General features: G+C 42.1%; 1 protein-coding gene across 1 annotated transcript; it reads left to right on the forward strand.

Annotated features, from left to right (window-relative positions):
* The first annotated feature begins 33,655 nt into the window (after window positions 1–33,655).
* Window positions 33,656–100,265, forward strand: LOC129698256 (melatonin receptor type 1B-like). The gene is given in 2 exon segments (XM_055637279.1): window positions 33,656–34,719; window positions 99,368–100,265. Coding segments are annotated over 2 exon segments (1,059 nt in total). The 5' UTR covers window positions 33,656–34,529; the 3' UTR covers window positions 100,237–100,265.
* The last annotated feature ends 43,914 nt before the right edge of the window (window positions 100,266–144,179 follow it).

Consider the following 144,179-nt stretch of genomic DNA (forward strand, 5'->3'; position numbering starts at 1 on the left):
TCAGATTTTTGGGTAATGATTTATGAATTCCTTAGGGCAGATTTCTTTAACCTGAATGGCCGTATCGCAGGGATTGGCTGAGTTTAATTACAGTTATAATTTCATAGTTTTAATTTGTAAATTCTCCTGTTTTTTTTAAATAGTTCTGCACTTGGAATCAATCTAGAGACTTGAAGACAAAAATCTAGGCTGACATCAATGCATCACTGAGGAAGTGCAATATTGCCAAAGGTGCAATCTTTACATTAAACTAAGTTCTGCTTGCTCTCTCAGGAAGATGTAAAATATCTCATTTCAAGGTTTCAAAAAGGAGCACGGAGGTTACAGCCCTTGGTGCCTGGTTAATATGTATCCCTCAATCAACATGAGAAAACAGATTGTGCCAGATTGTGCAAGCTTGCTGTGAACACATTACCTACTGTGCATCTCGTGTTACGACAGTAATTGCACTCAATAAGTACTTGAGTGGGTGCAAATTACTTTAGGGCATCCTGGAAGCAATATGGAAAGCATCATATAAATGCAAATCTTTCTTTCATTTCAATGGATTGGTGTTATTTTTGCTATTATTCTTTATAATATCTTTGCAATGGAATGTGCCTGTGGATTCACCTGCAGTCCTTTCATAATTGATGAAACATTGGGAGAGATCACAGAGAAACAGCAAGGGATGTTGAACCTTTCCCATGGCGTTTTCCTTGATCTTTGACAATTATGTCAGGAAATTGGGAAAGGTACAACAAAAATTCATGCTGCTGCTGTATCTCCAAATGCAGATTGGATGGCACGTTGGCGCAACGGTAGAGTTGCTGCATTACAACGTTTTCAGCGCCAGAGACCCAGGATCAATCCCAACCATGTGTGCTATCTGTACGGAGTTTGCACGTTCTCCCCGTGACCGCGTGGATTTTTTCTGAGATCTTCGGTTTCCTCCCACAATCCAAAGATGTACAGGTTTGTAGGTTAATTGGCTTGGTATAATTGTAAATTGTCCCAACCTTTTTCATCCCGTTTACCCCTGGCAACTTTAATAGCACTTAACAATGTTATTTCACTTATTTATGTACAACTAATAATGTACAGATACCGGTATACCAGAACCAAACACAGTCAGTCAATGAGAAAGAATATGTACAAATCCAGAATCAACAAATTTACCCCCTGGGTAGGCGAGAGAGTAAATTTACCCCAGGTTCGGAACCCTTTCCCTAGTGTGTGTAGGATAGTGTTAATGTGCGGGGATCGCTGATCGGTGCGGACTTGGTGGGCCGAAAGGCTGTTTCCGCACTATACGTCTAAAACTGAAAACAAACTAAGTTCAGTTCCTCTTTACTTGCAATGGTACTTAGTTTGGTCTCAAGATTAGAAATAATATTGTTTATCCATGGCTAACCAAAGAGGTATTGTGTGTTCAATTCTAGCAACATGTTATGAAAAGTAAGAATTTAGCATGATTTCCCCCATTGAATGGTAGCAATGAAAATGCAACTTTATGGACATTGCATGAGGATGGGTTCCATATTGGATGTAATTATTCCCACAGTAAAAAGTATTTCTGACATAACGTGGTGTGTCAGTATCTTGTGCAAACAAGTCATGTGATCAGAGACAAAGTCGTGCCGTCAAAATATAAAGACTTCTTGCTGTTGGAGTTAGAATACACACTCTTGATTGAAGTTCCTGGATCTGGTGCAGTTATTGTAAAAAAGGGTGGTAGGTGTATGAAACAAGCTGCCAGAGCAGGCAGTTGAGACAGATGGTATCACAACTTGAAAGAAACATATAGATAGGTGCATGGATAGGATAGGTTTCGTGGAATATGGGTTACACCTGCAGTTTAAACTCCAGCAATAACCTAGGCCTCTTCAGGGCAGTTGCTAATGTGGATCTAAGAAAGAATTGAGAACTTTTGGAAAAATGTCTGTGCTGTCTTTAAGACCCGCATTCTTCTGTTGTAAATACAGTGAAAACACATGAAAAGAAAAATTGTAAAAGCGGTGGTAAAGGGACCTTGAATATACAATCTCATGACTGCGGATTCACTGGGTGCATTGTACATGTGTTTTATGATCAGAGCTAAGGGAAACGGGGGGGCACTCTTGACCGTTGCTTTTGACAATGCTAAAATAAGCCTTTTAGCCCATCAGGTGTTGGGCAGCAACTAGAATGGAGAAAAGTTGATTATGTGCAGGTGGATAAGAGATGGTCTTGACATCATGTCCAGCACAGAAATTGTGGGCTAAAGGGCCTGTTCGTGTGCTGTACTATGTTCTATCATTAGAGAACAGAGTTAAGAGGAAAAAACAAGTTTATTGTAAAATACAAAAATTAATGTTTAACTTTTGTTTATTTTTGTTAAAATGTTATCGCAGGGATCAAATAATTTCCTGCTCTGCACACAGGGCATCGCATTCAATTCCACAGTCTGGGAAATAATTCAATCTCCAAATATGGTGCGTCACATACCAACCTGAAGGTGAGTCTCGGCCCGAAACGTCACCCATTCCTTCTCTCCATAAGATGCTGCCTGTCCCGCTGAGTTACTCCAGTATTTTGTGTCTATCTTTGGTTTAAACCAGCATCTGCAGTTACACACACAAAGTCCTTGTGTTCAGCTCCTTCTCTCCATTGTTCATGATGGTGAAGTATACGGTGATAACCCCTAGAAATATGACAATATTCTGTTGATCTTCCAGAATGTACACAAGGATGGGAAATCGTGAAATAATTCAGACTCTTACTAGGGTATGGATGGCAGAACTGGCAAAAGGAAACAGTGCAACAGAAAAGAGGCAATTACTAGATTGTAGATGTGAAAGCTTATTAGCCCTCTCTGACTATGAACCATGTAAAAATCAATAATCTGATTGCACCAGAATGGCTCAACAGTCCATTTATCCTGCTAACTTTTAGTTTAAGGGACTGCAGTGCTAAATTGAAGATCAATTCAAAATAATTACTGCTGCAATTAATTTCAAAAGGGTGGTGGGGAAGGTGGGGCGGGTTGGGTGGAGGTTGAATTTGTCAACATTTCAAACCCTGACCCCAACAATACAAATGTCCAAGGGAATTATAGTTTGGCGTAAGAAGATTCATAATTTTCATATCATAACTTTTCAGTCTTTTGTACTAATACATAGACTCAACACCATTCCAGTGGCTCAGGATTCCAGCAAATCTACCAAAATTGAATTAAATTATTTAATATCAGATTTTGTAAAACGGCCACAAACGCAACAAAACTCCAGATGGAGCTTTTATTACAAGATAGTTAAGCGCTGTTGCGTTTGCCATCTTTCAGATGTAATGTTAAAGTGAACCAACATTGGTCCATTTAGATAGGTGAAAAGACTCCTGAAGATGATCAAGGCTGCTGTGGTAATGTACAAAGGGCAGTTAGCCCTATGTTACAATTCTCAAAACACAGGTTAAAAATGTTACAGTAAATCAGCCTGTTGAACCTGCTTTGGAATTTCTGTATATTTCAATGATTCAATTTTATAGTTATTTTTTTAAATTATTTTATTGATTGTAAATTTTTGAACAGTTTTGCATGCCCAAGACATTCACAGTCGACAAGACACTCAACAACATTTCTAGTTTTTGACAGGGTTGACAGCCAGGCATGTGGAAGGTATGAATTATTGGATGGCAGCCAATAATTTTCTTTGTAAATTGTAGGTGGAGGATGTTTGGCATGACAGTAACTGCGCAGGCAATATATTCTTTTCATGCTTCAGATGTCTTCAGCAAGGAAGTACACATTATGTGGCGTAGAGTTATCGAACATGATAACAGGTCTTTATGCCCATCTTGTCCATGCCCCATCCACACGTCCAACCTGCCTGCGTTTGACACATATCCCACTAAACATATCCTATGCATGCACCTATCTATATGTTTCTTTAAAGTTGCAATAATTCTTGCCTCAACTACCTCCTCTGGCAGCTTGTTCCATACACCTACCACCCTTTGCACAAAAAAGTCGCCCCTCAGATTCCTATTAATTCTTTCCCTTCTCATCTCAAACCCATGCACTCTGCTTTGCAACTTGCCTATCCTGGGTAAAAGACTCAGTGCATTTACTCTATCTATACCTCTCATATTTTTGGACATCTCTATAAGATCACCTCTCATCCACCTGCACTTCAAGGAATAAAGTCCTAGCCTGCTCAACCCTATAGCTCCAACCCTCAAGTCCTGGCCACGTCCTTGCAAATCTTTTCTGCACCTTTTTCAGCTTAACATCTTTCCTATAACAGGGTGACAAAAACTGAACACAATACGCTAAATGTGACCACCAATGTCATACAACTGTGACATGACTTCCCAACTTCTATACTCAATACTCTAACTGATTAAGCCCTTGGTGTGATGTACTCAGGACAAGTCATAATACTATGGTGTTAAACACAGTCACTTGACGCCATGCCATAGCACCAGGACTAGCACCACAGTGCAGAAAGATAACAAGTTTATCCACATATGCACATGTCATGTGGTAGAGAGAACAATTTTGGTACTAATCCTAGATTGCTGGCACCTGCACAGATTAGCATATGGAGGTGGTGAGTTTGCAGAGGTCCTGCAGTGCTTATTTACAAACTCTTCCAGGATTTCAATGGCTTGTTCTGTGGAACAGTGGCAGAAGATGTGCCATGAAACAACATTATAGGAGGCTGTACGTAGGAGGTCTGGCAGAGATGAGACAGAATGGCTGTAACTTAAATTCCAAGCTGCCTTATCTGAGATAGAAATGCCACAGAACAACGGGTGCACACAGACAGCTGTGGGAGAAGCAGGCTGCATAGGTTTAGGGAATTATAGAGACTGAGAGGTATAATCTTAGTTTAATGTACAGGAAGGAACTGCAGATCCTGATTTAAACTGAAGATAGACACAAAAAGCTGGAGTAACTCAGTGGGACAGGCAGCATCCCTGGAGAGTAGGAATGGGTGACTTTTTGGGTTGAGACCTTTCTTCAGACTGAGAGTCCAGGGAGAGGGAGATACAGAGATAAAGAAGTGCAAGGTGTGACAACGAGGGGATGGAGATCAAGGAAAATGTAGAATAGATCATTGTTAGCTAAGACATTTCGGGTCGAGACCTTAGTTTAATTTATTTTAGTTTAGTTCAGAGACACAGCGCGGAAACAGGTCCTTCAGCCCACCGAGTCTGCATCGACCAGCGATTGCCACACACCAACACAAACCTACACACATTAGGGACAATTTACAATTTCAGTAAGCCAATTAACCTACAAACCTGGATGGTTTTGGAGTGTGGAAGGAAACCGGAGAACCCAGGGAAAATAAATGCAGGTCAAGGGGAGAACATAAAAACTCCGTACACTCGTTGTCTGGATCGAACCCAAGTATCCAGCGCTGTAATCTCTACAGCTACACCACCGTGTCACCCCATCCTATGTTAAATGTGGTTCATTCTGACTATTCCTTTCTCTACTTAGCATGTCTGCCTTTATTTAGATCCGTGAACCCGTTTTCATCAAAGGGTTTGCAATGAACAGTCAGCAACTTTAAGCTCCTGGGTGCGCATACCTCTGAAGATCTCTCCTGGGGCTAGTACATTGATGCCATCATAAAGGAAGTCCATGTCCAATTTTATTTTGTTGGAAGATTGAGGAGATTCTATATGCCAACAAATACTTTCGTGAACCTCTACAGGTGTCTGGCTGAGAGCACAATGACTGGTTGCATCACCACCTGGTTTGGCAACTCAAACACCCAGGAACAAAGAAGATTACAAAACATGGGAGACACCACCAAGCCTTTCCATAATCCTGAGTATAGAAGGGGTCAATAGGAGGCACTGCTTGCAATAGGCAGCCAGCAGCACCAGAAACCCACACCACCCTGGCAACGCTTCATCACACCTCTACCATTGGGAAGAAACATAGAAACAAGAAGGTGCAGGAGTTTGACCACCAGGTTCAAATATAGCTTCTTCTCAACACCCATCAGGCTCTTGAACACCACACAACACACAACACTAACCAATGGACTATGGATTGCCTTTGGTTGCCCTAAGGACTTCAACTTTGTTTTTTCCTTTACTGTTGGGGTTGTTAATTTATTGAATTTTTATTTATTATATATTATCTTTGCGTTTTGTGTTGCAGGCCTCTAATGTTACTGCAACTAAGAATGTCATTGCTCTGATGGGAGAGGGGAAAAAAGTGAGTGTCCAGGGTGAATATAGGTAAATATTCCTCCTTATTTTACCTGGCTACAATCCAAGAAGCAACTGTTTGCACAATGAAAGAAATGACCAGGATTTAATAGTACTTGCATGTCCCCTCATCCCCTCCGACCTCCATGTGATCCAATGGACTATGTCATGGATGCATCTTCCTCTATATGCAATCTTAAGGAGTCATTGTGGGCATTTCTATAGCTACCTGCCACAGGATACTGCTCTAGATTGTTCAGTACTTGGGTAACAAAGCCCACTAATAATTAAAGCAGCAGCTTTCAGTTAGTCATTCCAAACTTCCATCTTTTAATATACAGGTCCGAAATGAGCTGTGAATTTAATGCAGTTCTTGATAGAACAGTTGCCTTTGCTTAGGAGACAGATCTGCTTGAAAACATGCTGCACGTAATTTAGGCCAGAACTTGCATTAAAACTAAAGGTGTGTTGACATCATGGACCATTGTTAATGTGCAAATCTAGGTGAATCTAGGGGTGGGGGGGGGGACCGTTTAATCTCTTCCCTGTACGGGGACCCAACATTTTCCCTGTTGGGTCTCCGATGTCGTTGTGCCTAATATCGTGGAGCCGGCAGCGGCCTCCAGCCAGAACCAACCCGAGGGCTCCATCGCGGAGCCTGCAGACTCACCAACGTGGAGGTGGCCGACTTCGGAACAGGAAGAGCTGTGGTGGCGCGCGGCTGCGACTCGACTTCGGTGCTTCAGATGCTCCGGCCGCAGGCCCGGTGGGCAGGAACATCGGGAGCTTGCAGGTCCCTGGTGGGAGACCGCTTTTCGGAGCTCCCACAATGGCAACTTCTCCCGTCGGAATCGCGGGGTTAAATGACTCGGAGTTTGGCCTAACATCACCCGGCGAGGCTTAGCGGCCACGGGACTTACCATCGCCCGCCGGGGGCTTTAACATCAGGAGCCCCAGTCGCCTCGACGCTGCAGTTGGACTGCTGGACCGCGGGAGAAGAACAAAGGGAAGAGATAAGACCTTTGCCTTCCGGAACATAAAGTAGAAAAACTGAAAGAATTGGAGAAAAAACATAAAAACATACAGGATCAGTTGGTACTAAAACAGATTAAGGAAAAAAGGGGGGAGATAGATGATATCCTCACGGGAGATATGGAAAAAAGGGCAAGATTCGTAAAGCAGACCTATTATGAAGCAGGTCCAAAAGCAACTAGACCCTGGCCAGACACCTGCGTAAACAGCAGGCCTCTAATACAATTCATAATATAAGTGATCCTACAATCAATTATCACATGAGCCAGATGAGATAGAAAGACTATTTGAAGAATACTATAAGAAACTCTATTCTAAACCACCATCAGCTGACGAAAGGACAATGAGAAGTTTTCTTAACTCACTTGATCTGCCATCAATTGGTGAGATACAAAATAATACCATTACGTCACAATTTACGGTTAATGAGCTGGAAGCTGCAATCAGTAGACTCAAGGCTAGTAAATCACCAGGCAGCGATGGGTTTCCACCAGAATGGTACAAGGCCTTTAAGAAAGAGCTAACACCTCTGCTCCTGTCTTGCTTTAACTGGACCCTTAAAGAGGGCAGGGCTCCCCCATCATAGAAGGAAGCAATTATTACCATTTTACCCAAGGAAGGCAAAGACAAAGAGCAAGGTAAAAATTTCAGGCCAATCTCAATTTTAAATGTATACTACAAACTATTTACCTCAATCATTTGCAAAAGACTCGAGACTTTTGTACCAGATCTGATTAATGAAGACCATACTGGATTTATTCGGGTGCGTCAAACACAGGATAATATTAGAAGAACCCTCCATATTGTGGATAATGCTCAAAAAAAGGATACAGATATGGTCCTGGTCAGTTTAGATGCAGAAAAAGCCTTTGATAGAGTTAGTTGGGTATTCTTATATGAAGTACTGAGGAGATTTGGTTTCAATGAAGATGCAATTCGGTGTATTAAAACAATATATCAGGAGCCTACAGCTAGGATTAAGGTAAATGGAAACCTATCAAAAAGGATCCAGTTAGAGAGGGGCACAAGGCAAGGATGCTGTCTTTCTCCTACTCTCTTCATTTTGTATATCGAACCCTTAGCACAAGCAATAAGGCAGAGAGAAGACCTGCAGGGGGTGAAAATAGGGGGGAAAGAACATATAATTGGTCTTTTCGCTGATGATATCATTATTTTTCTTGAACGGCCAGATATATGTCTCCCAAATCTAATGAACCTATTTGAAACATAGGGATACTACTCAGGGTATAAATTGAATATAACAAAAACACAAATTCTTTCATTCAATTATTCTCCATCCCAACAAATCAGAGATACATATAATCTGAAATGGAACTCTAAAACAAAGCAGTATCTTGGTGTAACTATAACCAAAACACTTTCCAACTTGTTTGAAACTAATTATAACAATATTGAAGAAAACATCAAAAAGGATGTTGAGAGGTGGTTGACCCTTCCTCTAGACTTCAGTGCCAGAATACAAACGGTAAAAATGAATATCCTACCTAAACTATATTTATTCCAATCTCTCCCAATTAATGTTCCCCGAGATAAATTCATAGCCTGGGACAAAATGATCTCTAGATTCATTTGGAATAGTAAAAAACCAAGAATAAAATTAACAACACTTCAACTGCCGAAAAGCAAGGGTGGAATGGCTTTACCAAATCTGCAGAAATACTTTTATGCAGCTCAACTCAGACCTCTGGCTTGTTGGTATAGACCTGATTATGCATCTCGATGGAAAGAAATGGAAAGGGAGATACAGGGTTACCAGACCCAGATTTTGGTGGGAGACAAAAATCTGAGAGGGGCTTTGAGACATGCTATGGATCCAATAGTAGCATTTACGTTAGAAATATGGAATGTTATAGTGGAAAAATACAAATTAAAAAGAGGGGTTCATGCATTGAAGTGGTTCGCATATGACTCAAAGTTTAAGCCAGGGGTGTATGATTCAAAATTCAAAGAATGGGCACAAAAAGGCATAACGGCAATGTATACGGTTTCAGAAAATGGCGAGTTTATGAGCTTCCAAGATTTAAAGTCAAAGAATGGTCTCGAAAACAAAGATTTTTTAGATACTTGCAATTAAGAGACTACTTTATAAAAGAGATAAGGCCAGAACTAGATGAAACTTCAAATAATGTGATCAACGTGCTTGTGGATGCATACAAACAGAAGGGGTCTCGGTTCATCTCTGCTTTCTACCAAGCTCTGGTGGAAAGCGGGGGAGAATCAACGCTCTACATAAAAACAAAATGGGAAGCAGAATTAAAGATTCATATAACAGAAGAAGAATGGTATCAAATGTGTGAAACACAATGTTCATCCACAAGCTCACTAGTATGGAGAGAATTTTGCTGGAAGAATATCTCGCTTTTTTATAACACCCAAAATAAAAAGCAGACAGCTTGCTGTCCAACAACACTGTTGGAGGCTGTGTGGGAGTACGGAGGCAGACCACTCGCATATTTTCTGGAGCTGTGTAAAGATAAGGCCATACTGGGAAAATGTTAATGCAGTTGTAAATAATATCTTGGGTTATAAAATCCCAAATACTTGCCCTGTGATGTATCTGGGGCGTATTAAAGATAGTGTAAAAATAGAAGATACATATTTGATTAAAGTTTTGCTTGCAGCAAGTAAGAAGGCCAACACCAGGCAGTGGCTTAATGAAAAATGTCCAAAACAGGAACAGTGGTTAGAAATTGTGCGAGACATCTTTAATATGGAGAAATTGACATATTCCTTGAGAGTCAAGGAGAATTCATTTGAGAAGATCTGAAGGAAAAATGGACTGTTTATTTGATCCATGACACCAATTAGATAAATGCCGAGCTAGATATGGGAAGATTGCGTTATATAGAACTAGATGGTATGTTTGTATGAATGTTGAATTATCTCCAGATAACTAATCAATGTAATGGTTTTTTTTTTTTAATTTGGTAAGTGAACCACACGGTCTTATTCCAATTATTTTAATTTATTTACTTATTTTTTTTACCCCCCCCATCTATTTATTTTTTTATTTTGATTGCGGTTTTTCTTACTTTGTTTTATTTATGGTGATGGTGTTGCACTGTTTTGAAAATATCTCTTAAAAATCAATAAAAATTTAAGTGAAAAAAAAAGACTTGTGCCTTCCATCACAGTGAGGAGGTGTTGGAGATTCACTGTGATGGATGTTTGTGTAAATTGTGTTAAGTGTGTGTCTTGGGTTTTTTTGTAATGTTAAGACTGTAGAATTGCAATTTCGTTCAAACCAAGCTGTTTGAATGATAATAAAATGAATTCTGTTCTATTCTATTCTATTCTTTCTATTATAAGATTTTCAATGAGATATTAATCTTGTGGGTTGCTGTGGACTGATTTCCAATTCATCAGTCTGAAGAAGAGTCCTGATCCAAATGGGTCATCGATCCATGTTCTCCAGAGGTGCTGCCTTACCCACTGAGTTACTCCAGCACTCACAATTTAGTTTGCACACCAAATTTGTTTAAATAATTAGTTGGATTTCCAGATTAAATGCCCATTAAACTCACCACGTAAAGCAGTCTGGTGATTAAAGACCTTCAAAATGACATGATCATTGTCAATGCAATACCAATCAGTCTCCTTTGATCTGAAATTTTACTAAAAAAACAAATGCTTAATTATTTGATGGAGGATTACATTTTGAAAACAGTCATTCTTTAAAAAAATATAAAAGCACTTTACTTTGTTACATCCTTTCATTCTTACTTGAAGTGAGAGGAAGGGCCAGACTATGTCTCCCACGGGACTAGTTCTGCCATCTGTTGACAGTGTACATCATGTCCTGACTAAAACACAGATGGAAACAGAGGGAAAGCTTCTGTTTCTATCAGACCCATTAGCACATGTACAACTTAGGATCAGAAACCAGGGCATCCAAATGTATTTCCTAATCAGAAGCTCCTTACCAGACTTTCAAAGTAATTAATTATCCAAGAAACCTCCCATAAAAGCTGAAGAGAATTCTAGACCACTTGCCAAAACAAGAATCTGAATTCCATTGAGAAAATAGCTCCAGTGAGGATTTGTGTAGGAAGTAGCTGCAGATCTCCAGTGTGGATTTATGGTGCATCATTCGCTAATTTAATTACTGTACTTCTGATTGAGTAACAGAATGTCAATGATTTGAAAAGCTAGTTTAATTTCCTACTACAATTTTATCTGATGTTGCAACTGACATGCTGTTTGAGTGAAATCATGTTGAACTAACTTTCTTCATCCTTTTTCACTACACCATGTTCCTCCATCATCCAGTTAGGTTCAGTTCAGTTCAGTTTAGTTTCTTGTCAGGTGTACCGAGGTACAGTGAAAAGCCTTTGCTGCGTGTTATCCAGTCATCAGAAACACAATACGTTGAACTACGCTCATCTGATTCCATTCAGCTATCCTGGGCAGCAAGTGAATCGAGTGCAATCGCCTTTATTGGCATTGCTCCCTATTTTCACACTGCCAGGTTTGAAGGTTCCCCTTGAACCATTGGCACTCTCTAATCTTTGTACATATGTTGCTTCTCAACTATATTATCCAAAGGGAAGTATGCTGACAATGTTTGAGGCTGACTCATTGGCATCTCCATTGGCACCTCCATTCTAATCGCATCTTGGCTTCAACAGAATTTGGACCTACATAAGAAGGAATTTTCATCTATCTTGAGAACTTTCCCAGCCTCATCCCTCTACTGGCTCTATCTCCGATGTTATGATGGGCTTTTTGTAATTATGCCGCCCTGAAATTAATTTCCGACCAGAAAGTAAAAGCTTTCATCCTGGTTTACAAATCCCTCCAGGGGGATTTCAGCACACCTAAAGTCTTCAAAGGTATCATCAATTATACATTCTAGCAATTAATTACTCCATCCTAGGCATCTATTCCTTAATGGAAGTAGGGCCACGGTTTTAGTATTCTCTTCCTATGTTTCTACTTCCCCTTCCTTCACCCTCTCCTTGAACACATTCCTTAATAATTGGCTCCTTGAGTGAATGTATAGCCTGATATCAAATTCTATTTATCAATGCTCTTGTGAAGTTCATCCTTGGGATGTATTGATACATTAAAGGCATAAAATGTTTGTATCTTCATTTGTTAAGGTGAGCAACTATGTCCCTCACATTTAACCACACTATTCAATAGTTGTGACTAAATGGTCCTGTCATTTTCTGACATTTGCTGTGGGTTACACAAGGATTCTAGCCAGGATGGACAAACTGAAAACCGATCTAGCCTATTTCAAGTGTGTAGGAAGGTACTGCAGATGCTGGTTTAGACCGAAGATAGATACAAAAAGCTAGAGTAACTCAGCAGGATAGGCAGCATCTCTGGAGAGAAGGAATGGGTAACGTTTCGGGTTGAGACTCTGAACGTTATTCATTCCTTCTCTCCAGAGATGCTGCCTGTCCCGCTGTTACTCCAGCTTTTTGTGTCTATCTTCTGGCCTATTTCAAGTTGATATTGGAAAAGTTTGAGAATTAAGTGCTTTGTTACTCATATAACCATATAACATATAACCATATAACAATTACAGCACGGAAACAGGCCATCTCGGCCCTACAAGTCCGTGCCGAACAATTATTTTCCCCTAGTCCCATCTACCTACACTCAGACCATAACCCTCCATTCTCATACTCAAGAGTTGCATTGAAACCTGGCTCCCATCTCCTTATCCCAGAAATGCTGCTTGTTCAGAAAATGCAAAGTTTACTGTACCATTTTGTCCATGCATTTGGATGCTATTGTGGTTCTTTTTGCTATCAGTTGGTGAACAGTTCTGAGCGCAATGCTGTTCTATTTTATAAGATCCAGTAAACCAGGAATGGAGATCATTTAATTCTCCTGAGAAGATCGCTTCAAGAGCAAAATATCAATAATGCCTCCTATATTTCTGTAAATGTAGGTATGTTGCAAAACAAACCTGAAGCGTCGCTGAAAATCTGTCCCAGCCCGTGTGCGCAATTTTGGCGCCGTTTAGAGGGGGGCGGGTTTAAAACGCGATTTTCCCTAGGCTGTTCAAATCGAGGTTTTTCAGCCTAGTTAATTATTAATGAAAAATCGCTGGAAGATTCCCTCGCTTGAGCTATTATTAGTTTTAAGGGCTTTATTTAATTGTTATAGTAGGTTAAAAATTATCCTCTAAACCCCCGACCGCCGACAACGGGCCAGATTCCATACAGGGGAAAACGGAAGGTAGGCTGTTTATTTTTACGTTAAAAAGAGCTTCTTAAGATCCTTTTATACAAAGTTTAATGTTGCGAGTAGCTAATTTTGGGCCCCATTATATCCCGCAGTATTTTTCTGGGCATTTGAGGCACAAATCTACCGCAATGTGAACGTTCTAAACCAGCGCGTTCACAGGATCCCACTAGAAAGCCGATTTAAATGGACTTTAATTTACAGCAATTAAACACTAAATTCCTTACATTTGGCCTATAAATTAATGTAAATTAGATTTTAAAATCATGTTTTATTGTGAATTGTTTGTGAATATTATTTGGACACTTAGGCTATTTAAAAATGTTAATCATTTATTAAGAAATGGATAGATGTTTAGATCTAGTAATTGAAGTTTGGAATTAGCTACAATTAGGTAACTAACTAATTATATGCTTTAATTTCAGGTCATCCAAGTAAGATTATTTTATATTTGTTTTAGAATGCTTCAATCTATGATAACTGAAAATTTCATTCAGTTCTCTTAATTTTTAAGAAAGTTATGGGCTTTTGACTGTCTACGATCACAGCATTTTTGTTATGTCCATAGAAAATCAATAGGGAACAAGATGCTAATTTCCGAGTATGAAAATGGCCATAACTTTTTAAATACTTGAGATATGAAAGTGAATTAGGTGTCAAATTAAACTTATTTTTATGCTTTATCTGATGGGATAAATTGCAGACTTGATTTTTAAAATCTCAACATTTTGTAACATTGCTAGTAAATAGTTCTATCTAAAAGTCACACCTACTTTATCAGCAGGGTTTCATTCTGGGACAACAAACAGTAAACACCTCATTTTGCACATCAAAGCTAACTAACTGGAAAATAGAGGATTGACACAAAAAGCTGTAGTAACTCAGTGGGACACGCAGCATCTTTGGAGAGAAGGAATGGGTGATGTTTCAGGTCGAGTCCCTTCAAAGCAGCTCAGTCCATTGTTTTCGGACAATCTCTGCACCACCCATCCAAACAATGTGACGGGGACAGAAGGGAGGACTATTAAAGGAGGACACTGAAGAAGAGGATCAAGGACGCATAAGAGACTGAGTTCCAGAGCCAGCTGATGCTTGCAACAAGAATGTGTAACTAACGGTGAACCAAAAATTAATATTTGTTTTAGACTGCTGATGAACTCAAAAATTGTTTTACCATCCAAGCCACTTTGTTGAGTTAATGGTTCAACTTTGAGATGGTATAATCAAAATACCATGGGTGTTTTTTGAATTGTAAAAGCACTGCGAAAAGTAGAGTGAGAGGCCTCCCTGGTTAGGATTAAAATGTTGATAGGGCACCTTGCAAGGAGACTGAGGCAGAGCAACCAAAGTGGGCCGTCCGTATGACGGGTCCTCCCTGAAGTCCTTTCGATGAGAGAATGTGATATTTTAAGTTAAATAAGTATCTTGCAAGGCAACGGCAAACAGGATTGATCACCTTTTAGGAGAGAGAAAGCCAGCAACTGCATTTACAGGTTAAAGTGTGTTCAGTGCAGCATACAGAAATCCCATTAGAGTGTAATGGTTTGTTATATTTTATAAATTATCTTTGCTAAGCTATCAAAGGCAATATTACTTGTAGTGCTTGCATTTCTATCATTTCATTTTCTTGAGAGAGTTTTGAGTTGTACTGCAGAAATAAACAGTGGTGGAAGAAACTACTACAGTGCCCGTGCAGGAGCAAATAAAATCCAGAACATGCACAAAGCAAACCTGGATGTGGACAGACAAAGGCACTGAAGATTATACAGATAGGAAGAGGTGACATAGGGAGGTATTGGAATCTGGCATAAGAATGTTAAATATGAGACTTCATAAAGCAAAAGGACAACAGTTAAGTGAATGGGAAATGGTGTTAAGGTATGGGGAGTAGAATTATGAAACAGATTCATGTTTATGAGATTGGAGGAGGGGTGTGCGTGGGAATGGATGTCCAGCAGGTAACGCATTGGGAACTCTCGATGAAAAAGAGGCAAGTGTGAGTTTCAGTTTCTAGGAACTGAGGCATGGGTGAAGATGGACAAAGGTACAGAAAAATAAATGAATGGTCTTGGCGATGAAACTGTGAAGTGACTGGGAACTCATTTCAACATCAGATAGTTGCTAATAATCTTGCAGGCAGGAAAGGGTATGATGTAAATTGGTGAAAATGCCTATTTACATGCAACTAGATAATTGGGTAGTTCTAGTTTTTAACGCCATAGCTACAGATTCGAACCATAGTTATGGTAAATGGTATTGTTGTTTTTGAACATTTGAGCAACACTTCCCACTAGACTAATGAGCAGTTCCTCCTGATGCTCTTGCAAATTACAAGAGCTTTTGACCCAACAGAAAGATAGGATTACAGATTTTCCATGCCCCCAGGGCACTCTATTTCCCCAATATTCCAGGACAGCCAGTTAGTTCTCTGGTGTTATAGACTCCCAAATATTTTTCCTAAAATGTGTGTAGGAAGGAACTGCGGATACTGGTTTACTCCGAAGATAGACACAAAATGCTGGAGTAACTCAGCGGGATAAGCAGCATCTCTGGAGAGAAGGAATGGGTGATGTTTTGGGTCGAGACCCTTCTCCAGTATGATGTTCCAGGAGTCTCATGATATTTAGTGACTCTTGACTTCCAATTTCCTTGTGTTCCAGAGACCCAAACTGCAAAACCTGATGCAAAGCCTTCAACCTCCAGCTCTTCCCCTCCCTTCCACCCACAGTCCATCTCTCCGGTTCAGTCCATGATACTGGGTAGTACATGCTCAAAAATGGATCGTGCAATGTCCTTTGCATAACACACATGGCCAATAATACATGGGTGTTACCACACCTTTTAATGAAGTTCCCATAACCAAATTAGTCATTGGCATCAAAGTGCAATATTCCTTCTGTGCACTTTGTAGATAGGTTAGATTAGAGATACAGCATGGAAACAGGCCCTTCGACCCACCGCGTCCCTACGGCCCACAGCTGGACTAATGGACACGCTGACCAGCCATCACCTGTCCATTAGTTCTGTCCTATTCACTGGAGACAATTTACAAAAGCCAAATGACCTGCAAACCCACACATCTTTGGAATGTGGGAGGAAACCGGAGCGGTCACAGGGAGAATGTACAAACTCCATACAGACAGCACTTGTTGTCATGATCTAACCCGGATCTCCGGCGCTCTAAAGCGGCAAATCTACCGCTACACTGCTGTGTGGCCCTAATGTGTAAGTATTTCAAGACTATATATGTTTCCTATGTTTGAGTACTTTTTCTGCTCCTTCTAAAACCGCTACCTCTCATAAACACAATTACGTTTTATGCCTAAAACTCTTTCCAAAACTCTAACCCAAACCTTCTAATTTACATTGTGTTGTCTAAGCCAGGAGGTTTTCAGTTTTGTGTCTAAAACTAATTAGGTCTTTGATGACAGAGGCTTCTCAGCCAATAATCTTAATTAACTCCTGTATATCTTGGTTAGAATTATCTGCAGGCAATAAAGATAGTCCTTGAGTAATGTAAAGATTCCATTCCCGAGAACTGTCAGTAATCTAATTTCTCCAGAAGTCAGAAACAATCATTTTTTAAAGTAACCAACATCATATCTAAATGGATTTATTACAATTCATTCATCTCATTGAATACTCACCCTATTACACTATGTGTAATTAAACTAATGGAATATATACTATATCCAGTCATTTCTGAATACTATAAATTAATAAATTATTATTATTATTATTATTATTATCATCATCTTGAAAATGCTTTACAATTCTATGAGAACATTTGTGTGAAGTTAGATTTCTGTAAAAAAAGCCTAGGGAGCACTATATTTTCAATTGTTAGTAATATTTGTTTTACTAACTTTAATCTTCTTGTGGAGTGTGGTGAATCTCTGGATATCTTCACTCTGGAGGTTTGTGGGTACGAGATTATTAGGTGGTATTAAAAAATAAATAAGATCACTTTCAGAAACATCAGACAACTGAGGGTCGCGAAGAATTGACACAAAAGAGGTGGCAAAACTTTTGACAGATTAGATCTGATCAAATTAAATGGCTGGGAGGTGGTGGGGGCAGGTTTTGGGGGAAGGAACTGTGTGGCCCTCCCTGCTCATCTTTTCTTATGTTCTAGTGTATAAATGGAGAACACAGTCATATTGTGCTGAGGTCTGTAGTGTAACTTGTAAACTTTCAGTCTATGATGTGGTAAATTAGCAGAATGATATCTATCACCTGGATTGCAAAAACGTGCCAAGTCAATGGATATTTTTAAGGTGGAGATTGGATGATTTTTGATTAGTACGGGTGTCAGGGATTTCTGGGAGATGGCAGGAGGATGGGGTTGAGAGGGAAAGATAAATCAACCATGATTGAATGGTGGAGTAGACTAAATGGGCCGAATGGCCTAATTCTCCTCCTATTACATGAATATATGTAAAAATAAAAAATCTAGCCATTGCTGTTTCTATAATTAATGGCAATATGCATACAATTTATCTTGCTCTGCATAAAACATGCATCTTTTATCAAAGAGATATCAAAGATAAATAGAAAGGTGAGAATTTATTAATGAATGACTGCCTTTAAAAGAGCACTCACTTATTTTACATCCCAGAACAATTCCGATTTTGCCACAAATACATTTGCTTGCTCTCTGGTGACACATGTCACTGCAATAATTCACTGCTCCACAGAATGGCAGAGTGCAGCATATCTTTGATCATTTGATCAGGTAGCGCACACTGGAGATCAGCTCAATCTATAATGTTATTGTGAATTTGGTCGGAGGTGTGGTGCTGAGGATTTACACTCTACACCTCGAGTCTGTTTGGCTTCAAACCAGTGGCAGGGATGAGGAGAGAGAATGGATGTCCTGCAGTTTATATACTGACTATTTTAACTTCCATTCCATTTTGTTTCTATTCATGCATAGAGGGAATAAAAAGCCATTTTATTAAAAGATTTTGATAACATTTGTAAAATAATGTTTTTACATGCAACTTTTCATATCCAAAATATATTAAAGTCACATATGTCACTCATCATATTAAGTCTCTGCCTGCTATCATAGCAAACTCACTCACACATTTATATCTCCGTAACCTTTTCTCTTTCCCATGATCATAATGTTAATATCCCTACCATTCACCTCCACGAGGGATAATTTACAGTAGCTAAATGACCAACAATTGAGGAGGTGGGAGGAGACCAGTGCGTTTAGGTGAAGCTGCCATGGGCATAAAAAGGACACTGAAAATTACGATCAAATCCAGGTCATTGAAGTTGTGAGGAAGCATCACTATGTGCTCTGCTGCTGTGCAGCCCAATTTAAGGTTACTGATAAATGGGACTTTTACGTCCCTTGGCAATGATACAAATGCAAAAGTAAATTTTTGCAGAAGCATCTCAACCGAGAGGTTGTAATAAATTAATTGAAAACAGAAATAGACAATAGACAATAGGTGCAGGAGTAGGCCATTCAGCCCTTTGAGCCAGCACTGCCATACAATGTGATCATGGATGATCATCCACAATCAGTACCCCGTTCCTGCCTTCTTCCCATATCCCCTGACTATTGAAAATAGCATATCAGGCAGCATCTGCAAAGACAGAAACAGTGTGAAGAGTTCAGGTTGATGACCTTTTAACATAACAAAATTGGAAATCAATCCTGTTTTTAGTTGCAGAGAAAGGGGATGGGTGGGGAGAGCAAAGGCGATGTCTGGAACGGTAGAGATGAAAAACGTCTGCATGCAGAGCACTACCAGTGCTGGCCATGAGGGGGTAATGAAGGTTTTTAAATCACAGCTGATCTCTCAGACAGCTGTTGAGACTCTCCATTTCCAGCCCATCATTGATGTTTTGTCTATTGTCTTCAGCCTTTCTCCTTCTTTGCTACTTTAAAAAAAAAGTGGCAAAGAAGGATAAAGGAGGGAATTTGTGCTTGGAGGATGTAGGTGAGGCACTAAACGAGTACTTTGTATCTGTTTTCACCAAGAGGACTGAACGACGGATCAGGCATGGAAATCACTATCAAAACATGGGGGTGGGGGGATCCGGGTGGAACCCTACACACACACGGCTTCGGAGGCTTCAGCCGTGGGCCTTGTGGATGGCAATTACGGGAACGATAGCCCAGGGTTATGGCCAGCGCATAGAGACAGTGCTAAATCCAGCTCAACTCTGTCTGTCTCGCCGGATTAACTTACAGCCCTGCCTGGACTGACGGGACACATGTCCAGAGCCATGGAGCTAGCGCTGCTTCTCCGCGCTGGCCGTATGCCTGGGCCGTCGTTCCCGTAAGTCCAGGCAGGGCTGTAGGTTAACCTGGCGGGACAGGCAGAGTTGAGCTGGATTTAGCGCCTCGTCTCTGTGCTGGCTGTGGGCCTGGGGGCACTGCTCCCATCTGACTCCCGACGTCTCTGGCCATCCCCGGGCGTGGGGGGGGGGGGGGGGGGGGGGGGGGGGGGGGGGGGGTGGGGGGGGGGGGGTGAGGATGGGGATGGTCCAGTGGCAGTCGTATGGATTGAGAAATGGCTTATTTATAGCAGACATAGGGTTGTACTGTAAGGACAATATTTAAGCTGGAGGTCTGTGATTAATGGGGTTCCGCAGGGATCTGTGCTGGCGCATCTGTTGTTTGTGATATATACATAAATGACTTGGATGTAAAGATACATGGGTTGGTTGGTAAGTTGGTAAGTTGCAGATGCCACCAAGATAGCTAGGGTTGCATCAGAATATAGAATAGCTACCAGAAATGGGGAGAAAAATGGCAGATGGAGTTTAATCCAAGCAAGTGTAAGGTCCTGCACTTTAAGAGGTTGAATGTAGGGGGGAAATATACATTTAATAACAAGACCTTTAACATTGATGAAGAGAATTCTAGTGATACTCCCTGAAATTGGCAACATAAGCAGATAGACTGGTAAAGAAGGCTTTAGAATGTGTGCACAGGAACTTTACTGAGTGATGGTTGGATTAATATTAGCTACAGAGAAAGGTTGTACGGACTTGAATTATTTTCTCTGAAACACCAGATAGAAGTATATAGGGTAGAATAGGGTAGAAGATTAGATAGTGTAGAAGGCAAAACTTTTTCCCAGAATGGAAACATCAAATACTGGAGGGCATAACTTTAAGGTGAGAGGGGCAATGTTTAAAATAGGTGTATGAGGCAATATATTTACAAATAGTACTGCCAGGAGTGGTGGTGGAGGCAGGTGTATTTCATAATGGTATTTAAGACATGTTTGGCTAGGCACATGGATATGCAGGAAATGGATGGATATGGATTATGTGCAGACAAAGAGATATGGATTTAGTGCAGACAAATAAGAGTTGAGTTTAGCATTAGGTTCAGCACAGGCATGTAGGCCAATGTGCTGGTTCATGAGCTGTATAGTTCAATGTTCTATGTTCTAAAACATATCTGATTTCAATATTTTACAATATATTATGAAAGATTATCAACCTGAAACAGTAATTCTGTTTCTATCTATGTAGTTGTTCTATCTATGCAAATTTGCTTATTTTGCTTATTTTATCTCAGAATGTTGGTGTTTGCAGTATTTTGCTTTTTGGTTTAACGCAGTAGAAGTTTGGACTTGACCACAAGTGAAACATAAGAACTATCCAGTAGGTTCCAGAGGTTGCTTTGGTAAATCATTGTTCCACTGAGAAGCAGATGCAGACTTCCAATCAAACCACAACCTACTGCATAGCCTATCTCATGTCTACTGTTCTCTGCAGCTACATCCTTTAGGAATACCAGTGTCTTCAAATGTCCTTAAAAATTTCCAACTAATTTTGTGGAACTTAAGTTATACAAAGAATAGTTCAGATAAATTTTGGAGTTCAGTCCTCTATGAAAGGTTGACAGTCTTTAAAATTAACAAAAACTTGTCTGCATACGGAACTTTTAGTAAAAATAAGATAATCCAGGAATAGTTTGTCTCAGAGGCCATGTCCTTGGAATTAGTATTTTTTTCAATGTCTTTACAGAATTGTGTCAGCTAGAAAGTCACTACAGATTAACAGTATTACACGAGTGTAGCATTGTATTGTATTGTATTGTATATCTTTATTGTCATTTCCTGAGTATTCGCATACCCAGAGGAAACAAAAAAACGTTACTCAACCAGTGTCCATTCAGTGTGCATGATAAATAAATAGAAATAAAAAAAATAAAAAGTAAATACATGTATCATGAACAAATTTAACACTCTACTAAACATTCAACAGGCGTTCCGACCGGCAGCGGCACAACAGTGGCTCTGCTGCAGTGTGGGGGTTTGTGCGCGATACTTGGCAGGGGGCAAAGTCCATTTAGCAGTCTTATAGCCTGTGGGAAGAAGCTGCGGAGCATCCTGCTGGTTTTGCAGCTAATGCTCCTGTACCTCTTCCCAGATGGCAGGATGGAGAAAATGTCATGCGATGGGTGGTAAGGGTCTTTGATGATGGAGATGGCTCATCTATATGTCAGCAAAGGGGAGTGGACACCAATAATTGCTGGCGGTCTTCACTATCCTGTCTAGTTGGTGCCGTTCGTACGCCTTGCAGCTCCCGAACCAGGAAGTGATGCCGTAGGTCAATGTGCTCTCGACAGTCCCCCTATAAAAAGTCCGTAGGTGTGTAGTGGGGAGGCCTGCTTTACGTAGTCTTCGGAGAGGGTGAAGTCGCTGCTGGGCTCTTTTGACCAGAGCTGTGGTGTTGGCCGTGGACGTCAGGTCATCAGACAGATGTAGTCCTAGGAACTTCATGCTGCTGACCCTTTCCACATCAGCTCCGTCGATGTGCAGAGGTGTATGGTGTTGTTTCCCCGCCCTCCTGAAGTCAACCACCATCTCCTTAGTTTTTCCCACGTTAAGAATGAGGTTGTGGGATTTGCACCAACCTGTGAGCAGCTCCACCTCCATCCTGTACGCCGATTCATCATTGTCACTGATGAGACCCACCACCATTCTTATAGGTTGTGTAATATCTCTCCTTTACAGTATGAACCAGAGAGAACACATTTGTTTAAATCTACTCTTTTTTATCCATCTTGATTTAACTGGACCATCTGTATCAAAAACACATATTGTCCTCTCTCCATCCAGAGATCTCACAGAATCTTGAACAAGCATCACACGTTGTCCAGTGCCAGTGGGGGCCGATCTCCAGTCATCGGCCTGTGGGCTGCCGCTGCTCCGGTCCGCTGCCTCATCGGTCCGGGGCTGTCGGTTGGCCCCCTCGGTGCCGGCGGGAGCCGAGCTCCATCCATTGGCCTGTGGGCTGCCACTGCTCCGGGCCGCTGTCTCGTTGGTCTGGGGCCGTCGGGTGGCCCGGCAGGGCAGGCAGAGTTGAGCTGGGATTGGCGCTTCTTCTCCACACTGGCTATGGGCCAACACTGTTTCGCTGTCACCCCGGGCGTCTTCGGCTGCCCATCGGGCGGGGATGTGACACTCGGAGGGGGGGCGGGGGAGACGGTCGAGTGGTGGTTCGGCAGCACTTGCGGCGCCGGGGACCCGGGTTCGATCCTGGCTGTGGATGAGGCGCAGGTCTGTGTGCGTGCAGCTGCCGAGAATGTCTCTCTGCCGGTCCAGTCTCACCCCCCTTCCTGTCTTCCACTCGCATCTGCCCCCTCTATCTCATTGTTACACCCCGCTGTCCCGTTCCTCAGATTAAATATAGTTTTACACATAAATCATGAATAAAGATAGAATTTATACAGTCAGTGCTGCGTTCGCTTTTTCTTTACGGTGAATGACCTTTGACAAATCCCATGATTCCTTGTGTTTTACGGAATACCGAACTTGCTTATTGTGAAGCCATTGTCTCAGGCCAGAGAGGTTTGCTGGCAATCACAACCCCATTTCTCTCATCGTAATGATCATGGGCTTTCATCTCTATGGCATTGTCCAATACTGCCTCACTCTGAGCCCATTTGCTGCTTCTCTGACCATTTGCCTCCTGAGTAAATTATCCTAATACCCTCTGTTTGGTCTCTTCTCCTTTACCCGCGTAAGTTTCAGTTCACCCAAAACTTTGCTTCACTTATGAAGTTCTGCTAATCCCGACCAACAATGATCAACACCTCAAACTAAAAAACAATCATTCCCATTTGTTCCTGCATTCCATTCATACAGAGCTCAAAATGTACTGTTCCTAACTCTGATCTGCACACACAAGAAAGTTCCTGACCCAAAACGTTGCCCATCCATGTTCTGCAAAGATTCCACCTAACCCGCTGAATTACTCCATCACTTTGTCACTTATATGTGTGCCCTATCATAAGAGATGGATTCTGCATTCACCTCAACTCTGGAATCTGAATAAATCCTTCCACTTATCCACTAGCTTTTCTTTACTGTCTGTCTTAAATATCATTTCTTGAGGAATCACCCCTCCTAATAGCTGCCCTTTTATTTAGCATCTCCTTCAAGTTTTTTTTGTTAATCTGGCGAAGAGCAATCAAGGTGACAGATAAATTAAACTAAGCAAATAGTTTCCTGACTACACACCAAATACAATGCACAAATTTGTCACAAGAATTGACAATGGGTGAAGATTTGGCATAAGACAACGCAGGCAATTAATATGTTGTTCATAGAGGCCAGGCTCTTGAATAAGCTACTTCATTTATGTCAAAAGAACCCTGCTCACAATTTAATCAAGAAGGCAATCAGATTTTCTCTTTGATTAAATACAGCATGCAAAACCACTGCTGCAACATTCATATGAAAAGAAGTTCATATGAATCTTAAATGCTGATTACATTCATTATAATTTCTCCAGAAATGAATTTCAGTAGCAATCGTGCATACTGTTATTTCTTAAGTAACACAATGTGCTCGCTGAAATAATTCCAAATATGAAATATAATTGAAAAGACAGTATCCATTATGTTAAGTAACGTTGCATGCAATTAAACAAAGCATTAGCGTACAATTGACAGATGTGTTACAATATTAATTTTATGTCTACTCATAAACCGGTTAATAGGACTACTGATGTGAAATCAACCAGTGCAGATTACGCAGAGTACCAAACATCCTGGTAGACGGGTGAATTTTACTCTGTGTGATCCATCTGGTCTCTTAACAGCCTCGGTGAGTCTGATGTCCACTGAATCTGTAAAATAAATTGCACAGGGATTCAATTTTCGCTCCCTGTAAAATGTTTGGGCTGGGGCCATGGAGAAGCAGAAGAATAAATATAATCTGTGGTTTGGAACCGTCAGCTGCAGATAGCTCAGCGAAGAAGAAATGGAAGAGTCCTCAGGAGAAGCCCTCATTTTCCCCCACTCCTGACTCTCCCAAAAGATCACCATAAAAATGTACTTATTTTTTTAATGGAGAGCTCTAAGTGCCTCTTAAAGAATGGTAGTTGGGCAATACAATAATCCATAGAGATAGGAGTACCAGCCTAGCAACTGCCACACTCAAAAAGACACCCATGTCATAATTTGCCCCAGAATTAACATATTTTGGAGCCTAGCAACTGTTTTAGATTAAATATATTAGAGAAGTCATTGGAGAAAAAATATATCACTGCAAAAATGAACTCCTTTATTACTATTTTCTCCTCGGAAATGGGTGTGAAGATGAAGATTCTCCTTGTATTGTCCATGATTCCACTAATTGCATGACATCTCACACTACGCTTTAAGGCTCGTTGTCTATATCGAGTTGCCCTTGAGACAATGGTGATGATCCACAGCGGACTTTCGTGTGAACGTCCTCTTTGTGTGTTGCTAAGGAGAGAGTTCTGCAAATTTAAACAGGAAAAGTATTGCACTTCCAATTAAAGATGTGCATGATTTGAAGGGAAAATTTGAGAATTATGGTATTTTGTGCACCTGCCTACCTTTGAGACTTGAGAGGTTCTATTAAGAGATGCTTTGGCTGGTTCTTGTCGTACATCTCTAAGGGGCCTGTCCCACTGTACGAGGTAATTCAAGAGCTCTTCAGAGTTTAAAAAAAATTCAAACTCGTGGTAAGCACGTAGAATGTACGTAGCGGGTACGTCGGAGCTCGGGACGTCTCTTAGCGGCTCGTAACGCTAACGGCAGGTACTCGGGAAACGCGGTAAGCTCGTGAAGATTTTTCAACATGTTGAAAAATGTCTACGAGGGTCCCAAGTACCTACGAGCGGCTATTACCGTAATTCTCCAAGTTCGAATCAGGAGAAACTCGGGAGAACTCTTGAATTACCTCGTACAGTGGGACAGGCCCTTTAGGTGGCATGCACTGTAGCCACAGTGTCTGGGCAGAGTTCTGAGTGAATGTTTAAAGTTGTGAATGCGTTGCCACTTCAGTCAGCTGCTTTGCTGAATGTTGTCTACTTTCTTAGGTGTGGTTGTTATTGTATTCATCATGGTAAACTGACAGGCATTTTGTCACATTCTTGGCTTGTATCTTGTCGATGATAGAAAGGTTTATGGGAGTCAGTAGGTAAGTCTCTTGTCACTGAATCCGTTTCTGACCTGCTTTCATAGTCACAGTATTCAATTGGTTGTTCCAGTTCAGCTTCTGATTAATGACAGTTCCCAGCTTGCTGGTCTTCTGGGATTATACGCATGGAAAACTGGTTCATTTCTCTTTTGTCAGAGGTGGTATTGTTGGATGTTTTCATGCACAATCATTACTTGTCATTTATGAATGCATGTCGAAATGTTGTCCAGGTCTTACTGCATGCGGACATGGTATGCTTCACTATGTGAAGAATTTGTTGGAGAAAAAGTAAATGATCAAACAACTAAAAGTGTTTGGGAATAGAGCAAGTCACTGAAGAGCTCCTACAATGATCTTCCAAAATTAAGTTGTTACTACTGCAAAACCATCTTCCTTTTGCCTGGTACATCAAAGCCAGTCAGCAGTCCTGCCTGGACCATATTGACCAAACCTATTTTGGTCAAATGGTGCCTTAATGTTAAAGATAGTCATGGTCATCTTACCTCTGGAATTCATATTTTTAGTGAATGATTGGACCAAGACTGAAATCTAAACCTTTAGCTAAACAAATATGATCAATGTCTGGTGTAAACAAGATACATGGCAGCTGTAAAGCCACTGACCTCAGATTTATTTGGAAACTATTTCAATTCTTCCTGTATGTATTGACGTTGCATTAATATGTAACTGAGGTTGCTTGCTTTTAAAATGATTAGGTGACTAGGCATACCGGTGGGGGCGCTGCACTGGCAGCAGCCCTGTCAGCAGCGTGTTAGTCTTTTCAACTTTTTTTATTTTTTTAGTATGTCTTAAAGTCTGTTTTTAGTGTTTCTTAGTGTGTTTTGTGTGGGGGGTGGTGTAGGGGGGTAAGGGGGAAACCGTTTCGGCCGCCTCCTCCATGGAGAGGCGACTTTTTCCAGGTCGCCTCCCCCGTGGCCTAACAGCGAGGATCGGCGCGGCCTTTCCCGGAGATGCGCCCGGGGCTCGGGGCTCCGGCAGCGGGTGCAGCGTGGACTGTCAGCACGGAGCTGGGGCTCGCTGGAGGGGAGCGCTCCGTTCCGTTGGCCCGCAGCAGACGGCAGCCTGAAGCCGCGGTCTGCACAGCTCCAGCTGGCGTGGCGTCTACAGCCCGGGATCCCTCGTGGGGGACCCGGGGGGAAGAAGAAGCTTCCACCGCCGGCCCGCGGCCATCTTCTACCGCGGGTCCGGTATGGACTTAACATCACCCCTGGAGGGGAGCTTCGACCGCCGGCCCTGCAGACTGCGGTGCTTACGGCTGCGACGTGGAGGGAACTTTAAATCTTCGGCCGCCGGCCTGCGGCCTACACCAACTAAAAGCCGCGGTCTCCGGTGGGGAGGAGCCGACTATGGACTTACCTGGACTTGTACCTTGTCCTTTTACCATCTGGACGCCCGCAGCAACGGCTGCGGAGGGTTGAGGTCCCGACCACGGGGGGAAATGGAGGAGGACTGACCAAATTGTGTGCCTTCCACCACAGTGATGAATGCTGTGGTGGATGTTTATGTTAAAAATTTATTGTGTTTTTGTGTGTGCCCTTTATCATTGTATCGCTGCTGACGTATCATTTCACTTGCACTTTTTGTGCAATGCGACAAATAAACCGTTGTATTGTATTGTATTGTAGGTAACTTTTTCTTAGTTGGCAAAAAATAATCTGTCTTTGGATATATGACACATTTTTATCAATTTTAACACAGTACGTATAAACTGGATTTCAAATGTAAACTTTTTACTAAAGCTCTTTATATTGGAATTGTCTCCATTAACTGAGTATTAGAGTGAATTTATCAAAGTGCACATATTGCTCTAATTCTGATATTGTGTATCTGCTGTCAACTGTACCACTTTGTGAGTCGGCACTTGTGCTATGCTATCCCCAAGAGCTGTTATTCCACTTGGCTTAAAGATCTCTGGTGAAGCCATCCCCAAAACATGTGCTTCCTCTTTAAACTGTTGCCAGTCTTCAGTATCTTGCAGCAGCAACAGATTTCCTTCTTGGAGATACTTGGCACTGCCAAATAGCTCGCTTCTTTCTAGAGGTCACAATTCCCACACGGTGCTAGAGTGTACCAGCATTGGGATATGTTCTGAGACCGAGTCCCTCCGAGATTTTCAATGAAAAATGTGCCAGAACTATATCCAAATGTTCCTTCCACCATGTCCTGGAACCGCTGGCACTGTAATGTAAGCACCATTCTCATGCCTGCAAAATATTGCAGATGCCAGAAATCTTAAATTAGGTGTCAGAAAGACTCAGCAAATTAAGAAACGTTTGTAAGGTTAAGCAACATTTCAGACTGATAGCCATTCTTTCAGGTCTTTTGCTGAAGTTGTGGAACCCATTATCCATCGAGACATTGCCTTTTCAATGAATTGTAGGAATAGGCTTTGGTGTTGTAATTTCTATTACAGAATGATTTGTGATTATGAGTTCAGGCATTCAGGTCATCCAGACTCAGACAAGCTTTGGTCTATTGAAATGAATCAAGGAAATATTGCACAATTCATACCGTGTAGGAATGAACTGCAAATGTTGGTTTAAACCAGAGATAGACCCAAAATGCTGGCGTACAGTGCATTCAGAAAGTATTCAGACCCCTTCACTTTTTCCACATTTTGTTTACATTACAGCCTTATTCTAAAATGGATTTAATTCCTTTTTCTTTATTATCAATCTACACACAATACCCCATAATAAAAAAGTGAAAACAGGTGTTTAGAAATTTTTGCAAAGTAATTAAAAAGAAATAACCAAAATACCACATTTACATAAGCATTCAGACCCTTTACTCAGTACTTTGTTGAGACACCTTTGGCAGTGATTACAGCCTCAAGTCTTCTTGGGTATGACACTACAAGTTTGGCACACCTGTATTTGGGTAATTTCTCCCATTCTTCTCTGCAGATCCTCTCAAGCTCTGTCAGGTTGGATGGGGAGCGTCAATGCACAGCTATTGTCAGGTCCCACCAGAGATGTTCGATCAGGTTCAATTCCGGGCTCTGGCTGGGTCACTCAAGGACATTCACGGACTTGTCACGAAGCCACTCCTGAGTTGCCTTGGCTGTGTGCTCAGGGTCGTTGTGCTGTTGGAAGGTAAACCTTCACCCCAGTCTGAAGTCCAGTACGCTCTGGAGCAGGTTTTCGTCAAGGATCTCTCTGTAATTGCTCCGTTCATCTTTCCCTCGATCCTGACTAGTCTTCCAGCTGCTGCCACTGAAAAACATTCCCACAGCATGATGCTGCCACCACCATGCTTTACCATAGGTATGGCATTGGCCAGGTGATGAGCTGTGCCTGGTTTCATCCAGATGTGATGCTTGGCATTCAGGCCAAAGAGATCAATCTTGGTTTCATCAGACCAGAACACCAGAGAAAACAACCCTTTTGGCAAACTCCAAGCGGGCTGTCATGTGCCTTTTACTGAGGAGTGGCTTCCGTCCGGCCACTCTACCATAAAGGCCTGATTGGTGGAGTGCCGCAGATATAGTAGTCCTTCCAGAAATTTCTCCCATCTCCACAGAGGAAGTCTGGAGCTCTGTCAGAGTGACCATCGGGTTCTTGGTCACCTCCCTGACCAAGGCCCTTCTCCCCCAATTGCTCAGTTTGGCCAGGCAGCCAGCTCTATGAAGAGTCCTGGTGGTTCCAAAGTTCTTCCATTTAAGAATGACGGAGGCCACTGAGCTCTTCGGCCTGCAATGCTGCCAAAATTGTTTTATACCCTTCCCCAGATCTGTGTCTCAACACAATCCTGTCTCGAAGGTCTACGGACAATTCCTTCGTCTTCATGGCTTAGTTTTTTCCCTGACAAGCACTGTCAACTGTGGGGCCTTATATAGACAGGTGTGTGCCTTTCCAAATCATGTCCAATCAATTTAATTTACCACTGGTGGACTCCAATCAAGTTGTAGAAACATCTCAAGGATAATCAATGGAAACAGGATGAACCTAACTTAATTTTGAGTGTCATGGCAAAGGGTCTGAATACTTATGTAAATGTGATATTTAAGTTATTTTTTTTTAATTACTTTGCAAAAATTTCAAAACACCTGTTTTTGCTTCTTCATTTTGGGGTATTGTGTGTAGATTGATGATAAAAAATTAATTTTATCCATTTTAAAATAATGCTGTAACGTAACAAAATGTAGAAGAAGTCAAGGGGTCTGAATACTTTCTGAATGCACTCTACCTCAGAGGGGCAGGCAGCGTCTCTGGATAGAAGGAATGGGTGTCGGCGCGATCCTTCTTCAGAGAATTCATACTGATCTGATCTCTACATTCAAATTCTTCACAAAGGTTGCTAAGTTGTGCGATTCATTACTATGTTAAAATAATTACCTCTCCAGGAGTATCGATGCGGCATCAATCGTGAGTTGGAAAGAATGCACTGAACTATTCATCAAGTACTAGCAAGCATTTCTGAAGAAAATAAAAGACTGATCTATTCAATAATGAGCTTTAGTCTCCAAGTTGCCAACATTAAGTTAAACAGTTTTTAAATGTTTGGGTTAATGGTTGAATGATACAAATGAACATCATCATACCCATTGCCAAGCAACTAAGTGGAAGCCTGATTAGTGATTGGTGGCTGCTAATTAACAGTTACATGTCAATAGCTGCTTTTCTTGAAACTGTCTTTTCAGCGTGAAAAAGCCTGGAGTGTAAACAATGGTGCCCTGACTGATGTAATCCATTTGAACTCCAGAACTCAGTCACAGTGTGACACCCCCCTTCCCATCTCTCCCACACCCCCTCCCTCAACCCCATCCCCCAAAGTCTACATCTTAGTTTATCAGCTAAGAAGCTAATGAAGCAATGCACTGCAATTGGGAACCCTGTACAAGAGATTAAACTATATAGTTTAAGATGGACAATGTCATCCTGTCTTAAAACCCTGACGTGTGTGAAACCTTGTCTGTTTGGGAAATACACCTTTATGCCAGATTTTGCACCAGAATTGAACTACTAAAGCAAGAAATGGTACACAAATTATGACCCCAATGTTCTCAGCTCTGCCCACCCCAATAGATCTTTATTAAATATCCGCACAAACATGCATGATCATTTGTGGAAATTGCAAATTACATTTTAGTCTGAAGAAGGGTCTCGACCCGAAACATCATCTATGCCTCTCCTGCAGAGATACTGGCTGACCCGCTGAGTTACTCCAGCTTTTGGTGTGCATCTTATTCGGAATTCTGTTTTAAACTGGTGTTTCAGGGATGTTAAAGAATATTCAAAATAAGATTGCAATACAGTCATTGGCTAAAACAACACACTGTCACTTTCGATATACAATAAATGCTGAAGTATGCCCCTGTCCCACTTAGGCAACCTGAACGGAAACCTCTGGTGACCTTGCGCCCCACCCAAGGTTTCCATGAGTCGCCAGAGGTTTTGGTCACTCGCCTGGAAAGCCTCCATCGTTCAACAGTCAGGCAGCATCTCTGGAGAAAAGGACTATGTGTTGTTTCGGGTCGGAATCATTCTTCAGTCTGATTAAAGGTTCCCACCCGAAGCGTCACATATTCCTTCTCTCCAGAGATGCTCCCTGACCCGCTGAGTTACTCCAGCATTTTGTGTCTATCTTCGGTATAAACCAGCATCTGTAATTCCGTCCTACACTATTACTGCCATTCCTTTTAACCGAGCGTGCTCCAGATTAAATTGTAAGAACTGGCAGCGAGAAGCGTTTCACCAGCGGTTGGTTTCGTTATATGTGGGAATGCCAAGCATCTTACACTTGTCAGCCAAAATATGTCCATTTCGTCCAGTACTCAACCTATTGTTGAGTATTAGGATTTGAGAAAAGGGACCCGCCTCAAGCACTAGTTGAAGGAATGTACCGGTTTGTTAATATTGTAATAGGTACCTATTTATATTTACAAAAATTGAATAAAATATTGCAGAGGATTATTTTCTAAATTTCTCACTTTAATTGTTATTCAATAGCTTTCTCACTGCACTGAATGGTTCAAAGCAAGAAATACTCTGGATTGCCTATGAAAGGTATTTTATAACTAAGATATACACAACATGCTGGAGTAACTCAATGGGACAGGCAGCATCTGTGCAGAGAAGGAATGGGTAACTTTTCTGGTCGAGACCCTTCTTCAGACTTAAAACGTCACCCATTCCTTCTCTCCATAGATGCTGCCTGTCCCGCTGAGTTACTTCAACATATTGTGTCTATCTTCGGTGTAAACCAGCATCTGCAGTTCCTTCCTACGCATTATTTTATAACTGTTTGCTTTCCGGTAATCCCATTGGATTGCTCCACCTCCCCCCCCCCCCCCCCCCCGAAGTATGGTAACGGTGACTTGTCGTAGATTCACATCCTCTGGCTCTGCCTTTGTTAAACATAGTTCAATGTGGGTTTCATCTCTGCTCGTCCGACGCGCACTGTGATTCGGACAGCAACTTTATGAGGTAGATGCAATCAAAAACCGCATTGATCTATTTATTCAGTACACAATATAAACCGATCCTTTGACATTTCATATGGAGTGTGGATCAATTTGAATCAATTTCAATCCAATTTGAATTTGAATACATCATCTAGCACAAGACAAATAGTATATTTACAATTGGTAAATTGCGAGTAAACTCAATCTAACGTTGACCTGCAACGACCTCAGATAACTTGCTCAGAGCAATACGTCGATGAAGGCTCAGTGAAGCTCCTCAGGGATATTTTCTCTGTGTTATTAACTCCACCGAAATACAGGTTGTCACCGTTGTATTCAATACCCTGTACCTTGTACTTATACGATGCATGTGGGTGACAATATCGCCGAAGGAACTTCATGGTATGTTAGCTTTCATTGCAAAAGGATTTGAGTATAGGAGCAGAGAGGTTCTACTGCAGTTGTACAGGGTCTTGGTGAGACCACACCTGGAGTATTGTGTACAGTTTTGGTCTCCAAATCTGAGGAAGGACATTATTGCCATAGAGGGAGTGCAGAGACGGTTCACCAGACTGATTCCTGGATGTCAGGACTGTCTTATGAAGAAAGACTGGATAGACTTGGTTTATACTCTCTAGAATTTAGGAGATTGAGAGGGGATCTTATAGAAACTTACAGAATTCTTAAGGGGTTGGACAGGCTAGAGGCAGGAAGATTGTTCCTGATGTTAGGGAAAGTCCAGGACAAGGGGTCACAGCTTAAGGATAAGGGGGAAATCCTTTAAAACCGAGATGAGAGAGAACCTTTTTCACACAGAGAGTGGTGAATCTCTGGAACTCTCTGCCACAGAGGGTAGTTGAGGCCAGTTCATTGGCTATATTTAAGAGGGAGTTAGATGTGGCCCTTGTGGCCAAGGGGATCAGAGGGTATGGAGAGAAGGCAGGTACGGGATACTGAGTTGGATGATCAGCCATGATCATATTGAATGGCGGTGCAGGCTCGAAGGGCCGAATGGCCTACTCCTGCACCTAATTTCTATGTTTCTATGTTTCTATACAAAATCTGTCACAGAGACATGAAGGGGCAAAACGTTGATCAAAGTAGTAAATGTTAAGAAGTGTCTTAAATGGAAACACTCGTGGTAGCGATTTAAAAGTTTATTCTACAGCCGCCCGACACCATTTCCAAGAGTTCGGGCCAATTATTCATTGGCCCAATCCTACCTCTCAAAGCCGTAAAAAACTTGAAAGCAGTTGGGGGAGGGGGGGAGCGGGTGAGTACGATCAGACTCGCTGTACATGGACTGGGACAAGATGATCGAGGAACTGCAGGTGCTAGAATCTTGAGCAAAACGCAAAGTGCTGGAGTGACCCAGCGAGTCAGGCAGCATCGGTGGAGGGAATGGATGGGCAACCATTCTGAAGAAGGGCGCCGACACGAAACGTGGCATGTCCCTCCCCTCCCCAATCCTGCCCGTGTGTTAAACCACCACGTACTGTTTTGTACACGCAATTGCACCTATAAAACATCTTGCATCTGTGTTAAAAAGGGATTTTGTTTGGATCTGACAAATAAATGAGCAGGTGGCAATTTAACTTGGTGAGCGATGCGGCGAGTGTTATAAATGTAAACGGTGTGACATTGACTGTGGTGTTGGGGGGGAGTGACGTGAACGTTACTCTGCATTCCTCCACTAATCTTCATCTCCTCAGGCGAGCCTGGGGATACTCGCTTCGACTCCAGCATTTCGGGGACGTGGACGATTGCCACGCGTAAGTTCTTCCAGAACTAATTGAGTCGGCTTGCAGGCTGTGGCGTGGAGACTGGTGAGAGAGACACACAGGGAGAGAGATAGAGAGAGAGAGGGCTGGCGACCCAAGGGTTAGTACCGAGAGAGCCCCCTGCCCCGTGTCTGTGGTAGAGCCTTGACGGCCAGGCTAGAGCGACAGCCCCGGAACCGTGCAGAGAAAGAAACAAGACCGACATTCAGGAATTTAAGAGGTAGGTTGACACGCCCACTCTGAATTCATCAATAGTGGATGCAATAACTAGCTGGCGGAGCAGCTCTGAGCGCATTAAGAACATCGCCTCATCAGCGGGGCCAGTTCCTCTTCCAAATGGCAACAAGGCGGAAAAGATTTTGCTATATTTAGAAGTTTTCGTTCGCTTTCCAACCACCCGTGCCAACGCTGTCGGACGTGCGGCACAAACTTCCAGACATGCCAGAGAATGTCTCGGTGAGGAATTACTCCGCTTTCGCCCCGTCTCCTGCGTTGGAAGGGTCTCCTCGGCCGGCCTGGGCGGTGACGGCGCTCTCCAGCGTGCTGATCTTCACCACGGCTGTGGACATCCTGGGCAACTTCCTCGTTATCATGGCCGTCTTTCGAAATAAAAAACTGAGAAATACCGGTAAGTTAGACCGCGCCTCACGCTGCAGCGAGATTACAATCGATTCTCTTTGCGAACTTGATGTGAAATAGCACTTTGGCAGCAGAGCGCTCCGGTATTAATGCAACGCCTCTCAGTTAGTTTTTCAACTTTGCATTAAGTAAAGATGGGACTCGGGGAAATGGCGAGTTTAGATCTAAGGTGGAAGTGGTGTCTCTTATAGGTCAAAGCTGCTTCAGCTGAAATAAAAATGTGCATAGTTATATTAAACTATCATCCACTTGTGATTACAGCATCAAAAGCGGCTTTGATTGAAGGGCTGTAAGCAAATCCTAGACAAAGGGGTAACTTGGATAAATAAGCGTTAAATTAAAATATCTAATGACTGAAACTATTTCAACAAGCAGAAGGTTCCAGCGAGAAAGGGTAAAAGGTTGCATCGTTTCGGCAAGTACTTGAGCCGGCTCGTGAGGTGTGCACAGATCACCTCAGCGCTTCTCAGCTGCTGTAACGATCGTGGTGGGAACTCTGGATGAGCCTCCCGTCTGCCTCACTGGAAGTATTTTGCTGACCAGTTATAGATAACTCAGTAGACAAGACCTAAGACAACTGCACTGTTGAATCGACATCCCTGCTCGTTGGCTGGCGGGAAAATGGTGGAAAACAAATTATTCTAATAAGAGTGTTGGAGGATGGTAGAGAAAATATATATAATAAGTTACCATTTATATGGTTTATCAAATTCAAACATTTCTAAAGGAAATCTAAGAACCAGTTTTTCTCTTCATATCTTGATTTTATTTGAATCTTTGTAATTTATCCATTGGCATTTTTTTACATTCAAATACCGTATATCCTCTGGAACAACCTTCGAATATTTGGCAAAATCATTCCTTAGTTTTCATTATTTGCCCCTACATTGGAACTGATCCAACATGCCTTTGTTTTCCTCGTGTTCCTCCCTGGCAATGATGGTGATTATGTACCAGTTTTACCGATATCAATGGGGTATAGTCTAAGTTGTGCTGTGAAGGTAGAATAATGGAAGTAGTACTTTAACATATAAAAACAAATTTGTAAAGCAGAATAGTTACTCTAGTAGATAGACCGAATTTGAAGGCTGGTTGGAAAATGTAATAAAATGGCAAATCCTTTCTGGAGTCACTCTGTAGTCATCCCAAACTTAGTAAACACTTACATAACTGCTTCAAAATATGTTCGCATTTTGATTTGGTAGAGTTTACCATCTCTATCATTGTAACATTATCAATTAAAAACGAGTTATTTTGTTTTAAGGTTTACTATTTAGTTTTGTGCGTGCAATATGCAGCACTAACCTTTCATCAGTGTCCATCCCCACATTGATATGTGTTCAATTGAGTCATGCTACATGCCACCAACATACAATGCCAACTGTGTGTTGATTTTCCTTATTTGCATACTATTGTACATACTGTGTTACAATAGGGGGTTGTCTTTCCAACTGTGCTGCATCTTTGAAGGCATCCTTGAATGTAACTAAAAACACTGCAGATTCTTTCATCTATTATTGCCAAATGATTTCACGGTTGGGCTTTGTATGAGAAAACAGTATGACATGGACTAGTGAACTCACACAGAAGAAGAAACTTTCAATCTGCATCAATTGCCTCATAAACAGAACTCTCCCTGAATAATAGACATTGAAAAGCCATAAAAGTAGCAAAAGGTGGCTTGGTAACAGCTTACCTATTGTTTAGAATTAGCAATAAATTTCACTTTCTATTACTCAGTCATTGACTAGCACTATGAATATTTTCTACTAATTCTCTAGATCCAAAGTCAAAGTCAAATTTATTCATCACATGTACCAACTAAGGTACAGTGAAATTAATTTGCCATGCAGCAATACAGTTGAACAAAGGAACACACAATACACAATAGAATTTAACACAAACATCCACCACAGCATTATTCACTGTGGTGGAAGGCAACAAAGTTCAGTCAGTCCTCCTCCTTTATCTAAAGCTTCACCACTTCAATATATTTGGCTCCTAAGATACAACTGACCTCTAAGTCAGCATTGATTGACTTGGAAAGTGGATGGGCAGGCGTTGTTGCATATAAGTTTGTAAGCATGTGGTGTCTGTGCCGAACAAGAGAAACGTGAGGACCATGGACAGTTATGATATTGAAATCTCTCAGGAAGACCATACATCAAAATGTTCTCACAGTGTCCTTCCAGTGTGATGTAACATATATATGCAGAAGGTAGACAGGCTGATCAAAGTCATCATTTCAGAAGGAATAGATCAGGGACTGGGCCATTTCCGGCCACAGTCCACATCGCTTGTGAGTTAGTGAAATTAAGGACTGTTATTAGCCCATGTATTGCACTGGGAGTTATACCACAGCAGGTGGCCATAGAAGCACATAGGTAAGCTTTTGAACTAAAGTTGCACTAATGAAAGCCATGGCATACCACATCCTGCTCAGAAATACATTAAGAAAAAATAGCATCAGGATAGGCTTACATTTAAATGTGCTGGGAAAGGTTTTTTCTTGAGATAACGCAATGACAGGAAGTTAACAAATTAATGAACACTCCCCTGCCAATTGAATTGCTTATTTATTGTGTGATAAACCCATTTGCAGCCCAATTTAAAAGAAACTGCATCAAGCTGCCACCCTTAAGTATATCAAGGACTATTTTTAGTGACATGTTGTTTGGAGGATCAAACTCTAAAATGTTGTGCGTTTTCCACTGCTTATGGCAGAATTTATGTCATGACATGCATCAGAGGTTGAGTGGATAACCTGAGTAAAACTAAAGTAGTAATTCAAATCTTCATGACCATTAGCAGAGCATGCATTTTTTTCACCAATTGTACCTCAAATATGAATGTGTGATAGTTTGGGAGATGACTATAACAAAGGAGATAACAAAGACTGGGCTTAGCAAATATTTTTAGTAATGGTATCTTCAGCTATATCCATGCACCTTACTACATCTTCACTCCCATTTATTACCGCCGCCTTTGGTTCTCTATAATTGGTGATCCTTTGGATTGTGAAATTAGGGTGCATGTAATAAACCTGGCTTAACTGGAACCCTTTAGTCCGACACCTATGGCACAACTTTAAAGGAATTTGTACCGCAAGTGCGAGACTGCCACTGTGCAGTCAGCAGGGGCTCAGAACCTGGTAGTGATGTGAAACTGAGAGCTCAAGGACTGCCATAGAATATTTATCAAGGGTCCGTTTTTGATTGGAGGCTTTGGTTATCTATAATGCTCTGAGGAAAATAATTAAAAGTGTTAATCTGTTATTTGTACTTCAGGCATACACTTGTTTACGCCTCAATAAATCAGCACAGTTATTAAACCAAGCAATTATAGTTTTATGTAATTCTCCAGCATACTAAAGTAAAACCAAATGAGATACAGAGATGCATGATCTCAACTGGATCCTTGTGTTGTTATGTTAACAAGGAAATTAGTACATCTGATGCATCGAATCTTACCATTAAAAGGTTCAGGATTCTTTTATGCAATACTTCTGCCTGTCAGTTTAACAGCTGTTTATTGAAATAAAGCAGTTCCACGATAAAATTCTTCCCTTTGCAGGTTGAAAACGATGCTGATAAGTTAACCTAGTTTATCTGCTTCAGATGTGAATACATTTCCGTTCACCTTCTAACAAAAATTAAAATCTTTGAAAGTAGAAAGAAGAAATATCAGATAATTGCTGTCTGACACCAACAGGAACAAAATAAATTTCACATCAGAAAGAAGATGCATTTCAATAGACAGAAAACATGCTATAAGTACTGAAGAGATAACTGATGGTACCCATGGGGGTATCTGTCAGGGCTAGCTACAGGATGTATTATAATTATCATGGGGTATATTAAAGATTAGAAAACAAGCTGCGATATTTAACCTGAGAGAAATCACAGTGAATGAGGTCCTGGTATTGGTGCAATGTACAGTGGCAACAGAATACAAAACAAAGAATCATATTGCAATACTTAGTGTTACCTCTACTGATATCCACTACATGCAATTGAGTTGAAACAATACAATTGATTAAACAAGTATTGGATATGGTTGCTGAAATGCTTACACCAAAGAAACATCTGTTTTTTTGTGCCATGTCAGTGCACAGTATAATGATTTATTCCAAAGGATTTAGCTGTTGGAACAACACTATAGCAGCATGAATATAGCAAAAAGGAGATATTTGTTCTCCCACATCCTCCATATCAAAATACAATTGAAGTGAATGGAATCAGGCTGATTGTGAGGATAGTTGAGGCCACTAAGTGGGACAGTAGCATGATGAATGCGCTTAAATCACCAGACAGAGAGAAAAACATCACACTGTGAGCTTGAAGAACAGCGCTTCTTCTTCTGACCAGCCACGTTGCTACCCACAGGACTGAATATTCAATTCAACAATTTCAAATGGCTACCTTTTCCCATTAATATCTACGTTTCATTGTAAAAATTTAAATAAGGGTCTCGACCCAAAACGTCTCCCATTCCTTCTCTCCAGAGATGCTGCCTGTCCTGCTGAGTTACTCCAGATTTTTGTGTCTTTCTTCGATTTAAACCAACATCTGCAGTTCCTTTCTACATGTAAGAATTTAATTGTTCTATCTGGGACATGTGACAATAATACTCTCTTGATAAAAGGCCGTACCCCTGTAACATTAATTACAATATTCTCCCTCTATAGATGCTAGCCAAACCTATTAACATCTCCAGCATAAGCTTTATTTCAGATTTCCAGCAACTGCAAAGGCTGATATTTCACACATATAGCGTTGCTTTTTATCTCTCTTCCATTCTCATTCATGTCCATTTACATCACCTCCAGTCAGATCAATTCCAGTTAACAAACCTTCATCACCCAACTCTTAAGAGCCCGTCCCACTTAGGTGATATTTTCGGTGACTCCCGGCGACAGTCACAGTCGTAGCAATTCGCCAAAAAAAATGGCGACTTGATGCCCCTCACGACAATGTCTACGACAACCTACCACCTAGTAGATGTCAAGCTACGGAAAGCTACCGATGACCCACTAGGGCGTCCACCTATGACCACACCTACGACCACACAGGCGACAACCTACGGCAACCAAAGTCAACCTGCGTCCACCCGTGACAAGCTATGACCCTGTCGGCGACAACTGAAGACAATTCAGTTGGTGGTACCTGTCGCCGGTTGACGTAGGTAGTCGCCAATGGAATTCACCCTGCGACAACCTATGTCACCTGGCGACAACCTGCTTCATCCTGGCGACAACCGACGACAGCAGAAGACAAGCTACGTCAAGCTACGTCAAGCCCACAGTGGCCGAAAGGTTTTGAACATTTCACGAACATACAGGCGTCACCCCGCGGCCATGTGGCGACAGCCTAGTCGTCTGTAGTCACTGAAAAAAATCACCTAAGTGGGACAGACCCTATAGTCAACACAACTGCTTGTGTTATTCAATCTCTCTTGATCTTCACGCCATCAGTTATCCACTTTGTTCTCACTATCCTTTCTCTTTTCTCTGCAACATAAAACGTCCAATTTCTATCTTCTCCAGGTCTGACTGTAGGCCATGAAATTGTGATATTGCTCGATCTGCTGAGAATGCATAAATTGTTTTGTTTTCACTGCACATTTTCAGCATTTGATCTTTATGCTTTATGGGGCATTTACGTGTGCTGCTTATATTCTGAACAGAGTGAATGACTAATAATCTGCTTGAGAAGCAATTAAGTCACAGTTTGCTGAAGCTAAAATTTCTCCACATTAGATTTTGTCTTTAACAACAACTGTTTGATGTCTTTGTGCCTTGGTGCATCATTTGAAATGTATGGTAAAGTTTATATTCTTCTTGAAATCACCAATACTCCTTAATAACATCAGAATCTTGACCTAGTTTCGAGCACTCAAGATAGGATCATCATCACTACTTTTTACATAACATTTTGAAATCATTTAATGATTTATAAATCAAAGTCTTTCCAGCATAATTCCTGAAATAATTCCAGATGACTGTTAAATACCTCTTACTCCAAGAGCAGGAACCATCCAGGGTTTTCTTCCCTTTTCTTCCTTCTCACTCTTTGTGAATTTCACAGATTTCACCTTAAGATTCTTGCCATCACACATCTCTAATTTTCATCACTTCTCATGTTGCCTGTCATCTTGTTCAATCTCTTGTCCCTACTCTTCTATTTTATGCCACAAACCTCATCTAATTTGAATCCCTGTTAATAAACAAAATGACTGAGAATAATCCAGATGTGGCAGTTCCCTTGTTAAAATTGCGTTTTCAGGAAACCACACAAGTAATATATATTGTGGACACATTTATAATACTGCAGGGCCAGAATTTCTCACTATAGGCCAGTCCTCCTTTGCAGGGAAGGTCGTTCCCACCCATCCACACACTTACAAGAATGCTGTCTGGATTAGAGGATATTAGCCAGACGGAGAGGTTGGATAGACTTGGATTGTTTTCTCTAGAACACATCAGGTTAAGGGGAGACCTGAAAAATGTATATAATTATTAGAGGCATGGGTAGGGTAGACAGTTAGAACCTTTTTTCCCACGAAGGAAATATCAAAGACTACTGGGCATAGCTTTGAGGTGAAAATGGCAAAGTTTAAAGGAGATATACAGAGCAAAATTTTACACAGAGAGTGGTAGGTGCCTGGAATTCACTGCCCTTAATGGTGGTGGAGGCAGATAGGGCAGTGATGTTTAAAAGGTTTTTAGATTGGCCCATGGATAGGCATAGAATGGAGAGGCATGCGGATTTTGTGCAGGCAAATGATGTTAGTTTAGCAGTGCATCATGTTCGGCATGGATATGTATTATTTATTTTTCTAAATAAATCGGGTGCTTCTTACCTTCAGCTTTATTTCTATGAGTCTTCACTTCACTCTAGAATACCTTTATTCACATTTTTAACAAGTACTTTAGATTTATGGAACTTCAGTAATGCTGACAAACACTGAAACCGTTGCAACTAGTCATAAAATTATTCTGTCTGCTTTCCTGTCCTTGATTTCTACTCTCTTCTGCCTCTATTTGATTTCTACACGGATGCATGGCCGTTGTCCTGTCTTGACAAGAACAGCAACAGCGTAGTGCAAATTACCCACACATGATACACAAAGCAGTTCCTGAACATGCTTTTAAGCAGATGTTCTTTGGTTGGCTGAGTGAATGCCGTATAGAGTTCACAAGTATCAGGTGTGCATCAAAATACCTTTGACTCCAGTTGTCAGCAGTCTTGTCCAAGAGTTCAAACAATTCTGATGGAGACTAGATAAACTAGTGATGTTGCTCAGGGCAATATCACCAAATATAAAATACAGGTTTAACCCATAGGAATGTTTTGAGCATTTACATGTAAATTTTAGAATTACATTATTTGCCTTTATCCTTTTATTAGATGCCAGTGATTTCTGCATCTTCTGAAAATGTGCTCTATTCCTCCCACCCTATTCATGCAGTTTCAAATATACTTTGCGCACTCAATGATAATCTCATATGTATTTTGAAAAATGTTGCTCTTCACATTTACAAATCATCTTGTTGAGTCATGCTTTTAATCTAGGGGGAAATAATGGAATTTGTAGTACTTCTTAGTTTCACAGAGAGTTCTAATCATATAAATCTGCTAACAGCTGGACTCGGGGAAAACCAATTTGGTAAAAGAGGAATCAAACAGAAATTAGATTATTTAATCCCATATGCAGAAAGACCAAAGCCTGTTTTGGTTGTGAGCCCTGAATGACTATTTGATCCCATCCCTGCACTAACATGGCAGATAGACACAAAATGCCTGCTTGTCCCACTGAGTTGCTCCATACCTCCTGACATACTGTCTGTCATGCTAAGTTACTCCAGCATTTTGAGTCATTCAGTGATGCTGCCTGTCCCGCTGAGTTACTCCAGCATTTTGTGTCTATGTTTGATGTAAACCATCATCTGCAGTTCTTTCCTACACACAAAAATGGCAGATATGTAGGAAGGAACTACAGATGCTGGTTTACACTTTGAAAGTCTGTGTATTCTTCACCGTGCTTTCATTTAATTTTTTTGCCTGTAAAACAAGGATGGCGCACCAGATTTCTGGATCACATTTTCAGTTATTTCAAGAATGCATTTGATCGATATTTGTCAGAGATATTAAATGGGATTTTTAAATTATCTGAATCTTTTGATTAGCCAGATTCCCTGGTGGACGTCCGAGTTTGAACATAATTGTGATTTCTAAGTAATCCCATAGAAGTATCATTTGCTGCCTGGTGAAAATAATGTATAATGTCAACAGTTATCTTATAGAAGGATAAATTTGCATAAATTAAAGGATTAAGAAGTCTTAGAGCATTAGAACAAAAATACAACTCGTGACAGGAATGCAGCCTGTTAGATGGATTATATGAGGGTTTAGGATCCAATACTCAAATAAACATTAAATTAAAGTCCAGTGGGTATCAATACTGACTGGAAGATCAGCCTCCAATATGAAGAGACAGGATGCAAAGGTTTGTATTCATGGGATGTCATGGAAGGGGCATTGAGCTATTTCAGCCAAAACTGCCCAGATTTTGGAGTGAGCAATGAAGAAATAACATTTGTCGTCACCCTCCAAAGAATGCAGTCAATTAAGATTTCTGAAGCATGAATTCCCTTTCCAATACATCAGTTAGCATTATTTGTCAGCTTGATGGGGTTCTGCTATTCACCAACAGTGATAACACCAAACTGACAGAACATGGATCTTAGTATGGTATTTGATAAAGTCCTTCATGGTAGGCTGATCCAGAAGATTAAGTTGCATGGGATCCAATGACCTGCTCATTTGGATTCAGAACTTAGTCGTAGAAGACTGAAGGGTGTTTTAGATGGGGTCTATCCTGGCTGTAGTTCATTGACCGGAGGAATTCTGCAGGGATCTGCGCTAGGAGCTCTATTATTTGTGATATGTATGTTGGATGCAAATGGGTTGATTAATAAGTTATGTGTATGTGTGTTTCCATAAATACAGCACTCAGTAGTGAAACTGAAGGTCTCCAAACTTCTAGGTTATGTTCCTGTTTTTTATGTAATAATCCCATTGTTTTGTATCTTGTAAGTCATATAGATCATGGTGTATAGCCCAAGGAAGAACAAAAAGGGAAGGACTTGAACTTTATTTCGCCTTCCATCACAGTGAGGAATGTGTAGGAGTCACTGTGATGGATGTTTATATTAAAATGTGTTTTTTGAGTCTAGTGCTTTTTAAAATTGTATGACTGGCCTGGCCAGTGAAATTTCACTACACCAGTTGGTGTATGTGACAATAAATGAACCTTATGAACCCTTATGAAATAATGAGATGAAGCAAAAATAAATACAGTAAATCTGTTCTTACAAAGAAAAATATCAGATATGTCCCTTTCTTTCCGTTTTCAGTGATATTTTTGAAGTAGGATTTCATCAAATCCTTCGGCTAATTTATACCAGAAAGTTTACATTAATTTTGCATTAAAATAACTGCAAAATTAATGTAAGCCAAATTCTGATTATGTTTATGATTTTTATCATTTATCACCTGATTTCTGATGCCTAAAGTTTTCACTGCAAAACATGAGTAGCAGTGCCCCTTTGGTCATGTGTGAAATGTATAATTTAAAAGTAGTGTGACCATTTTTATAATTATTGTTTCTCTGTAATTGTTAATATTTTGTGTTTAAGCTTTCCATTGAAATACTTAATAATGAATAGATTTTTATTCATGAAATAAAGTTCTAGTCTGCTCACCTATTTTATCGATGTCTAATTCTGTTGTCCTTCTCTTTTTCTGACCGTCAATGCTATAAACATTTTTTTTGCAATCGTTGCAATTTAAAAAAATCCAAACAACACGATTTTAATGACCCTGACCTGAACTATGGGCCTCATGGTGCGTTACCTGCTGATATTTTGCAAGGGAGCTTAGAAATCAATATAAGAGACAGTATCCAAGTGGTAAGGTTGCGGGCACTGAGCTCTGAAGACAACTCCTTCCTCCCTTCCTCCCTCTCTCCCCTCTCCTCTCTACCCGTCACAGGGAATGACCTCCTCTCTGGGGAGGCCCGATCTCCTGTCCCCCACCCCCCCCCCCCCCCCCCCCCCCCGGCCCCGGCCCGGCTCTGTCAGCTGGTGGGTGTGCTTCCCTTTGCGGAAGCCGCGATCGGCGGGGTCATTTTTTTGCATGCTTTGTATGATTTTTTTTTTTTTTTTTTTTTTTTAATCGCGACGAATGCAAAAAAAAAATTATAGCATTGACCACGTATGCGGCGTCACACACACACTAACTACCACCCCGTTTGATATTATATTAATTTTATTAATTTTCTCCTTTTACCCCATAACAGCCCTATCCACTGACGCATAGCCCCCAACTCGCCGGCGCGTCTAGAGAGGGAGTGGAGGGGGGGAGGTTAAGAGAGGAGGGCAGAGAGAGAATGGAGAGAGACAGAAGGGTAAGAGACAGAGCGAGAGGGGGGGGTGGAGGGGAGGAGGAGAGGGGGGGGGGGAGGGTGGGGGGAGGGAGAGAGAGGGGGAAGAGAGGGAGAGGGGGGGGGGGAAAGGGGGGGGGGAGTGAGGGGGGGAAGGGAGGGGGAGAGGTCGGGAGGGAGGGGGAGAGGTGGAGGTTAGAGAGTGAGGGGGGGAGTGGAGGGGGTGGGAGGGGAGGGGTGGATGGAGATAGGGGGAAGGTAGAGAGGGAAGGTAGTGGAGGGGAGGGAGGGAGATAGGTTGGGGAGAGGAAGGAGGGAGGAGAGAGAGAGAGGAGGGGGGAGAGAGGGAGGAGAAGGGAGGGAGGGGGGGAGAGAGAGAGAGAGGAGAGAGAGAGAGAGAGAGAGAGAGAGAGAGAGAGAGAGAGAGAGGGGGGGAGGGAGGGAGAGAGGAGGGGAAGAGTGAGGGAGAGAGAGGGGGGGGAGGGGGGAGAGAGAGGAGACGGATGGGGAGGCAGCCCGAGCGAGGTGGAATTTAACTCATACGTGCAGTATAGACATTTTAAAATGGAGAATGTCTTTACTGTTAAACAACTAATTTCTGAGGGCTGCTTTATGGCATGGATCGATCTCAAGGATGCATTTTATTCAGTTCCAATTCACAAGAATCAACGGAGATATCTGAAATTTAGCTGGATGGGACAGCTGTGGCAGTTTAAAGCATTACCTAATAGTTTAACCTCAGCTCCTCGGTTATTTACTAAACTGCTGAAGCCAGTGCTCGGTCTGCTCAGCTAAAAAACATATTCTTATGGGCTATTTGGATGATATCCTGATCATAGGGAAAACACTACATTTGGCTAAGCTAGCTGTTTCAGCTACAAAACTCATATTTGAGAAATTGGGATTTCTCATCCATTGAGTAAAATCCAGGTTGATACCAACAAGGGTTATTGATTATTTAGGGTTTACTATTAACTCTCTGGAAATGTCTGTGAACCTGCCTAGGGGGAAAAAAATTGATTTAATGATAGCCTGTAATAACCTTCTCATTGCAGAACAGCCATCTATTCGCCAGGTGGCTAGAGTAATTGGCAAAATAGTGGCTGCCTTTCCAGTCGCTCAATTTGGCCCCTTGCATTATCAAAATCTGCAGCGTGCAAAGGAGCAGGCACTTAAGTCCCATTTAGGTCATTTTGACAGACCTATGCAATTGTTGTCTAAATCTATAGCGGAGTTACAATGGTGGACGACCAATATTCAACATTGCTCCGGCAACATTTTGATTAGTAAACCTTTAATTGTACTACAGAGTGATGCAAGTGCACTGGGATGGGGAGCTACTAATACCATCTCTAGTTGCAGCGGCAGATGGGACATGCACGAGTTAACATTGATCCATCAATATGGTATCAATTACCTGGAAATGCTGGGGGCATTCTATGGGTTAAAGGCTTACTGTGGGAAGCTACATGATGTGCATGTTCAACTTCAAATCGATAACACTACAGCAGTGGCATATATTAATCATATGGGTGGAATCAAATCAATATCCTGTGATGATTTAGCTAATCTCATTTGGAGTTGGTGTATAAACAGGAGGATTTGGATCTCAGCTACCTACTTGCCGGGTAGATTTAACATGGTGGCAGATACCAGATCTCATAAATTTAATGATCACACGGAATGGATGTTAAATCACAAAGTGTTTAATGACATTATTGCTCACTATGGAACACCAATTGCCAAGATATGTAGCTTGGGGGCCAGACCCAGGGGCGGAAGCTACAGATGCATTCTCTTTAGACTGGGGAGGAATGTTCTTCTATGCCTTCCATCCATTTTGCCTCATCGGTCGTTGCAAAAATCAAGCAAGACTCCGCTTCGGGTATTATATTAGTGCCTGACTAGCCTACGCAACCATGGTTCCCTTTGCTGCTAGCAATGCTAACGGAACCATATATGGTTATTCATAAACGTATATACTTGCTTGTTCGTCCCGTGTCTCGGGAATCTCATCCTCTGCATGACAAAATCAACCTATTAATTTGCAGTGTCTAAGAAGACTTTTTTTGGGGCTCGGATTATCCGACCGAACGGTGGACGTAATCACAGCAGCTTGGCGGGTCGGCATTAAGAAGCAATACATTTCTTACATTAAACTCTGGGAAGTTTTTTGTGCTAATTCAGATATAACTTACGGTTCGGCAGATGTAGCTGATGTGTTGTAATTCCTTTCAACTTTATATTTTGATAAAATATTAAGTTACAGTGCTGTTAACACTGCTCGAAGTGGTTTATCATCATACTTGCTGCTGGGATCAGGACACCATTCTGTCGGGTCTCACCCATTGGTATCCAAATTTATGAGGGATGGCCGTAACAAAAACCCTCCCAGGCCCAGATATATGGAGGTATGGGACATTAACGTAGTTTTAACGCTGCTTCACAGTTGGGCTCCAACCGCATCTTTATCTTTGGTTCAGCTCGCCTATAAATTAATAATGCTCATGGCGCTCGTTTCAGTGCAACGTGTCCAGTCATTGCACAAATTTAGGCTGGATAAGGCAGTTATGTCTAACAATAGGGTAACCTTTTACATAAATGAGTTAGTTAAGCAAACTAGACCAGGTGTGCTAGGACTTAAGCTGAATTTTTTGGCATATCCACCAAATCGTAGGTTATGTGTTATCACATATATTAAATAATATATAAAGGTTACAAAGGACTTTCGGGGCACCGAACTAGCTGTGTTCATCAGTCACAGAAAACACACTGAAGGATATCGGTGCAGACCATTTCTAGATGGTTAAGACATGTATTAGCATTCGCATGAGTGGACACTGATGTATTTAAATCTCACTCTACCAGGGCTGCAGCAACATCGGCAGCAAGATTCATCGAAGTTCCGCTGGACCGCATCCTAGCGACAGCAGGGTGGTTGAATGAGCAAACACTTCAGGCATTTTATAATAAGCCTATTTCCAGACCTGGTTCGTTTGATTGTAAACTTTTCAGTTCTGTTAATTAATCTACTCTTTATCCCTGATGTAAAGGACCATTATTATTATCATGTTTTAATGCAGAATGTTTTTTCAGCCATATCTGGTCAACTGAGGTGGTATGTTTGCATGGACTTTGGTTCACTGCATGAAATCACAGAGCTTTGTGTAGTCACTCACGTGACTGCAAAATAAAATAAAAAGATTAAACAAGAACTTACCGTTTGAAGTTTGATCTTTATTTTATGAGACGTTGAAGTGAGGGATTACGTGCCCTCCACTCCCAACCCTATTCTCATAAAGATCATTCGGTAGTTCTAGTTCGTTAATCTTCCTATAGCTTAGGTCAGACATTATTCTGTGGTTTCATTCAGCTGCTTTAAAGGTTGACGCGCATGCGGGCTGGCGGGCTTCTTCACGTAATCACTCACTTCAACCTCATAAAATAAAGATCAAACTTCAAACGGTAAGTTCTCATTTAATCTTTCTATTAATTGCAAGATCTTTAAAAGCATAAATGTACATGGGAATATTGGGGTCTAAATCTACATCTCCTTGAATGTGGCAACATATGTGGATAGAGTGGTAAAGAAGGTGGATGATATGCAGGCTTCTCTAGGTCGGGGCATTAAGTAGAAGAGTCAAAAAGTCACATTGTAACTACATAGAAGTTTGTTTAGGCTGCATTTGGATTATTACATGAAGTTCTGGTTGCCCCGTTACTGGAAGGATCTGGAGGCTTTGGAAAGGGTGCAGAGGAGGATTATCCAAATGTTGTATGGAATTGGGGGTATTAGCTACAGGAAGAGGCTGGACAGACTTGGATTGTTTCTCTAAAAAGCTGGAGGTTGTGGGCAGACATAAAAGAAGTATATAAATTTACGACACAATAGGCAGTAGGTGCAGGGGTAGGCCATCAGCCCTTCGAGCCAGCAGCACCATTTAATGTGAACATGGCTGATCACCCCCAATCAGTACCCCGCTCCTGCCTTCTCCCCATATCCCCTGCCTCCGCTATCTTTAAGAGCCCTATCTAGCTCTTGAAAGCATCCAGAGAACCGGCCTCCACCACCCTCTGAGGCAGAGAATTCCACAAACGCACAACTCTCTGTGAGAAACAGTGTTTCCTCGTCTCCGTTCTAAATGGCTTACCCCTTATTCTTAAGCTGTGGCCCCTGGTTCTGGACTCCCCCGACATTGGGAACATGTTTCCTGCCTCTAGCGTGTCCAAACCCTTAATAATCGTATATGTTTCATAAAAGATCCACTCTCATCCTTCTAAATTCCAGAGTATACAAGCCCAGCCACTCCATTCTCTCAGCATATGACAGTCCCGCCATCCCGGGAATTTACTTTGTAAACCTATGCTGCACTCCCTCAATAGCAAGAATGTCCTTCCTCAAATTAGGGGACCAAAACTGCGCACAATACTCCAGGTGTGGTCTCACTAGGGCTCTGTATAACTACAGAAGGACCTCTTTGCTCCTATACTCAACTCCTCTTGTTATAAAGGCCAACATGTCATTCTCTTTCTTTACTGCCTGCTGTACCTGCATACTTACTTTCATTGACTGATGAACAAGGACCCCCAGATCCAGTTGTACTTCCCATTTTCCCAACTTGACACCATTTAGATAGTAATCCGTCTTCCTGTTTTTGCTACCAAAGTGGATAACCTCACATTTATCCACATTAAACTGCATCTGCCATGCATCTGCCCACTCAGCCAACCTGTCCAAATTACCCTGGATTCTCATAGCATCCGCCTCACAGTTCACACTGCCACCCAGCTTTGTGTCATCTGCAAATTTGCTAATGTCACTTTGAATCCCTTCATTTAAAACATTGATGTATATTGTAAATAGCTGCGGTCCCAGCACCGAGCCTTGCGGCACCCAACTAGTCACTGCCTGCCATTCTGAAAGGGACTCGTTAATCCCTACTCTTAGTTTCCTGTCTGCCAACCAATTTTCTATCCATGTCAGCACCCTACCCCCAATACCATGTGCCCTAATTTTGCCCACTAATCTACTATGTGGGACCTTATCAAATGCTCTCTGAAAGTCCAGGGTCACTACATCCACTGGCCCTCCCTTGTCCATTTTCCTAGTTACATTCTCTAGTCCGTGCCGAACACTTATTCTCCCCCTAGTCCCATCTACCTGCACTCAGACCATAACCCTCCATTCCTTTCCCGTCCATATACCTATCCAATTTATTTTTAAATTATAAAATTGAACCTGCCTCCACCACTTCCACTGGAAGCTCATTCCACACAGCTACCACTCTCTGAGAAAATACATTCCCCCTCATGTAACCCCTAAACCTCTGTCCATTAATTCTCAAATCATGTCCTCTTGTTTGAATCTTCCCTACTTTCAATGGAAAAAAGTTATCCACGTCAACTCTGTCTATCCCTCTCATCATTTTAAAGACTCTATCAAGTCCCCCCTCTTAACCTTCTGCGCTCCAAAGAATAAAGACTTGTCCAACCTTTCTCTGTAACTTAGTAGCTGAAACCCAGCAACATTCTAGTAAATCTCCTCTGTACTCTCTTTATTCCTTGCTCCTCATGATAATTTCAGTCTTCAATGGTCCAACTTCAGTCTTAACTAATTGTTTTCCTTTTCACCTAAAGAAGTTTTTACTGTCCTCCTTTATATTCGTGGCTAGCTTACCTTTGTACCACATCTTTTCTCCCTGCATTGCCTTTTTAGTTATCTTCTGTTCCTCTTTAAATATTTCCCAATCCTCTTGCTTCCCGCTCATCTTTGCTACGTTGTATTTCTTCTCTTTTAATTTTCATTCTATTTTATTTTTGTAGCCATGTCTCTGTAATTCCCACAACATCATACTTGCCAATTTCTAACTGAGCCTCAAGCTCGTCAACTTTATTTCTTATACTTCACGCATTAATATACAAGACTTTGACCTCGGTATTCACCTCAGCTCTCGCACTGCTCGCAATTGGCCCTGACCTTACTCTCTTATCACTTCTCGAACATTTGTAACTTTTCCTGTACTCACTTCCCCTTCAACTCCATCTTTATACTCCCAATTTGTCAATCCCTCCCCCCCACTATTTAGTTTAAACCTACACGTGTAGCCCTAGCAAACCTGCCTGCCAGAACGTCGGTCTCCCTCCAGTTAAGGTGTAACCCGTCCATTTTATACAGGTCACCCCTATCCCAGAAACGATCCCAATGGTCTATAAATCTAAATCCTTGCTCCTTGCACCAGCACATTGATAGGAAAGACAGTTAAGGGGCTGTCCCACTGCGGCGAACTAATCCGCAAGTTAAGAAGAGTGCCTTCAACCTTCAAGCTTGAGGGCACTCGACTGGAAAACCTCAAGCTGGATCGACCGTCCACGTTGAAACCGTGACCTGGATCGACCGACCGCACACACACACAAACACATCACAAAAGCGGGGGCCAGGAAAACGGGGGAGCGCTGTCTGAAATTCACATCCGCGATGAAGAGGAAGGTAAACGGCTGCACAGTGTGCGGCAAGTCCTTTAGAGAGCGAGCGGGGGGGAAGAGAAGGGGGGGGGGTCAGAAGGGGGGGAAGGAGGGGGTCAGAAGGGGTGGAAGAAGGGGGGGGGGGGGGAAGAGAAGGGGGGGAAAGAAGGAGGGGGAAGGGGGGGGGAAGTGGGAGGAGTGAGAGAGAGGGGGGAGGAAGAAGTATAATAAAGGGGGGGGGAGTACCTACCGGGGGCAAAGTGGAGACATTTTTAAGAAGTATAATAAAGTTTAGCAGGCATTTTACCTACCGGTAGCAAAGATCCTATAGCTCTGCAATAGGATCTTTGCCGGTAGGTTTTCCTTGGTCCTGAAAACTCCAATGAGCCAATCAAAATGCCCGGTCAGCGAAGTAGATTTGCCTACGGCTGCCCTCAAATGCCTGTAACTAAATAGCGACCCCACTCCACTGCACTACGAGTTGAAATGAACCATGCCGACCAAATTTTACTTGCGGAAAATCTTTCAACATGCTGAAACATTTTCCACTACCTAACTGAGGCCACGAGCATTCGGAAACTTCCCTCGAGTATGAAGGAGAGTTCCAGTGACCTCATAGGACCTCCTAGGACAACCTAGGACCTCGTGTCGACCATGCTGCGAATTTGAGTCGAGGGCAAACTCTTCTAAACTCGCAGATTAGGTCACCACAGTGGGACAGCCCCTTTAATACCTTTTTCCAGGAAACGTCAAAGATGAAGGCATAGCTTTAAGGTGAGAAAGGGCAATATTTAAAGAAGATATGCAGGGCAGTTGTTTACACAGAGAATAGTGCGTGCCTGGAATGCACTTCCAGGGGTGGTGGTAGACGTAGATAGCACAGTGTCATTTAAAAGGCTTTTAGGTAGGCACATGAATATGCATAGGGGATGGAGGAATATGGATCTCATTCTGGCAGAGAAGGTTAGTTGAACTTGGCTTCATGAATGGCATGGAGATTGTGGGTCAAATGGCTTGTTCCTGTGCTGTATGATTCTGTTTATGCTCTATAACTAATCAAATTGGATAATTATAATAATCGCCAAGATGGAAAGAAAAAGCATTGTCTGATAATTCATGCACAGTCGGTGTTGCTAAACATTCATTCAGCTATTGAAATTGAGTTTTATTAAGATGAATGCAACCAGAATTTGGAAACAGAACATAACAAGCAGTTGCAACTGTACTGCATCTGGACCAAAAACAATTATGTTCCCATTGATTTGTGCTGATTGCTTTGCAGTAGATTGCAATAATGTACCATGAATGAGTAGGGACTGACATCAACTTCTCAACTTACATTTTTTACTAGAATTGTGCATTAAGTTGTAGCCAAATTCCCTCCAGGATGAACTAGTTGAATTAGGTTCAATGACAATTGAACAACATATGGATAGTTATAGATATGGATAGGGGACGAGCAGTATGCAAGGATTTTGTTTGTGGATTTTAGCTCTGCATTCAACACCATTGTGCCAGAGATACTACACTCCAAATTCTCCCAGTTGACTGTGCCTGAATGCCTCTGTCAGTGGATCGCCAACTTCCCGACAGACAGGAAGCAGCATGTGTGGCTGGGAAAGCACATCTTGGAACCACAAACCTCAGTGTATGAGCTCCGCAAGGCTGTATGCTCTCCCCTCTCCTTTACACTCTCTACAACAACAACAACTGAATCTCCACTGTCAACTCCACTGACTCCTCTGTCAAGCTTCTCAAGTTTGCGGATGACACAACCCTGATTGGACTGATCCAGGATGGGGGGGAATCTGCCTACAGACAGGAAGTGACACAGCTAGCATCCTTGTGCCATCACAACAACCTGGAGCTCAATGCTCTTAAGTCAGTGGAATTGATTGTGGACTTTAGGAGAGACATAGAAACATAGAAACATAGAAATTAGGTGCAGGAGTAGGCCATTCGGCCCTTCGAGCCTGCACCGCCATTTAATATGATCATGGCTGATCATCCAACTCAGTATCCCGTACCTGCCTTCTCTCCATACCCTCTGATCCCCTTGGCCACAAGGGCCACATCTAACTCCCTCTTAAATATAGCCAATGAACTGGCCTCAACTACCCTCTGTGGCAGAGAGTTCCAGAGATTCACCACTCTCTGTGTGAAAAAAGTTCTCCTCATCTCGGTTTTAAAGGATTTCCCCCCTTATCCTTAAGCTGTGACCCCTTGTCCTGGACTTCCCTAAACATCGGGAACAATCTTCCTGCATTTAGCCTGTCCAACCCCTTAAGAATTTTGTAAGTTTCTATAAGATCCCCTCTCAATCTCCTAAATTCTAGAGAGTATAAACCAAGTCTATCCAGTCTTTCTTCATAAGACAGTCCTGACATCCCAGGAATCAGTCTGGTGAACCTTCTCTGCACTCCCTCTATGGCAATAATGTCCTTCCTCAGATTTGGAGACCAAAACTGCACGCAATACTCTAGGTGTGGTCTCACCAAGACCCTGTACAACTGCAGTAGAACCTCCCTGCTCCTATACTCAAATCCTCTTGCTATGAAAGCCAACATACCATTCGCTTTCTTTACTGCCTGCTGCACCTGCATGCCTACCTTCAATGACTGGTGTACCATGACACCCAGGTCTCGCTGCATCTCCCCCTTTCCCAATCGGCCACCATTTAGATAATAATCTGCTTTCCCGTTTTTGCCACCAAAATGGATAACCTCACATTTATCCACATTATACTGCATCTGCCAAACATTTGCCCACTCACTCAGCCTATCCAAGTCACCTTGCAGTCTCCTAGCATCCTCCTCACAGCTAACACTGCCCCCCAGCTTAGTGTCATCCGCAAACTTGGAGATATTGCCTTCAATTCCCTCATCCAGATCATTAATATATATTGTAAATAGCTGGGGTCCCAGTACTGAGCCTTGCGGTACCCCACTAGTCACTGCCTGCCATTGTGAAAAGGACCCGTTTACTCCTACTCTTTGCTTCCTGTTTGCCAGCCAGTTCTCTATCCACATCAATACTGAACCCCCAATGCCATGTGCTTTAAGTTTGTATACTAATCTCTTATGTGGGACCTTGTCGAAAACCTTCTGGAAGTCCAGATACACCACATCCACTGGTTCTCCCCTATCCACGCTGCTAGTTACATCCTCGAAAAATTCTATAAGATTCGTCAGACATGATTTACCTTTCGTAAATCCATGCTGACTTTGTCCAATGATTTCACCACTTTCCAAATGTGCTGCTATCCCATCTTTAATAACTGACTCTAGCAGTTTCCCCACTACCGATGTTAGGCTAACTGGTCTGTAATTCCCCGTTTTCTCTCTCCCTCCCTTCTTAAAAAGTGGGGTTGCGTTTGCTACCCGCCAATCCTCTGGAACTACTCCAGAATCTAAAGAGTTTTGAAAGATTATTACTAATGCATACACTATTTCTGGAGCTACTTCCTTAAGTACTCTGGGATGCAGCCTATCTGGCCCTGGGGATTTATCGGTCTTTAATCCATTCAATTTACCCAACACCACTTCCCGACTAACCTGGATTTCACTCAATTCCTCCACCTCCTTTGACCCGCGGGCCCCTGCTATTTCCGGCAGATCATTTATGTCTTCCTTAGTGAAGATGGAACCAAAGTAGTTATTCAATTGGTCCGCCATATCCTTGTTCCCCATGATCAACTCACCTGTTTCTGACTGCAAGGGACCTACATTTGTTTTAACTAATCTCTTTCTTTTCACATATCTATAAAAACTTTTGCAGTCAGTTTTTATGTTCCCTGCCAGTTTTCTTTCATAATCCATTTTTCCTTTCCTAATTAAGCCCTTCGTCCTCCTCTGCTGGTCTCTGAATTTCTCCCAGTCCTCCGGTATGCTGCTTTTTCTGGCTAGTTTGTACGCATCATCCTTTGCTTTGATACTATCCCTGATTTCCCTTGTTATCCATGGATGCACTACCTTCCCTGATTTATTCTTTTGCCAAACTGGGATGAACAATTTTTGTAGTTCATCCATGCAGTCTTTAAATGCCTTCCATTGCATATCCACCGTCAACCCTTTTAGAATTAAATTGCCAGTCAATCTTGGCCAATTCACGTCCCTCCCTCCCCCCCCCCCCCCCCCCCCACTCACTATCAATAACACCACAGTCATATCTGTGGAGACATTTAACCATATAACCATATAACAATTACAGCATGGAAACAGGCCATCTTGGCCCTTCTAGTCCGTGCCGAACACTTATTCTCCCCTAGTCCCATCTACCTGCATTCAGACCATAACCCTCCATTCCTTTCCCGTCCATATACCTATCCAATTTATTTTTAAATGATAAAATCGAACCTGCCTTCACCACTTTCACTGGAAGCTCATTCTACACAACTACCACTCTCTGAGTAAAGAAGTTCCCCCTCATGTTACCCCTTAACTCCTGTCCATTAATTCTCAAATCGTGTCCTCTTGTTTGAATCTTCCCTACTCTCAATGGAAAAAGCTTCTCCACTTCAACTCTGTCTATCCCTTTCATCATTTTAAAGACTCTATCAAGTCCCCCCTTAACCTTCTGCGCTCCAAAGAATAAAGACCTAACTTGTTCAACCTTTCTCTGTAACTTAGTAGCTGAAACCCAGGCAAAATCTAATAAATCTCCTCTGTACACTCTCTATTTTGTTGACATCTTTCCTATAATTTGGCGACCAAAATTGTACACCATTCTCCAGAATTGGCCTCACCAATGCCTTGTACAATTTTAGCATTACATCCCAACTTCTATACTCAATGCTCTGATTTATAAAGGCCAGCACACCAAAAGCTTTCTTTACCACCCTATCTACATGAGATTCCACCTTCAGGGAACTATGCACAGTTATTCCTAGATCCCTCAGTTCAACTGCATTCCTCAATTCCACTATCTGCCCATTATCTGTTACATATGGCAGATATAATTTTCCTGAATAATCTAATTTTCAACGAAATTAACCTTTGATGTAAAGATATTATCAATACATGCATTTATTTCAGTGATGGGCCAATTGTAACCACTTAAAAATCAAACAATAATCTGAAACTCAATCAAAAATATTCAACATTTTTTAGTTTCTGAATGCAATGACTTTAAAACATGTATGGATGATCATTCCTTTTAGGAGGGTTTCAATTGTGTTCCTGAGAAGATTGGTGATGAGGGATCAGAGGAAATATTTATTTCACATTCATTTTCTTTATGAATTGAAATCACTGAAAAACGAAACAAAACCATAGATGTCGACTTTGGGATTAAATCTTTGGATAATGTGCAAGCTCATCCTTTCAATTGTCTCTCGTGTGATAAATCCTTTTCCAATTTATCTGATTGGTAATGTGCAGAGATAGTTAATAAAAGTACTACAGGTATGTCAATTCTGACTGGTTGTTGCTGCTGCTGTCTGGATCAGGAAAGTAAATAGTAAGATTAAACAAGAACAGTTTGATCATTATTTTATGAGGAGTAACGTTGAGGGATTACGTGAAGAACCCGCCAGGACGCTTGCGTGTTATTCTTCAAAGCAGCGGTGTGAAATCACAAATAACAGTAATGACCTGAACATAGTAAGATTAGAGAAAAAAGGATACCAGTTGAACTTTATGATCGAGGGTGAGAGCGGAGGGCACGTAATCCCTCAACGTTACTCCTCATAAAATAACGATCAAACTTCGAACTTGTAAGTTCTCGTTTAATCTTACTATTTTACTTCGGAGTCACGTGAGTGACTACGTGAAGATTTCAAAGCTCTGTGAATTCATGCCGTGGAAACGAGTCCATGATCACAACTGCCTTAATTGACTAAGGGAGGAAATAGTGTTAACGTATTCAAACATGAACCCGACATTGAAATTCCATGATGAACTATTAACAACAATTATAGCCCCTGTCTTATGGGGTAATCATGATACAGATCTAATTTTGATTCTGCAATGTCACAGGTTTAACCACTGGTTTTCTCTTATGACCATCCTGCTGTCCCCAGGATTTGGTCCATAGGTACGTCCACTTCCTTTGTTGCTGATGTAGCTACAGCCCTGGTGGTCTGAGATTTGAATATGTTAGTATCCACCCCAGCAGCTGTAAAACCTGTTTCAGCTATCTCATTGCCTCTGTGCTGTTTAGAGTTCTCTATGTATAAGAACAAATGTCTCATAATGCATAGGTAATCATCTATTGGGTATGCACTGAATTCTATATGAAGCCTGACGATCCCGGTCTGTTCTGTTAAACTCTTTCGTGGATGTAAAAAGTTATTTTACTCGTAGAAGAGGTGTTACTATCCAGCCTTGATTTATGTAAAGACTGAATTCTGTGTGCTGAGACCAATGCCATAAGCATGACCACGTCATGTGCAAGTCTATGCAGGGACAGAGCTGTAGCTGGTGACCAATTCCTCAGTAATGTTGGATTATACTCATATACCATATAAGGGAAAGTAGTCCTTGGGGATAATATTAAAAATTCTCCTCATGAGTTTAGTCACCAGGGGGTGAGACCCGACAGAATGACGCTCTGATCCTTGCCCCAGAATACTGAAAAGGCACTACTGGCGCAGTTTGTGGCACTAAACTGAGCCCCTCATCATAGTGGAGGCTAGCCAGGAATTTCAGAACGGAGTTATGGTCATCGTACAGTAGTGATGTTGTTCCTAGAACAATATTTCCCACTTCCTGATGTGGACCCGATATAGTTTCTTCGTGGACTGCCTGTGAGCTGCTGTATATGTTCATTGTTCGGTTCGTTAGTCCCAGGTCTGGTAATGGTTACTTAAGATTCTGCTGACGAACACATTTGTCCTATTATGGTAGGGATGATTTTCCCGCCCGTTACGGGATAAACCAACAATCTGGTTATTTCGGAACGGAGAGCCATGTTTAGTTGTATTTTGCGTAATACTCGACTGATGGGGCAGAAAGAAGGGAATCCCCCTCCTAGAATCCTAGGTAATTAGCTGATATTCAAATGTTTTTCTGAATACACCATTGCCAAATTGTGTTAGCCGGATTATCACATGATACCGATTTGATTCCACCCATGTAGTTAGTATATGTCACCATGGTGGTGTTATCAATCTGTAGTCTAACAAGCAGGTGATGCATTTCTGAACAGTATGATTTTAGTCCATAGAACGCACCCAACATTTCCAAGTAGATTATGACATGTATCTGAAGCAATGATGCTTCTTGTGCATCCCATCTATATCCACAACTAGAGATGGGGTTAGTAACACTGGCACCAGTTTGTAGCACCACTGAATGGTTGCTGACAATGATAGGGTTTGAACAATGCCCAATATTTCCCCTATCATGGTAATTCCATGGTTGCTTAGATTGGTAGCCTCATTGGTCTCTACACATGACCAGTATTGATTTTAAGTGCTTATACCTTTGTCCTTGTAATTATTGGTAATACAAAGGTCAAATAGTGTGGCTGGAAAGGCCGCAGTATTGCCAATGACCCTTGCTACCAGTCGAATAGGTAGTTTACTGATGTCAATGAGGTTGTTGGCCTCGGTTAAGCCTGTACCTTCCTTTGATAAGTTAACCACATGTAGACTAAGTCATAGGTGAACCCCAAGTAGTCCTTAGTGGTTGAAGGTGTTAGCTTAGAATTTTTTTTTTTTTTTTTTTTTTAATATTTTATTTTATTAGAAGTAAGCACAGTCATATGGCACCAAAGTGCCTAATATATATTTTCATAATACATTTTATGTACAACTTCTTTTTTTTTTGTTACATTGAAAAAAGATGAGAATAAGAAAAAGAGGTTAGATAGTAAAGGATAGAAAAATGTGAAATATATAGTGTGTGAAGAAAGAAAACGAGTAAATGAAGAAAGTTGAGAGAGAAAATAGTGAAAAGAAAAGGAGATCATTATTTATAGTCTTGACCAACCCTCATCCAGTCCTGAAACAGTTATTTTTTACAATTGTGTTGCACCATATGATTCCAAAAAAACGACGAATGGAGACCAACTCGTTATGAATTGGTCTGATTTATCCATTAGGAGGAATCGCATTTCCTCAAGATGAGCGGTGTCCAACATACTTGCAATCCACATTTTAAGCGTTGGTATTGATGTACCCTTCCAAAATTTAAGTATTAATTTTTTTGCTATTATTAAACCATAATTAAGGAATAGATTTTGAGATATGTTCAATTTATTCCCATCTTCCATTACACCAAATATAATCATTTCAGTATTAGGTTCCATTCTTGTCTTGAATAATTTTGTAAGTATTTCAAAAATATCATTCCAAAATCTATAAAGTTTTATGCAGGAAACTAAGGAGTGTGTTATAGTTGCCTTTTGGGCTAGACATTTATCACAAGTGGCGGATATATTTGGATAAAATTTGTTCAATCTTGTTTTTGAATAATATAATCTATGTACAATTTTAAATTGTATTAGATTATGTCTTACATTAATTGAACATTTGTGAATATATATCAGGTATTTTTCCCATTTAACCTTCGTAATTTTTATCATTAATTCCCGTTCCCACTCTTCTCTAAGTACCTCTGTCGATGGTAGGTCTATATTTAGAATACTATTATATAAATAGGATATTAATTTTTGTGAGTCAGCTTCAATATTCATTGCTTCTTCCAATAAGTCAGGAGTTACTTTTTGATATCCTTGTATATATTTTTTCACAAAGTCGCAAATCTGAAGATATTTAAAATATTGGTTGTTTTTCAATTTAAATTTTAATTGTAGTTGTTGGAATGATAGTAGGTTTCCTGTTTCGTACATATCCCTGATCCTTCTAATTCCGAGACTTTCCCATTGGTTATATGTCTTATCAATAAGAGATGGTTTAAATAAAGGGTTATTCGCAATTGGCATTAACAGTGATAGATTTCTTAATTTTAAAGATAATTTTATTTGTTTCCAAATTCTTATTGTACCATATATAATTGGGTTCTTCTTATATATTGTGTTATTCAGTTTTTTGGGGGAAAAGAGGATCGTTCCTATATTACAAGGATGACAATCCTCCTTCTCCATTTTTATCCATTCTGTCTGTTGTGTAGAACTATCCAACCAATAAATCATATTCTTAATATGCACTGCCCAGTAATAATACATAAAATTCGGAAGTGAAAGTCCCCCGACCTCTTTTGGTTTACATAAGTGTTTTTTTGTGATTCTATGTGATTTATAGTCCCAAATATAATTTGTAATGTTAGAGTCTCATTTTTTTAAAAAATATTTTGGTATATATACCGGTATAGACTGAAATAGGTATAGTAATTGTGGTAAGAAGATCATTTTTATTGCATTTATTCTACCTAATAATGATAAGGGAAGTGTTTTCCAAAATTTAATCTGTGTATTAAGTTTATTTAATAAAGGTATGAAATTAGCATTGAATAATGCTTTATATTTTCTAGTAATCTGAATACCCAAATATTTAAATTTTTCTGTTGCGATTTTAAAGGGGAACTTCAGTAAGTGTGTAGGTTCTTGAGGTTTTAATGTCATGATTTCGCTTTTGTTCCAGTTTATTCTATATCCAGAAAAAGACCCAAATTCCTCTATTAAGTTTAATAAATTTGGTATGCTCGTTTGTGACTTTGTAATATATAAAAGTATATCGTCTGCATATAATGAGATTTTATTCTTTGAGTCCCTGGTATTATAGCCCTGAATATTCGGATGAATTCTTATACTTTCAGCCAGGGGTTCTATCATAAGGGCAAATAGCAGGGGTGATAGTGCACATCCCTGCCTATTACCCCTTGATAGTTGAAATTTTTGAGATAACATGTTATTAGTTAAAATTCTTGCCATCGGTTTATCATATAATAATTTTACCCATGTTATAAAATTCTCTCCCATGTTAAATTTTTGTAGTACTTTATATAAGTATTGCCACTCTACCTGATCAAATGCTTTCTCTGCATCCAAAGAAATAATTGATATATCTTCTTCCTCTACTTTATGCGAGTACATTATATTAAACAGGCGTCTCAGATTATTAAATGAGTATCTTTTAGGTATAAACCCCGTTTGATCAGGGTTTATCAGTTTACTAATATATTTGCTTAATCTACTTGCTAAAATCTTTGCTAAAATTTTCTGATCTGTATTTAAAAGTGATATAGCTCTGTACGAGCCCGGATCTTCTAAATCTTTATCTTTTTTTGGAATAAGCGTAATAGTTGATTCTGTTAGTGTTTCAGGTAGTTTGTTTTCTTTAAAAGCATGGGAGTATAAATTAAATAAATAAGGGGCCGTTATCTCCTGAAATTTTTTATAAAATTCATTATTAAAACCATCTGGTCCCGGTGTCTTACCATTTTTCAACGATTTTATTGTTTCACTTATTTCTTTGATTGTAATTTGAGCTCCTAGTTCCTCTTGTTCCAAAGGGTCCAGTATTGGAAGATTACAGTTATCTAGAAATGTTTTTATTTTACTATCTTCTATTTTAATTTTAGATGTATATAAGTTTTGGTAAAATTGGGCAAATCTATTATTAATATCTTTAGGTAATATTAGTAATTCGCCTTTCTCTGATTTAATTTTGGTTATAGTATTTTTCCTTTCTTGTTTTTTTTCAATTGGCGAGCTAAAAGTTTATGTGGCTTGTCACCAAACTCAAAATGTTCCTGTTTTGTAATTTGGAATAGTCTTATTACTCTTGCCGATAAAATTCGATTAAGTTTAAATTTCAGTAATACTATCTTATTGTGTTTATCTGTCGTGGAATCTTTGGCATTATCCAACTCTAACTGTCTGATTTCTTGTTCTAACAACAATTGTTCTGTCTTATTCTTTTTATTTTGAAAACTTTGGTATGAAATTATAATTCCTCTCATAAATGCCTTAAAAGTTTCCCATAATAAAGAAGGCGAAGTACCTGGTATATCATTTGTATCGAAAAAAAGTTTCATTTGTTGTTTTAAATATTGATATCCTTGCACGTCATTTAAAATATGTGTATTAAACCTCCAGAAAATTTTTTTACCCGGCATTCCCTCAAATTTTACTGAGAATGTCAACGGAGAGTGATCTGAGATACTACTAATGTGGTATGTTGGGTTGTTTGTATAAGGCATTAATTTCATGTCCACTAAAAAATAATCAATTCTTGAATAAGTTTTATGCACCGGAGAGTAAAACGAGTATTCCCTTCCAACTGGATTAGCAGATCTCCATACATCTATTATATTAGTATTTTTTATATATGTATTTAGAAGTTCGCTAGTTTTAGATTTTAAATTACTCTTCTTTTGTTTTGATGACTTATCTAGATATGAATCTAAAACACAGTTAAAATCCCCCCCTATTATCACATTTTGGTAATTAAACTCTGATATTATATCAATAATTTTATCAAAAAATTGGGGGTTATCAAAATTCGGAGCATAAATATTTATCAAAGTTAGTGGGGTTGCATAAATTTCACCCGAGACTATAGTATACCTTCCCTCTTTATCTGATATAGTATTCTTTAATTTAAAAGGAATACCTTTCCTAATAAGAATAGCTGTACCCCTAGATTTAGAAGTAAATGAGGAGTAGTATGTTTGGCCTATCCAATTTGCCTTTAATCTTATTTGTGTTTGTTGTTTCATGTGGGTCTCCTGCAAAAACATTATGTCGCTTTTCAACGATTTTAGTTGGGCAAAAATTTTACCCCTCTTAATTGGTTCGTTGGCACCCCTTATATTCCAACTACAAAATGTAATTCCTCCATTCTTTATTTGTCTATCGTCTTGCATTGTAATCAGGGTAATATTCCTGAATCATATGGTGCAACCAAATACCTCAGAATTTTAGGACTTGGGTGGTCATCCCGGTTCATTAGATTTATATTGCATCTCCTTCTTGTAAAGTGCCTTAGAAAAAGAAAAAAAGAATGTGATATACAATTACTTTCAAAAAAATTAAACAGATAAAAATTGTGCTTTAAAAAAAAAGGTGCTATTAAGGTATCTAAGGGAAGATACCTTAAGGACGAATAGCCATCAATGATGGCAAAAAATGTATCGACCTCCGTGATGTTGTTATACATTGAGCTCCTCCCCCTTGGTGAATCCTCATAAAAAGTTACATACCGTTTCATATTTTGTCTTTTCTTATATGAGTTTATCAAACCAGTGCGTGACAGCCGAGAGAAAAAAATAAAAAAAAAATTAAAAAAAAAAAAAAAAAACAACAAAGTTTACCAGGAAGAGACATAAAGAGTAAAAAAAACCCCAAAACAAATATAGAACACAACATATACACGATTTTGTATAAGTATATATGTCCTTCCAATTATCCAATCTTAGTCTAATCTAAACTTTCCAATATATATCCCCCCAGGATTCTTACATAATATCCCTTTCTATAACTACCATACATCATACAGGCCGGTACCAAAGGGTTAACTACCGTACAGGCAGGTGCCAAGGGGTTAAACTTTGAGCTTTTCATCCAAGGTTGAATATAACCAAGCTCTCTGAATAACACATTCCAACGAGATAAGCTTTTTAATTGTCTGGTTAGCTCGGCCATTTTAATCAGTTCAAAGCTCTGTAAAAAGTTCAATCTTCTTCTTTGTCGGCAGCTTGCCCCGATGTTTTCTTAACGATGTCCTCTGCATACTTTAAAGCTTTTCCGGGCACTGCAAATGAGCGTTCAACGCCATTATAAGATATCTTCATTTTTCCGGGAAAGTAAATTCCATATCTTACTCCCGGGACATCCCTCAAAGTGTGTCTTGCCGGTGTAAACAATCTCATTTTCTGGACTACCTCAGGAGAGTAATCACGAAATATTCGCAAATTATCCCCACGGTATGTTAGCTTCTTGCCATGAATGATCTTTTTCAATATAAATTCCACTGAAGAGATGTCACGGAATTTCACGATTATCTGTCTTGAATACTTTTTCCCTTTTGCAACATACCCAACTCGGTTAGCGACGTCTATTCTTGGTTCTTCGGACAGTTCAAAGACATCTTTGAGCAAATCAGTAACGAAAGTACATGCTTGAGATTCATGCCCCTTCACGTCCTTCCTTTACCCCAAGAATTCTCAAGTTATATCTCCGAGTTCTTGATTCCAGGTCCAGACATTTATCAGTCATTCTTCCAAGTTTTTCCTCTTCAGTTTTCTGTGATTGTTTCAAACTCTTTATTTCCGAGACAATCTCTTTTATCTCATTCTCCATTTCTTCCATTATCTCGTCCAGCTTTCCGAAATCATCCTTTACACCTTTAATTTTCTTGTTGTAATCATTTTCAATTCTGACACACTCTGATTTTAATCTCTTATCAAATTCCTTATTCTGCTTTTTCAGTTCTTTTAACTCACTGCAAGTATTATCAATTTTTTGAGAAAGTTTCTCCATGCTAGTTTCCATGTGAGACTCCATACTTTGCATCTTCTCCAGTGTAATGTTAATTGTAGCATTCATATCTAAAAGCAATTGCTTCACTTCTTTCTCCTCCTTGTCTCCTTTTGTTGCCATTTCAAACAGAGACCCTTGTCTGTATGAATCTTCTTCTTCTGAACCTTCTTCTGTCGTTTGCAGAGTATCCAATACTTTCTCGAGCTGAAGGCTGATAGTGTTTTTCTTTGGCGCCCTTGAACGATTATCTCTGCTCATTTAAACTCATTTAAACACTCGATTTCACCATTAATCTCCCCGATTTTCACGTCTTCTTCTGATGATATCACCCTTATACAACACCAGGCAACTTCGGTGAGTTTTTTTAAAATCGGTGCTGACTTAAAACGGCTTTTACAATTTTTTACGGGGGAGAAGCTCAATGCCGCGCCTTAGTTCTCCATGACGCCACCGGAAGTCTCAGCTTAGAATTAATAACGTCTATAATCCTTCCGCATAGGCACCGTATAGTAAGCATCTTTTAATGGATGCAATCCATAAAATAGCCTATGGAATCAATTGTTTGGCAGTAACAAAGGTTTCCAATTTCGAATGAATTTACTGCGCAATGTATTCAGGTTTGTCAGACCTGAATGATTGGTAACCACATCTTTTTGTTTTTCGTAAAGATATTGACACGAATTCCAAAGAGTCGTGTTGGGATTTCCCCATGATTCCCTAGCATCTAGCCTCTCCAGTTCAGCATGCGCTTCCAGTTGTTCTTATCGTGAAGGCACGAACGTTCAGTTCGGTACATGCTGAACCGGGAAATTTTGTGCACAAATTCAATTGTATATCCCTGAGCACTAGGTAGAAAATAAGTGTTAGTAGTTATTGCACTCCATGCCTCCCAAGAAAATGTAATCTACACACCAATTTGTGTTATTTACACCTCCTGTTTTTTGGAAGAGACCAGACCCCCCTACCCCTACCTCCATGGTGACCAGTGGAAAGTTTGTTTTCTTCCTTGCAGTCGCCGTAGAGGTTGTGGCGTCGGTTTTTGGATTTGGGATTTGGGGTTGCACGAAGGCCAGTCTGGGCCAGGCCTAAAAGACCTCTGTCCTGTAGCCCGGCCTTTGAGCTTTCACCAGCTTCTGTGTGTCTTCCTGCTGGTGGGTGCGTGGAGTTGTTGTCGTGTGTAGGAGATCCTGCCTGTTGCCGCCTTTATGAGCCCCAGGGTATTGGCCTCCTTATTGAGCTCTTTTACCTGTTTTGACAGGTTGCCCCCAGGTAGTAATATTGGTGGTTTAATCCCTCTAGGTCTGCACAGCTCTGCAAACTTAGGGTTTAAAGCTGGGCGGATGGCGTTCTCCTGAGACTATTAATCTCATACTCCGTATTGCAGAATAATGCCACAGCGTCTTAGCTAAACATCCTGCCTTCTGACTCCCGTTCCAATGTGTTTTCAGATGTAACTGTTCACCGTGGGAAATTTTTGAGGGATACCCATTTTCCGGTGCCAAATATTTGGCAGTAGTGTCTATTACAGCCATGTTCCTGTAGTTGTTTTTAGATGTACAAACTTGGACTCCTTTTCCAGGAGGTTTCCTTGTTCTTGCACCCCCTGCACACTGATTTCTTCCTTCAGCAAAACCCCTCTTCAGAGCCAGCCCAGAATTGGCTCCCAGTACTCCCCTCTGTCGAGGGAGATGCACTGTGCAGCCCTGATAAGGTGCTGCCATGGGTGTATTATATACCCATTGTGACTAGACTCCATCTCCCAGAGTCTGTCACAGTGGAGCATGTGCTCCATAAGCCGCTCCATTTGGCCCCAGTAACGCTGGTCCCCGCGGCATTTCTTTGCAGTTCGACTTGTCAGCCAAGTCGGGCACAGCTGATCCCACTAACGGTGATCTGGTGCCGTCAGCCGCTGCTGGCTGTCCGCAACTCCGTAGTTCTTCCCAGCCAGTGCAGCCCTTGTGGACTCCTGTCCATAGTTTCCCCCTGTGAAAAACAGCACGGGAAACAAAGCATGACCGCAGTAATTCCCTTACCTGTCAGTCTTGGTTTTAAAAAACTTGCCACTGCAGGGGAACACTCCCCCCCCACCGCCTGCCGTTTTGACTTGTCAGAGTCAACGGCTCTGTCTGTGTAATCTTCCCGCCCGGCCGTGGTGTTGATCTGGCCGGCGCGGGTGCCAAGTCGGGCACAGCTGATCCCACTCACGGTGATGCTGGTGCCTTTAGCTGCTGCTGGCTGCCCGCAACTCCGCGGTCCTCCCCAGCCAGCTTTAGACGCAGCCCTTGTGGACTCCATTTTTGTCCAGTTTCCCCCTGTAAAAACAGCGCGGGAAACAAAAATGACCGCAGAGTAATTCACTTACCTGTCGGTCTCGGTTTCAAATTTACCGCTGCGGGGGAACGCTCCACCCCGCCTGTCGTTTTGCAATGCGTGAAGCGATATGACACGCATGCGTCCTGGTGGGTTCTTCACGTAGTCACTCGCGTGACTCCAAAGTAAAATTGAAAATGTCCATGCATATTGTTAAAAACTTACAAAGATCTTAAGAGGTTGGACAGGCTAGATGCAGGAAGATTGTTCCCGATGTTGGGGAAGTCCAGAACAAGGGGTCACAGTTTAAGGGATAAGCGGGAAATCTTTTAGGACCGAGATGAGAAAAACATTTTTCACACAGAGAGTGGTGAATCTCTGGAATTGTCTGCCACAGAAGGTAGTTGAGGCCAGTTCATTGGCTATATTTAAGAGGGAGTTAGATGTGGCCCTTGTGGCTAAAGGGATCAGGGGGTATGGAGAGGAGGCAGGTACAGGATACTGAGTTGGATGATCAGCCATGATCATATTGAATGGCGGTGCAGGCTCGAAGGGCCGAATGGCCTACTCCTGCACCTATTTTCTATGTTTCTATGTTATAGGATTAATTGGCATATTGTCCTGGGATCAATGTGCAAACATATTAATGTCCTTTTGGGAATAAAATCTTTGGACAATGTGCAAATACCTTGTCATGGGATGAGCCCATAGTGTGATTGACACAAAAAAACTGTTCTTCAAAGGATTTTAAGGTTGCCAATATTTTGTTCTGGGAAAGGGATGACTTACCCAACAAAGGATCACCTACAACACTCATGAGTACTTTTGTGTAACAACATAATGGAAGACTAGTGGGAGAAACAAATTACATCCAGGCTTTTAATTGTCTCTTAGGTGATAAATCCTTTTCCAATTTATCTGATTGGTAATGTGTAGAGGGAGTTAATAAATATACCATGTCAACTCTGGCTGGTTGCTGCTGCTGCTGCTGCTGCTGTCTGGATCAGGAAAGTATGTTGAAAAGGGGTCAAAAGAAGGCTGTAAAGGTGTATAGATAGGTTAAGCAAACAAAGAGTGAATTGGAAAATGAAATACAATGGTTTTGAAATGTGAGTTTGCCAATTCGAAGGGATTGCAGAATTTTAAGATGCAAGGAATTTGAGTGGCCTCGTGCATGATTTATGTAGGACTTGTTGGCAATCAATTAGAAAATGTTTCCATTTATTAATTTAAATCTTTTTATTTGAATTTTGAATTTGACAGCAATTTGCATACATACAATGATAACAGACAGTGATATCAGACAGTGACATAATTGTACAACAGTATGTAAACGCCCCTCAAAACCCTTACCCTTACCCACCCTCGCCACCCGGGGACAAACAACACTCACATACGTACACATCCGCACAGATACGATAAGATAAACAAAATAAAAATGAAAGAAACTGAAAAAAAAGGGTGTGGGGAGGGAGGGGGAGGGGGAAGGGGGGGGGGGGGGGGGGGGGGGGGTTGAGGGGATAGCAGCTGCAATAAGACAGAGCAGTGATAGAGGGCACTCAGTCCTCTTCCGAGTCCGGAAACAAGTTAAGAGAGTTAACAAGTTCCAGGAAAGGGTTCCATGTATCTAGGAATGTCTTGGTAGAGCCTTTGAGAGAGAACCTAAGTTTTTCAAGCTTTAAGTTGTAGAGCAGCTCCTTGATCCAGCGGGCGTGTGTCGGGGGACAGGTAAGCCTCCAGTTAAGCAAGATCAGTCTCCGGGCTAACAAGGTTGTAAAAGCCAGGACCCGCTTCAACGCGACAGAGAGGTTGGTGTTGGGAGGAATACCAAAAATAGCTGACAGTGGGTTTGGAGGAATAGCCTGGCCATAGGCTCTGCTTAGCACGTCGAAAGCACTCCTCCAAAAGGTTGCTAGCTTAGGGCAAGACCAAAACATATGGCTATGGTTGGCAGGGGATTGATTACAGCTGTTGCAGGTGTCTTTAACAGCGGGGTATATTCTAGATAATCTTGCGTTTGTGTAGTGGACTTTGTGAAGGACTTTGCATTGGATTAGACCATGACGGGCACATATGGAGGAAGAATGGATCAAATCCAAGGCAGAGTGCCATTGCTGGTCTGTTAGTTTCATATTCAGCTCGCCCTCCCATACAGCTTTTAATGAGATATGAGGTTTCAATATAACCGACCCTAACAAGTTGTACAAAAAAGAGATGCATTTCTTCCGGTTGGGATCTAGAGCTAGGATGGAATCGGTCAGGGTTTCAGGGGGACGATTTGGGAAATGGGGGAATATCTTCTTCACAAAATCCCTAATCTGGAAAAAATGAAAAAGGTGGGAGTTTGGGAGGCTATAGTTGGACGAAAGCTCCGCAAAAGACAAAAAAATGCCATTGTTGTATAGGTTTTTGATACTACTGATACTGTTGCTATGCCAGGTTTTGAATGCGTGGTCTGTACTTGAAGGTTTAAAGATGTGATTTTTAAGCAGTGAGGTCAAGATGGAAGGGCCTTGTAAACCGAAGTTTTTCCTAAGTTGACTCCATATCTTGAGCGAGAGGGACGCAATTGGGCCTGCACCCACAGATGTTATAGGAAGGGGGAGTTGAGAGCATAGGACAGACCGCAACGGGAGATGTGAACTCGCCTTTTCCATGTACCCAGATCGGTAGGTGGTCGCAATCATCATTCATCCAGTACAGGATTTTTTGCAAGTTAGCAGCCCAGTAGTATCGCCTAAAGTCAGGAAGTGCCAAACCGCCATCACTCTTTGGAGACTGTAGTACCGTCTTTCGAATTCTGGCCGAATTCACTTTGCGATTTACTTTCCTAATTCCATTCTCATCCTATCAACATCTTTCATCAATATTTATTTTGGACTAACAAGGCTTTCTTGGAGATTAGATCAGAGAGGAAACCTAAAGTGATTTATTGTTTCATTCTTGAGTGTCCTTTAGTTGTCTATTCAGTCGAATGTATCTGTGTTGTGTTGAAATCCATAACCATTTCACCTAGTGCCAGTCTTTGTACAAGATGGGAGCAAAGTAAAATTAAATACATATTCAACAACAGGGAAAGTATATCCAAGGTCAATATGTTTAAGAGGGAACTGCAGATGCTGGAGAATCGAAGGTTACACAAAAAAGCTGGAGAAACTCAGCGGGTGCAGCAGCATCTATGGAGCGAAGGAAATAGGCAACGTTTCGGGCCGAAACCCTTCTTCAGACTGATCGGGGGCGGGGGTGGGTGGGGACAAGAAAGGGAAAAGGAGGAGTAGCCCGAAGGCTGGGGGATGGGAGGAGACAGCAGGGGGGCTGAGGAAGGGGAGGAGACAGCAAGGACTAACAAAATTGGGAGAATTCGATGTTCATGCCCCCGGGATGCAGACTCCCCAAACGGAATATTAGGTGCTGTTCCTCCAATTTCCGGTGCTGCTCGCTGTGGCCATGGAGGAGACCCAGGACAGAGAGGTCGGAGACGGAGTGGGAGGGGGAGTTGAAGTGCTGAGCCACCGGGAGGTCAGCTTGGTTATTGCGGACCGAGCGGAGGTGTTCGGCGAAACGATCGCCCAACCTCCGCTTGGTCTCACCGATATAGATCTGCTGACATCTAGAGCAGCGGAGGCAATAGATGAGGTTGGAAGAGATGCAGGTAAACCTCTGTCGCACCTGGAACGATTGCTTGGGTCCTTGAACGGAGTCGAGGGGGGAGGTAAAGGGACAAGTGTTGCATCTCTTGCGGTTGCAAGGGAAAGTGCCCGGGGAGGGGGTGGACCGAGAGGGAAGGGAAGAATTGACAAGGGAGTTATGGAGGGAGCGGTCTTTGCGGAAGGCAGATATGGGGGGAGATGGGAAGATGTGGCGAGTGGTGGGGTCACGTTGGAGGTGGCGAAACTGACGGAGGATTACTTTTTGTATGTGACGGCTGGTGGGGTGAAAGGTGAGGACTAGGGGGACTCGGCCCTTGTTGCGAGTGCGGGGATGGGGAGAGAGAGCAGTGTTGCGGGGTATGGAAGAGACCCTGGTGCGAGCCTCATTTATGGTGGAGGAGGGGAACCCCCGTTCCCTGAATAGTGAGGACATTTCAGATGTCCTGGTGTGGAACGCCTCATCCGTGGAGCAGATGCGGCGTAGACGGAGGAATTGGGAGTAGGGGATGGAGTCCTTACAGGAAGCAGGGTGGGAAGAAGTGTAGTCCAGATAGCCATGGGAGTCAGTGGGTTTATAGTGTATGTCGGTCAGAAGTCTATCACCTGCAATGGAGATAGTGAGGTCAAGGAATGGTAGGGAAGTGTCGGAAATGGTCCAGGTGTATTTGAGTGCCGGATGGAAGTTAGTGGTGAAGTGGATGAAGTCAGTCAGTTGTGTGCGGGTGCAGGAGGTGGCACCAAAGCAGTCGTCGATGTAGCGGAGGTAGAGGTCGGGGATGGGGCCCTGGTATGTATTGAACAAGGATTGCTCGACGTAACCTACAAATAGGCAGGCATAGCTGGGGCCCATGCGTGTGCCCATAGCTACGCCTTGTATTTGGAGGAAATGGGAGGAGACGAACGTGAAGTTATTGAGGGTAAGGACCAGCTCCGCTAGGCGGAGGAGAGTGTCAGTGGCTGGGTATAGGTTGCTTCTCTGGTCGAGGAAGAACCGGAGGGCTATGAGACCATCGTGGTGGGGGATGGAGGTGTAGAGTGATTGGACGTCCATGGTGAAGATGAGGGGGTGAGGGCCTAGAGAATTGAATGCGCGGAGACGACGGCCTAGAGAATTGAATGCGCAGAGACGACAGCCTAGAGAATTGAATGCGCGGAAACGCTGACAAGGGAGGTGCCGTGGTAGTCTGGCGCGCCGATCTCTACAAAGCTGAGGCCACGCGCCAACTATCGGACACCTCCTCCTACTTACCCCTGGACCATGACCCCACTGACGAGCACCAGGCCACCATCTCCAGCACCATCACCAACTTCATCCACTCCAATGCCCTACCCGACCGAGCCTCCAACCTCATCGTTCCCCAGCCCCGCACAGCCCGATTTTACCTTCTCCCTAAAATCCACAAACCTGACTGTCCCGGAAGACCCATTGTCTCCGCCTGTTCGTGCCCCACCGAACTCATTTCCAAATACCTTGACTCCATCCTATCACCCTTGGTTAAATCCCTCCCTACCTTTGTTCAAGAAACCTCAGACACTCTCCGTCGTCTCCGCGCATTCAATTCTCTAGGCCCTCACCCCCTCATCTTCACCATGGACGTCCAATCACTCTACACCTCCATCCCCCACCACGATGGTCTCATAGCCCTCCGGTTCTTCCTCGACCAGAGAAGCAACCTATACCCAGCCACTGACACTCTCCTCCGCCTAGCGGAGCTGGTCCTTACCCTCAATAACTTCACGTTCGACTCCTCCCATTTCCTCCAAATACAAGGCGTAGCTATGGGCACACGCATGGGCCCCAGCTATGCCTGCCTATTTGTAGGTTACGTCGAGCAATCCTTGTTCAATACATACCAGGGCCCCATCCCCGACCTCTACCTCCGCTACATCAACGACTGCTTTGGTGCCACCTCCTGCACCCGCACGCTACTGACTGACTTCATCCACTTCACCACTAACTTCCATCCGGCACTCAAATACACCTGGACCATTTCCGACACTTCTCTACCATTCCTTGACCTCACTATCTCCATTGCAGGTGATAGACTTCTGACCGACATACACTATAAACCCACTGACTCCCATGGCTATCTGGACTACACTTCTTCCCACCCTGCTTCCTGTAAGGACTCCATCCCCTACTCCCAATTCCTCCATCTACGCCGCATCTGCTCCACGGATGAGGCGTTCCACACCAGGACATCTAAAATGTCCTCACTATTCAGGGAACGGGGGTTCCCCTCCTCCACCATAAATGAGGCTCGCACCAGGGTCTCTTCCATACCCCGCAACACTGCTCTCTCTCCCCATCCCCGCACTCGCAACAAGGGCCGAGTCCCCCTAGTCCTCACCTTTCACCCCACCAGCCGTCACATACAAAAAGTAATCCTCCGTCAGTTTCGCCACCTCCAACGTGACCCCACCACTCGCCACATCTTCCCATCTCCCCCCATATCTGCCTTCCGCAAAGACCGCTCCCTCCATAACTCCCTTGTCAATTCTTCCCTTCCCTCTTGGTCCACCCCCTCCCCGGGCACTTTCCCTTGCAACCGCAAGAGATGCAACACTTGTCCCTTTACCTCCCCCCTCGACTCCGTTCAAGGACCCAAGCAATCGTTCCAGGTGCGACAGAGGTTTACCTGCATCTCTTCCAACCTCATCTATTGCGTCCGCTGCTCTAGATGTCAGCAGATCTATATCGGTGAGACCAAGCGGAGGTTGGGCGATCGTTTCGCCGAACACCTCCGCTCGGTCCGCAATAACCAAGCTGACCTCCCGGTGGCTCAGCACTTCAACTCCCCCTCCCACTCCGTCTCCGACCTCTCTGTCCTGGGTCTCCTCCATGGCCACAGCGAGCAGCACCGGAAATTGGAGGAACAGCACCTCATATTCCGTTTGGGGAGTCTGCATCCCGGGGGCATGAACATCGAATTCTCCCAATTTTGTTAGTCCTTGCTGTCTCCTCCCCTTCCTCAGCCCCCCTGCTGTCTCCTCCCATCCCCCAGCCTTCAGGCTACTCCTCCTTTTCCCTTTCTTGTCCCCACCCACCCCCGCCCCCGATCAGTTTGAAGAAGGGTTTCGGCCCGAAACGTTGCCTATTTCCTTCGCTCCATAGATGCTGCTGCACCCGCTGAGTTTCTCCAGCTTTTTTGTGTAACCTCCAAGGTCAATATGATTGGTTATATCAGTAATATTTAGATAGAAGGCTGCAGACTTTGTGTGGTTATGCATAAGGTTGTTACAGCACTTTCCTGCAGAACTGTTTTGGAATGACAGACATAATTTCATATAATTGCCAGCAGGATGTTATTATTCAAAATGGAAAATGCTCTGTGATTAATAAAACAACAAATAGACAATCAATAGAGTGGAACAGTATGTTTGCTTTTCAAAGTTAAATGTGCCTGGAATGATTGTTAAGTGTGTGAGAGAATACAAAGGAGTATTGGGCTGTTATTTTAATAGAAGTAGCAAGGATATCTGTACATCAAACACAACAAGAAACACATAATGTATTGTACATAGTTTTGATGTTTTAATTAATAAGTTGTTTTTATTTGCCTTTAGATAGTTCAGATATTTTGACAAATTATATTTATTGTTTTCTCAAATAAAGGAACTGCTATGAAAGTGCAATGTTTACATCAATCATCTGTTCCTCTGCTCTGCTTTGTGTTGAAATTCACGGTTATGTATTTTTTCTTGAATGTAATGATAAATTTATCAAATAATTCTGTCCGACAGTTTGAAGGTCTGTAGTTTGTTGGTTCTTTTGTCCTGACTTGAACAAAATAATGTATTGATAAATTGAAAATAGCTTCTCTATCTAGAAAATATAGGTTTTATGAAAATATAAAAATAGCATTACTGCTATTTCTATTACTGTGCATATAGTGCCAGGAAACATAGAAAATAGGTGTAGGAGTAGGCCATTCAGCCCTTTGAGCCAGCACCACCATTAAATATGATCATGGTTGATCATCCAAAATCAGAACCCCGGTCCTGCTTTCTCCCCATATCCTTTGATTCCATTAGCCCTCAGAGCTATATCTAACTCTCTCTTGAAAACATCCAGTGAATTGGTCTCCACTGCCTTCTGTGGCAGAGAATTCCACCAATTCACAACTCTTTAGGTGAAAAAGGTTTTCCTCACCTCACTCCTAAATAGCCTACCCCTTATTCTTAAACCGTGAGCCCTGGTTCTAGACTACCCCAACATCGGGAACATTTTTCCTGTATCTAGCCTGTCCAATCCCTTAAGAATTTTATGTTTCTATAAGATCCCCTCTCATCTTTCTAAATTCCAGTGAATATAAGCCCCAATCGATCCATTCTTCCATCATGTGAGCTAATGAAATGTACGGCAGATAATTGGAGAACTCCTGAGGGTGCTGCCAGAGGCTCTCTCAGCCACCAATAGTTCTCTGTGGGATCTGCCAGCTTACATTTAATATCTTCCAACCTGAAGCGCCTATATGCCATGATTACCAATTAAGAAAGTATGCTGTTAAATGGTGATTTAATTGATAAATGCTGAAATTATTTAATAATCATTAGGGCCAAAAATAAATTGGATAGTTATATGGATGGGAAGGGAATGGAGGGTTATGGTCTGAGCGCAGGTATATGGGACTAGGGGAGATTATGTGTTCGGCACGGACTAGAAGGGTCGAGATGGTCTGTTTCCGTGCTGTAATTGTTATATGGTTATATGGTTATATGGCATAGTTGGTAACTGATTAAAAGGAAATAATGTTCAATGCAAAAGCACATCAATCGACTTTCTTATGCATACCAGGCAAAATCTACACACTGTTTAAGAATTAAATGTTGAGTTGATTAAGTCTCCAAATTATTTAATTTGCATAGTGCATTTTCACAGGCATTTTAATTAGCTTCTAAAACTAAATGGGAACAGATTCAAACACAGGACACAATTGTTCCACATTCTTTCTCATTAAGTAATTCAGTGTTTAAAAATGGCAACTGCCTGTACTACTTTTTTTTTTGGAGGGGGCACATTAATAATTCATTTGCTCATGTTGTATTTTCATTTTTGCCTAAATCATTTTTTGGATGTCAGAATGATTCAATCATCTGGGATTCTTAATACTGATGGAGAGGAGGGAGAGGGGGGGTGGGGGTGGGGGGGGGTGGGGTGGGTCGGGGGGGAGAGAAAGCTGGAAAGAGAGGCAGGCCACCTATCACTTGAAGAATGGTCTGAAATATCGGCATTGGCAGTCCAGCCTGGCGGTAAAGGTCGGTAGGTCCGTCTGGTAAAACCAAAATCCATTCTAAAGCGGTCCGTTTAAAATTAGGGTTTACTGTACTGTTCTATGTTCTAATGGCAATCTGCTGGACGTGTGCATCCCAGATGATGTTGGGCTTCCCAAGCCCAAGCCATTTGAGAATATCCTGTCACACTCCTTGCTCATGTTCAGTATGTGAGAGAAAGGTTTAGGGATACAAAACCCGAGTTATTTGCATATTTGCATAGAATACCCAGTCTCTGGTTTGCTCTTATGCCAAGTAATCTCTCTAACTGGTACCGTTCATCATCAGGCCAATGAGGACCCACTCACGTTAATGTCGGAGAATTCAGCAATATCATTGAATGTTGAAGGGAGATAGTTAGGAGTTCATTAGAGATGGTTATTGCCTGGTTCTCATCTGGCACAATATTCCAAGCTGAACATTGTCCAGCTCTTCCTTCTGTGGGCATGGGCTGCTCCTTTATCTGTGGAGCTGCGAATTGTATTAATCACCGCACAGTAATTTGCGAATATCTTCAATTCTGACTTGATGATGAAATGAAGCTGCTGATGGTTAGGCTAGACATGATGGCTTTTAACAATCATAAACGACCACAGTTAAACTGGTCGAGATAATTTTTATCTCCTCACGTGTCTATTGATCACATGGCATTTAATCAACAAAGTTGGGTGTCCATTGTTTGCTCAGTCTGCATTGAGTTGCAAAAACTATGATCAATTTGGACAAGCTCTGGATTTCAAGTGCCTAATAAATATCCAGTGGTATTATAGGCAGAATAAACTGCATAACTAAATGTTACATCTGTTCTATAAATATTAACATAATTATTTTTACATTTTCTTAATCATAATACTGAAAGCTCACATCTGTTCAACAGAAATGTAAGCAACAAACGATGACAAATGCTTGCAACCTGTGTAATTTACTGAGCAACAGGTGATTTTTCTCTCATGCTATACAATTATGTAAATAATACCTTGAAAAGGAAGATCAACTGATTGGTGGTCTGACTAAAATAAGTTTCCTTTCGTAGCAGTCCCCAGAGGAAAATCATTATTTATACTACTGAAGAGTTGTACATTGTTTTGAAAAAGTCTTAAAGTAGTCATCTTGAAAAGGAGACAGATTCTTCTGAATACCTCATTGCTCCTCCTCCTCCCCTCCTCCTCCTCCTCCTCCTTCCCCCATCCTCAATCCTCCCCCCCCCTCCTCCTCTCCCCCCCTCCTCCCTCCCCCCCCCCTCCTCCTCCCCCCCCCCTCCTCCTCCCCCCCCCCCTCCTCCTCCTCCTCCCTCCCCCCTCCTCCTCTCCCCCCCCCCTCCTCCTCTCCCCCCCCTCCTCCTCTCCCTCCTCCTCCCCCTCCTTGATTGTGCACGTCAGATTGATTGCATTCGTTGAAACAGGGCAGACCACGTGAAGGTTGCAATCTTCCACCCACCTCATTGCTGAAAACCTGAGACAGGAGAGGGGCAAGAGGGAGAGGGGGGAAAGGTAGGGGTGGGGGGGAGAGGAGAGAGAGAGGGGGGAGAAGTGAGGGCAGGGGGGGAGAGGGGAGGGGAGAGCTGGGGCAGCAGGGAGGGAAGGGGGGGGGTGGAGGGAAGGGGGTAGGGTGTGTGGAGGGGTGGGGGGTTTAGGGGAGGGATGGTGGGAGAGGGGATGGAGGGGAGGAGTGGGAGAAAAAGAGGGGAGGAAGAGAGGGGGGGAGGAGAGGGGGGAATAGGAGAGGGGGGAATAGGAGAGGGGGGAGGAGAGGAGAGGGGGTAGGAGAGGGTGTGCTGAGAGGGGGGTGAGGTGAGGAGCAGAGAGGGAGGGGTGGGGTGAGGAGCAGGGGGGTAGGGGGTGTGGAGGGAAGGGGGGGGTAGGGGAGGGACAGTGGGGGAGGGGGAGGGGAGGGACAGGGGGGAAAAAGAGGGGGAGGGAGAGGGGGGGAGAGGAAGAGGGGGGAGAGGAGAGGGGGGGGGAGAGGAGAGGGGGGGAGGGGAGAGGGGGGAGAGAGGGGGGGGGAGAGAGGAGGGGGGGGGAGAGAGAGTGCCTTTTTATTTCAACCCAAACCCCCCAAACAACCATTTGCAGGAAGTGCTTTTTTACTTTAACCATATTTTCATTTTCAAACCACATTAAGGGTACTTACTCACAGTTGTGTGGACATGTGTTCAGTGTTATTCACAGCTCAGAGAAACGTGACCCTCTGCCTTCCTCCAGCTTGCAGACTAATTGAGGCACACCACCTCCTGGTTTTATAGTCCATCCCCCCTGCCGCCAGTGGGGGCAGCAGAGAGCATGGGAAATTTTGTAAAATCATTAATATCTCTGTCATTTTTAATCGACTGGAAAAATCCTCGGCACACATGCGACAGAGGGGGGCTCTGAGTGAGGTGGCCAAAAATGATGGCCGTAGGTGGCGGCGTTCTCTCGGAAATCGCAGCACAGATGGCCAAAACCGGTCAAGAACAGACTTTTAGTAATATAGATTGTAATTGTTATGCTATTAGTGTGATTTTTCTCACCACCACGTAAAATGATGAAAGCGTGCTAATAGGCTAAAGATAGATTATGTAAAATATCCAAAGAAACAGGGCGAAATTAGAAATCCTAGATGTGATTGCGATACAGCAAATCGTTTTTCTGATATTCCACTGAAATCTCTACTGGAATCTACGGGGCTGGAGAGAAATGTCCACCCAGAGTTACCTCAAATTTCACCTTCCACCTGATTCAAAATGCAATTCCAAACTCAAGCCCTATAATTTCTTGCATTGTCCTACCCCAATGATTGAATGTGTGGTGTGGTTCAAAGAAGCAATTGATATCCTAAATTTAAAACAAAAAAGATTTAAAAACTGCAGTGATGGAACATCGGCCGATACCAGATTTGCACTTCAATGAACTAACTGGATCTATGCTGCCACAAAATGCAGGATCCATAGCTGAATATCACATTCATGCTGCCGTCAGTTCTGGGTGGATAATTTGGAGGCTTCTCAAAAAACAGCCCTACATTTTGATGTGAACTGGCTAGTGGACACATAACTGTACTTTTTATTTGTTTTCTCTTTTTATATATCTCCTAACAAAAATGTTTTCTGCAATTTAAACATCTTTACTTAATTGTTTATTTGGGAATTTGGAGCTTGTGTTTGTTAAATGGGTGCAACTGTTTTAGCCATTTTATTATACATATTACCCGATTCTTTTTTTAAAGCATTTCCATTAAAATCCAACATAAATGATTATGTGTTGATTTTGAGAATCTCCTACATGACTTGCCTGTCATAGAGTGATACAATGTGGAAACAGGCCCTTCGGTCCAACCTGCCCACACATGCCAACATGTCCCGGTTACACTAGTCCCACCTGCCCGTGTTCATATCCCTCCAAACCTGTCCTATCTATGACTGTTTCTTAAATATTGGGATAGTCCCTGCATCAACTATGTCCTATGGCAGCTTGTTCCATACACCCACCACCATTTGTGTGAAAAAAGTTACCCCTCAGATTCCAATTAAATCTTTTCCCCTTTTTCCCCTTCACTTTAAACCTGTCCTCTGGTCCTCGATTCACCTACCCTGGGCAAGAGACTCTGTGGCTCTCATGATTTCAGCGCAGACTATCAAATTATGAACTGTGCAAAGTCTGCATCATTCTATCTAAAGAACCATGGGTGAAACCTGTGCTGTTTCTCAAAACCATATAGTTGCATTGCCCGTAGACAGTGAATGAACCTCTCCTGGCTCATAAAGCAAGAAACACTGTGATCCAAGATGCAGTAGCTGACAACATCTGACATTTCATTAGCTCTCAAATACGCATGTTTATGGGATGTATCTTCAATCCTAGGTTAAAATGTAGTGTTGCCATGTTGGGAACAAGAGCTCATCCTACTTGAATATATCACTATTCTCATAAAATATATAGTAGACACAAAATACTGGAGTAACTCAGTGGGACAGGCAGCATCTCTGGAGATAAAAGAATGGGTGACATTTCAGGTCGAGTCCCATCTTCAGACAATATTCTCATAGACTGTTCAGCTAGTGCACAATAAATTGGCACACTTTGCAAAGAATGAAATGGGAAGTAATAAGATAATTGGAGGAACTTGGTAAGAAAATAGAAACACTAATAAAACGATTCAGAGTGCAGTACAACTATAATAATAAAAACATTAATAGAGATCGAAGAGATAGTATGTTATGCTTGAGTTATGTCTGATATTTTGTTATCATTTACATATACCAATGCTCATTTGTGATTTATTGGTGCTCTGCATGAAATATTGGGATCAAAATTAAAATGGTATCCAAGCATAGATGCAGTTCTGCATCAACCGTCCAATTTAAAATTATGATCAAAGAGCCAATCCTTCATTATCACAACTGCATGTGCATGTACATAAGTGCATGTTGTGTGTATGTCATTTGTTCAATGAAATAACATGAAAAATCCAAATAACAAAATAATCCAACACAATGCAGGATGTCCATTTATCCATAAGTAGCTCTGCCAAATGCACAAACTTCAGTGGAATAGCAATAATGAACAGAACCCAAAATCCGATTCTAAAATTCTACCTACCTGATTCCAGCCAAGTACAACTGCTTATAATAGTAAGATTAAACGAGAACTTACCAGTTTGAAGTTTGATCTGTATTTTATGAGGAGTTACGATGAGGGATTACGTGAAGAACCCGCTCAGCACGCATGCGCGGCATACTTCCAAGCAGCGGTGTGGAATCACAGATAGACACAAGTATTTGAAGTAACATAGTAAAGAAAAAGAGACATCAATTTATCAGTTTGATCCATATAATGAGGATGGGAGCGGAGGGCACGTAATCCCTCATCGTAACTCCTCATAAAATACAGATCAAACTTCAAACTGGTAAGTTCTCGTTTAATCTTACTATTTTACTTCGGAGTCACGTGAGTGACTACGTGAAGATTTCAAAGCTCTGTGATTTCAAACCGTGTAACAGTTTTACTCACTCACTGCCGAAAGCTCTTGAGGAAGGAAGTGTTATCGTAATTAACCAATGAATCTGTTTTTCAAGAAAACAAAAAGGTATTTATTAACAATAACAAAAATAAAATTGCTCCCCCGGGCTTAAATTAAATATTTGCAGCTTCTAATATCTTTGCTGCAAACAAATCAGGCTTCATCAATGGCTTATTGTAGAATGTTCGGAATGTGGACTCCCTCGACCATCCTGCTGTACTCAGGATGAGGTCAATAGGCACATCCATCCTAGCTGCCGTTGATGTGGAGGCTGCCCTAGTGGAATGAGATTTAAAGGTGTTAATATCTATCCCAGCAGCTTCCAATACCTGTTTTAGCCATCTTGAGATGGTTTGACTTGTTACCCGGCCATGAGGTTTTTTGTGGCTGACCCATAAGGCTTGTTCACTCCCTCTGATGTTGTGGGTTGTGTCGATATATTGTATTAGGTGGGTCACCACACACAACCGTGGCTCTGGTGGGTAGGCCCGGAATACCACTAGTGAATTGGATGTTCCTGGCCTGCTTTGTTTCACCAGACCTTGTAGAATGAATGTTATCTGGTCTGGAGTTGTTTTCATGTTGTCCAGTCTCAATTTGTGTAGCGACTGGACCCTCTGAGCAGATACCAGTGCCATCAGCATGAGCGTGTTCAGTGTTGATTGCTCGAGGTTGAGGGATCTAGCTGGTGGCCATTCGCGGAGGTATGTCAGGGCGACACTGATGTCCCAAATATGGGTATACCTGGGCTTAGGGGGCTTGATGTTGTAAATGCCCCTCATCAGTTTAACCACCAGTGGATGGGATCCCATGGCCTGATGTCCTGCTGGTTTGAGGTACGCGGAAAGAGCACTGTGTGCCGTATTAATGGCACTGTAGCTGATCACTTCATGATGGTGTAGATAGGCCAGGAACTCCAATACGTTGGTTACTGTGGCTGTTTCATATGCTGTCCCTGTTTTCTGGCAATACTTCTCCCATGTTTTGATGCTGGTTAAGTACTGCCTCTTGGTAGATGTTCGCAGGGATGCTGACATGGTGGTGATGGTTTGTTCGGATAATCCCAGGTCCAGGTAGGGTCTGTTCAGAATCTGCAACCCAGGAGTTTAATGTCTTGATGGCATGGGTGGCTTATGCCTGACACTGGGTGAATCAATAGTCCTGGATGACTGAGAAACACCATTGGTGATTCCACCACCATGTCATGTAGTACTGGGAACCATGGCTGTGTAGGCCAGTCGGGTACCACCAAAATACCAGAAGCCGAGTCCATCTGGATTTTGCGAAGTACCCGACTGATGAGGCAGAAGGGAGGAAAGGCATAGAAAAAGAACTTTCCCCAATCCAGCGTGAAGGCATCTACCGCTGCTGCCTCTGGATCTGGTTCCCAAGCGACGTACATAGTTAACTGGTGATTTAGTCTTGATGCAAATAAATCGATATCTGGCGTTCCATATTGCTTGACAATTTTAGCAAATGCTTTAGGATTTAACATCCATTCGATGTTGTCATTGAATTTGCGTGACCTGGTGTCTGCCACTGTGTTTAGCTTACCTGGTAGATAGGTAGCTGAAAGCCAAATATGTCTTTCGACACACCATTGCCAAATCATATTGACCAATTTGTCGCACAATAAAGATTTTATGCCGCCTATATGGTTAATATAAGCCACCACCGTAGTATTATCTATTTGTAATCGAACATGCAAGTGCTGCATATTTGATGCATATGCTTTTAAACCATAAAAGGCGCCCAACATTTCTAAATAGTTAATGCCCAGTGTAGATAGTAATGATGATTCTGAGTTAGTCCATCTATCACCTGTGCTGGATATGGAGTTAGTTGCTCCCCAGCCTTGAGCACTGGCATCTGTTTGAAGAACTAAAATAGGATTAGTAATGATAATAGGACTAAAACTATGCCAAATATTTTGTGTCCACCACTGTAGCTCTGATATTGCTTCCGTGGGTAACATCATGACCCGATCATAGTGACCTTTATGTTGTTTTAGTGCCTGCACCTTTGCTCTTTGTAAATTTTGATAATGCAAAGGTCCAAATTGTATAGCCGGAAATGCTGCTACCATTTTACCAATTACTGTTGCTACTTGTCGAATAGTTGGTCTTTTGTTGACTATTAAATTATTGCATGATTGTGCTAATGCAATCATCTTTTCCCTTGGCAGGGTAATAGTCATTTGGACTGAGTTAATTGTGAACCCCAGGTAGTCCATAATAGAGGATGGATTTAACTTGGATTTATCTGGATGTAGGACGAATCCCAGAGTTTCAAGGAGCTGTTTTGTAGCTGAGACTGCTGCCACAGCTAATTCCATAGTTTTCCCTACTATGAGGATATCATCCAAATATGCCATGACTATATGTTTTTGTTTCCTTAATATTGCCATGGCTGGCTTTAATATTTTTGTGAACAATCTTGGGGCTGACGTGAGCCCATTAGGCAATGCTTTGTACTGCCACAGCTGCCCCATCCAGATAAATTTTAGGTATCTGCTATGATCCTTATGTATGGGTACTAGATAGTAAGCATCCTTGAGGTCAATGCTTGCCATGTAGTATCCTTTGGAAATCAGTTGTCCAGCAGTCACAAATGTTTCCATTTTGAAATGTATATACTTAACAAACTTGTTTAGGGATGTTAAGTCAATGATGATGCGACATCCACCATCTTTTTTGGTTTTGGTAAATATATTGGATACAAATTCCAAGGGTTCATGTTTGGTCTTTTCTATGACCCCCTTATTTATAAGTCTCACCAGTTCAGCTTGTCCCTCCCGTTGCTCTTTTTTGGAGGGAGAAAATACCCTTTCGGGCCAATGTTGAACTGGCGGTGTTGTTTCTGATATAAACTGAATTTTATATCCTCTAATGCTGTTGAGTATATACTTGTCACTGGTGATCATTCCCCATGCTTTCTTAAACAAGTGTAATCTCCCCCCTGTTAGTAAAGCAGCCTTATTCTCTGTATGCTGGTAGGAACCAGACCCACCTACCTCCATGGTTATTGGCGGTTTTGTCTTTTCTGTTTTCTGAGTGCTTTGTTCTGACGACGTGCTGGCGATGTTGGGGGGAGGTGCATTTTCCAGGGGGTCCGCAGCGGGCCCTGATCTAAAAAAGATCTTTGGGGATAATGCGGCCCCAAGCATTCACCAGTCCCATATTCCAGACGTCGACTGGTGGATGCCGTGGGGTGCTGCCGCTTGGGTATCGGAGGTCGTGGTTTGCTCGTCCCAGGGCCTGCCCTCATGAGGCCGAAGGTTTTGGATGCCTCTTCCATGTCCTTCAGCTTTTTGTTCAGATCTTTCCCAAACAGCAATGAGTCGGCCTCTGCAGCTGGGGTTTACACAAGCCAGCAAATTTGGGATTGAGGGCAGGTCTTATATTTTCCCTCTGGAGATTGTTCAGTTCGAATTGTGTGGTACACATCAATGCCAGCACATCCTGCTGGTGTGTACTCATCTCCGTTGTCTCCACAGAACGAGCAAAGGCTGTGATAGCTGACGTCAGGAGCCTTAGGATCCGCTGTAGCTTAAGTTCTTGTGCCCGAATAGGGGCCCCCACATTTCCCCAGATTTGGCTGTTGAAGCTTTTTACCTTAAGGGCCTCACAGTTCTCTGGTGCTGTATGTTCTTCCAGCACCTCGGCGAGCACCTTTTCCAGTAGAGGCTTGTTGGATAGGTGGTTAATACTGGCTGCCATTTTTGGCTCTAGAGGTGCTCCAGCCCGTGGGGTTGCTACGAAGCGGTCCACCACACCCAACAGCTGTTCCTGTTCCTGCACCCCATGCATACTCCCGATTTCGTCCGCCTGCCCCTGTTCCAGACCAGCCCTGCCCTGGTCACCAATGCTAGCCTCCTGGTATGAGCTAGCAAAGGGCAGTGCCTGACACGACACTATGGAGGAGGTACCTGTCCTGTCTCCCCGGGAGCGCTGCTGTTCCCGGTGGACCATCTCCTCCAGGAGCTGCTGAATGCAGCTCAGGCGGCTGTCTCTCCTCCGTTTTGGGGGAGACATTTCCCCCTCCGACGAATCTGATTTGACCGGCCGATTGGTCTTCCTGGCCGCTTTCCCAGTCCGCCGTGCAGGCTCTGGCGTGACTGGGTCAGGCTCGGTCTCGGGGACAGCGAATCGCTCTGAGAGCGACGCTGCCGCCGGTTGCTGCCCCGCTGGAATTAAACGCTCCTCTGGTGGAGTTAAAGCGCGGGCAGTTCTGTTCGAGAGTTTTCTGCGTTGAGACATTCTTGCACCCTGCAAAACACTAAACGCGACTCTCCTCTGTTAAGTCCCAACGCACCGTCTACTTACCTGACGGTCCGTTTTCAAGCGCAGCTGGTGAGCCTGACTCCAGCTGCCGCCGCTGTTGCACTGCTGGGCATAATGCCGCGCCTGCGCACTGAGCGGGTTCTTCACGTAGTCACTCACGTCACTCCGAAGTAAAATTGGCTGTTTTACCTCGGCATCTAAAAGCAAATATATCATTTAAAGAAAATGTGTTGGGAGCTAATAACAGAAAATGCTGGACATACGGAGCAGATAAAATAGCATCTGCAGAGAAATCTGAATTAAGAAAAGTTGCAGCGAAGGGATTGGGTGGTGGTGGCAGTATTGGGGAACAATGTCTGTGATGGGGATAGACACAAAATGCTGGAGTAATTCAGCTGGACAGGTAGCATCTCTGGAGAGAAGGAATGGGTAACGTTTCAGGTCGAGACCCTTCTTCAGATGGGGAGATGCAGAGAATTGAATGACAATGAAGAAGGGTTCCAACTCGAAACGTTACCTATTCCTTTTCTCCAGTGATGTTATCTGACCCACTGAGTTACTCCAGCATTTGTTTCTATCTTTGACAGAAGTGGTGCTGGTGCCAGCTGGGAGAAGGGAGAGATGGCTTGTTGATTATAGCTGATCTGTCTGGAGGAGAAAATGATCGGTGGAAAAGAATGAGAAGAGAGAAAAAAAGATATAGGTAAGAACAATATGAATGCAGATATTGAAAATTTGAAGTAAAATAGTTACTGAGATATTGAGCAGGTGAAGCTGCATTTGTAAGCGGATTAAAATTGAGTTAATGTTACAAGTTGAGATAATAGGAGGCCTAGATGACAATTAAATATACTCTTGACTCTTGACTCTTGAGATTATATAAACTACAATCTAATATTGCAAAATATTAGAAATAAATCAACTAAACGGATATATTTTATTCATAGGAAACTCATCTTATTTAAACATCTGTAGATAAATTGACTATTATATGACGTTGTAACAATGCTTGATCAAGAACTAGTCACGGAAATTACAGATATAATAAATGAACCAAATTAAATTAGTTTTCTTTCTGATTACTTCAAATGACTGCTACATAATGCACCTATTCTTGAACTTAGGGGCCTATCCCACCAGCATGCGACTGCATGCGGCTAGCGCGACCTAACATGGTCGCTTGAGCCATACAGCCTCGCGGGGCCAGTCCCACTTCGATCGCCGGAGCCGTATGGAGTTGTGCGGGGCTGGTCCGGACATCGCGCGGGGCTCCGAAAAACTGACACTGTCCAAAAATTCCGGGCGACAACGGCTTGTCGACAGGCTTACGCAGTATCTCAATGCCATATGCAGCGTCTTGACGCCGTACACAGTGCCTTGACGGCGTACGCCTAGAGCGTGGCGTTTTTGCAATGACGCCACCGCTCGGCGTGCCGTTGCGTGATGACGTAACCGCCCGACGCCGTGCGATGTCCAAATTCAGTCGGCCCATCTCCTGCCCAGCTGATTGGTGAGTATGATGTCGGGACCAGCCCCACACAACTCCAGACGGCTCCGTGGTTGGAAGAGGGACCGGCCTCACAAGGCCGTACACCTCAAGCGACCACGTTTGGTCGCGCTAGACGCATGCAATCACATGCTGGTGGGACAGGCCCTTTATGAAAAGGTTTTAAATACGTCTGCCATCATTCCTTTAATTATGAAATCAGCACTTATTGCAAGCTCACTGTTCTACACATTGCATCTTGATTTTCAGCTCAGCAGGAATCTTATTCTTTTGATGTTACACAAAAATGCTGGAGAAACTCAGCGGGTGCAGCAGCATCTATGGAGCGAAGGAAATAGGCAACGTTTCGGGCCAAAACCCTTCTTCAAACCCTTAAAGAAGGGTTTCGGCCTCAAACGTTGCCTTTTTCCTTCGCTCCATAGATGCTGCTGCACCCGCTGAGTTTCTCCAGCATTTTTGTGTACCTTCGATTTTCCAGCAACTGCAGTTCCTTCTTAAACACGTATTCTTCTGATGTTTAGTTGCAGTTTGTGAGGGCTTTGTAATCCCTAGATTTAACATAATTATTGTTTTAAGGCAGAAGTACAGGTTATGTTAAATATATGTATTTCCTCTGATATCTGTATTCATGCCTGATATTTGCAAATTATGTCATGTTATATTCCACTTTGTTATTTGCTCACTAGTAGGAAGGATGTGCAAACTCTGTACATCCCTTCCCCTCATCTCTCTCTCACCCAACTTTCTCCCTGTCAAAGATAAAGTGCAAAGCTTCAAGAAGACAGCAAGGGACAGGGATGGGTAGAGTGCTTAAAAATGCTTAAAGTGCTCTAATGCATTATCATAATTCTGTGCTTTAAAGAAGGTGGAAACTGAGCATTTGTAACTGACTGCAGTCTACTTTAGTCAGATTCTGGTCTCTGTTGTCAAAGGACAAATGGCAAACATAAAACAAAATAAGGTCAAAATGGTAACAGGACATTTGCTTATCTGTAATGTTGTGGAATTGAGGCTGTGTTTACTCTGATGTGTCTTTCTGAGGTGAATGATGTATATTTGTTATAAGACCATTTTGAAGAAGGAAAAGTTCTAAAGTGCCTTCTGCAATAAACAAAACATCAAAGGAAAATTCTGTATATAAGAATCTTGGTTCGTGGAGCAATCTCCTATCCACTTCCCTCAGCAGATAGTACATTACCTGCTGAATTACCCCAGCAGTTCATTTTGTGCTCAGGAACAGTAGGTGCACACCTGCATGTGCACACCACATGCAGGTTCCCCTACAAGTCACACCTACCTTACTGATTTGGAAATGTATTGCCTTGCCTTCATCATTGTTGGGTCGGAAACCTGGAGTTCCCAGGCCAGCAACATTGCGGAAGTATCTTCACCAGGAGGACTAGAGTAATTGGTAACTCCTGTGGGACATAAAAATGAGTATTTCGTTTGAGTTGCTAATCAATCCATCGGATGGTGAGACAGAATGATCAAAATGTTACTTCTAAAGTGAAAAACATATTTGTTTCTAACCTAGTAGAGGAAGCAAAATACACAGTGTTTAGTTTCGCCAAGGCAGTTTACTTGGTATTTTACTGTAAATTGTGAAGACATTTCCTTTTCATGGAGATTATGAAATTTAACTTCAGTTTAATGATAACTGTACTGCATAATTTGTCCAATATTTCTTATTGCAGTGGAAAAATAATTCTCTTATTTGACTGAACAACTTATCCTACACAGTCATAACTAACTAACTAACTAGCTAACTAACTAACTAACTAACAAACTAACTAACTAACTAACTAACTAACTAACTAACTAACTAACTAACTAACTAACTAACTAACTAACACAGAATAAAAGAAGCTGGAACATATTTAGTGGGCTAATCATTTAACTCTGTATCTAGCAGCTCTATCTAATATTAATAAACTCCAATCTCCCAATCTGGAGAATATTTCTTAACACTTGCCCCTTTTTTACACCATATGTTTGCCTTTACCCATTGCTGTTAACATTGTTTCAGAGAAGCTGATGCATAATTCTCAAAAGGTGCAGAAGGTCAATGGAGTTAACAATGAAACTTAGAGTGGAGAGCCCCTTTCAGGGGAGCCATTTCACTCTCATTGACTTGGTGTAATGAAACAAAGTGGATTCATGACAGAAACAATAGATTTATAGATATCAAGGGAATCAAAGGACACGGGATGAATGCTGAAGAGCGATGCCGAGGTAAAAAGTCAATGATGTGTTTTAGTAAATGAGATGCAGAGATTGTTGTGCCTGTTAAGATGTGAGAGTGATTTAGTATTGTTTTGATATGTGCAGCAGAGATGTGTTTTAGGGTGCCTGCAGCAGAGATTTAGTGTACTTTACCCCAGCCAAGCACAAAACATACATGTTAGGTAATGGGCAGCAAAGGTTTGCTAGGTTTTCAGGAAATAGACAGCAATGACTTGGTGAATATTTGTAATATTTCTAGCAGAGACCTTGTGCGTATTTTGGCATAGACAAGAGAATTTTGGGGCATTTTAGGATATGGGTAGCAACAATTTGGTGAGTGTTAGGACAAAGCCAGTAACATTTTAATAAAGATTAGGATTAGGATATGGACAGTACATGTTAGTGCTTGCTGGCAGAGATCTGATGTGTTTTGCTATAGTCACTTCATAGCTTTTGTGCATTTCACTACCTGTGCACAAGAGTTTCACACATTTTTAGATAATGGCATCAATGATTTCTATGTTTTTGAGAATGCACAGTCAAAATTTGATGTCTGTTTGGATTAGTAGCAGGGATTTGTTAAATATGATCCAGGTAGGAAGCAGAGGTCAACTTTATTTTAATTACTAGCTGCCGAGATCTAGTAGAATTTGGTCTTCTTATTGAGCCCACACACAAGATTAGAAGTTGTTCAGCCAGAGCTGAACACACTTCTCGGCATCTGCATACAATGGTGTCTGGCTTGTCGCTTCTTGTGCGGGCTGGTGGAAAGATTGGTGGAAACAGGGTTGTGACGTGAACGCTCTTTCCTTGACCCCAGTAGAATTTGGTGTCTGTTAAGATATGAGAAATAGAGAAATCTTATCTGTTATATGGGCAGCAATGAATTAGTACGTGAAAGGATGCTAAAATTCTAATTCTAATGTGGATAACCAGGTTTGGTATATTTTAGATATTTGTGGAATAAATTAGTTCCATGGAAGGATACAACCAGTAGAAATCTGATCCTTGTCAAGGAAGGAATACCAGAGATGTAATACATGGTGGAGAAAGAGAAATTTACCATATGTTTGGATATACCAGCAGGGTGTGTATTTGGTTAGGGCCAGGAGTTTTGGGGAACATGTTAGACAATGGTATACACAAAATGCTGGAGTAATTCAGCAGATCAGGCAGCATCTCGGGAGAGAGGAATGGGTGATGTTTCGGGCCGAGAGCCTTCTTCAGACGATGATATGTTAGGTTTAGGTTTTGGCTTATTATTGTAATGTGTACAATGAAAAGCTTTGTTTTGCAAAATAATCAGATAATTCCATATTATATTACAATACAGCTCACCCCCTCCATGACACACTGTCGACCTGAGGAGCACCTTCAGCAACAGACTGATTCCACCAAGATGCAGTACAGAACGCCACAGGAGATCTTCCCTGTGGCTATCAAATTGTACAATTCTTCCCCCTTCTTTTGTGGGGTAGAATAACCCCCCTCCCCCCCCCCCTCCCCCTCCCCCCTCCCCCTCCCCCTCCCCAACCTTGCACATTCCCAATCCTTTCCACTCGTCACTTTAATTTCATGTTTCATGTATCTTATTGTGTGTTGTGACTGTTGGCAGATCAATTACCCTGCCGAGATAAATAATGTTTTGTATGAATACAATCCAATCAAATTCAAGTACAATCGGTAGAGCGAAGGGAAAGCTACAGAATGTAGAATATAGTTCTCAGCATTCTAGCATAACAGTTCCAGAAACAAAGGCCAATGTCCGCAATGAGATAAGTTGTATAACCGGGACTGTTCCCAAGCTTCTGAAGCCTGATAACATCGGGAAAGAAACTATTCTTGAGTCTGGGGTGCAAGCTTTCAAGCTACAGTATCTTCTGCCTGATGGGAGCAGGGAGAAGAAGGAATGACTGGGATGGGGGGGATCTTCTATTTTCAAGAGGCAGCATGAAGTGTGGCTGGAGTCAATGGTGGTCAGCTTGGTCTGTGTGACGGACGGGGATGCATCCATCCGCGTTTGTCGGCACTGGGCCTGTACTCGCTGCAGTTTAGAAGAATGATGGGGGACATTGAAACATACAGAATAGTGAAAGGTTTGGATACAATGCTCGTGGAGAGGATGTTTCTACTAGTGGGAGAGTCTAGGGCTCTCCACTCTGGCCTCCGAATTAAAATACTTTCTTTTAGGAAGTAGATGAGGAGAAATGTCTTTAGTTAGAGGATGGTGAATCTGCGGAATTCTTTGCCACAGAAGGCTGCGGAGGCCAAGTCAGTGGATATTTTTAAGGCACATATTGATTCTTGATTAGTACAGGTGTCAGAGGTTTGGGCAGAAGGCAGGAAAATGGGGTTTGGAGGGAAAGATAGATCAGCCATGATTGAATGGCGTAGTAGTCTTGATGGGCCAAATGACCAAATTCTACTTCTTTTCCTTATGACCTTATGACACATACACACCTATCTGCAATACCTTGTCGTTTAGAGTAGAGCAAGGCGATGAGTTCATAAGTTTGTAGGTTCTAAGAGCAGAATTAGACCATTCGGTCCAGCAAGACTACTCCGTCACTCAATCATGGCTGATTTATCTTTCCCTCTCAATCATTTCCTGCCTTCTTGCCATAAGCCCTGACACCCTTACTAATCAAGAATCTGTTAATCTCTGAGTTTGAGCAGTAATGTGTAACTTCAGAGCAGGTATGGTAATGGAGTTGATGTTAACTAATTGAAGTTTTAGTGCAGTGTGCAGATACAATATCTTTACAGAGGTCTTTGAGTAGCTTTCTGCCATACTCTAGATTCCCCTCATCACATTGGAAGCTGAATGGGCTCGAAGCTAAATGCTCTCTCTTTCCTATTTCCACAGGATTGTGAAGGCCAATGGATAATGTTCAAGAATACACAACAGTCTGATTTTAGATTCCCCAAACCTCTTTAAATTGTAGTAAACCATAACGCTAACGTTTGGAAACATCTGATGAAATGTACGCTGATCTGTGACTCAATGTATTAATAATGGCAGGCTTGAATCTGAGAATGTTCACTGAATGGCACAATATATTGACATAATTCAACAATAACTCTGCACCAGCTTGTGCATGGTTCATTGGATCCATGGTATTTTATTGTCTTGTGTAACCAAGTACAGTGAAATTCCTTTTTTTGCGTACAGTTCAGCGACAATCCTACCATACATCAGGCATAATCGTACTAAGTATGAGAGTGTAGGATGGTAAACTACACTGAGTTAGTACACAGGAGTCACCATGTTTTACGTGCCATCTTGTATCCTTTAAATCCAGTTTATTTCTAAAATGTGGACTTTTAACGTCCTGGTGGCCAGAGGATGTGTTGATGTCCTCCACTGCTGCTCTGCTGCCCCGAGCCTCTGCAGGCTACGTCTGTTCCATGTGCTTGGCCACTTGGAACGGTGCCCGATCTATTGGAGCCCCCAGGCTGCTCCAGGGCCTGCGAACATTCCGACACTTCCTCGACGTCGGCCCGTGAATGTATCATCCTTCACCTCTGACAGCGATCGCTCAGCCTCTGTGCTCTGGGCCGCCTCCATCAGTTGACCCAGAGCACCTTCGAGGCCCGTTCCCAGCCCTCTCACTGGAATCAATCTTTCCTTACAGCCAATGCCGCCACCTGTAAGGACGGTGCAGTGATGGTGTTTCCACGGCGATCTGTAGCAGAGAGTGAGTGTGTTTTCACGGCAACTGGTAATGGGCTGTGAATGCATTTCCATGGTGACCAGCAACAGGCAATGTAAGCATTTTCACGGTGACCTGTTATGGGCAGTGAGAATATTTCTGTGGTAACTTGTCACTATGACCAGGGCGTTTCCACAGCGACCTGTGACAGGTGTTTCCATGGTAACTGTCACAGGCAGCGATGACATTTACATGGCGACCTGCAGACATCTTAGGACATCTAGCACCTCCTTGACTATAAAACGAACTGTCCTCAAGGCATTGCCATTAACTGGCCAATCTTCATGGTCTGTACTGGAAGGGAACACTCTCCCAGCTGCAGGGTAGTCAACCACATGGATTGTCAGTGTTCCAGCTCATGGCCGTGGCTGACCCTAAAGTAATTGTCCATTGCCATCACATTATTCTGTCCACTTCCACATGCAACCTGCCCTCCAGCTTTGCATTTTATCTCTCTCCTTTCCTTGTCTGACACCCTCATGTCTCCTTTTCACCTGTAGCCTTGGTCCTGATTTGAACCTCGTATGTCCATTCCACAAATGCTGCCTGACCTCTTGAGTTCCTCCAGCACTTTGTTTTTTTGTTCAAAATTCCAGCATCTGCAGTTTCCTGTGCTTCCATCCAAGAATTCTGTTGTATCCAAAATCCATCTCAATCCAAAATGATTAAGCTTCTCCAGGTGGAATAAGATCCAAGCAGGATATACCAATAAAAGATTGAAAAATAAATTCACTGGCACAACAATGAAGTGCTGCCTTACAGCACCAGAGATCTGGGTTCGATCCTGACTATGGGTGCTGTCTGTACGGAGTTTGTACATTCTCCGTGTAGCTGCGTGGGTAAGCTCTGGGTGTTCCAGTGTAATCCAACACTCCAAAGTTTGTAGATTTTACTTCGGAGTCACGTAAGCCCGCTAGGACGCATGTGTGTCATTGCGCTACACGCATTGCGAAACGTCAGACGTAAAATACAGTATGTTCAATTTCAGCTTCAGATGCTGGAAGCTTGTGCAAAATACAGAGTGTAGAAGGAAGTCAGCAGGTCAGGCAATATCCATGGAGGGAATGGATTGACAACATTTTGGGTCGGAATCCTTCTTCAGAATGTCCTTTGTTTGCTACACCAGCCTTTTGTGGAGCTTGCCGAGAATGGAGGGTGTCTTGTTCTCCAAGAGCAACATTGCAATAGAGCCAAGATAGACACAAAATGCTGGAGTAACTCAGCAGGACAGGCAGCATCTCTAAAAAAGGGTTTCGACCTGAAACAACCCATTCCTTCTTTCCGAAGATGCTGCCTGTCCTGAGTTACTCCAGCATTTTGTGTTTATCTTTGGTGTAAAACAGCATCCGCAGTTCCTTCCTACACATTCCAATAGGGCAATGCAGATAAATTAAAAAAAACAATCTCACTTGATATGTAAATGTGATCACTATTAAGTACAATGTGGCCCCTAACTCGCATATCCTTACTAAGACAGACATATGCGTGCTCGCTCACTCACACATCTCAAGACTGTGAATCTAGATTGCTGTAAATTATCATTGAGTTATGTTTCATCTCCTTGCTTTAGACCAAGGCTACTGGAAGTTGACAAAGCCCACCTGGTTGAGCTGAGTGAAATTCAAGCAATCTACAGATTATGGAATTCTTAAACAAAGCAGAGAATACTCTACAGGTCTGGACACATCTATGGGAAGAGAAACGTATTATTTTAGGTCAGAGACTCTTTGTCAGAACAGGGAAGAAATTCTCAGCTTATTCCCATGGTTACCCCAGTTGAACACTATCAGAGACATCTCTCCTTCCCCACCCTCCCTGTAACTTCATCTGTTTATTCTGCCTCTTCCTCAGTTCTGACGAAGGGACTACAAGCTGAAATGTTAACACAATTTCTTCTCCCACGGATGCAGCCTGACCTGCTGAGTATTTCCCACATTTTCTGATTGAACTAAGAACTGTTTCTGAACAGAGTGGTGAAAGTAGGAATTGGACACCTACTAGTCTTCTCTTCTTCTTGCGTATGGCGTGCACAGCGTAAAGTTATAGGACAACTTGTTCTATTTGACCTTATTTGATTGTGCATGCTGAGTTTATTGCATTTGGGGAAGCAGGGCGGACCATGTGAAGGTTGCAATCTTCCACCCCACCTGTTAGTCAAGGTCTACCAGCTGCCTCTGCAATGAATAATAATGATAGAATATATATCCCAGGAGGATAAATACAGCTGCTCAGCAGATTGGAAGACCATTCCAGATCCTAGAAAGGGCCATTGATCTGGAGGAGACAAACGTTGCTGTGATCTCTTTGCAAGGTTAGCTTTTTCCTCGCATACCTGAATCTTGGGTTTCATGCTCCCATATGGTCCACAGCTAGCCACCCGAGGCAGCAGCTTCAACAGGTTGAGAATGACAGCCTAGGGCCGACCCTTTGTGACTATGCATCACCAACACGCAGAGACTTGTAGGCAAAGGGAAAGGCCCAGCGGAGCACCACATTATAACAACAGAACATCAATGCCAATCTACATGCAGTCACCAGAGAGCAACATCTAGGTGTTAAAATGCAAAATATTCCGTAGTAAGTTGATGCCAGCTTTTCATTTATTTGATTATATTTTCAATTTACTGTGTAATTACCATGCTGAACATATGTTGTGAAGGAAAGAGTTATTCTACATCTTCATATGATCCTCCAACATCTACCATTATCTCATCATGATTTTAGAGTTTCAGCCACATAACAAAAGGTTTACCCTTGTTAGCACCATAAAGATATGCAATTTAAAGTGTTGGTTTGGAATGAATTCGGACAACTACTTTGATTTGGATATTGGTTGCTTTCTATCCTTTCATCGACATAATGTCTTTTCGATTCTTGAGGAGTTTTGGAATTTGCCAGCAGACCTTGTATGAGCACAGCCTGGATCCTGGGAAGACAGCAAAGTTGACAAATCTGTGCCACCTCCTCTTCACTGAAATAAAAGCATGTGAAATGGCTTCTTCTTTGTTACTGAACTTGAGTGACATCTAATATTTTAATAAGCTGCAAACTGATATGTGGCAGTGGACAGTTGAAATAATCCTGACACTAAGAAATTGGCAATAACTGTGACCCTGAACTTTGCAGTGAGAACTCTTCTGGCACAAAATGTCATGCAACTCTGCGATGACTGCTGTAAATGACTGCAGCCTGTGGAGGTGTTGCACGTCAGAGAGGTCAGGGCAAGCTGTTGTCAGTGAAAGCTCTCAGTGGAAGGGGTCTTTGGATCTTTTCGTATCTGTGTCTCCTCCGCCAAGATTCCTGTCCATCTGTCTTTGCCTTAATTGCTCGCAGTGCTTGGCCTGAAGGTCCCACTCTTAATCTGCTGCCGACAACTGTAGTATGCCACAATAAGTTAACAAGACAATTACATGTCCAAAAGCACTGGATGTCACATTTATCAAACTGTGATCACAATTTAGGGTGCACAAGACATCTCCTGTGATGGCAATTGCTTCTGATGTCCCCCATTGATTGCTGAGTGGTGAAATAATGGTGCCTGAATGGGAATGCATTGGAGATGAGTCTTTGCTGTGACTTTCAGAGACAGCTAATTTGTAGGCTCTGAGTTATAATTTATGACGACAATGGTGGAACATTGCACTGCACAACAATGGATGTTGTTTGATGTACGTGCACAACTACGGGGACATGTAAGATATGGGAATCCAATTAGGAGAGGCCCAGCACAGTTTTGTGATTGTTGTTATTTGATCCAGAAATGGCTAAATCAATGATCAATCAAGTGAACGCAGGAAGAAACAGCAACAATTTCCAGGCATTTGAAGATATCGTTTACAAATGATCATTGTCAGTAGTTCACATACATGCTATAGTTTTTTTAGAAATTTGACAGCTAAATTTCTTAACTGCTCAGCTGTTGAAATGTTAAGAAAATTAGATTTAATTCTGGTTCAGAGCTTTGGTGCATACAAATTGATGCAAGTTAATTCACACAATGGATATAACTGAAAAAAAAGATGATTTATCCTCTATGTGAAGTTCCAATTAATTCTAGGATTTATTGATCACATTATTGCTGCTGATGTGAGCTGATTTTTTAGCAGTGGTGAATTACTATGTGTTTGTACTGAAATCAATCAAAAATTGTATATTCTGGGCATTGTACTCCCGCATACAATCTTGCAACTGTGAACTTGAAAATATGCTAGGATTTATGTTTCAATCCTAGCATATTCCAGATCTGTCTGTTAATACTCAATAGTCGATGGAAGGACACATCAGGGAAGGGGAGAGGATGGTAATGGTTTTCTTGGTGCTTTTTTTAAAGTAAGATTTTACAGCGTCATTTTCAGTACAACCTTATCATGTTATGCTTCAATTTCTTAGGAATTTAGTTTAGTTTCGTTTTAGTTTAGAGGGATAACGCGGAAACAGTCCCTTCTGCCCACCGTGTCTGCGCCGACCAGCGATCCCCGCACATTAACACTATCCAACACACACTGGGGACCATTTACACAGACACCAAGCCAATTAACCGACCTAACTGTACGTCTTTGGATTGTTGGAGGAAACAGAAGATCTTGGAGAAAACCCATGCGATCACGTTGAGATCGCACAAACTCTGAACGGACAGCACCCGTAATCGGGATTGAACCGGGTCTCCGGCGCTGCAAGCGCTGTAAGGCAGCAACTCTACCACTGCGCCACCGTGCCACCCCAAGAATATAACTTGACATGATTCCCTGTTTCTCTTCCATTTTTTACGCTTTACCATTTAAAGTTCACTTCCTCTCCTTGTTCCTCTTCCCTAAGTGCAAAATCACGCATTTCTCCACCACAACATTAAGTAACTGTACTTTGGATGTCCCTGTCAAACTAAATTTGCTACTTTGATAAATTAATTCAGATATTCTAATTAAGAATGTTACTTTCTTAATGTGCTCTCCCTATGTTCTGTCCTTCAATCCAGATTCACTGAAGCAAAGTGACGTTTAATGTTGGAGACATTCTGGGCCCTCGTCACTCAGTTCCATTTAAGCCAAATTTACGTGGATGCTCTACTGAACGTAAACAGGCCCTTCAGACCACTGAGTTTATGCCAATCACCAAACATACCATTATACTAATCTGATTTTATTCTCCCCATAGGCAAGACCAGCAAAGGGCGGATGAGCTCCTAGTGAGCCATTCTTACATAGCATTGTAAGGCACGGTGCCCTTTGATGTTTTCAACGATGATGATGATGATATTCACATAAATTCCTATTTGTCCCCAAGATTCTACCAACTCATCTACACACTCGAGGCTATTTACAATGGCCATAACTTTCCAACCCACATGTTTGAGAGATTTGGGGGGAAACCAGCACAGTCACAGGTAGAATACATAGACAAAACTCCACATGGACAGAACCAGAGGTTAGGATTGAATGCAATTCAGCAGAGCTGTGAGGCAGTAACTCGATTTGCTGCACCACTCTGCCATCCTATACTGACTATTAAGTCTACTGATCTTTACAACAGGCTGGGATTGGACTACTGCCAGGTGTATAAGAGTGGGCCTAGGATTTAAATAATCATCACATCTCCAGTAGTCCTTTCAGCACTCAACTTGTTTCATAAAAATTCAGTTCAGAGCCCCTTGGATTTTCATGGCATGCTGGAACAGCAGGTTCGGACATTTTTGGTATAAATAGGTCAGGTCTCGACCTGAAACGTGACACATTCCTTCCATCCAGAGATGCTGCCTGTCCCAGTGAGTTACTCCAGCATTTTGTGTCTATCTGCAAGCTATTATTAGACTTTAGTGAGATGGCTTCATCTCTTAATCCCCTTTCCATATTCTGAACTCACTGATTTGTCTGGTGTCGGGCTGCATCTTATTTAGGATTCCTTCATCATTACTACACTGATACTAATCTTAAACAAGTCTTTAACACTTTTCCTGTGGTGAACAGAATCTTTCTCTATCTTTAAATCTCGTACAGAGGAAGATTTACAGTGTATGCACAAGTTAGTAACAGAAGTTAAGTTATTAATTTATTGATCTGTTCTCATTACTATGTATTAGCTGGGTGTATTGTATTTAGAGCCCTGTTAAGCTGCTGCAGGTAAGAATGTTGTTGTTCTGTTGTTGGTACATTCTGTATGACGACTCTCTTGTCTCTTGACATTCTTGACCATTTACGCTCACATTTAATTGCTGCCGGGGTGGTAAATCACAGCTGATTAGAACAAGTAATACTGTGTATTAAGTAAAATGCAGAATAGAATGAGCTGGCAATATAATTCCCATTTTAAAGTCACGATTGTATGTCAGTTTATATTTGGGTAAAAAATGCTTGAATTAATGGACGTAATGGATATTTCTCTTATTCTTTTGCAGGTAACGCATTTGTTGTAAGCTTGGCGTTTGCTGATCTTGTGGTGGCTGTGTATCCGTATCCACTGATACTCTTTGCAATTTTTCACAATGGATGGTTCCTCGGTGATATTCATTGTAAACTAAGTGGCTTTTTGATGGGTCTAAGTGTAATAGGATCCATTTTCAACGTCACAGCAATTGCAATTAACAGATATTGCTACATCTGTCACAGTCTGACTTATGACAAACTATACAGCTGTCGAAACACAATGATATTTGTGTTTCTCATTTGGGCATTGACTGTGGTTGCATTAATACCTAATTTCTTTGTTGGATCGATACAGTATGATGCCCGTGTCTACTCCTGTACGTTTACTCAGACGATTAGTTCTTCTTATACCATTGCTGTGGTGATCATTCACTTCCTAGTTCCTATCACAGTTGTGTCATTCTGTTACCTGCAAATCTGGATTTTGGTTATCCAAGTAAGAAGACGTGTCAAAACGGACATGGGACCAAGGCTAAAGCAGAGTGACTTCAGAAACTTTCTGACCATGTTTGTGGTGTTTGTGTTGTTTGCATTTTGCTGGGCGCCCCTAAACTTCATTGGCCTGGCTGTGGCTATAAACCCACAGAAGATTGCACCAAAAATTCCAGAGTGGTTATTTGTCCTCAGTTACTTCATGGCCTACTTTAACAGTTGCCTTGATGCAATTATATATGGACTGATGAACCAAAACTTCAGAAAAGAATATAAAAGAATCATAATGTCCTTGTCGACACCACGCCTTTTGTTTCAAGATACATCACGAGGAGGAACTGAGGCAATGAAGACTAAACCATCACCTGTATTAAATAACAATGATTAGGTTAAAGCAAACTCTTTGTAAAATCAATTTACTGCTCTGCAATTTCAAATTATTTCTGTTCAAATTTCTACCTTGTTGAAAAACAGCAAAATGTGTTCTTTCACTGTATTTTTTTTGTTGTTGAAAGTACTATTAGACAGTTATGATTTTACTGCAGATTATTGAGATGATGAATGGTTCTTATAGTTGATGGTGTTGAGCAGGGACTGGCATTCTATTACTACAGTTTTGAAATCTCAGCACAATATGTTTCAATAAATGAAGGAAAAATTCTGGTCACCAGTCACTCAATCTTCCCCACAATCTTGCCAAAGTATTTTTTTTGCCCAATGAACACACCAGCCCACGTATATACTAACTTCAGGAATATTCCTTTTAGATAGTATGTATACCTCATATTTGCACAGTTTATAAGGGTTTCTGTGGAATTTATGTTGGTGAACACTTGTGATTGTCCACTTCCATGGTGTATACTTGATACAAGTTGAACACTGCTGTGCAGTATAATGGGCAAGTCTGGAGTAATGAGATTATATATTTTGTACATGAGCTGAATTAAACTTATGTCTGTTTTGTGCAGTTCCATGGTGCCATTGATATAACAAATCTTTAAGTGTATTTGCACGTACGTTCACGTAACTAAACCTTAATGCAATAGCATTGCAGATCATTGTTAATTTTAATTGCAGTTTTTGGTGACAAGATTAGGAAAAATGCAAATGCTAAAGAACTGATGCAATCACCAAATAAATATTTTTACTTTAATTGACATCAATGAAAAAAAATCAAGAAAAGTGAGAGGAGAAGAGACGATGAACAAGATTATATTGATTGCTTTTCAATGTGACCAAAGCTCAAAATGACTGAAAACAACCCAACAAGCAATCTGTAGGAGATATTCTGGGGTTCTGGGGGTGGACCAGCAACTGGACAGGGGGCGGGGGGGGGGGGGGGGGGGTGGGGGGGAGGGGGGGTGGGGGGGGGGGGGGGGGGGGGAGGGGGGGGGGGGGGGGGGGGGGAGGGGGGGGGGGGGGGGGGGGGCGGGGGGGGGGAGGGGGGGGGGGGGAAAGGGGGGGGGGTGAAAGAGGAAAGGAACTGTCAATGTTTTGGGTCAAAATCTTTCATCAGAACATTCCTCACCGTCCACAGGTGCTGCTTGTCCTCTTGAATTCTTCCAGCAGTCTGTGTGTTGCTCCAGATTCCATCATTTGCCGTCTCATATCTGTAACAATATACAATCCATTTATCTATATTTTGGACCACGCAAAAGTCACAGAAAGACAGTTAATTAAGGAAGGGGATACTGATGGAATTTAGCTGATCATAAATGATCATAATAGAAATTAAGTGCAATCAACTGAATACCTTAAATACAAAGTAGATCACTTATCATGTGCTAATCATTTTCTGAAATGTTATATGATATATTATTTGCATGAACAATTATTGACAATAAGCGATCATAAAATAGTTTGCTAGAGTTGATTCTAAATTATAAAATGCAGAAAGTTGATTATTTGTCCACCTCAGTAAATATGAATGACGTCACGTTCTCTTTGTGATTTTAGCAGTAATCTGAATGGCAATTATAATCTATTTTTTGCATTTCACAGTCATCATGTGTAATGTCTGGAAATCTCATTTACAAATTTCCTATGTCCCTATACTTGTTTCAACTCCTGATGACTACAGTGCACAAAGTAAGTACTTTTCATTGTGTAATGCAATGAATTAGATGTAATTCTCCTAAAATCATCTGTAGTTTTTGTAGAGTGAGAAGAAAATTAATTTTCAACCATGCAATTGTTTTATATAAACATTGTGCAAATATAATTGTTTAATTATCATTGGCAGTTTAAAAGGCATTCAATGACACTAAACAAAATTTTAAGGCGTTAGAAAATTTGTATTTTCCCACTCAGAAACAGAAGAAACACATTCACAAGAGTTTTGAGGTGATTGCTCAGATTCTGACTGCTGAACTACATATCTCCTGCAACAGTTGATATTTATCACTGTGTTTCAATATAAGTGCTCCCAAGAATAAAACAATCAGCATTCATACCCTGGCCACGATCTAATTATGTAATTAAATAACAGAGCCAAAACCGATATTTTTTGTATATATCCGATACAGATGCACCACCGATTTTCCAGCAACTGCTGGTCCAGCACCTCCTTGCATCTAAACAAAATGATGATAGTGCACTTGAATTCCCCTCCCCCCCCACCTCCATTATTTGGCATGTAGGCCAGATGAGGAACTCGACTTCATCAGGACATGCGTGCCGATCAGCAGATCAAATTTGTCCCCTGCACCCAGGGCTCTGAAGCCGGCAGATCGATTCCCATAGATAGCTTCCGTGAACAAGCTGCAGGTCAATATTACTCCCTGTGGCTGAGGCACTGGCATTCGGGCCAGGCCAAGACTGGTAGATCTGGTACATTTGGTCTCCTCTCGGATGCGGTGACCTCTGTTGGTCCAGCAATATGTACAGTATATTCCTGTAAGGCTCAAGAACCAAGGTTGCCAAAGAATTGGTGTTGGACTTATTGTCTATTGACCTGTACTTTGTAGAAAATTGATGTTTTAGATTTTTTTTCTTATTTGTTTTGTTGCTCTGTCCTGCTATGTTTTTTTTGGGAAAATAAATCTGTTTTTTCGAACATGTACTTTCACATTTGCAGTTGCGTACACGTTCTAAAATTGCCCGATAAATCACCCTCATGTAAAGTATCACACTAACGTTTTTTTAAGCTCTTCTCTGAATCTTTGCATGAAATGGATGTAAATAATAAATGCTATTGTACAAACCATATGCTGACATGATCGAAGATTTTAAAATTCACTGAAGTTCCTTCATCATCAACAAAACCTGACACACTAGGGACTGTTTACATTGTAACAATTGAATAAGCATGTGCCGGTGTGGTTGGAGTTTTTGTGGGATTATCACAAGTGGATTCATGGATTCTTGAGAATATTGACCTGAACTGTGAACTATTGTTACTGTTGCTATATGCTTCAATGTCCTTTTCTGACTTGACCAAATCTAGCTCCTGTGTCAGAGTTATCAGTGTTTTTACACTATGTCAGCTGTAATTTTATAGCAGATGGAAAATAATGTCACATTGTACTCGCTAATGAAATATGACATGCTGAGCTATATTTAAAACATTGCTTTATTAAAAATATTTTGTAAAAAATGAAACAACCACATATGCTTGACAATATATTTTAAACATAATGGGTAAAAAAGTGCAGCCATACCAAAGTCCCATATAGCAGGCAATTCCAGTCTATGCTTGGTGACAGATGCTGACACTTCGTTACTTTGGGTCATTTTGCTCCATAATCTATCTCTCCATTCCAAGGCTTGGTTAGGAGGATAAAAGTGAGGTGCTTTTTCTATTTTAATGTTTTTATCATCTCTTTATACTTTGTGTTATTCCTTTTTTTTTCTGTGTATAATTAATTATATCATCTTTTATGCAAGCTTATTGTAATAGCCTTTTTATTTTAAATCATTTGCACCATTGTAATGGTTTCCAAATGAATCTGAATATTCAATAACTAAAAGCCTGTGAGGAGTGACAAGGATCGGCTCCAAGCTTTATCTCCTGTTTGGGGGGAGCTGGTTCCAAAGCATCACATTGTCTGAGGCCTACTCAATGTTAAAGCCTTGTTGCAGCCTACACCCTGGCTCTTGGCTGTGGAGGATCAACATTGACCAGCGACTCCTGCTCGGGTAAGTACGGCTATGGAGTTTGGACACAAGGAATGGCAGATGCTGGAATCTTGCATAGAACACAGTGCTGAAGTAAATCAGGCAGGCATCATCTCTGGAGGATGCAGGTAGGTGATATTTCAGGCCACTGCCCTTCTTCAGACTTTAGAAGTGTAAGCTCGAAGAAGGGTCCTTGTCCCAAAATGACACCTACCCATGCCCTCCAGAGAGGCTGCCTGACTTGGAATTAGTCCATCATTTTGTGTTCTACTCTGGGGAGTCTGGAGTCAGTGTAGGAAGGAACTGCAGCTGATGGTTTACATTGAAAATCTGTCTGAAGAAGGGTCTCAACCCGAAACATCACCCATTCCTTCTATCCAGAGATGCCGTCTGTGCCACCAGGACCTTCACTGTTCATCATTTGTGTTAATGATTTGGAAGACAATGTACTTGTTATGATTAGTGAGTTTGCAGATGCCATCAACATTGGTGGCATTGTGGACAGTGAAGAAAATGATCTAAGGTTACGGTAGGAATAGATGAAAGTGGGCAAGGGAATGGCAGATGGAACTTAAATTGAACTAGTAGAAGTTTTGCATTTTGGGAAGTTAAATCAGGCTAGGATATGCACAGTGAATGGCAGGAGTGTTATCTAACAGCACAACCTTGTGTTACAAGTATATAGTTCCCTCAAAGCACAGGGTCCCCCTGCAACACAGGTAGACAGAATGGTTATGAAGAAGGGGTATTGTATGCTTGGCTCCACTAGCCATAGCACTGAGAATAGATGGAAACTCATGTTACAATTGTGCAAATCATTGATTATGCTATACTTGGAGTGTCAAGTATTCCATCACCTACCCAGATTCTCCAGAAATGCTGCCTGATCGAATGAGTTACTCCAGCACTGTCTCTTTCTTATTTAGAGTATTGTGGTGGTCCCTGGGGATTAGGCCACACCTTGGGTCACCCCCCTCGGCTCTTGAGGGACAGGGACGATTGTCTGCCCACGGGGCTTCCCAGTAGCAGCTCCGGGGGTATTCTGTGTGTTTGCCATGATTCATTAAACGAACTTCTGAACCTGCTTGGCGCCTGGCCTTTTCATTACCTCGTTCAGGCCACTACAGTATCATGTGTAGTTCTGGTCACCACACTGTGTGAAGGATGTGATTAAGCTAAAGAGAATGCAGGAAAGATTCATAGGAATGGTATTGGACTGGAGGGCTTGAGTGATAAGGGGAGATTGGATAGGCCAAGACTGTTTTCACTGGGGCGACAAAGGCTAATAAGTGATCTTATAGAGCTTGGTGAGCCGATAGTACAATCCCATTTGAGTGCTTGCACCTTCTTATTTCTAAGCTCTACCCATGTCCCCTCAGCGGACGAACCCTCCAGAACCCTGCCATCTTTACTGCACTGGACAAAGGAAAATAAACAAACCATACCATAATTGGCTGTCAACATTTATGCTGAAGCCTCTCAAGTCAACGCCTGTGCTTACCCTCCACACTGCCACTTCCAACATGACCACTCCTCTTGTATACTCCCTCTAGGCACCATCACTCCTGGGTACTCGCCTCTTTCAGCTTGTGCAATTGAAACTCCATGGCTTGTTTACAGCACCTCATATTTCGCTTGGGCAACTTACACCCCAGTGGTATGAACATTGATTTCTCTAACTTCAAGTAACCCTTGCTTTCCCTCTCTCTCCATCCCTGCCCCTTCCCAGTTCTCTGACCAGTCTGATTGTCTCTGACAACATTTTATCTCTACTTTGCTGTTACCCTCTCCCAGCTAACAATGATCTATTCTACATTGTCCTTGAACTGCATCCCCTTTGTCCTGTTTTCACACTTTACACTTCCTTATCTACGTATCTCCCTCTCCCTTGACATCAGTCTGAAGAAGGGTCTCGACCTGAAACAGCACCCATTCCTTCTCTCCAGAGATGCTGCCTGTCTTGCTGAGTTACTCCAGCATTTTGTGTCTACCTTCAGTTTAAACCAGCATCTGCAGGTCCTTCATATACTACTCAGCTCGTTAACTATGTGACCTCTTTGAACCTGACTGGGTTTTTAAACCTTCCTCCATTCAATCATATTTGCCAGAATCCTTACCCTCCCAACAGATTTTACAGGATAATTCAACAGTTCCTGTTACTGCAACCATTCTGTATATTGATGGCTGGAAACTGGAAAAATCTTACTTGATCCCCAACACACTCACAACCATCAAGATCAGATGGTCATTAAGGGTAATTGTTTCTTATGTAGTGGTCAAGATCCCATCAAATTTTGACCGACAACAGGGTAATTCATACTATCATCTGCAACCATGTGCAATGACAAGTGCATGCCACCCAAGATCAATTAAACCGATATGACAAAGGAATAATTCAAAATAAAGGTACGGGTAACACTGGTCTGTTGGACAACAGCAAACTCAGGACAGAATGGCAATGCCCTGCAAGTACACCTTTAAAGATTATAATACTGTAGCTCGCTGCTTAAGGTCATAAGTCATGTGGTAGGAATAGAATTAGGTCATTCGGCTCATCAAGTCTACTCCGCCATTCAATCATGGTTGACCTATCTCTCCCTCCCAACCCCATTCTCCCCATAACCTCTGACACCCGTGCTAATCAAGAATTTATCTATCTCTGCCTTAAAAATATGAACTGACTTGGCCTCCACAACCTTCTGTGGCAAAGAATTCCACAGATTTGTCACCCTCTGACTAAAGATTTTGTTTCCTCATTTGATGCATACAATACCCTGCAAGAAAAAAAGGAGTCTATAGGAAGCAGGTTCAATGTACTGAGGCACCCTCAGCAAGGCAGGAGAAACCAACAATGACTGGGGGAACCACTGAGTACATTAATGTGCAGAAACTACTTAGCTTTCCCATGTGATTGCTACGTCAACCACTCTGTCTATATTGTCGTCATGTACTTCACTAATATGCCTTTCTCTCTAATGCCATAAATCCTCTGCACACCACACAAACCTTTCATCGTCTCACCTGAAGAAGCAAGTGCTTATCTTTTAGAGTTTCACGCTCTGGGGAATATATTGGGATTCTGGGCACTTACCCAATTCATAAACTGATAATGGATGAGCCTGCAGTCTCGGGCATTGACAGACCATGTTTATTTCCCACGCCAATTGCTAACCATACGTGAAGCAGGGGGAGCTGACAAGCCCTGGCAGCTAAAACATTTCCTTGCACTGAAGAATGCAAAAGACCCAGTACTCTGCAAATATTTCTAAAATTCTTCATCTACTCACAAAACATGACCATTATTACAATAATGTCATCGGGAGAAAAAACACATGCAACGTACAACAGATTTATTATCCATATGTAGAATGAGTCTAATAAAATGTCAAGGAGAAAATAAAGGAGCTGTAAAAGAAGTGATCAAAAAACCCCACAAGCATCTAAAATAAATCTTCATCTCAAATCCTTGCAGTCTCACATTAATTCACATGTCAAGGAGAAAATAAAGGAGCTGTAAAAGAAGTGATCAAAAAACCCCACAAGCATCTAAAATAAATCTTCATCTCAAATCCTTGCAGCTCACATTAATTCACATTATTACCACTGTCTGTAGCTGTCATCATAATCTCCCCATTAACTTCACTGAAAGTTAGATGGCATTTTAATACTGTTAATTTTAATTATATTCTGAGGTTTCAATGTGTGCATATGTTAATGGTTCATCTGGAGACTAAAATATAAATATTGAAATATGAAGTGTGAGCAGAAAAAGCAGTAATTGCAATGCAATTAGTTGCAAAAGCAGTAATGCAAAGACCCATATGTTGATCTTCTTGCAATAGAACCGATGTGAAATATAAAACCAAAATCCTAAATTTCAATAGATTATGTTGTTATTGGGCCCTATTATGTTTGGTTATCTTCTTGGCAGTCACTTGGGATTGATCATATTCTGGGTTCTATGATGGGTAATGAGATCCATAGTGAACCACAAATTCTTGCACCAATGGACGATGGACAGACAATGAGGAGTTTTTGAGGTGGTGCTTTCCTTTCGCACATGCAGCACTTCTGTTTGCTTCTGCACTGGAGGTTCTCAAGACAAATGCTACTTCTCCATCACTTTGAGCGGTCCCAGGCCAGAGATTCCAAGAAGTCTGCAGGGATGTTGCATATGTTCAGGGAAATGTTGAGAACATCCTTGAACCTTTTCCTTTGTCCATCTGTTCATCTCCTCCTGCAAGAGCTCAGAATTGAAGAATCTAGTGTCAGGTATGTAAACAATATACCTCGCCCAGTGTAGACTACTGTGTATGACTAGGGCTTTAGTACTGGGGATAGTGGTTTAGGACAGGGAATTGACAGTAATATTTGCAGAGACATTGTAAATGGAATGTTTCCAATCCCTTCAGATGGCCATTATAGGGAGTTCAATTTGCTGAACTATTAGAGAACAGGGATCTCTGCTGTTCAGTGGAACATGGATTTGTGCCAGATCTGATGCTTTACTGACTAGCTCCCTTTTTCTCAACTGGCCAATGGCTGTGAAAATGTATTGGAGGATGATGAATTTCACAGTGATTGTCTGCCTTTGGCAAGTGGTGACTCTCGGAAGTGGGTCATGGTTCCCACTCTCTCACAGGTAAGTGTAGGAAGGAACTACAGATGCAGGTTTAAACTGGATAGACACAAAAAGCTAGAGTAACTTAGTGGGTCAGGCAGCATCCCTGGAGAAAAGGAATAGGTGACATTTCAGGTTGAGAGTCTGAAAAAGGGTCTCGACCCGAAATGTCACCTATTCATTTTCTCCAGAGATACTCCAGCTTTTTGTGTCTACCTTCTCTCCCAGGAAACCTGTATTTCACAAGGATTGGAGATGGGGTGGAGACAGTTTGGTAGAGGACCTATGTCTTGAAAAGCTGAACGTAAGGCCCATCCTCCTGTATGGTTCAGTGATGTGTTGTTGGTGGCTTGGAGCTGGGTCTCTGAGTGTGCACAAATGCAACTATCATCAGCAACTGAGGCTCGAGTAACCTTGATCCTGGGGCATAGTTAGCATTAGCCCCACTCCTGCCGGAGATTAGATGCAATACGCAGCTGTCATCCTCCGTGTTGTAGACCAGTTGTCAGTATCACAGTTTGCATACCTGAAGCAAATGTGGAAGGGAGATGAATTCCTGTGGACAGTTGAATTTGAGGAGGGAATACCGCAAACCTTCCCGCTCATCAGTGAGGTCAGGGAAGGCCATGAATTAAGGCTGGTGCTGCTCTTTGCACTTCTCCCGGAGCTGTTGTGTGCTAAAAATCACCATACTCTGGCAATCATACTGCCATTCAGAAAGCAGCTCCTTTGCCTTCGGGAAGAAACGGTTCCGATGTTTGCTGGTGATGAAGCAGCAACCCCTGGCTGGCACCTACCAGTGTGTTCACCTATGTTTGAGCACTAATCTCCATGTAGCAAAGCCTAGTCTCTCACTTCCTTGGTCCACATGTCCCACTGAATTATAATCCTGCTCAGAGAAGCCCTGTAGCTGCTGGAATGGAAATGCAAATCCACCTTAACACAAATCTTGTTTTGTAGGTGATTGTCAACAATACTTTGTATGACAACAATAAGTTATATAGTCATTCAGCATGGAAATAGACCCTTTGGCCCAACCCGTTTATGCAGGACAAGATGCCCCATCTAAGCTTGTCCCATTTACCAGTGTTTAACCCATATCTCTCTAAACCTATCCGTGTACCTATCCAAATGTCTTTTACATGTTGTTATTTGTACCTGCCTCATGTATTTAGTCTGGCAGCTCATTCCATATGCCCACCACACTGAAAAGGTTGACCCTAGGGATCCTATTAAATCTTTCCCCCCTCACCTTAAACATATGCCCTCAAGTCAAGTCGTCAACTTTATTTGTCATATATACATACAAGATGTGCAGTGAAATGAAAGTGGCAATGCCTGCGGATTGTGCAAAAACACCAGAACAGGGCAGAACAGAATAGAACAGAACGAGCATTTACATTAAAAAAAAATGTTTTAAAAAAGACACAACACTAAAAGTCCCTGGTGAGTTCAGAATTTACAGCCCTGATGGCCTGTGGGAAGAAACTCCATCTCATCCTCTGTTTTCACAGCGTGACAGTGGAGGCGCTTGCCTGACCGTAGCAGCTGGAACAGCCCGTTGCTGGGGTAGTGGGGGTCATTTATTATCTTGCTGGCTCTGGATCTGCACCTCCTGGTGTAAAGGTCCTGCAGGGGAGTGAGTGTATTCCCATAGTGCATTCGGCCGAAGGCACTACTCTCTGCAGGCCTTACTGTCCTGGGCAGAGCTGTTCCCAAACCAGATAGAGATGTTCCCAGACAAGATGCTTTCTACAGCCAGAGTAGAAGCACTGAAGGATCCTCAGAGAGACTCTGAATTTCCTCAGCTGCCTGAGGTGGTAAAGGCGCTGCCTTGCCTTTCTCGCCAGTGCGGCAGTGTGTGTTGTCCATGTCAAATCTCTGTGATGTGGACTACCGGGTATTTAAAGCTGCTCACCCTATCCACATTAGCCCCATTTATATCCAGTGGTGTGTACGTCCTCGGATTTTGAGCCCTTCTAAAGTCCACGATCAGCTCCTTAGTTTTTGTGACATTCAAGAGGAGGCTGTTGTCCTGACACCAGAGTGCCAGATCAGCTACGTCCTCCCGGTAGGCCTTCTCATCGTTATCGGAGATCAGGCCCACCACCACAGTGTCATTAGCAAACTTGATGATGGAGTTGGAGCTGAACCTAGCCACACAGTCATGTGTGTACAGGGAGGACAGTAGAGGGCTAAGGACGCAACCCTGGGGGATCCTGTGTTCAGGGTGAAGGGGTTGGAGGTATGTCTCCCCATCTTGACCACCTGGTGCCTGGCGGTGAGAAAGTCCAGGACCCAGGCACACAGGGAAGTGTTCAGCCCCAGTTCCAGCAGCTTCTCAGTAAGTCTGGTGATGACTATGGTGTTGAAAGCCGAGCTGAAGTCAATGAACAGCATCCTCACATAGCCCCACTTCTGGCTGTCAAGGTGAGAAAGAGTGGTGTGCAGAACCTGGGAGACCTCATCGTCCGTGGATCTGTTCAGACAGTATGCGAACTGCAGCGGGTCCATGTTGCGAGGGAGGAAGGCGCAGATGTGGTTCTTGATCAGCCTCTCGAAGCATTTCATGACCACCGAGATGAGGGCCATCGGTCGGTAGTCATTCAAGCAAGCTGGAGAGGCATTTTTTGGCACTGGTACAATGGTGGATCGTTTAAGCAGGTAGGGACCACGGACTTGGCCAGGGAGAGGTTGAATATTGTGGTGAACACTGGAGCTAGCTGAGTAGCACAAGACTTTAGTACTCGCCCAGATATACCATCTGGGCCTACAGCTTTCCTCGTGTTCACATGCGTCAGTTCTTGATTACCCTACTCTTTGAAAAACACTGTAAATTAACCCTATCTATTTACCTCATGATTTTATTATTTTTTTTTAAAATATTTTATTTTATTAGAAGTAAGTACAGTCATATGGCACCAAAGTGCCTAATATATATTTTCATAATACATTTTATGTACAACTTCTTTTTTTTTTTTTGTTACATTGAAAAAAGATGAGAATAAGAAAAAGAAGTTAGATAGTAAAGGATAGAAAGATGTGAAACATATAGTGTGTGAAGAAAGAAAACGAGTAAATGAAGAAAGTTGAGAGAGAAAATAGAGAAAATAAAATAAAATAAAAAAGAAAAGGAGATCATTATTTATAATCTTGACCAACCCATCGTCCAGTTCTGAAACAGTTATTTTTTACAATTGTGTTGCACCATATGATTCCAAAAAAACGACGAATGGAGACCAACTCGTTATGAATTGGTCTGATTTATCCATTAGGAGGAATCGCATTTCCTCAAGATGAGCGGTGTCCAACATACTTGCAATGCACATTTTAAGCATTGGTATTGATGTACCCTTCCAAAATTTAAGTATTAATTTTTTTGCGATTATTAAACCATAGTTAAGGAATAGATTTTGAGATGTGTTCAATTTATTCCCATCTTCCATTACACCAAATATAATCATTTCAGTATTAGGTTCCATTCTTGTCTTGAATAATTTTGTAAATATTGCAAAAATATCATTCCAAAATCTATAAAGTTTTATGCAGGAAACTAAGGAGTGTGTTATAGTTGCCTTTTGGGCTAGACATTTATCACAAGTGGCGGATATATTTGGATAAAATTTGTTCAATCTTGATTTTATACCCCTCTGTTAGATCGCCCCTCGGGTTCCTGCAGTCCAAGAAATAAAGTCCTCGTCTGCTCAACCTTATGTAAGACTCAGGCTTCAAAATCTTCTCTGCACACTTTTCAGCTTAATGGCATCTTTCCTATAGGGTGACCAAAACACCATAATCACAGTGAGGCCTCACCAATATCTTGTACAACTGCAAATCAAGTATTTAGATTTCTCATTTTCTAATCTTGCAATATGTCAGAACTGTTATAGCCGTGGAGAATAGCAAATTACACAGACCAGACTCCTCACCACTGTCTCCATCTATATTTCTCATGGCCTTGGGATAGCATCCAACATACTCAAAGACTTTTTCCACCCAAGCCATTCCTTCTCCCCACTCCCATTGAGCAGAAGATACGGAAGTTTAAAAGTGCGCACCATCAGAATCAGGAGCAGCTTTTACCCCTTTGTTAGCCAGACAGTCCGTCGATAAGCTAGGGTACAATCCTGATTCTCCAATTTACCTTGTTGAGGACAATGGATCTTTTGTCTAGAACTGTTATTGTACAATACTGAGAATTATATTCTGCATTCTGTATCTCTCTCTCTTTGCTCTGATTTAGCTTGATTGTATTTATGTAAGGATATTATCGGATTTGATTTAGATGGCACGCAAACCAAAGCTTTTCACTGTACCTTGATACATGTGACAATAATAAACCTAAACTTAATCAGTTAAAATAAATTCTTAACATCGAATATAAATAAAGAATGCATATTTATCAGATCCACTCAAGGAGTTGCATGAATCTATAAAATCACAGAGATTGGTGAATTATGTATTCACTAGAGATTCAAGAATGATATAATAATGATTTCAATATCAAGAATGTTGTCTGATGATAATTATCAGATAGGAAGCGTGGAAAGAGCACTCCAAGCAGCCTATTACCCGATCTTCTCAATTTCCATCTCCAAGGTTAGATTTCAAGAGTTATAGCCTGTCCACTGAAATCTCTCACAGCCAAAAGTAAACCTAAAAGGTAAATAGCAGTGTGATGGAAGCTACAAGAAGTGGTGAGAATGGTTGTAATAAATAATCTGTCTGACTGTCTGTCTGTCTGTCTGTCTGTCTGTCTGTCTGTCTGTCTGTCTGTCTGTCTGTCTGTCTGTCTGTCTGTCTGCCTGTCCCTCTCTGATCTTGTGCTGGTTTGTGGGGGTTTTCTATTTGCACAAAAACTGTACGAGATAGCGCTGCAATATTTTGTCCCCTTACTCATCATTCTCCTATGCTGCGAGCACAACAAGGTTTGTTCCGATTGATGGTAAATTGTAAAAGTTATCGAGGTTTAAAATCATAAAAAACACGCATGCGCAGGTTTGCCGCCACGCTGATTGGTCTCCTCTCCTGTCACTCGGGAAGGGGCGTCACCAGGATGGCGACCAAGGACGAATAACAGATGAAGTCGGGGCCTGGACTGGAGCCCAGGCGGCGGTGGAGTTGAGGGTTGGAGTCCTGCCCAAGGCCGGGGCCTGGTCAAGGTGCACCAGTGCCTCGGGGGCCGCCCGGCCGCTACCATCCTGCAGCACTTCCTGCTCTACCATCAGCTCTGGCTCAGCCGCCCGCCACCCTCACCCCGCCCCCGGCACAGCGAGCCCGGCTCCGTCGTGGCCCAGGTCCCCGAGTGCTTCGGCTGCACACAGCCAGGGCCGGGTCGAGTACGAGAACCAGAATGTGTTCCAGGCCCTGGCGCTGCTCTACGCCTTGGTAGGTGCTGGGGCTGCGAATGGGGGTGAGGGGAGGAGGATGAGGGAAATGGGGAGGAGGGAGATTGGGTGGTAGAGGGAGATGGGGGGGGGGCAGCGCCGAGACCCGAGCCCTGCTGTCTACCCGCTGGTGAGGGACCCAGGACAGGCGGCTCTCTAGCGGCTCCTGCCCGCAGGTGCGGACACCGGGAACGGCCCTGACGCACCGCAGCATTACAGGGAGAGAGGGGGCGCCGCAGTCTGGCCCACAGCATGGGGGGGGGGGGGGGAGAGGGAAGATGGAGTGAGGGGGGTGAGAGGGATGAGGGAGGGAGGGAGGGATGAGGAGGAAGAGAGGGATGAGGGATGAGGGAGGGAGGGAGAGAGGCTGGGAGGAAAGCGAGGGAGAGAGTGGGGTAGAGGGGTGGTGGAGTGCAGGGGAGTAGGGAGGGGGGTAGAAGGGGTCAGGGGTGATGGGCAAGGTGGGATAGTGGGGGGAGTAGAGGGAGAGGGGGACATGGTGGATTTGATGGGAGGATACCGGGGGGGTATCGCCTCAGCGCAGAGGGAGAAGAGGAGGGAAGAGACAGTAACTCTAAGACTTTTGCCTCCATCACAGTTAGGAGGTGCTTGTTGACTTCACTGTGGTGGATGTTAATTTGTGTTTATTGTGTGTTGTTATTATTACATGTATGGCTGCAGGCAACAACATTTCGTTCAGACCGAAAGGTCTGAATGACAAATAAGGGATTCAAATCAATTCAAATTCAAATTTAAATTCAAATAGGCGTGAGTGGTGGAATATTGTATTGGGGAACGGGTTGCATTGGGGGACCAGGTCTCCCGTGTAACAGGGACTCAATGCGTCCCACTTAGTCTATAACATGCATCTTCCTCAAGAAGCTATGTAGCAACTTTCTGAAACATGTCCAAACCCAGCCAGAAACTTTCTCCCGCCTTGTGACTTGTGCAGCTGGATTTGTTCATTGGAGAATATGCGCTGTCTCCAATGTCATTATCCCATGATGGGTAAGGATGAAAGGATGTTGTGGATCGATCATACACCCCTGGCCCAATGATATAATGATACAGGATCTAATGTTCACAGAGTGAGGGGCATGAGCCAAGCCAATGGTACAGCTGATGAATAAAAGTAATGAACAGTTAAGAACTTGTGGGCTAAGTGTGGTAACTATAGCTTGAGGCTGTCTCTTGGGTACTCAAAGGGAGCCAAGTATAAAGTATTTTGTGGGATATTTGACATAGCTGAGATTAGGTGTAGAAGTAAGCTAAATTGGAAAAATATCAGGTGTACCAAGGGGTCAGCTCCAATCTAGAAACTTCTGAATTTTATGAAAGTGCGTGACTGACAACCGAAGGAGATGGATAGGTGTGTTAAGGATGATAATCAGTTCAGAGGACTCTGATCTAACTTGCCTTATACATTTTTGCAAGCGATAGCTCCTGACAACTGAAGTAAAGTGAATTCAACTTTGGAGAGAAGTTAAATGTTTTCACAGCACTGATGTGGGAGATGGAAAGTGGAATCCTTTGTTCCTGACTTCACAAGCTGCGATCAAACACCATCAAACACTGACCTCTCCCCCCACCTCAATGTCTGGGTTCTCTGGTAGTTTATTATTTACAGCTACAACCAGACACCAGGGAGATAGAAATAAAACATTAAAATACAGATCTTATACTACAGTAGTTATGAGAAACTCAACCTAAGCCTCATCGAGATTAACCTTGACTGACCTTATAGCAAATCTTGTGTTTTCTGTGCAGGAGTATTAGAACACTCGGTCACCATGAGAATGTTCGACTATTATATATTTTGTCTGCCTTGTACATTAACTCATTCATTACATTTTAGGACTGAGAAACTCAGTTATAAGATTTCCTCAGCATAACCAACCTCACTTAATTCTTGAAAATCAAAAAAAAACTGTAGATGCTGAAAATCTGAAATAAAAACAAACATTGGGAGAGAAACACTCAGTGGATCAAGTAGCATCTCTGGAACGAGAAACTGGACTCATGTTTCATATCAGAGACATAGGCTCGCCACATCATCCAATTAAGGTAATGTAACTTCAACAGGAAAATGGCTGTGTTCTGAATTATACTGTAGAGGTCACAGCAATCCAAGAGATGGGGAGTGAGAGCTGGGGGCATGGATACATGGAAATCACATCAAGATTTCAAGAGGTTGATGAAAACAAATGCCTTGTTATTTTTTTCCTGTGGCATGGAACGGCATGGGTGGCATGGTGGTGCAGTGGTAGAGCTATTGCCTTGCAGCTCCAGACACCCAAGTTCAATCCTGACCATGGGTGCTTGTTTGTACGGGGTTTAGATGTTCTCCCCGTGCGAACCTGCATGGGTTTTCTCTGTGATATTCGGTTTCCTCCCAATCTCCAAAGACGTACAGGTTTGTAGGTTAATTGACTTGATATAAATGTAAAATTGTCCCTAGTGTGTGTAGGGTTTTGTTAATGTGCGGGGATTGTTGGTCTGTCCAGACTCGGTGGGCTGAAGGACCTGTGGCCGTGCTGTATCACTAAGAAAAATGAAATGTCACAGAAATGGTGATAATTGTTTCTCAATTGGATGTCCAGATAAAAATATCTCTCAACGGCCAGCGACCAGAAGAGTGACACAAATCGTTGGATCTGGATTCCAGGGATCTATTCCTCTGAAATGCCTACAAAATGTACATTCACATATTTCACTTACCTTGAAAACCTTGAGATTATCCCCCAAAGTGTAGCGGTATCTCAAACCTGGCCTACTACTTGATAGCATAACACAGCCACTTATCTGGATCAGTGAATAATGCGCAAAGAATTAAACTGGCCTGGATCTTCGACTGCGTGATGAGCCACTTCAATTTATTGGTTCGCTGCTTGCAAAACTTCCTCACATCTGCAGCAAATCCCTTGCTGTATACTTCTTCACTGACCACGTTTATTGGCCATACAAATAGAGTGCTTGCCATTCTCAGGCATTCACTCACAGTCAAACGCTTGCAAAGATGATTTTATTTTGATGAAACATTACTAAAACAGTAAGAATAGAAACACTCTAAAGCAGTGGTTCCCAACGTGGGGCGTACGCCCCACAGGGGGGCAATTGAGGAGGTCTGGGTCCAAATTTTCGATTTTTTTTTTTTGGATTTTCCATCAGGTAAACACATGTAGTTTATGTTTCAGATGTTATTTTGAGTAATTATTTTTTTTGGGGTAAAAAAGGTCTTTATTGTGTAGTTATTACATAATCACCGCGCCTTTGTTCTTCATGCACATCGCACGAAGCGCGCGAGGTCATGGGAGAACCTTATTTATTGAATTGGATTTAGAAATGCGATTCAAAGAGCTTTTGCTAAGTTACCCTTATAATATCTATTTCCTCCGTTTTCTCCCTCGGGAAAGCAAGGTGGGGGGGGGGGGGGGGGGGGGGGGGGATCAGGATTTTAGAGGTGATTAGGTGGGGCATGGCCAAAAAAAGGTTGGGAACCACTGCTCTAAAGCATGTAAAAGTGCTAAAAATGCAATCAATGCAATTGAATTAATTCAATTAAATCAAAACAAGTGTAAAGGTAAATGTAAATTGAATGCACCAAGACTAAGCAGTGCAGGCTCAGGTATTCAGTAATGGTAACATCTGCAGAAGCCCACACTCCATGTGGAATTCCAAAACAGCAGGCAGTAGTCCCCTCAGCAAAAATAAACTTTGTAGAACTGCATGCTTTAAAGCATAAAGCTTAAGCCAATATCATATAAAGCAAGAGTTAAAACTAGTGAGAATTTTCTTGCTCACTGTTTTAAATATTACCTGCCATCCTCTTTGTTTTCTAAGTAATTTGTGTCCTTCATTATTGTTGCAAAGCGTAGTGTTGCAGAGAGTGAAGGGTGCCCTTTGATGAGACCATCTGGTCAAGTATAATTTTAACACCCCTAACCTAGGTATGTTACAAAACCTACCTGAATCGCCATTGGGAATCTGCCCACAGCCAGGTCCGCGATTTTGGCGCTGTTTGGAGGGGGCGGGTTTAAAACGCGATTTTTACTAGGCTGTACTAATCGCAGATGTTCAGCCTAGTAAATCATTAACGAAAAATCGCTGCAAGACCCGGTCGCAAAAGGTATTATTAGTTTTATAGGCCTCGATAATATAGTTATAATAGTTTAAAATTACTCTCATTCCGCAACCTCTCGCAGCCCCAGGGTTTTATAAAGCAAACAATTAAAGGTATGTACCTTATTTTTACATTAAATGGGGCATATATATAACCCTATATATCAAGTTATCTATAGCGAGTAGTTCATTTTGGGCTTTTTATATCCCGCAGTATTTTTCTCGGCATTTGAGGGCACAAATCCAGCGCGCTGTCAACATTCTAAACCAGCGCGTTCACATGAACCCACTAGAAAGCCGATTTAAATGGGCATTTATTTACAGCAATTCCTAAACTTACACTAAATTCCTTCCATTTGGCCTATAAATTAATGTAAATTAGATATAAAAATCATGTTATATTGTGAATTATTTGTGAATAATCTTTGTACACTTAGGCTATTTAAAAATGTTAATCTTTCCTTAAGAAATGGGCTTTTGATTATCCAAGATCACAGCTTTTTTGTAATGTCCATTGAAAATCAATAGGGAACAAGATGCTAATTTCCGAGTATGAAAATGGCCATAACTTTTTTAATACTTGAGATATGAAAGTGACTTTGGTGTCAAATTAAACTTATTGTTATGCTTTATCTGATGGGATAAATTGCAGACTTGATTTTTTAAATCTCAAAATTTTGTAACATTGCTACCTAACCTTGGTGCAACTGGGCATCGAGTCACATCATTAATTTTTTTCCATGTCTGTTGAAAAGTTGTCAACCATCTCCTCCTTCAAAGCCGCCGATGCTCTCTGTTGCTTTTCCAACAACTCTGAAACCATGTTAGTAAGTCTTCCTAATGCTGTATATTTTAATTACTTTCACTTGGCTTTCTTATTTTCCCAGGTGCATTTTATATCAATCCTCTCAAGCTGTCATCCTGGCCCTGATCCCCAGCCATTCAGCCATATCCTATTTCCCACTCTATCCACTGGCGCGTGTGGTGTTTTCCCTTAAGACTGTATCTGTATCTCGATCCGTAAATCCTTTCATAAATTTTATCGCACAAACCCGACCGAATTATATTTCACTGATCAAACAATACAAGGAGTGCATTACTTTGTAAAATATATGATTTTCTAATTACAATATTTTTACATTATATATTTAAAACAAAAATGAAGTCCCTCAACTATGACATTGAAAATCATGACCAGCTTATCTCCAAGCATTCCCAAGCGATGAAGACTAGTAGGTTGCTTTGAAATTAACCCTTTAATATACACTCTCAGATGCACCAACCAAAAGCTCATGTCACTGCCCTTGTTTTTCACAGTCAGTGATGAAATTGGCCTTTCCGCCCACAGTCCAAATTCTGTATTTTTTCTGTGGCTGTATCTTAATCAACTATTTCAATAAATTTACGCAATGCATCAATTGCAATTTTGAGGATAATTATGCATGTTCTGGGAAAATCCATCAGTTATTCCCACCAATGAATATTGAGCGGTGTTATAAATCACACCCAACATGCACGATTCACAAGGGTGGATTACCTCCCTTTTATGTTTGCATAAAATACTTTTTTAAACATTTTTTAAATTTTATTTTTATTAGAAGTACGGTAAATTACAATACTACACAACACATATATCTTAATACATTTTTTGTACTGCTTCATTTTTTTTTGAGCTTTAAGAAAAAGATAGAAGTAAAGAAAGTAAAGAAAGTGCGCAAGAGTCGTGAAGTGCAAGAGTGTTGGGAAAAGAAAGCCCCTTAGAAAAGAAGTTAGAGAAGGAAGTAAAGTGAGAAAGTAGACCCTAGAAGAGAAAGAAAAAGAAAATAGGAACAATCGCTCTATTATAACATTAAACTCCGCAGAAAGGGGACTACCAACCAAGTCTGTTTTTGTTGTTTTACCTCCCGTTACCAGGTCCTGATACCATTTATTTATTTATTTATTTATTAAATTACTATTGCACCTCATACTTGTAATAGGTTCAGAAACATAGACCACATCTTTTGGAATTGGTCTGCTTTACCTGCTAAGAGGAATCTCATCTCTTCCAGATGTAATGTTTCAAACATATTTGATATCCACATTTTTATTGTTGGTGTGGGCGCATTTTTCCAGAATTTAAGTATAAGCTTTTTTCCCATTATTAGACCGTAATTAAATAAATTCTTCTGAAACACGTTTAGTTCAGGGTTACCTTCCGATATTCCAAAAATAATCCATTCTGGTTTTGGTACCAGTTTTATTTTGATTAATTTTGAAAAAATATCAAATATTTCATACCAGAATTTTTGGATTTTTGTACAAAAAACAAGCGAGTGCGCTATGGTAGCTTCTTGGCACAGACATTTATCTATTCACAAGGGTGGATTACCTCCCTTTTATGTTTGCATAAAATACTGAAACCGTTGAAATGTTCCAAGAACAACCCAAGTTGTACAAGCAAATGATTTATTTCATCGTGTTTAGACTCATTCATCAAAGGTATGCAATAGGACTTCGCTAAGGTTCTTATCACCATTTTCAAGCTTTTCCCCAGTTTCATTTTGCCAGTATTGAAATTGAACAGCTGACCTGCTACTTTCTAGCTTCTTCATTGATGGTTTCATTGTGCACTGGTAGGCAAAACTCCACCAATTCCACGGAACTCCCAATAGGACTTCCTTCAGTGAATGGAGGTTGATTAGTAAGTTTCCAGACTACACTAAAGTGGGTGTTATTGTAGACCACAAAGATGGTTATTATAAAATTCAGCAGAATCTTAATCAGCTGGGCAAGTGGGCAGAGGAATTGTTGATGGAGTTTAATACAGATAATGTGAGGAGTTGCATTTTAGGAAGTCAAACCAGGGCAGAACCTTCCCAGTAAATGGCAAGGCCCCAGAGAGTGTTGTAGAGCAGAGGGATCTAGGAGTGCAGGTACATAATATCCTGAAAATTGCTACACATGTAGATAGTGCTGTGGTGATTTCCACCTACTGCTCACCCCACGTGGAGCTAATGACTGTGAAATGCCGACCCTTCTACTTACCCAGAGAACTAACAGCTGTCTTCATAACCGCTGTCTATGTACCACCGAGCGCGGACGTGAAGGAGGCTATGACAGTGCTCTATAACAACATCAGTGAGCAGCAGAGGGAACATCCAGATGCTTTCTTCATGGCAGCGGGGGACTTCAACCAGGCAAGTCTCAAATCTGTTCTGCCTAAATTCTACCAGCACGTGAACATTGCAACCAGGGGGAAGAACAAACTAGACCTGGTGTACACCAACATTAAAGATGCATATAAAGCAGCCCCCCTCCCCCATATCGGCAACTCTGACCACTTAGCGGTCATGCTCACACCTGCATATAGACCCAGGGTGAAACAGGACAGGCCAACGGTCAAAGATGTCAGAACATGGCCACAGGGAGCAACGGCAGCACTACAGGACTGTTTTGAAACCACACAGTGGGCCATCTTCAGAGAGGCAGCAACAGACGACAGTGGCATCAACCTCCAAGAATATACAGAATCCGTCATCGCATACATCAACAAATGTATTGAGGATGTAACGGTGGTAAAAACCATCAGGAGGCGTGCCAATCAGAAACCTTGGCTAACTGGGGAAGTGTGTTCCCTACTGAGAATCCGGAATGCAGCATTCAAATCTGGGGACAACGAAGCATACAAACTGGCAAGGGGTAACCTATCCCGGGGGATCAGGGAAGCGAAGAGGCTGTACGGACAAAAGCTCAATAGCCACTTCGAAAATGACAAAGACACACGTCGCTTGTGGCAGGGATTTCAGACCATCACTGACTACAAGCCCCCCCCGATGCGAATATGCCAAAGCAACCCCTCCCTACCAGATGAACTGAACGAGTTCTACGCACGGTTTGAGGTTAAAAACAGCACCCAGACACGTGCACCACTGCCATCTCCCAGTGACCAGTCGCTCAGGCTGTCCGCAGCCAGAGTTAAAAAGGCCTTCGCCAGCGTCAATCCACGCAAAGCTGCAGGGCCAGACAACATTCCTGGATGCGTTCTAAGAGACTGTGCCGAGCAACTGAAGGATGTCTTCACAGACATTTTTAACATCTCACTCTGCCAGGCAGTAGTGCCGAATTGTCTTAAGAGTGCCACCATCGTCCCTGTACCGAAGAAACCAAACCCAGCCTGCCATAACGACTTTCGACCAGTGGCCCTAACACCCATTGTAATGAAGTGTTTTGAGCGACTAGTTATGCAGCACATCAAAAACAGTCTACCTGCCAACCTAGACCCACTGCAGTTCGCCTACAGAGCCAACCGATCCACAGAGGACGCAGTCTCAACAACACTGAACCTCGTGTTGTCACATCTCGATCGGAAAAACACCTATGCCAGGATCCTCTTCATAGACTTCAGCTCCGCTTTCAACACAATCATCCCGCAGCAGCTGGTGGAGAAGTTGGAGCTGTTGGGGTTTGATGCTGGCACATGTAGCTGGGTCCTGAACTTCCTGTCGCAGCGGCAGCAGACAGTCAGGGTGGGCAGTAGGACATCAAAAACGATAGCCGTGAGCACTGGCTCACCCCAAGGCTGTGTCCTAAGCCCCCTTCTGTTTAGTCTGCTGACACACGACTGTACTGCCAGACTCAATAACAACTTCATCAGCAAGTTCGCTGATGACACAACAGTAGTGGGTCTCATCAGTGACAACGATGAATCGGCGTACAGGATGGAGGTGGAGCTGCTCACAGGTTGGTGCAAATCCCACAACCTCATTCTTAACGTGGGAAAAACTAAGGAGATGGTGGTTGACTTCAGGAGGGCGGGGAAACAACACCATACACCTCTGCACATCGACGGAGCTGATGTGGAAAGGGTCAGCAGCATGAAGTTCCTAGGACTACACCTGTCTGATGACCTGACGTCCACGGCCAACACCACAGCTCTGGTCAAGAGAGCCCAGCAGCGACTTCACCCCCTCCGAAGACTACGGAAAGCAGGCCTCCCCACCACACACCTACGGACTTTTTACAGGGGGACTGTTGAGAGCACACTGACATACGGCATCACTTCCTGGTTCGGGAGCTGCAAGGCGTACGAACGTCACCAACTGGACAGGATAGTGAAGACCGCAAGCAGGATTATTGGTGCTCCACTCCCCTTCCTGCTGGACATATACAAGAAGAGATGCATCAACAGAGCCATCTCCATCATCAAAGACCCTTACCACCCATCGCATGACTTTTTCACCATCCTCCCATCTGGGAAGAGGTACAGGAGCATCAGCTGCAAAACCAGCAGGATGCTCCTCAGCTTCTTCCCACAGGCTATAAGACTGTTAAATGAACTTTCCCCCCTGCCAAGTATCGCGCACAAACACCCCGCTGCCAGTCGGAACGGCTGTTGAATGTTATTGAATGTTATTAGAGGGTTAAATTGTTCATGACATGTATTTTAACTTTAATTGCTATTTATTTTGTAACGAAAACTGAATGGACACTGGTCGAGAAACGTTTTTTTTGTTTCCTCTGAGTATGCGAATACTCAGGAAATGACAATAAAGATTTACAATTACAATTACAATTACAATTACAATTACAATTACAATAGGGTGGTACATCTGCCTTCATCAGCCAGGATATTGAGCATAGAAGTGGGGGTGTACTGTTACAGTTGTACAAGGCATCGGTGAGGCCGCACTTAGAGTATTGTGTTCAGTTTTGGTCATCCTACTTTAGGAAGTGTATTCTAAAGCTGGAAAGAGTGCCGAGAAGAATTTCAAGGATGCTGCCAGGACTTGAAAGCCTGAGCCATAGGGAGAGGCTGGACAGGTTGGAACTTTATTCTTTTGAGCATAGAAAGTTGTGTAGATATTATACAAGTGCATAAGATTACCAGGGGAATAGATAGGGGAATCAAGAACTAGACATAGGTTTAAGATGAGAGGGGAAAGATTTAATAGAAAGCTCAGGCACAATTTTCTCACTCAGAGGATGGTGTGTAGATGGATTGAGCTGCCAGGGAAGGTTGTGGAGGCTGGTATTATAACAACATTTAAAAGACATATGGAAGATAGATACAAATACTGGAATAACTCAGTGGGTCAGGCAGCATTTCTAGAGAAAAGGAATAGGTGACGTTTAAAAGACATTTGGACAGGTACATGAATAGGAAAGGTTTAGATGGTTATGGGCCTAACGTGGGCAGGTGAGACTTTTAGATGGGGCATCTTGGTTGTCATGGCCAAATCTGTTCACCTCCCAACTCAAAAAGAGGATTACTTTTGGGCCGAAAGGCCTGTTTCCATGCTGTATGACTCCCTGACTTACTGACTCTATGAAAGCTATAGTGATCTCATTGTGGCAGACCTCATTGTGCTTTACCTTGCACCAAACGCTATTCCCTTATCATGTATCTATACACTGTAAATGGATCGATTGTAATCATGTATTGACTTTCTGCTGCAACAAAAAGCTTTTCACTTTAGCTCGGTACACATGACAATAAACTAAACTGAACTGAACTGAACTGAACTGAACAACATTTTGTGCATATCTTGCACCCCTTCTTAATGTATGCTTTTATCATGACAGGTGATGCTTGATACCTGAATTATTCATCAATGCGAGAATAAAAAGCTCCTACAGCGAAGTCCACAGTTTATAAACACGGCACGATGTTTTATAATCTAATGGAAGACCCAACTACAGTACCAACCCCATTAGCTTAGTTTTTTCACATCCTGATGCCACAAGTGTAAATGTATCTTTTTTAATGAGTCTCAAATAATTTTGTTTTAGCAAAGTCTTAATTGTTTTAACATTAATCTGTTGAATTTTTCATGGTCCTGTTTTGATTTAAGTCGTGCCAAATAATATATCTCTATATTCACTGATACTAGATCTGCAGATTTAAACTCCCTTAAGGGTATTACTGCACGATTAATCATTCAAATAAACAAAACTAATTCACGGGTGACATTAAGTCGAGAGCAAACAGCTCCTTCCAACCAATAAAATGTTGGTGTTTGATTTCCTCAGAATCAGCATCTCAGTGAGTGAGTGAGTCAGTGAGAATTGGATGTACAATATCTCCATGCATAAGAGGCATGTGTTGCTGCAGACTGTGTGGGTTATGAGGATGGAGTGGCCTGGGACAAAGACTGCCTTAACTTCATTCAGACTCATCCCTTTTACCAACATGTCTCCTGGATCACAAATCACATAGAAAACACACCTTGAGCAAAAATCACCTTGTGCCAGATGAACTCAGCAGGTCAGGCAGGATCTCTGGAGGACATGGATAGGCTAAGAAGAAATCCGGCCTGAGATGTCACCGATCCATGTCCTCCAGAGATGCTGCTTGGCCCAATGAGCTCCCCAGCACTTTTCCTTTTGTGTAAGATTCCAGCATCTTGCTTGAGCCTGGAAAATAAGACTTTGTAGCCCTCACTTCATTGAATAAACAAACAAACATTGTTGGCTTATAGAAGTTCTTTCTATTCCATTGTAAGCTTGCAGCTATAAAATGGATTTCTCAAGTTATCGCTGCCTTATCGTTCAAACCTCATATATAAAATAGAAAGTTACCCGAACATGACCTTAGGAAATTCTAAACCACCTTATGTACAACAAAATATTCTCAAAAGTTTTAATGCAGAAAATGAAGCAGCCAACTTTGTGTGCAGAAATATCCCAAAACAGCTAGAGATATGTTGATTTACTATTTCTGTTTGGGGGATAATTATGGATGAGAGAATTGTTCTCCAGTCCTTTCAAAGAATATCATGGGATTTAAATGTCCAGGTTGCCTTGGTGGGAAGGGAATTCAGATCTAGGGATTATCAAACTAATGTACAATAATTTAAATTAATAAATTAATTGTCACAGTGTTGCAGCTACTTACTATATATAAATGCCAGGGGAACATACAATTTAGAGTTCGAACAATGACTTTCTTTAGACTTTAGACTTTAGAAATACAGCACGGAAACAAGCCCTTTGATCCACCGAGTCCACTCCGACCAACGATCACCCTGTACACCAACACTATCCTACACACTAGGGACAGTTTATAATTTTACAGAAGTAAATTAACCTACAAATCTGACAGATTCTTGATTAGTAAGGGCATCAAGGGTTATAGGAAGAAGGCAGGAGAATGGGGTTGGGAGGGAATGGCAGAATAGACTCGATGGGCCGAATAGCCTACTTCTACTCCTATGACTTGTGAATGTATGAACCAACACCAAAGAAATTGCAGAGAGTTGCAAACTCAGCTCAGTCCATCTAATAAATTAGCATGGCCCCATCAACTCCTTCTATACTTCACACTGTCTCAGGAAAGCAGTCAACATAATTAAAGACCATTCACACACCGGTCATTCTATCTTCTCCCCTCTACCATCAGGCAGAAGATGCAATAGTTTAAAAGCACATACCACCAGATTCAAGAACAGTTTCTTTCCTGCTGTAATCAGAATTTGTTCCTGATCTTCCATGCTACTGTGTCGTGACTCTTGAATATTGTTATGTGCATTTTATTTTTAGTTGTAACATTATTTTCTGAACTCTGTTTTGTTTTCTCTCTTGTCAAGTCATGTCAAGTCAATTTTATTTCTATAGCACATTTAAAAACAGCTCTCGTTGACCAAAGTGCTTTACATCAGTGCAGGTACTAACTTGATACATACAGTGGTACATAGATCTAACAATACGTACATATATACATACACTCAGAGGACCTCAAGAAACGCTTGTGAGTAGAAATAGGTCTCGACTTAAAGGAGTCGATGGAGGGGGCAGTTCTGATGAGAAGAGGGATGCTGTTCCACAGTCTAGGTGCTGCAACCGGAAAAGCACGGTCGCCCCTGAGCTTAAACCTGGACCACGGGATGGTCAGTAGATATTTGCACTAGCTAATATACTCATATATGGTATGATCTGCTGGGATAGCATGCAAACGTTTTTCTCGTTATCTCAGTAATAAATAATAAGATCGAAGGTACACAAAAATGCTGGAGAAACTCAGCGGGTGCAGCAGCATCTATGGAACGAAGGAAATAGGCGACGTTTCGGGCCGAAACCCTTCTTCAGTCTTAAGAAGGGTTTCGGCCCGAAACGTCGCCTATTTCCTTCGCTCCATAGATGCTGCTGCACCCGCTGAGTTTCGCCAGCATTTTTGAGTGACTGTGAAATGGTACTGTTGAAGAGCTTTTAAACTGATATGCAGGGTGAGAAACTTACTAGAGAGTATTCTGAGGGATGGAGTATACGGGCATTTGGATGGGCAAGGGCTGATTAGGGATAGTCAGCATGGTTTTGAACAAGGGAGGTCATGTCTCACAAATCTGATTCCGTTTTTTGAAGATGTGACCATAAAGGTCGATGAGGGCACAGCTGCAGATGAAGTATACATGGATTTCAGTAAGGCATTCGACAAAGTTCCACATGGTAGGCTGCTCTGAAAAGTTAGATCGCATCGGATCCAAGGAGAGATAGCTGAATGGATCGAAAATTGGCTTAATTTAAGGAAGCAGAGGGTGATGGTGGATGGCTACTTCTCGGACTGGAGGCCTATGACAAGTGATGTGCTTTGGTTTTGGGTTTGGTGCTGGGGCCGTTACTGTTTGTCAATGATTTTGGATGAGAACATACATGGCAAGATTAGCAAGTTTGCTGATGATACAAAAGTGGGTGGATTTGCAGACAAGTGAAGATGCTTGCGAAAAATGCAGCAGGATCTTGATCGATGACCAGGTGGGCTGAGGAATGGTTGTGGGAATTTAATACAGAGGTGTTGCATTTTGGGAAGTCTAACATGGGCAGGACCTACACAGTGAATGGTCGGGCTCTGGGGAGTGTTGTAGAGCAGAGGGATCAAGGAGTGCGGGTGTATTGAAGGTCGAGTCACAGGGAGATAAGATGGTCAAAAAGGCTTTTGTCACATTGGCCTTCATCAGTCAAATTATTGAGTAGAGAAGTTGGGAGGTCATGTTGCAGTTGTATAAGGTGTTGGTGAGACCGCATATAGCATATTATGCTCTGTTCTGAGCACCATGTTATAGGAAAGAGGCTGTCAAGCTGGAAAGGTTACAGAGATTTACAAGGATGTTGCCAGGTCTAGAGGGTCTGAGCTACAGGGAGTGCTTGTGTAGGCTGGGATTATATTTGTTGGAATGCAGGAGGATAAGGGGTGATCTTATAGAATTCAGTTTAGTTTATTGTCACATGTACCGAGGTACAGTGAAAAGCTTTTTGTTGCGTGCTAACCAGTCAGCAGTAGTGTACAAAATCATGAGAGGAATAGATTGGGTAGATGCACTGAGTCCCTTTCCCAGAGTAGGTGAATCGAGGGCTAGAGGATATAGGTTTAAGATAGAAGGGAAAAGATTACCTAGGAATCTGAGGGGAAACTAGTTCACACAAAGGGTAGTGGATATATGGAACAAGCTGCCAGAGGAAGTAGTTGAGGCTGGGACTATCCCAACATTTAAGAAACTGTTAGACAGGTACATGGATAGGACAGGTTGGGAGGGATATGGACCAAACGCAGGCAGGTGTGACAAACACAGGCAGGTGTAGCTGGTGTAGTGGGCAAGCTGGGCCAAAGAGCTTATTTCCACACTATGACTATGACTGAAAGATGAAACGAGATCAGAGAAACAGAGCTACATCGGAGAATGTGTTCTTAAAATGCCTGGTCATCAAATATTCAGAACTGATGGAGAAGAAAAGGTTGAAGGTGTCCAACAATTCTTCAAAGAATGGATTTACCCAGATAGTTTTAGACTGAGACTATTTGGCAACAGGAAGCTGTTACGATACTGGGAGATTGTTTATTTAGAGTTCCAAACAGTATGAAGAAAACCAAAGTCTTGGCTCTTGGCATTTTCCAAAGACAAGTGACAAAAATAGTACAGTGGTAGCAGAATTCAGTTTCCCTGAAATAGATTGGGAAATGCATGAACACAAACTTTAAATAAAGAACCATTTCTGGAATCATCACATGCATGGGAATAATTTTTTGATCATAAACAAACTTCAGTGGCGCAGTGGTATAGTTGCTGATTTACAGCGGCAGAGACCTCGATTCAATCCTGACTATGGATGCTGTCTATACAGTGTTTGTACATTCTCTCCGCGACTGCTTGGGGTTTCTCTGGATGCTCCTGTTTCCTCCCACACTCCAAAGACGTGCAGGTTTATAGGTTAATTGGTGTCGGTAAAATTTTGTTTCGGTAAAAATTGTAAATTGTCCCTAGAGCAGAGGGTAGTGTTATGGTACAGGTATCGCTGGTCGGCATGGACTCGATGGACCAAAGAGCAAGTTTCTGCTGTGTATCACTAAACGTAAAACTAAATCTCACGAGTATGAGAGATCCCAGTGATTATCTCCCCACTCCACACCTAATCTGCTACCTAATGCAATTTTTCCATTATCCCCACTCTCTGCACTAGCAACACATTATAGAGGAAAAGCTTTTGTATGTGATCACATGTGAAATATCTCTTCTACTGCACATAATCTGCGTGAGGGGTGGTAGAATGTTGGAGCCTTCCCCATAACTAATGTGAGTCTGTCCTCCACACCTCATGACGAATGTATTTTCACATATCCCAAAATACTCGGCCCATAAGTTTAGGTCAAAGTTAGGAATTTGGGTGGAGGGAAGGGTAGGGGGGGGGGGGAGGGGGGGTAAGGGGGTTTAGGGGAGGGAGGGTGGGGGGGAAGGGGGGGGGGGGAGAGGGATGGGGAGAGAGAGGGGGGGAGAGAGAGAGAGAGAGAGAGAGAGGGAGAGGGAGAGAGAAAGAGAGAGAGAGAGAGAGAGAGAGAGAGGGGGAGAGAGGGGGAGAGAGAGAGACAGAGAGAGCAAAATGGAACCGTGCATCACCTGCTCAGAATGTTCTGGAAATGAAGCGTCCACGTCTCATGCATGAAAGCTGTTGGCAACTATGGAATTCAGGGAGAACCTCCCCCCCACACACACACACACAGCGGGTACGATCTAAGCTGTCAATGAAGACAGCAAATTTATTTTAAACTGTCTTTGAAATTAAAAGTTAATGTTAAGAATTAGTGCTATTCCACCACTCATCCATAGCCCCCAACTGCACAGGCACAGCTCATTTCCCCTCATCCCTAGCACTCAATACAATACAATACAATACGGTTTTATTCGTCACATTGCACATATAGAAGAGGGAGGAGGTGAGGAGGGAGAGAGGGGGAGGAGCAATCCTAACATTCAAGTCTGTATGGAGTCTTCACCTCCCCCCTGTCATCATGTGAATTTTATTCCTTTGACTGCTCAGCTTGTTATCCACATCGCAACGACAAGCAACTTGTTGGTTCATTGTCCACTGTAAATTGCCTCACGTATGCAGGTGAGTGGCAGAATCTGGGGAGAGCTATAGACCCTTTTCCTCTTCACCCTCACTTCTTTCCCCTCTCCTCCTCCCCTCCCCAAATCCCTCCCTCACCTATCTCTTCCTTTCCTTTCCTCTATCCTCAGTCACTCCCTCCTTCCCTCCATAACTCCTCTCCCCTCCCTACCACCCTCCTATCTCTCTATCCCCCAAGTCCTCAACTCCACTACTCCCCCTTCTCTACCTCTATTCCTCCTCCTCCCCACTCTCCCTCCTCACCTCCTCCCTCTTCTTTTCCCTCTGCTCCTACCCTCCCCATTCCTCCATCACCTCTCCTTTCCCCTACCCTCAGTCACTCCCTCCCTCCTTCCCTCCTTCCATCTCTCCCTCCATCCCCTCTCCTCCCGCACTCTCTCAGATTCAGATTCAGATTCAGATTCAATTTTCAGATTCTCTCTCCCCAGGATCTCGACGTTGCCGCTCCTCTCCCTTCTTGCGTGCCCGGAGGAGCATCAGCTGTCGGCGCAGTTCCTCGGCTCGGCCGGGAAGCACCAGTAGTTGTGGCCGTGCCGGCATGTGGGCGGGGGGGAACAGCTTGGAGAAAAGACGGGGGAAGAGCTATGGGGAGAGGGAGGTATCACGGGGCAGGAGCCAGCGAGGGGGACCAGAAAGGAAGGGGCTGGATCTGCGGGGCGTTGCGTGGCGGTGCGTTTGGGACTCACAGCAGGTGCTGCATGCTCTCCTCCGCCGGGATCAGACTCTCCGCTTTCCGTTTGGCGACATCGGTGACATCTCTGACTTCGCGCCGGGCCGGGCTGGGCTGGGCTTCTTCCATTCCCTCCAAAAATAGTGTCCGGTCGGAGATTTCCGCCGGCCACCCGCAGCTCCAGCAAAGACGTGATGGCGCAGGAAGGGGCTGACCATCCCAGAGAGTGACAGGAGAAACGACCAATCCACACTAGATAGAGGAGATCGATCTGTGCATGCGCGTTTTTTAAATAATTTTTAAACCTCGCTACCTTTTACAACATACTACCGATCAGAATGAAAATTGGTGCACTCGCAGCACTGGAGAATGGTGAGTGAGCGGACGAAAAATTATAGCACTATCACCTACTGTTTTTGCGCAAGTAGATCAGAGTTTTAGAAGAGCACAAGATCAGAGTTTTACAGACAGACAGACAGACAGACAGACAGACAGATAGATAGATAGATAGATAGATAGATAGATAGATAGATAGATAGATAGATAGATAGATAGATAGATAGATAGATAGATAGATAGATAGATAGATAGATGCAATTTAATTTTCATCCAAATGATTTGTGCAAGTAAAACCATTCCTTTTTTTTTATCATTGTTGTTTCTTTTAAGAAATAACGGAATATTTCGGGGAAAAAAACGTTTTTACTGTGATCTATTTTAATATTGATTGGCTTTAATCTTTTTGCTTTCCTTTTTGATCCCAAAATAGTTATGCAATTGTGCCAAATAAGTATCTTCAGAGATTGTTATTAACCTGGGTCACTTCACAAGCAAATTATTTCAAATTTGCATGTTAATTCAGCAACCTTACAATCTCAACTGTTCACTCAAGCTGATTATTCTAATGGTGTTATTAACTTTGGTTGTTGAAAGGGAATGATGAAGGAAATGAGAAAAAACTGATTATTTGAAGAAATCCTCCTGTTTGAAACTCCACCGTTTTTAGAGAAGATTGGAAAATAATCTTTTGCATTGATCATCGTGGCTGTGGATAAAGATCCTACATTAAAATGAATTTGGAGAATGCTGGAAATATTCTGTTGATCAATCAATTTCCATGAAGAGAGAAGTAAACTTAATGTATCAGGTCATCGACCCTTCATTAGAATTAAGAAAATATAGCATTCTGGCATGTTTTAATTTGGAGAAAAATTGTGGGGAGAAAACAATTAAAATATCTGTGAAGGGCTGGAGGTCAAGAGAAAATGGATGACACAGTTGACTCAAACAGAATGATGATGCCTTGTTAATTGCACCTTTAATTTATCTTCACATCTTCCAATAAATTTTCAGTCAGTCTAGCATATAACACCCACAGTAAAGAAACAAAATTGGATGCTTTTAAAATGCTCTCTGACTATTATGTTGGTTTTTTTTGCCTAAATCTGAGAAATTTTGAGATTTTTGCTTTTCCCATAGTGCAATCCACAAGGAGCCCAAAGAAAAAATATTTGTTCCACTATGTAATAATACATATTACAATGTAATATTAGTCAGTATCATTTTAATAATTGTAGAAAATTACCATTGTACACAAATGTTTTGGGTAGAACTGTGCAGACATAGTCCGATGGTTTGAAAATAGAGGGCCTGTCCCCCTTGGGTATCATTTGCGCGTCATGCAGGTGGCATGCGAAGATTTGGTGAATCCCCAAATCCTGAGGCGCCGCGCGCGACCACGCATCACTGCCTACGTCACCATGCCTCACCACGCGCCATGCACGCATAATGCACGTCATGCGCGCATCACATGCACGTCACAATGCATGCATCGTGCGTCATGACGCACAAATGACGCCCAATTGGGACAAGCCCTTAAGTGCATAGCAGGGTGTTGCTTGTCTCGTGGCAGATTGTTATCTTTAATAAAACATACTGTATATTTATCCTCCAAGATCTCAAGTGAGGGAAGGATAGAAAGTTGTTGAGGGTACTCCGCAATTGTACGGAACTTTCATCTTTATTCAGCATTCCCACACATCCCAGTAATGTGAAGGGTTTCGACCCAAAACGTTGCCTATTTCCTTCGCTCCATAGATGATGCCTCGCCTGCTGAGTTTCTCCAGCATTTTGTCTACCTCCAGTAACGTAAAAGCCAGCAGATCCTTTGCAGTTGTTCAGCTCATTCTGGGAATTAATGTGGGGAGTCTCGATACGATACGATACAATTCATTAGAATTTTATTTATCCCAGGAGGGAAATTGATCTGCCAACAATCAAAAAATACAAAATACACAAAACACAATATATTGACTCCATCATCAAAGGAATCTACAGGAAACAGCAGCTAATATTATCATAGACCCACACCACCCTGAATAACCTCTCATCTTGCAGCCACCACCAGGAAGAGGACTAAGAACCATGACCTCCAGGTTCAAGGACAACTTCTTCCCATCAACCATCAAACTCATAAACCATACAATCCTAATCACAACCCTACCTCAGAAATGAACTTTGTATAGGTTGCATTACGTATTTCGCCTTGCACTATTATAGTCTGGTTACCTAGGGTAGTGGATAATTATTATCATATTTATTTGTTGTGTTATTGTGTTGATGTGCCTGCAACACTGTAGCAAGTAAGAATTTCATTCCCATATGATAATTAAACAATGAAGATGGACAACAAATGCTGGAGTAAATCATCTGTTCTGACTGCATCTCTGGAGGAAGGGGTTAGGTGACATTTCGGATCAAGACCCTTCTTCAGACTGAGAGTCAGGGGAGAAGGAAACTTGAGATATGAAAAGATACAAAGAACAAATCAGAGCCGGCACCAATGACTCGATGATCCAGGATTTTCCATTGAGCCCACAATGGCCCATTGTTGGCAATTAAACACTCCTGACTCCTGACTCTTGACTCCAGTCAGAGGGCATCCCTTTCCACCTAGTAGTTAATTGTAGCAAAGTGATTCAAGATGCTACGGGACAGATGAATGACCGATGAATCTGTCATAGCAACTCCATAAACAGTAAGCATGCATATGATGCACTTTGGATTGCACATAAACTGTACATTATTTGCTCATTGGAACTCCTTTAAAAAACATTGATTTTGACAATTTTAGATATTACTTCTGCTATTCCCACAAATAAATAATTCCTTCATTATCCGTATTTCTGTCTTTGCGTATTCATTTTGCTTGCTTTCAATCTTTAGTTTACTTTAGTTTATTATTATTATTATTATTATTATTATTATTATTATTATTATTATTATTATTATTATTATTATTATGTGTACCAAGGTACAGTGAAAAGCTTTTTTGTTGCATGCTCCCCAGTCAAAAAGACTACACATGATTACAATCAAGCCATCCACAATGCACAGATAAAGGATAAAGCATATGATATTTAGTGAAAGATAAAGTCCGATAAAGTTCAATTAAAGAGAGTTGAAAGATCTCCAATGAGGTAGATGGGAAGTCAGGACTGCAACCAAGCTAGTGAAAGGATGGTTCAGTTCATAAGATCATAACTGACAGGAGCAGAATTAGCCCATTCAGCCCATCAAGTCTACTCCGCCATTCAATCATGGCTGATCAATCTCTCCCTCCTAACCCCATCCCCCTGCATTCTCTCCATTACCTCTGACACCCCTACTAATCAAGAATCTATTTGTCTCTGCCTTAAATATATCCACTGACAGCCTCCACAGCCTTCTGTGGCAGTCTTCAATTGCCTGATAACAGCCGGGAAGAAACTGTCTCTGTATCTGGAGGTAAGCTTTTTCTAACTTCGGTATCTCTTGCCTGATGGGAGAGGAGAAAAGAAGGTGTGACGAGAGGGGTGGGGGGAGACTGGTCCTTGGTTATTCTGGTGGCCTTACTGAAGCAGCATGAAGTTTAGATGGTACCAGTGGAAGGGAGATTGGTTTGTGTCATGGTCTGAACTATGTCCACAATTCTCTGCAATTTCTTGCAGTGTTGGGTGGAGCTGTTCCCAAACCATGCTGCGATGCATCCTGATAAAATCTGTGCAGCAGTGCCTCCGTAGAAGTTGGTGAGGGTTATTGGGGACATACTGAACTTCCTAAGCTTTCTAAGGAAGTATTTTCAGCTCCAGGTCAATTGTGCAACAAGCAACAAAACACCAATACCTATGCAACCAACAATGGTGCCAGTACATCAATTCACTTGCATGCTGTATTTTAAAGGGTCATTTCCTAAGTTAAGCAAACTATCAGAATAACATAGATGGTCTGCTCATGTCTGTTGCATCTAAATCAAGGGATTTATATGTATATTTCAGGGAGCTCCTTTCCTTCAATTGTCTCAACATCCAAAAGTTCAGGTAAATCTTAATATATTTGAAAGCAAGTCCACTCACTGAAAATGAATAACTGCCATTAGGATACTATAGCCAGATCCCTTCCTTGTGTCACTACACATTAAACATGCCCAACTTAGATTTACCACAAATGCACACACCTTCAATAATGCAGAACCGTAGGAGATCAGTAACAATTGAATTGGAAAACAGTGATTGAATTCCAGGACCATGTTGCACTGTGAAAATACTGAATGCTCAGGCATTTCAAGATATTCCAATAATGGGTAAGTGGTTTTGGTATGTTGCTACAGTGATGTAGCAAATTGAGATCCAGGCTTGAATGCCACATAGTATCGGCAAATGAACACAGTCACTTACACCAGATTTCTATCTTTGAACGCATCATTAAAATGAATTTAAAGTATAACTTGCTGAAACAGAAGCAGCACTCTTCAAAAGAAACAAAAGGAAATTAATGATAGTGCGCTCCCTTTGATTTCTAACATGAATAATAATATGTGTGCATATCCCTTTGATGTTCAGATTAACTAAAATCCTGGCATTAATACATAAATTCATGAAATCCTAATGGAAAAATTCAATGTTGAAAATAGAAGTAAGTATAATTTTAGAAATAAAAGTCATGTGAATGAGGCTTTTGGCTCCATACTGAGTTTCATACCAATCAGAAGAAGGGTCTGAACCAGAAAGGTCACCCATTCCTTCTCTCAGATTCAGATTCAGATTCAACTTTTTGTCTGTGCAGTGTACAGTACAGAGACAACGAAATGCAGTTAGCATCTCCCTAGAAGAGCGACATAAATATGAGCATCTCCAGAAATGCTGCCTGTCCTGCTGAGTTACATCAGCATTTTGTGTCTATCTTCCGAGTTTAAAAATTGAATTCAAAACTGCTCAATTCACATATTAGCTTAATGGTCAAGGAGGATTTTGATTATATAATGTGAAGTGGAACATGTTATTTTACCTCCTAGTTTACTTCATCTTAGGCATTTAGGTTGTAAATTACATTGTTTTCTAATGTTACTAGTTAAAAATCCATGCCATCGTGGAACAGGGTTACAATTGCCTAATGCAATTATCAATGTGCAACCAAAATGACACTAGTATACAATATAAATAGTTTTAGTAAACTTCAAACTGTTTGTAATTGGTCCATAAATGTGTGTAAAAATAGTGACATTTCTTGTAAGATTCATAAGTTCAGGTGTATGAGAGGCAGCTAGGGAGGAAAGATAGTGCAGGAGAAGAAAATAGATCAACATTTTATGTGGATGCTGTCTTTAGATTTATTTTTAAGAGCCTTTTATTCCTTGTTCTGTGCGGAAATATTCCAAACAGATTTGACCCTACGTCGAGATTTAAGTCGAGCAGTTCAGCAGGTGCAGGTTAGGAATCAGGAACCGTATCATTAGCTGGGAGTTACAATAATCTGGCCAGATTCTGCACTACAGCCTTTTTGCTGATTGCCATGATCTACAAGCAGCGCACATTTTGATCACAGACATGAGAGAAAATCATAGGTCAGCCTGTGCAGTTGCAAAATCTCCATCTACAATATCATTCCAACAATGCTTGATGAGACTCAGTGAATGGATATTGCGGTTGAAGAAGGTAATTATTTTTCACTTCATACAGAGAATTGTGTATTTATGTAAATTTGCATTCAAATTTCAGGTAGATTTCTGATTATTAATTTCAAATATATAATGTTCTTCTGTGGTGTAATCAGTCATCCTCCCCAGACTGTGAATCTGAAAATTATCCTTCTGTTTACTCAAATGCATCGATCGTTTGGGAGCAGAGACATAGCCAAGTCCCGTTTCTTTAAATTTATTGCCACATACACAATTATGCTGAGGTACAAAGAAAATCTTGTTGCAACAGCAACACAGGCACACAGACTGGATGTCAGACATGGGCTAAGAAACCAGAGACTCAGGACCCAAGAGCAAATTTCTGAGCCCAATTCCAAACTAATTTCTATATCTATCTCTAGATCATTAGTAGTGTACTCCTTGATTCAGGTCTGTTAGTTAACAATGGCAAAGCAAACAATATATGGGTGAGTATACAGTAGGTTTAGAGGGATGTGGTCATGGACTAGCTAGGATGTGGCACCTTGGTCAGTATGGACAAGTTGACTCCAATTCTGACCCGATAGTTCTCTTTCTGTATAATACTATTTTCAGTGTAGGTAGTTCTGAAGCACAGCATTTCGCATCAGTACAGATGTTTCGATAAAATGCAAAATAGGTAACAGTATTTGAAATGAATTAGTTATAAAGCAATTACAATCAGGAATTAAAGAACTGCTTAAAAACTACTTTGGAAGTGGACAAGCAGAAAAAATACCTGTCTTGGATTTAAACATGATAGGGAAAATCTGTTTCCATGTAACCCCCCCACTCCCCCTGCCGTAATCAACACTATTGTCTCTCAAGAACTCAGTCTGTCTGTTTCACCGTGGGTGGTGGTTAAAATTCATAAGCTATTATTTCTATTGACGATTGTGCAATTAAATTAATGTACTATTAAACAATGTAATGTACAGCCTTTAGGTAGACAAAAATGCTGGAGAAACTCAGCGGGTGAGGCAGCATCTATGGAACGAAGGTAATAGGCAACATTTTGGGTCGAGACCCTTCTTCAGGCGTATGTACAGCCTTTGGTATTTTTAGCTTGCAGCAACAAAAAAAAAAGTTATGGTTATAACAATGCTAGTGATTGAAAATCCTGCATTGAAAAATAACTTTGTTATTCCACTTCTGAAACTCTGCTTGCCCCCAACCCCCTTTCCCCCTATTGAGCAATTGTTTTTATTATGTGATTCTCTATAACACAATGTTTGCTCCCACATTATAGTAAAACTATCTGCAATGGCAGATAGGCCCACTTGCTATCATTAACAGCAATTTCAGAGAAAATTCTAAAGAAGTGGTCCCTGGCTGTAGGAATCACAAATAATTGTCCCTGCTTCCCTCCCATAAGACATAGCAGCAGAATTAAGCCATTCAGCCCACTGAGGCTGCTCAATTATGACTGATCTATTTTTCCCTCTCAACCCCATTCTTTTGCCTTCTCCTCGTAATACTTGACACCCTTCCTAATCAAGAACCTATCCTTCTCTGCTTTAAAAATACTCAAGAATTCGGCCTCCACAGCCATCTGTGGGAAGGAATTCCACAGTTTCACCACCCTCTGGCTAAAGAAATTCCTCCTTATCTCCATTCAGTCTGAAAAAGTGTCCAAGCCAAAACATCGCTTGTCGATTTCTGTCCATAGATGCTCTCTGATCCATTGAGTTCCTCCAGCACTTTCTATTTTGCTTTTGGACGCTCTATATTTTAAAATTCATATTAGACTGTATTTGCAGGCACAACTCAGGAAGTGTGCTTATATTCTAAATAATTGAAGTTGTTCCACAGGTTGCCAAACATTATTTTGTTTGACTTAACTTTAAACCAAAAGCAAAGTAGGTAAAATGACTTAATTCTTAGTTTGGGTGCAATTCATGCTCAAGACACCAATTCCACCCGGAATTACATTAAGAAGTTGCTGATAAAAACATTTGCAAATAGTCCAATTCCCACAACAAATCCTGTTGTGAACCAGAAAATTAATTCTTCAGATGTTTATATGCCAAAACAGATCTCAGCCCTCTAGATTTGCATAGTTCATCGGCACGGTAAAATGTAGAAATGGTAGGTTGGGACAGCATGGTGGCGCAGGAGTAGAGCTACTGCCTTACAGCGCCAGAGACCTGGGTTCGATCCTGACTATGGGTGCTTGTCTGTAGGGAGTTTGTACCTTCTCCCCTGACCTGCATGGGTGTTCTCAGAGATCCTCGGTTTCCTCCCACACTCCAAAGACATACAGGTTTGTGGGTTAATTGGCTTGGTATGAATGTATAAATGTAACATTGTCCCGAGTGTGTGTAGGAGAGTGTAAATGTGCGGGGATCGCTGGTCAGTGCGGACATGGTGGGGCGAAAGGTCTGTTTCCGCGCTGCATCTCTAAACTAAACTAAACTAAACTAAACTAAAAGTGACCAGTATTTTGCTGCAATGGTGGCAGGAGATCCGTCATGGTAGACTAGGTGTTGCACTGATGGATAACGATCACTCTCTCTATGGAACACTGAGGGGGAGTCTACAGGCTAGAGAAGTGGTGGGTAAAATGTTTGCACTGTACAACTGGGACAGGTTATCGTGATGTAACAGACTCAGTTGGCTATGCAATCAAAGACTCTTTGAAAAAACTTTCTTGGAAAGTACAACAATGCTGCACACTATTATGAATCTCCTGACCTTGCAAAGTATAAAACAAACATTCAGGATGGTACCAAAAACCTTGAGACCATGCATCAGGGCCTGCGTAAATGGAGGGAGAATCGGAGCTCCTCACATACTATCCAACCACCCATTCCACTTTGGCCTTATTAACCACACAGTTCGAGTGGAAGTTATCCTTGACCCCATTAGGGGACTAGTCAAGAAAAAGTAAGTCTAACAGGGCACAATAACAGTGGGCACACATTTTTCTCTATAGTGGTGAACACACGGATCAGACAAAATGTAAAGGATCACCAGAGATTTTGCATCAGTGGAGCTGTGTGCAGGCAGTGAAGAGGCAGCAGAATGTGAGTAGGAGGAGAATAAGGAGCATGTGAGGGGATTAGAGAGAACCATGATAATGTGCCTTGCAATGTGACCAAAGACGTCAGTATCTGGTCATATGGATGACAAGTGAGTAACAAGTGCGCAGCTAGTAATGCAATGCCCTATGGTTCAGTGAGCTGAATTAAATTCTAACCTACTAACGTGCTGTCTGAATGGAGTTTGCACGCTCTCTCTGTGCCCACGTTGATTTTCTCCAGCTGCTCCAGGCTCTTCCCACATCCCAAAGATATACAGTTTGGTAGGTTGATAGGGTACCTGGTCAATTTAAGTGTTGGGATGTGAGGGAGGTTCATGGAGGGAATAAATGGGCAGTTTTAAGCAGTCAACATGGAATTGATTGGCCAAAGGACCCTCATCCATTCTGTGTAACATTTGATCTCTTTGAGTCCATGAGTGGCCTTCATTAGTGATTTGAATAATAAATATAGCCTTCCCAAATAAAATAAAGTAAACCACGGGCTTAGCCTTTGTTAAATTAGGTGTTAGTTGGTCCCACAATTTATTAAAGTAATTGCTTATTCTTGTACTCTCGATAATGCTTGGGTTAGTATCCTTTTTGGTAAATTCATCACCAGTTAATTTTACTAGAGGAAAATGGAAATGTTAATTCCTTTAATTTTCCATTCGATTAATTCTTTAAAGTATATCATTAGCTCACTGGCAAATGTCCACACTTGGGAAAATTGGTTTAAGACCCAATTAATTAACAAATAGATGACCAAGACTGCCAATTTCGCAGTTTTTTATTTATTTAAGTCCAATAATTGCATGTACACATCTTAACTCGCTGAATTTTGGAAAAAAAATAATTATAGATCTTCATATTTAAAATCAAAGTGATTATTTTTGTGTATACAGTTTACCTGAATTTTTAATATCATTGGCTAACAGCAAAATACAACCAAGATTCCAATGTAGACACAAGATGCAGCGGGTGAGGCAGCATCTCTGGAGAGAAGGAATGGGCGACGTTTCGGCTCGAGATTGATTTCAAGGAAGGGGACGGAACAACGATAGAATGTAGTCAGAGACAGCAAGACTAGTGGGAGAACCCAGAAGGGGAAGGAGATGGAGAGAGAAAGCAAGGACTATCTGGAGTTAGAGGTCAATGTTCATACCGCTGGGGTGTAAACTACCCAAGCAAAATATGAGGAGCTGTTCCTCCAATTTGCGCTGGTCCTCACTCCGACAATGGAGGAGGCCCAGGACAGATAGGTCAGATTGGGAATGGGAGGGGGATTTGGTGCTGAGCCACTGGGAGATCAGGTAGGTTAAGACGGGCTGAGCGGACTACAAGATTCCAATATTGTATATATCAGTTCCTCAATATAGTGAACATGGTATGTAGTGACCTTACAGCTTATCTAAGAAGATATATGGATATTTTACTCTTATGCTTGTTATATGTTCAATTGTACCTTCAAATATTATCTTAGTAATTGGTTCATGCCAATCATATATCCAAACATTTAGAAATTTCCATGATACACACACAAAGCAAGATCTCTGTTATTGAAGCCATAAATATCACCCAGGTTCCTCGTTTGTTTCTTACATATTTGATGACCAAAGCCTGAAGGAGAAGGCCGATTATCTCAGGGCATGGATAGGTGTGTGCAACTGGGACATAGTAGCCATTACAGAAACCTGATTAAGAGAGGGACAGGATTGGCAGCTTAATGTTCCAGGGTTTCAGATGCTTCAGGAGAGATAGAGGTGGGGTAAAAGAAGAGGGAGTGTTGCTTTATTCATTAAGGAAGATGTCACAGCTGTGGTCGGAGATGACATTACTGATGGTTTGCCCAGTGAGACTATATGGGTGGAGCTGATAAAGATAATCTTGTGGGGAGTTTACTACATCCCCAAATAGTCAATGGGAATTAGAGAAGTAAATATGTCAGGAGATTGCAGGTAGCAGGACTAATACAGTTGTCATAGTAGGGGATTTTAAATTTCCTTTGAGTGCCTAAGGTTTAGATGAGCAGAATTTGTCAAATGTGATCAGGAAAGTTTACTCGATATGTAGAGGGCCTTACACAGGGGAGGGCAACTCTTGATCTGATCTTAGGAAATTGAGAAAGTTAACTGGATGAACTGTTTGTCGATGAGTCTTTTGGGACCAGCAACCACTTTTCTTTCAGACTGAAGGCCTATGACAAATGGTATGGCTTAGGGTTCGGTGCTGAGCCCATTACTGTCTGTCATCAATGATTTGGATAACGTACAAGGCATAATTAGTAATTTTGCAGATGAGTGGTATTGTAGGTGGGTGATATTGTAGATAGGGAAATGGTCTTCAGAAATTGCAGCAGGATCCTGATCGGTTTGGGTGGTGGGCTGAGGAATGGTTGATTGTATTTAATACAGAGAAATGGGATTTTGAGAAGTCTAACCAGGGCAGGCCCTACACAGTGAATCCAGGGCTCTGGGGAGTGTTGTGGAGCAGAGGGATCTCAGGGTGCAGGTACAGTTCTTTGAAAGTGGCATCACAGGTAGAGAGGATGGTCAAGAAAGCTTTTGACACATTAACCTTCATCGAACAGAGTTTTGAGGAGAGAAAGACAGACACAAAAGGCTAGAGTAACTCAACGGGTCAGGCAGGATTCTGGAGAAAATGGATAGGCGATGTTTCAAGCCAGGACCTTTCTTCAAACACCTCTATTGGGTATATATTTTGAGTTTAGCAGTTGGGTAGCAGGGGCGGAAAACCCGGGGGGGGGGGGCAGAGGGGACACGTCCCCTCCATGTTTTGAGAGGTGGGACATCCCCCCCCCCCAAGTTTTTGTAATCCGAATTTTTAAATCCGGTGACTGAGGGCGCCGATTGGAGGAGAGAGACGTCAGTCCGCAGGCAATGGGGGCGGGACATGATTCAGCGCGATGATTGGAGGAGAGAGATATCAGTCCGCAGGCAATGGGGACGGGACATGACTCAGCGCGATGATTGGAGGAGGGAAACGTCAGTCCGCAGGCAATGGGGGCGGGACATGATTCAGCGCGATGATTGGAGGAGAGAGATATCAGTCCGCAGGCAATGGGGGCGGGACATGCTTCAGCGCAATGATTGGAGGAGGGAGACGTGGCACAGACCTGCACTTCATCTGCAGCCAGGATGATCCCGGCTGGCTCTCTGGCGCTGTCCTGTCCCCTCCCGAGTAACCCCCCCGCGGGTGGTCAGAGAGGTCGGCAGCAAAGATCCTCTGCTATAGGATCTTTGGTCGGCAGTCAGACAGGCCAGTCCAGAGAAATAGCGCTAAACCCAGCTAACTCTGCCTGTCCCACCACTATTAAATAAACTGAATGATACGATTAAATTTTGGAAAACGCTTCCGCTCTCATTGATAGGTAGAATTAACACTATAAAAATGACTTTCTTACCACAATTAATATATTTGTTTCAAGCGATCCCAATATATATTCCAAAATATTTTTTCAAAAAACTAGATTCCACTATCACTAATTTTATATGGGACTACAGAACACATAGAATTCAACGGAAGCATTTGTGCAAATCTAAAGAAGTTAGGGGTCTATCATTACCTAACTTTATGTATTACTACTGGGCAGTGCATATTAAGAACATAATGTACTGGCTGGATAGTTCCACTCAGCAGTTGGAGTGGATAAGAATGGAGAAAGAGGAGTGCTATCCGCACGATATAGGAACGATCTTGCTCTCACCGATAAAATTGAATAGTATAATATATAAGAAGAACCCAATTATTCACAATATAATAAGAATTTGGAAACAAATAAAAGTATCCTTGAAATTAAATAATTTATCAGTACTAACCCCACTATTGAACAACCCCGCATTCAAACCTTCTCTCATCGACAACACATATCAACAATGGGATAGACTGGGGATTAGGAAAGTAGGGGATATGTATGAATTGGGCAAACTGTTATCATTTCAACAATTAAAATTAAAATTTAAATTGAAGGATAATCAATATTTTAAATATATACAGGTATGTGACTTTATGAAGAAATATACACATAGATTTCAAACTATATTTTTAGAC

The sequence above is a fragment of the Leucoraja erinacea genome, chromosome 6 (genome assembly GCF_028641065.1).
Source record: "Leucoraja erinacea ecotype New England chromosome 6, Leri_hhj_1, whole genome shotgun sequence".
In the NCBI taxonomy this organism is placed as follows: Eukaryota; Metazoa; Chordata; class Chondrichthyes; order Rajiformes; family Rajidae; genus Leucoraja; species Leucoraja erinaceus.